This window comes from Vanessa cardui, chromosome 18, assembly GCF_905220365.1.
Source record: "Vanessa cardui chromosome 18, ilVanCard2.1, whole genome shotgun sequence".
NCBI classification, from domain to species: Eukaryota; Metazoa; Arthropoda; class Insecta; order Lepidoptera; family Nymphalidae; genus Vanessa; species Vanessa cardui.
Genome location: NC_061140.1, coordinates 12,148,918 through 12,293,096, shown reverse-complemented (window position 1 = coordinate 12,293,096; position 144,179 = coordinate 12,148,918). Strand labels below are relative to the sequence as shown.

The window sequence follows — 144,179 nt, the reverse complement described above, 5'->3', positions numbered from 1 at the left end:
TTGTATCGGTCATGAGAAAATGTATCCACGTTATGCACAATTCACTTCAGACTATTTTGTTCCTTATTGTATAGCTTTAAAGGCGACAATTGTTCGACGCAAATTAATTTTATTATTCAAGTTGACCGTGGTAAGGAAGTATAATGTATTTTTTCAATGTAATTAATTTCAAATGAAATGGCTTTTTAACGCTCTTGTTGCGTTAGGGTTGTATTTCGGTTCCACCAGGTTCGGTTCCCGAGTGACACATTTTATTATTACGATAAATGAGCAAGGTGGTTGAGTTTTAATAGAATAAGGCTTAAAAATACATTTTTATAAATGATTTTCGTTTGTGTGCACATTTAGATAAGATAATCGTCTGCAGGCCGTTCTGGGACCACTCAATCATAATTTGTTCGACTACTTTATTTATATACTAGCAGTTGCCCGCATCTTCGGTCGAGTTTTAGTTTATTGATGTGTCAGCCAAAAAATCATATGTCCTTTCTTGGAGCTCTAGTTTGTTTCACACCAAATTTCATCAAATAGGCTATTTGACTGGGTTTTAAAATCCATTTTATATTATTTAGTAGAAGTTAAGGAACCCAGTAAAAGTTGTGTTTTTTTATTTCTAGTACATATTTACCGAAAAATATCATATTAAAAATTCCATATTTAAATAGCGCGCAAAAACGCTACTTTGACAATATGGCGCTGCAATGGGGTTGATGACGTCACTGTCCTGTATTTTAATCTGTGGTACATATGGTAGAAAAACAAAGTTTACAAGAAAGTGACTTCATCATAAGCCCGGCCAATCAGGAGCGTTTTGTGTCACGTGACAAACGTTTGAAAAAATGCATTTTTGTTTATGAATTTTTGAATAAATTAAGTATTATTTTCAACTTTCGTTAGTAAGTAACCATTTTTAAACTCATAATATACACTGATTACAATAATTCACAATTTATTTTTTAGATTGTCAAATAGCCTATTCGACTCATCGTTTTGGTAGTGAAAGATAGGCAGACAAACAGAGCTACTTTCACATTTATAATATTAATATAGATTTTGTGTTGATATGTTATGCCGGCTTCAAGGATCAGTCTATTTGCACAAATAACATACATGGTTTATTAATTGCTTGTGAATGAATGGGTATCTTATAGTCATGTCTTCAAATGGATGATATGTTTGCATGTCATGTTCTATCTCACAGTTGATGAAGACCTTTCAACAAGTTCTAACAAAAGCCCAATGAATTCAGACATATTAAGTCACAAGTGAGTCGATTTTGTAACTTTGGATCAGGACCTCTGTGTTTTGGATTTGGATTTGATAATTAAATAAATTATTGTAACAAACTTGATTCACTGGCCTGTTAAGGGATTGGAAGGTTTCGATCTTGATCTGGATGTTTTGGGCTTTCGTCCAACAAAAGTATAACGCTTAGTTTAAGGCATAGATTATATTATTAATATGTTTTTGCTGGGAACATGAAATTATTTAGTCTAACAATGATTTTAACTAATTGTTCTTGATAGTATATCAGTGGAGAAGATGCTGTCTATTTAATTTTTTGTTAATATTAAAGCCGGTCAAATCAGCAACTATGTTTTTCAAATAGGATTAATCAAAACAGTAACTGTGTTCATTAATATATAATATTTTCATATTAGGATTTAGATATTTTTAATACCTTGTTATTAATGAAGCCATATTTTCTCGTGGGTCAAACACGTGTAACTTAATCTATAATTATGGGTTCGAGTCCGGGCAAGCAACACTGAGCTTTCATGGGTTTAATTAGTGTTTACAATTAATCTTGCGTTCACCGGAAGACATAGTGTTGCTGCATGCATAATCAACTCGGAGCGGTCTGATGTAATAAGCTGTGAAGCTTATCATTTGACCATCAATAGGACATTTACTTTTGACTTTTTTTTGTACTATTTTAAACATCGTATGGAAAATAAACAAATTTGAGACAACGTAACATACATTACTCTAATCCCAATGTAAGTTGCTAAAGCACTTGTTATGGAAAATCTGAAGTAACGACGATACCACAATCACCCAGACACCAAGACAACATAGAAAACTAATGATAATCTACATTGACTCAGCCGGGAATCGAACCCGGGACCTCGGAGTGGCGTACCCATGAAAACCGGTGCCCACACCACTCGACTACGGAGGTCGTCGAGGACATTTACTTGTGACTTTTTTACACTATTTTAAACATCGTATGAAAAGTAAATAAATAAATATGAGACAACATCACATACATTACTCTAATCCCAATGTAAGTAGCTATATCACTTGTGTTTCGGAAAATCAGAAGTAGTAATGGTACCACAAACACCCAGACCCAAGACGACACAGAAGACTAATGGTAATCTACATCGATTTGGTCGGGAATCGAACGCGGAACCTCGGAGTGGCGAACCCGTGAAAACCATTCATTAAGTGGGCCTCTTGCTCGACTTCCACCTCTAACATGAAAAAGTGTGTGCAATCCAGTCCGTCAGAAAGCACGTATAGCCGTTGGTATTGTGTTGAACTCTTTCCGATCACAGTCCGATCATAGAGAGGTGACCTTTGCTCACTTTTGTGCTATAATATGTCCTACTCCTAGTAGCATGCGAAAGCGATCTTGTGGCGCCCGCTGGTACCGCTGGTTTTAAGTGGTGTAGTGTATGCATTCATTCATTCATTCGTACAAGCATTCGTTTTGTCATTCGTTAAGTAGTCACACAGACAGTGACAGACTCGTTCGCACCACGTGAATAATACGAGAGCCACTGGCGAGAGTAGACGTGTTGGTAGTCTGTCCATTAAGTGCGTGTACGAGCCTGTGCGAAGCCCCATACAAGGACAAATTATACATGTGGGTATTCCGGTGTTCCGGGGCGTATTGGGCGTCCTGGGCATCGGCGAGTCACCCCACCCCCAATTCACGTGGGGGAAACGCTTAGTGCTTTTTTCATCGAGAAAAAAGGCTGTGACTGAAATCCACCGGATGACATCATCACTTACCCCGTAGTAGTCCCACCCCCCCATAAGACGTGTCCAAGTTCGAATGAAAGTCATCAACAAACGTCACTTTATCAACTTTTCACTCAGCCGTACACTTAACTAAATACAAAGTTGTTTCGAAATATTAATAAACATAACAAAGGTTCCGTAGTGTTGTCGGCGCGTTGATTGATGTTATGTATTCACTTTGTCGGCGAATAATTAAATAGTTCGCGATGGGAGTAATATTTTTTTGTGTTAAGGGTAAGACGGTTTTTGTATTTTATGAATTCTTATTGGTCGGTATGCGTTTGAGTTATTTAAATGATTTTAATTCGAATTGAAATGTATTTAAGCGTTTTTATTGTCTTGAATGTATTTTGGATGGATGTTATCGAAAATTCTTTAATTATTTTTTAAATGCAATTGTAGAAAGACGGTTCAGCAATTTGGCAATGGAACCGTGGTTGTGAGTGGTCATCGCCTTACCATTCTTTACTTACAACATACTTAGACATTTTGTATTTTTATAAAAGTAGGTTTGATTCTTGGTTTCGAATAAAATTTAACATTAAAAAGTTGCGTGACTTCCTGAACATTGATTTTGATGTGGTTCTCATCAATCAGCATACGATTTGAAAATTAAAGATAAAGGTATATTATAATATAACTATAAATTCGTAAATATGTAGTTGATAAAAATCGAAAAAATGAACTATTTATTACTGGCCGGTGTTTTATGCTTTTTTTTCAATTTTAAAAATGTTGTTTGTATTTTACACGTGTGCTAAAAGAACATTTAATATTATCTACCTTAGAGGTAACTATAATATCACTTACAAAGCATATTTATATGGATCTCAACGTTTAAACTAAATCTATACGGTTCCATGAATAACTTATACTTATTGTACATTTCTATAACTAATCTGCTAAACTAATGCTATACATGGGAAAGTATAAATGGTTTTCTGAATTTGAATGAAATTTGGTACAAATATAAATCATAGTCCCCAAAAAATACATATCCTTCATCTGCAACTAATAGGATTTAATATTATTTCAAAACTTCTTGAATAACAAGGCACGTCAAAAACACTATTAAGAAAAATACCGTGCTCATATATAAATATGGGGAAGTGACTCCCACTTAAAGTCTTATTTGAATTCATTAGCTAAAAACAAGTACGGGGCCCGTAATCAGAGGTGAGGCGTTGTGTTTATTATTTTAATTAGACTTTACGGCTCTTCAAAGCGATCAAATTAATCGCTATTTTCTTTCAACCGTCTTTCATCATCACGCGAGACAGGCGTTTCGTTAACAATATTGTGTCAAGCGTATATCGGAATGGACTTTTTGTTTAGCAAAACGTAATATGTTGATATCAATGTGATATTTAAATTATAGCCTATTACTATCATGATGACTTATGAACTAAGGCAGCGTTCAAAATAAGTAATAGTTTACATACAGCTTAGTTTTATAAAATTTGAGGATTGAGCAACAAGCCACCTTAAAGTAAGCTATGATAATTTTATTTATGATATAGGTTGGCGGACGAGCATATGGGCCACCCGATGGTCACCATCACCCATAGACAATGACACTGTAAGAAATATTAACCATTCCTTACATCGTCAATGCGCCACCAACCTTGGAAACTAAGCTGCTATGTCCCTTGTGCCTGTACACTGGCTCACTCACCCTTTAAACCGGAACACAACAATACTGCGTACTATTGTTTAGCGGTAGAATATCTGATGAGTGGGTAGTACCTACCCAGGCGGGCTTGCACAAAGCCCTTCCACCAAGTAATATAAATGCCAATTGACATTGATACCATAAGAAATATTAACCATATTTTGCGAATTTGGAAATATAAGGGATAGAACATCTTAGTTTCCAAGGTGGACGCATTAGCGATGGAAGGCATGATTTATATTTCTCAAGGCGTCAATGTGTATCCGAATTTAATTATAAAACAAAAGCGATTATAAAAAAGTCGACACAAGCTGCTATATCTCTTAATCTTTAAGGGTGTGAATAGATTAACAATTCAGTGCATTCAGTGAAATTAACTATCCCCTACACAAAACGAACAATATCTGAGACCAATAATATTAAAAACACACATAAATTCAATGCCATAAGATTAAAATTTCAATTAAAAGCAGGTGAAATTATTACTGATATCGATTATAATGTTGATCAGTGTGATGTTGTGGCTGAAGAAAATAAAAATATTGATAATCAAATACCAGTAACAAGAGATCAAAAACATGATAATTAGTAATAAAATTCACAGACACTTGAAACGGATAGCATTGTATTAATTTCGATTACAATTTTATAGTCAATCTCCGGAAAATAATTTAATAGCGGAAATTCTAAGAGGTCCATAGCGTGACGGAACAAACAATTCGTTTAATTATTATTACACACATACTATTTTATACGGCGCTGCACATTTTAACACATCGTTTGGCTTATTTACAATTCAGATAAAAGTTCCACTGTTGCCTTGAGTTTTCGAATTAATCGTTCCAGCCACGCGAGTGTGGTCTTGCGTTTTTGGGGTTAAATTAATGCTGTTTTCTAATTTGTTATTATGTAATCTAAAATTTATATTTAATTGGGTGTGACTGCTTAAGACCGGCAGGTGTGAATGATTACCGTGAATATATTACATTTTGATAGATTCGTTGTCGATGTGTGTAGTTTTTGGGAAATTATGTGTTATGCTTGGTGGTAGGGTTTTATGAAACCCTACTGGGTACGCTCTCATCAAATATTCTACTGACAAATAACAGTACTTAGTATTTTTGTGTTACAGTTTAAAGGGTAAGTGTGTTTAGTTACAGCACAAGGGATATAACATTTTAGCGCCCAAGGTTGGTGGCACATTGGCGAGCGGTAATGTATATGGGTGATGGTAACCACTTACCATCAGTCGGCCGATATACTCGTCCGTCAACCTATACCAAAAAAATAAAATAAATTTCATTTATGTTGAAGAGCTTAGCTGATAATGAAAGGAAGAGAAAGATATTAGTATAAGTCTGTTACAGACTCGAATAAAATGAAAATAGGATGACCTTGTCGAATCATATCGAATAGGCGACAGATGAATCCAGAAGATACAGTCGTTTTGAAAAATATTAAAAAACGAAGTACCGAATTCCAATGAATAGTTATTTAAAATGAATACAATACGCCGTAAATTAATAAAACGTCCCTTATGATCCATTGTAGGCTTAATTCCAGACGTGACTAAGACACAAAAGACCTTTCAATCCGTACCTAATCAAATCTCATTTAAAAAGGAAAAAGGGGAGGGAAGGTGTATCGCCCTTTAATAATGTCCTTTGTGACACCAGCATTATATCGTTCCTTTATCTACGTTTGATATTCATTGCGTATTTAATTCATCAAATTATTCTTCATGCAATTCTAAATCAGCAATGTATGATAACGACAATTCAGTAAATCAATTGTAAGACTGTAAGGATCTTTTAATTCCGTCTTGCAATAGCTATGTTCAAAGAAACTTCACCCTTCGTCTTCATTCATTGAAGGTTTTGTCTAACGAGTGTTTTTTTTTTCATTCTGTAGCAGTAATGGATGTTTAATGATTTGGTGAATAAGTTTAAAGGAGACAATAAGGATCTTACCTAGGGGTGACTATCAATGCTTAACAAGTGATTTAAGATTTAAAGCAGGTGTTCCTTGGGAGTCTGGCAATTTTGTTTCTGATTCGCTTTTCATAAAAAATTCTAAATTATTTTTACATATAATTAACATATTATGACTATTCAATGTAATAATAAGTTTTGTATCAATATTTATACTGAAAATAATGGCATATTTTGGAAAGGTATGTCTGTCTGTCTCTTATGGTTAAACTAGAGCTTAATATATATTAATAACTTTTTATATGTAATGTACTTGCATCACAAGAAATGCTAAAGTAAAACGTAGATTATCCGAACACCGACTATCCGAATTGCCAATTATCCGAATCAGTCATTTTTATATGGGGTTGCAACCTACTATAATCGAGATTTTATTGTTCTAAAACGTTTTTGTAGAAATGTTGTTGCTAAACATAATAAAGTTTATTCTATGTCTTACAATTTATTTTTCTTCAATAACGATCTATGTCTGATTAATTATCCGAATCGACTCCGATCCCAATTAATTCGGATAATCGGCGTTCTACTGTAGTAGATTTGTTATACCTAACACCTGACACTATACATCTAATACTATACATAATTATATATAGCAATTTGGTACATAGCTTAGTAGATAAATTTTTTCTCTCTTATGCTTCATGAGGTATCTCATGAAGGTATTCCTTATATCATCTTTGCTCACAATCATTGTTAGAAGTTAATAAGTTCATTTTTCCAAATTGCTTTCCTCCATATACTTTCTATAGGAACTAAAATATCATCTACTAAAAGATAAATACCCTATCAAATACTAATTCATTATAAGTTCATAAATTATAATAATGAGTTAATAAAAATAACTCGGAAATAAAAATAACACGTTTTTATGTTCGACAAAATCCCCATTCATTTGTTTCAATGATAGCATCTTGGAATATCATAACGTTATGTGTCCATTTCACCGTTAAGCTCGAAAATAGTTAGTCCACGTGTTATAATATAATTATTCGCCTATTATTCGAGTTCAGATCGAATCTCACTTCCGTTTGTGGGGCTCGCTTGAAATGTCATCCATTACTCCATTATGTACTAACTCGTTAATATTATTGTTATAATTAATGCTTTTTGGAACTCATGGTTGAAATCAAACAGTGTTTTATTAAAATAGACTTGTATACGTACTTTTGAATCGGGGAATTGAAAGGGGATAATTTTTATGTTAAATTTTAGACCAGTATTCCAGAAAACGTTTAAAAATAGTTAATTGTAAAAGTAGTCATTTAAAAGTATTCGTTTAAGGTTTCATTACAAAACAATATTGCAAAATTATTGATTAGTTAATTGAATACCTCGGGAAGGAGATGACCAAATAACGAAAATATAATCATTATTATTGTAAATGTGAAATTTCGCTCACTTCTATTCAGGACCTAGATGTTTGGTTCCGCACTGGTGGTAGATTTTTGATTATCAATAATGAAGTGTAACGCATCAATAATTAATTAAAGATTTATACTTTGACTGTAACAACTGTAATGAAGGCTATACTGGGAAGAACCGCTTAATACGCAGTTGGTATAATTTTTCATCAATAATTGAATACACGATTATCTTTATGAATACAGAATTCATTGTTTCATTGTCAGAATTGTCAATACAATGCTTTAGAGCCTTTATAATTCATACAATATATATATATATATATATATATATATATATATATATTTCTCTTTATTTTGACACATATATAATTTATACACACCCCCGCCCGTTGACATCCGGCGCTGCAATAAATATTAAATAATTCTTAAATAGCCAATCCGCCATCAACCTAAGGGCTAAAATGTTATGTCCCTTGATGAGTCAGGCAGTGTATCCATACACAACGTAGCTCAGCACGTAGCTAACTCATTCATTTTTCAAATCAAAACAACAATACTAATTATTGCTGTTACGATGAGTGGTACCCAGGATATCTAATGAGTGGTACCCAGGGGTCTTGCAAAGCATTACCACCTAATCCTGCATATGGCTAATCACAAGACTAAAAAGGCAGGGAAGTGAAGTCATATGATAATAAATGTAAAACGAGCTTAAAAGAAATTCCCTACATATTCTCTCCAAGCTCTCTTAAAATTTTGTTCAAGCTGAGTAAGTTTTACGATGTTTTTCTTCACAGCAGACATGAGATGAATTATAAACATATGCTAACTTGAAAACTTAGAGGCGCTCGCCTAGAATTGAATCAGCTATCTTTGGCTTAGACGTATACGTCATCCACCCACTGGGAAATCTCGGCTTTATTAACATAAATTAAACAATGATAAATTTATTATAACACATAGTAGATTGTAAAGAAGAAAATCCTGTGAACTATTGTAGGATTTAATTTAAGTTTGGTCCGCAATGTTCTTGTATTTAAAATCTGTAATATCTCCGATTTTTTTTATAGAATAGGTTGGCGGACGAGTATATCGGCCACCTGATGGAAAGTGGTCACCATCATCCATAGACAATGACGCTGTAAGAAATATTAACTATTCCTTACATCGTCAATGTGCCATCATCCCGGGGAACTAAGATGTCATGTCCCTTGTGTCTGTATTAACACTGGCTCACTCACCCTTCAAACCGGAACACAACAATACTTAGTATTGTTATTTGGCGGTAGAATAACTGATGAGTGGGTGGTATCTACCCAGACGGGCTTTCAGCCTACCACCAAATATTTATAATGTCACCAAAAGATACACAAGTATTTAGTTTTATATTTATGATTAAAATATTCTTCATTAGATACAGTCACGGATACAATGTACTCATTATATAAAACAACAACGAAAACTTTTCACTTAATATCACAATATTAATTAAAACCAAAAGCAATTAAGCCATAAATCGTCTAAAAGAAGCTCCGAAGCCTACCTCTCACCACTTTACGATATCGCTCAAGATTCACCTTTAAAATATTATTTATTTGAAAAGCCTTAATTATTAGAACGGTTGAAACAGTTCTATTCGCAATTCTTGATGGGTAAAATAATTAGCGTGGGCCGTCTCAAAGAGAATCAGTACTTTCGTGAATTGAAGATATTTCGAGTTTTGTTGAAAACAAAAATGGTTTTAATGTTTGATTTATAGCCCGCCTCTACAATTACGATGATTATTCTCGTTAGGATTAATTTTGTATTCAACGTATCAACGTATGAATAGATAATTGTTTCAATTTCAAAATATAAATTTGATTTGTATACATATTCTGTAAGAAGAAACTCGAAATCACCGCAGGACACGAAAGTGAAATGTGATATGCGATATTGATTCTAATCATTATAAATTCGATAGGATATACGTATCAAAATTGTGTATCACTTGTAAGTTAGTTGTCAAAATTTCACAATTGACAGATATCACTTCATAGTATCAAGTAAAGTCGCTTTTCTTTTCTTGATGGTAGGGCTTTGTGCAGTCCCGCCTGAGTATCACTCATCAGATATTCTACCGCTAAACAACAGTACGCAGTATTTTTGTGTTCCGGTTTGAAGATTGAGTGAGCCAATGTAACTACAGGCTTCCAGGTTCCCAAGGTTGGTGGCGTATTGATGATGTAAGGAATAATTAATATTTCTTACAGCGTCATTATCTATGGGTGATGGTGACTACTTACCATCAGGTGGCACATGCTCGTCCGCCAACCTATTAAGCTATACCATAAAAATTTACAAATACATTGAAATATATTTTACTCAGCGAATATATCACAGTTTACAAACGACTTACATGCGCCATTTTGATATAATTATTATACTCAATATCACATATAACTATCTCACATTTCACGGTTGTGTTCTGGGATGAGATTCGAGTTTCTTGTTACAACAGTCAACAGTATTAATTGAACACTTCAAATACGTGATGTGTTGCATATAGGTTATGAATCTACAATCTTTTATATTCAAAATTCATAATAACCTTCCACGATTATAAAGTGCATATACACAATAATATCTACATCTGTCCGTTGATTAAAAGCCTAATCAACAAACTAAAACTTATCGAATACTAGTGACCCTGATACTAAATGTACTACAGAGTTTGTTTATTTACGACATCATATTAGTAACTTCTAAAATTATGAGTGTTTCTTTACTATATTGTCCATGTATCATATACAAAAATTTTCCTTTCGAATCACTCTATCTGTTAAAAAAACTGTATCAAAATCCGTTTCGTAGTTTTAAAGATTTAAGCATAAATAGGGATATGGGGACAGAGAAAGAGACTTTGTTTTATATTATGTAGTGATTACACTTGATTTGATCTCATATGAAATCGGAATAATCAAATTGAGAAGTTTAAAAAGACTTGAACGAATGTTTAGCATATTCCAATGTAGACACAATATCAAACATAGTCGCTGAAAATCATGCTCGGATACCAATGGTTAAACATTCGATACCCACTCCAGACCTCACCACCGTTTCCAACAAGCGTACACGGTGTCACAAGCCCCGGCACATTATTGCGATTTCTATTGCTACACAAATAAACACTAACACCTCGTGTTTGGATACATTTCTGTGTCGTCTCCCTAAGTCTTGTGTCAATATTTGGCGAGCTCACCTCATTGCTTGGAAGTAGAGATGCAAATTACATATATCGATATAAATTAAATATTTTTCTTCATATTTCTACCCTTATCGATAAAATATCAGCAATTATTTAAATAAAATTTTAATAAAATTCAATTAAACATACTGATGATGATGAAATATAATAATGAGTGCAAGTTATGTAATATTATCGATATATAAAAATATTTAATGACGAAGTATTAATATTTACTACGATAATCATAGAACTTATTAAAAGAATAAAATACAGTATAAATTAAAATGTATAAATCCAAATTAAAATAAACTTTATTCAAGTAGGCTTTTACAAGCATTAACAGAATTGTAATAAATGAAAAGTTACCAACGATTCCAAATGTAGATTCTACTTTGAAGAACCGGCAAGAAATTAAGTAGTTAGTCTTTTCCAACATTCGAAATACAAAGTGCATAAGTTAAACACAATTAAGTATGTTGTATATAATATACCTGAAAATCAATAAGGTGTAACTCCATGCTTTTTTATCATTTATATAATCTTATGTTTAATGGTATATTATAATCATCATCATCGGCCCGTTTTTGTCCACTGCTGGACATAGCCCTCTCCAAGTGCACGCCACGAAGTGGTCTTTCTACAGCTACTCGCATCCAGCTCCTACCTGCCGCCTTGCATATGTATATGGTATATTATGTAACATCGTTAATGCGTTGATCAATTTATATACAGTAATTATTTTTAAAGTAATATGATTAATGAACCAGCCTCTATTAAATAAAAAAATCCTATTAGTAATAATGATTAATAAAAATAGCCACTACAAAAATTAAAATCACATCAATAATTATTATTAATGTAAATTCTTAATTCATTCAATTATTATAAATGGAAATTCTAAGCCTAATCTAGGATACAATATCAGTACTTCAAGATATATAACCAAGTATGCATTTCAATTAATAATATATGATTATTGACTGCTTGTTTATTTAAATATATCGATAGTTTCAATAACGTCACTGCTGCTGATGCGAATTATAAAAATCTGCAACAGACGATTTTCAACTTTAATGCAAATGTTGAGAAAACGTTTCTGGACCAGAATTTGTTGGAACGAAACATTCTTGGAATAGAGATTTGGGAATTTTAAATATTTATATCGGTTTTAAGACTGGCTACTGGCGCTTCTTTTTTCATTCGCATTCTTAAAATTTTTAAGTTTAAATTATCTTACATTATATAATTCGAAAATAGAACTTATTTTTTTTTAAATTTATGTATATATTATATAGAGCCAGTGTTCCGCAGACTTACAACATAGTAACAAACTCCATATTAATGACAGGTATGCTTCATCTGTCGTTGGGTAAATGGTTATTTCTTGATTCACGATTCCCTTCGAGGTTTTTTGAGCGTGGCAAATAGTCAAAAGGCACCTTAGGCTTAGCTCTTAAACTATTATAGATAGGCAGTGCATTAGGTCATCTGATAGTAAATGGAAACCAACGAGAAAAAACATAAAGAATATTAACCATGCCTTACATCGTACTAAGATATTTAATATGTCATTGTGCCTGCAGTTACTTTGGATGGATGGATTGTGTGAAAGACGATAAGGTTAGAAAGAATGTTACTTGTGAGATGACGTCTGACAGAGAAGTATGGAAGGAGAAGACATGCTGCGCCGACCCCAAATAAAGTTGGGATAAGGGCAGGATTATGATGAGTTCCTTTGGCTTACTTAACCTTCTAACAGGAATTTTAACTTCTTCGTTTGGAACATCTGTTTGTAATATTAAAATAAATGATTTTGACTTAAATATGTATGTATATACGATACATGTACCAAAATAACATTTACATTTTTAATCTGTTTTCAATTTGTTTCTCCTAAGCTCTAGAACGGTTGAGCCGATTTTGACGGGACTTTACAGACAGTAAGGTAATGTAATAAGGAATAGTTTAAGCTACAATAATAACTTTTTGTTAAATTCAAACGCGCACGAATTAGCGGCTAGTACCTACATTACTTTTTTTTTTACACTAGTGAAAATCTTACAACTAAGATTAATTTGCCTCTTCTTAAGATACGGCTTGAAGCTTATACAACATCCTGCAGAAGATATGTGATAGAATTTCACACAACTTATGTAGGCTTCCGTTGCCGTACTATAAAAGTCTTCACAGACTCTAAAGATTTAACACTTAATTAACACAGCTAAGTTAAGTGTAATCCCACATACACAAATAACACTTTAATGTACACAACAGGCACAAATTCCGGGTCAATGGTCAAAGGTCAATTTAAAAAAAAAACAAGATGTATCTTTGATTAACATTTTTTTTATGGTATAGGTTGTCGGACGAGCATATGGGCCAGCTGGCAACATGGTAAGTGGTCACCATCACTCATAAACAATGACGCTGTAAGAAATCAATCATCAATGGGCCACCAACCTTGAGAACTAAGATGTTATGTCCCTTGTGCCTGTAGTTACACTGGCTCACTCACCATTCAAACCGGAACACAACAATACTGAGTACCGCTATTTGGCGGAAGAATAACTGATGAGTGGGGTGTACTTACCCAGATGGGCTAGCACAAATCCCTACCACAAAGTACATATCAATATGTTTCAGAAATTAAATAGCAAAATGATCAATTAAAAATCCTATGTGATTCACTTATAATGATGAAATATTCTTTAATAAAATTTTATAAAAAATCATATAAAATAGAAGGAAGGCTGCCTGGAGGGTCGCTTCTCACGTGACGAGTTTTGCCAGTTCAGTGTAGTATAGTTGCGCAAAATATGTTGACTTATGACAAGGTATACATCTTTGGATCATCATCAGTATTCTGATAATGATTGTGAAGTTGACTGATAAAAAAACATAGAAATATAGCCTAAATCAAAAAAATAGAAAATATATTATTTAAGAGGCAAAGTTAATCGTGCATATTTGATTATAATTTAAGCAAAATAAAAACAAAATGTACAAAATTCAAGTTAGGATATTATTTGAACATATCGCAGGCATTGACAAAATATCAGGCACTTGCCTTTCGTCTGCAGTTCTTTGCTGAGTCAAAGCCAAAAAGATTTCAGATTCAGCTTTGGCGACATACGGCTGAACTTCGTTTCAAAACAAAATATTCTTTTATTGATTTGTTTGAACCGCTATTGTTTTGTTTTTTTAAATGCTGTTGCCTATTTTTGAACAGTTCTGGAATAATGGTTTTATTGTAAAATTCACAATATATTATTGTTTTCGGAATAAGACGTACATGTCAAATGTTGCCAATTAAAGGGTCGTAATCAGTTATTTTTAGAGACATTGTTAAAGAAACGAGATGGCCCAGTGGTTAGAATGCATGCATCTTAACCGATGATCGCGGGTTCAAACCCAGGCAGGAATATTTATGAGCTTTAATTTGTGTTTATAATTAATTTCGTGCTCTGCGGTGAAGGAAAACATCGTAAGGAACCATGTATCTAATTTCAAAAAGAAATTCTGCCAGATGTGTAATCCACCAACCCGCATTGGAACAGCGTGGTGGAATATGTTCCGAACCTTCTTCTCTAAGTAAGAGGACACCTTAACCCAGCAGTGGAAAATTTACAGGTTGATTTGTTGTTTGTTAAAGACACCAATTCAAGGAATATATCTTGGATATAGCTATCAATAGCAAATGAGATGCATACTCTGTGCTGAACTTAATTTGATAAAATTTGGTATACCAGTAATAACCTGTAAATTTCCCATTACTGGGATAAAAGGTCCTTCTCTGTAAGGAGAAGGTAGGTACTTATTCCATCACGCGGCTATAATGCGAGTTAGTGGAATTTTTTTAGAAATTTTTAGCATAAAGCAAGATTGATTTCCAAACAAGTGGATAGGCTACTTATTACGACCAACACGTGAGGCCAACGCCGAAAAAGATAGCAAAGTCGCGACATCTAGCATATTATTTTTTAAAAATGATGTCTGTTTAAGAAACACATGCTGTAATCCACTATTTAAGTGGTGGCCCAGTCAATAGGGTTTCAAATAAAAGGAAAATAGATTTTTCTTGAAATTTTAGCGTACATATTATTATCAATACAATTTACAAACATTTACTTATTACTTGGGATTCTTTCGTGGAACAACATATAATTTTCAGAACGACATACAAAAAATCGTTCCAAAAATATCATCTGAAAAAAAAAGATATTTGCGTACAAGGTTTATTTTAAACCAGCGAATGTTCAGAGACTGACATGCCTTAAAAATAATATTACATCTAGCTTTAGAGTCTGAATTATATCTTAAGCTTGATCACAGATTTTTGACAAGCAATAAAAACAAATCTAATAATTTTACGTTTGCAACTTTGAATAATATTTATTAAACATTTCATTAAACTGCAGCACACTTAGAATAAGAATAAGTTTCAGCTGAATTACAATATCGCTGTTCCTAAATGTATCCAGTAGCATTTTCTTGTCAGTCGTAACGCGCACACCTTTTCGGCGTAATATTGGAGCAGATGTACTAATTAAAGGGACGCGATCTAGGAGGGAGCGGAATATTGCGACCTTTCAATAATGAAGACTGGGGGAAATTCGGGGATACTGTACGAGATAGAGGATGAAGCGGCCCTTATTCCATTTTTAAAAATATACAAAGTTACCAATGTTAAAATTTAAGAAGCAGTTTGGAGTATTAGTTGACTGTATGGCACAAATGACATTTTTAACTTAGTCACGTTAGGATGTTATGATATATTATTAAAAAAATACTTGTTCTTTCCTAAGTATTTTCATATTTCGTGTTTGGGTTATTTAGATATCGAATATTTCTTGGTACTTATATGTTCTTGGGACAATAAGATCAGACCATTTGCTTTTAACTTTTAGGAACGTTTCCTAAAATCTCTATAAGACAAAAACGTTTCGCTTTGTCCTGTTTTAAGTTTTATCTTCTACAATTTACCTTTTCAAATTACATAACTTCCTAACTTGGACCACTTAGATCCGGATAAAAGAAAATATTTGGCAATGAAATCCTTAGATGGTTGTAATTGCGGCGAGTAAGATGCCTACTGGAAAAATCTTGTTGTAACCGAAATTCTCTAGTAGGGAACTAAGCTGATAATAATAAATTTATCTCCGAGTCCTGCCATTCTCTTTAATTAGCTAACTTCTTATTTTCTTTTAACTCACTTACCTGCCTTTCTGTGTTTCCTCTCTTATGTATCTCTTTTAATATTTTATTTCGCGTGACTTTGAACTCAGTTTTATTGGGATTGTTTTGGTTCCATCAGCAATTTCGAAAGCTTTTATTTCTTACAATCAATTACAGAATCAGATTATCCATAGTAATTGTATCTTGGTCAATTTCATTAAAATTTCTTAAAATTATTTTATTAACAACACTTTTCAGTTTATAATGATTATTTGTAGAACGATAATAATATTCATAATGTTTCATAGATATGTATGTATATATCATACATCAAAAAGGCCCTGTGCTCCTAAGCTAGACCTCATATCCAAGGGGCCAGACTTTCTAATCAATTACACTGTTAGCCTTATTATTAGGTTTAAATTGATATTTAATTAAAATAAGATCAATATGATCTTCTGTAGAATATGTTCCAAACTCTTGCTGGAAGAGGAAGTCTTAGCCCAGCAGTGTGAAATTTACAAGCCGTTGCTTCACTTTTTTACTCAAATAAGATTACGTAATGATAATCCAAATTAAAGTCCATTTAATTCTATTCAAAACTTTAAATTGATTATTCGTTTTATTAATTCCAAGTACAAACATTGTGGGGACCTTAATTGGAAAACCTATCCCGGATAAAATAGAATTTGAGCCTTTCATGGAGTAGCAAAAGGGCCAACGGTTTGAGTAATTAAATTAAACTAATAACTTTGCAACACAATTTTAAATAAATATTAACGAGTTGCTACGTACCCATTCTAATATAGATGATGATCCAAAGTTACAAGTTACACAAACATCGTATAAATTGTTTTAATTTTTTTATGGTATAGGTTGCCGGACGAGCATATGGGCCACCTGATGGTAATGACGCTATAAGAAATATTAAATATTCCTTATATCGTCAATGTGCCACCAACTTTGGGAACTAAGATGTTATGTCCCTTGTGCCTGTAGTTACACTGGCTCACTCACCCTTCAAACCGGAACACAACAATACTGAGTACTGTTATTTGGCGGTAGAATAAGTAATGAGTGGGTGGTACCTACCCAGACGGGCTTGCACAAAGCCCTTACACCGAGTCATATAAGTCAAAATTTAAATACAGCCCGTATTTGACTTTGACGACCTGTAAGTATCATTTATTTAATCGATTATAATCTTCTTGATTAATAGGCCCTAGTTTTAAATGGTCATGGACACATCATAAAGATTTTTTTACATTTTAATGAAAATAATTTCAATACCGAAAATTACTATTCAGCACTATTTTTTTACTAACGCTACACTTTTGTGCAGACCTGTCTGGCTTACCCAGATCCCGATTACTAAAGTGTCAGTGTAATTCAGAAAGTAACTACTTACAAAAAGAAGATTTGTTTCATCCTGTATATAACACAATTAAAAACAAATAACAAAAAATACTTAAACATACGATTGGATGTATTCTTTATCTGAAGTCGAATCTTCCATAATATCGTAATTAATATAAATTGTCCAATATCACTTAATACTCATTCATCCGGCTTGTGTTTGAAGGCTATAAAGAAGCCAAATTATAAAGATACCAAGGCCATCCTTATTCAAAATTAAAGTTTATAAGCATTTACCTTTAAACAATAAAAGTGTTCTTCATAAATCGCTCCCCCTAAGAGATTCCAGTAATTTATGTTGAAAGTTTTTGCCGAGGGAATTCAATTCTCGCATAAAACAACCATTTTGATAACGGATTAGTGGGATGGATTGTTTTTTTTTCCAACTGTACCGGCTTAGAGAATTGTTTGGCTTCGTTTTTCTGAGTTAATTATTTATCGTTTTGTTTCTTATACGAAAGTTTCTGTTTTGTATAAATGTAGTGTTATTTTTTGTTGATTGTACTAGTATAATGTTACGGTCGTATAATTGCGTGGACTTAACTAATCGGAGAAATATTCGTTTTTGGGATTATCAAACATTTCCGAAAACTACTAACATCTTCTTTATGTATTATAAAACAAAGTCCTCCGATTACGTTTGTCTATCTGTATGTTTGCGATAAACTTCAAAACTACTAAACGGATTTTCATGTGGTTTCACTAATAGATAGAGTGATTCACGAGGAATGTTCAGGTTTATAGTTTATTAAAGTTTTTGTGTCAATAAGTTGAAATACGACGACAATTGTTAGGTATGTCGGAGAAAAACAACAAAAATATATAAATAAAAGGTAAAAATATAAAAAGAAACTTACGTCCACCCGTGCAAAGACGGGAAGGGTCGCTAGTAAAATATATGTAGTTGATAAAAAAGCTTGCAATTAAATACCTGTTGATTTCCAGGCAAGAAACATTACATACATATATAATTGTATTTAACTAATGTGATTGTATTTTTAAATGTTGAAAGAGTAGAGTAACTACTGAGTTTCTTGCCGGTTCTTCTCGGTAGAATCTACTTTCCGAACCGGTGGTAGCTTCACTTAATTGTTAAATGACGATTCGAAAGTCCTTGTAAAAGCCCACTTGAATAAAGTTTATTTTTATTTTAATAAAAAATGTTGTAATATACTCTAACTTAACGTGTCTCAACTGATAGTTGCGGGTTCGAACTCGTATACACATAACTGATTTTAAGTACCTCTATGTAAATACTTTATATCTATAACACTCGGCAACAAAATAATTTTTTTTTTCACAGATACCTGATTGGGTGTTTCTGAACATGCTATAGATAACTTAGAACAGGAAATAAAATATCTCAGTCACGTATAGTTTTAAAGAGAAATTGGCTTTTAATTGAAATAACTATTTGCCATTATTTTAAAGTAAATGTGTTATTAAGACATTAAAAAATCAACTTTTTTTGTCCTTTTTGCTGTCTGTGGTAAGGAGATATTGGTGTCTCTCTAATCAAGAACCAAACAGTAGTCTGCAAGCATTGCAGTGGTCCATTTTCTCTGATAACCCTTTTCAATTATAATTCATATTGAACCAAATTTAGGTCAATTGGAAATTATACTACATGTGCCCGTGGTTCTATGTGCTAGAATAATATCTAAATCTATCTGGCATCTTAGCGCAAAAGTTAAACTATTTTTGTATATGCCATAAAAAAAACTACTAAACAAATAACATTTATTATTTTCCCAATAACATCTGTTTAATTTATAATCATACATTTTGGATACATTACGAGGCGAAATTCCATAAAAAAATATTTCCTTTAAAAATAATCCACCCTTATGTAACGTCAAACTATCAAACGCCTGAAAGAAAAATGGACGTTACAAAACAAACTTACCTTTTTTTAATTATACACTTCACAAAAATAAGCTTTAAATGCTAAACATAGAGTTCATAATTGTTTGAAATTCGTTATTGCTGGTATAATGTATGAGAAATAACTTTGAATGTAGTTTACTGAAACCCATTGCGCTTATAGCGGGACTAAATACACTTATTCGCTCCCTTATTTATTTAAATCTTAGTTAATATGTTAATTTAGATTATTAAAGTTTAAATATTACCCTCTATTAGGTAGAATGATTTAGATATGACGTCACACCACCTCGATATCACAAACAATCTTTGGAAACAACTTTCGCCAGCGGTTTTTCCGAACCATATCAGACTAATTAATCTTTAAGAAAAGAGCCAACTCATTCCTGAAACACCGGCAACGCACCTGTTAGACCCTGGTGATGCAAATGGTCATGATTGGTGGTAGTCACCATCCATCCCTTTACTTATGCCATAACTAATAATAAATTCGATGATTGATCTAAAATAAGGATCTAAACGCAACATTAAAATGATTTTTTTTTAAATATTGCTTGTAAAAATGCCACTAACATATTGATGGTAACGCTTTCTCCATCTCATCAGATACCACCCAGTCATCAGTTATATAACCAATACAAAGATAATTAACAAGAGTTAGGAGTGTCATATATATGTATATTACTTTGCCAATCTGTATAATATGCCTTTTTATAGTTAATTTACACAAATCAACAATAATATACCTAATTATATTTAAAAAAATCCATTATATAACTTATGATGATCCAAATTTAAAAGTCCTGCCTATTACGGTCTTAGTCCTAATGTTTTTAAAACATAGGAACACCATTTATTCAATCTGATCAATGAGAATCACTTAATATTTTTTGGTATACTCGATGCAGGTTTTTAACTCAAATCTTACTAAACTGACAAGTTCACGTTTCTTGACTTCGTGATCGAGTAATAAAAAAAGGTGTAATTAAAAAAAATGTATTCAAAAAAGGTAACATTGGTAATTGAATTAATAATATACATCGCTGTCAAAGAAAAAAAAGGAATCGCTTGGCATTTTAATTTGCATCTGCTTAGTCAATCTGTCGTATTTCATGATTACGACTTCCCAACCAATCAAAAACGTTTATTAAACGTATTTTAATTGAAATATACTTTAGTCTCTTTTCTAAAGAGCGATACATAATAGCGTTTGAAATGCTGTAATTATAAATTACACAAGTTTAAATTTTAATAATATTTCGTACAGAAACAAATGATTTTAATTAAATGAAACAACAATTTTACTTCAATAGAACTACGATAATTTTAGTACTAACTTATTATGTCCAATTAAAAAATGTGAAATAATTTTATGTCAATTAAGAAATAATTATAGTATATTGTAATTACTTTATCGGCAGAAAACTTTACTGCTTTTACTTGGTGGTAGGGCTTTGTGCAAGCCCGTCTGGGTAGGTACCATCCAATCATCAGTTATTCTACTAATAATAGGTTGGTGGCACATTGACAATGTAAGGAATAGTTAATATTTCTTACAGCTTTATTGTATACGGGTAATGGTGACCACTTACCATCAAGTGGCCTATATGCTCGCCCGCCAACCTATAATATAAAAAAAAAATCAAGACAAATAGTGCGTTTTTGGTACAGCTTATTTGCGATTTTATTTATAAAAGAATACTGGCGATTAAATAATTTTGATTCGCAAAAATGACTAACGCTTATAAATAAAATTTTAACAAAAAGAAAAACCGACTTCAATCAAAACACTATTTTAAAACAAATGAATATGCACGAAAAAGTAATAAAAATAATTGCGTATTCAACATATTTTTTAGAGTCTTCCTAAGTTAAATGAAATGAAAAATATTAGACTACTTAAAAGTCGATTAACGATTATATCATGTAGTTATAGTTATTGGTATATTTGGAGCCGGTGTCAGCCACGGTGCCCTTGCCCCAACAATCAAAAGAAAGAAGCGATACGAGCCTCTTGATTGATCCAGTATATTATTGTGTAAAAGGTAATTTGTAAAAAACATATTTGTTAAAGTATTCTCGTATTGTTTTTTGATAGATATACTGTAGGGTTTTATTGGCTGACACCGACTCCAAATATAACAATAATTATAACTACATGATATAATCGTTAATCGACTTTTAAGTAGTCTAATATTTTTCATTTCATTTAACTTAGGAAGACTCTAAAAAATATGTTGAATACGCAATTATTTTTATTACTTTTTCGTGCATATTCATTTGTTTTAAAATAGTGTTTTGATTGAAGTCGGTTTTTCTTTTTGTTAAAATTTTATTTATTTTTTGATTTTAAGTGAAGCTGATGTTGACTAACTAATTTTTTTTAATATGTATAGATTAAGCGTTCCGTTTATATGAGTCAGAAACTACTTCGAAGACAATTTCAAAGGAAACTTGCGAATAAAGCAAAAATAGACTTTCGAAAATGCGGATTTAATACGTCACGCGGCGTAAACTACAAGGATCCCTCGAAAGAGCTGTAATCGAACTCAGCAAAAATACTTTGAAAAAGACCAACTATATTTCGTACATCATATGACATCACATCACATACACAAAATTTGATTAAAGATAGTAAGAAATTCTGCCCCATATCGCACCCTAACTGCGAGCCGTATAGGAGTTCCATCACTACATAGTATAAAACAAAGTCGCTTTCTCTGTCCCTATATCTTTAAATCTACGCAACGGATTTTGATGCGGTTTTTTTTAAAAGATAGTGTGATTCAAGGGGAAGGTTTGTGTATATAATACATGAACAATATAGTAAAGAAACACTGATAATTTTAGAAGTTTGCGATGTGATGTCGTATATAAACAAATTCTGTAGTATATTTAGTATCAGTATTGCACCCGTGCGAAGCCGGGGTGGGTAGCTAGTTAATTATAATATTCGACTATGATAATTACATTACATTTCGGAAGGTGACTCAAATATCCAAATAACCTATAAATAAAAGATTCGACCGAGTATCGCTAACGTGCTCCTCAGAATTGTTCCGTTCCCTTCCGTTCCGTTACTTTGTCATGGCTCCTGTGCTCAGAACCTTACCAAACTTTCACCAAATTACCCTTGAAGTATATTTTTTATAATAAAAAAACAATTATCAAAATTGGTTAACGTGATTTTCAGTTATTCACCTATTTGTCGCGCATATACATAATGCAAATTTAAGACTTATATCGTTTTCACATGGATACCATCATCGGAAAAAAAAATAAAAAAAATGGGACCCCACGGGAAGCACTACCTTTCAAACAAAAAAAAAATTATCAAAATCGGTCCACCCAGTGAAAAGTTATGAGGTAACAAACATAAAAAAAAAAAAAAAAAAAATACAGACGAATTGATAACCTCCTCCTTTTGGAAGTCGGTTGAAAAGACTCGATTGGATATAAGATTTCGGGGGTGCACCACCCTTCGAATAAATAATTCACAAGGTGTCCCTTATCATCAAGATTAAAATGTGATTTGATGATAATGACTCTGTCATTGCGTTATTTTTCAATTATCTTAAACATAGGTTTCAATTCAAAACAAATTATCTTAATTTTTGAAAAAAGAACAACATGCACAATCTTAAAAGGAACGATAAAATACACATGTAAAACAATTCAATAAATTAAGATTAACATGCTATTGAGTGTATAATTTATACAGGACTAACTAAACCTGACAGACGTTGTCCACCTTGAAAGCCTTTTTGTTCTTGCTGGAAAAACGCGTTACGCGCTTCCCCCACGTGATGGAAAGTGGGGGGAGTGACTCCCCGGTTCCCTGGACGCCGAGTGCGCCCAGGTCCACCGGGTTTACCCACTAAAAAACCAGCGTCTTATATAAATTCACAAAGCTTGAAGAATATTTCGTAAATATTTAATAAATGGTTGTCTGTCCAAAGGTTGTATGGAAAAGATCGCTGGTTTAGCGATAAGAGCGACTGCACCTGAGGCTTTGAACTTTGTACATTCCGATAACTAATTATTTAACAATGTCACGTATATAATATGTTATTTTAATTGGAGTGCAATAAAGAATAAATTCATAATAATCGAATATTTAAGTGTTCTAGCCAAAGTAACTGGCCGTACTGGGTTTTTATTCTTAAGCGTTTTATCTGCGCAGCCACTCGTATTTAATTTCTGACCGAGCAAATTAGATCGCGCGTATTGTATTCTTCAAGAGTCGAGAATGCCCAGTGGTTAGAATGTGTGCATTTTAACCGATGATTGTAGGGTCAAACCCAGGCATAATTTTTGTTTATAATTCATCTCGTGCTCGGCGCTGAAGGAAAACATCGTGAGGAATCCTGCATGTGTCTAATTTCATAGAAATTCTGCCACATGTGTATTGGAAAAGCGTGATGGAATACGTTTCAAACCTTCTCTTCAAAGGAAGAGGAGGCCTTAGCCCTTAGTGGGTAATTTACAGACTGTTGTTTTTGTATTATAATCTTTAAATATAGACTAATTAAACACGAAAGCGATACTAATATGTGGAGCCGTTTTTTATAAAGACATAGGGGAGATATCTCTAAACGATCGTGATACTGAACTCGCATGCATATCAATAATGCGAATAGATACGAAACCGTGTGAACAATCCCTCGGTACCCGAAACGCTTCACGCATTTTTCCATACGAACTAATTTCTTGGAAAATTTGCTACGTGATGTAGCTCAGCAGAAACCTAATTTGAATCACTGGGAGGCACGGTGTGCGTGCGTGGTCATAGGGCGAACGATTGTACCGCGATTATTTTGTCGTTGACTTTTTGTTATACAAACTTCATGGAGGTGAAACTTTTTGCACTATACTATACATATTATTACTTTTTATAACTGTATTTGAATTGTTGGTGTGATTAGAAGTTATCAATCACCACAATAATATACAGATATTGTTAAAAAAAAAACTTTTAAATTACATTTTTTAAATATAATTTGTTACGGTGGTCTTGCTCTAGACTTATATAGCCCTATCTCTTTCTAGTCCTTATGTAAGAAGATGTACGCTGTTATCCACAATTTGACATTCATAATACTATTATTCAATTACTTTTTGCTTTAAAATCAATAAAAGATAACATATAGATAATAAATGAAAATTAATGGCTATTTCATAACCGAACATAAGAGTAACAGCCTGTAATTTTCCCACTGCTGGGCTATGGCCTCCTCACCCATTAAGGAGAGTGTTTGGAACATATTCTACCACGCTGTTCCAATGCGGGGTGGTGGAATGCACATGTGGCAAAATTTATATGAAATTAGATACATGCAGGTTTCCTCACGATGTTTTCCTTCACCGCCGAGCACGAGATGAATTATAAACACAAATTAAGCACATATGTATAGTGGTGCTTGCCTGGATTTGAACCCGAAATAATCGGTTAAAATTCAAGCGTTCTAACCACTGAGCCATCTCAGCTCTTGAACCGATCTTTAGGTACATTTGACAAAAATAAAAAACAGTCGTTACATTAAAACGCTCATTGAACGCAAGTCTGTAATCAGCCTTAGATAATCATCTGATAAACTTGGTCATGATCACTAATGAAATGATACTTTGAGATGTGAGGAATTCGAACTGATAATGGTAACGAGAAACTTATCTTAAATATTTCATATGCAAATACTAAATCACTGTCGCCGTTCGAAATCACGCTGTAGTTTCGTAGAATTCGGTTATCTAGTAAACGTCTAGGAAAGGTTTTTTTTTAATATATTGACAACGATTCTATATTATTACTAATGACCCGCCCCGGATTCGCTCGAGTTCATTACTGATACTAAATATGCTACAGTTTTTTCTTGTTACTTTACTACGTTGTCCATGTATTATATACAAAAACCTTCTTTTCAAATCACTCTGTCTAATAAAAAAAAAAACATAAAAATTCGTTACGTAATTCTAACGGTTTGAACAGACAGACAGCGGTAAGCGACTTTGTTTGATACTATGATGTACAAATCAAATGTATCAAAAAAAACTATTCGTCAATGCTTTTTGTTTCCCATCTTAAAGAGGTTTGGAAATTTCATCCTATGTGGAAGAGTTCCATCCTGCTGAGTTGCAACCAGCTATTTTCGTTCAAGATCCACGTATACGCTGATCTAATGGTAACTTGTGATGTCGACTCTCGGGCTCGACTTTTAAATTTTAAACTTTTCTTTTCTATTATGAAAGTTTTCATATAAGTAAGACAAGACGAAATTGTAATTTGTAACGTACATCTTTACAAATAGTTATTTTCTAAATGTAAAAAAAAACATAGTTCAAAATCTTTGGTGGTAGGGCTTTGTGCAAGAACGTCTGGGTAGGGTACCATCCACTCATCAGTTATTCTACCGCCAAATAACAGTACTCAGTATTGTTGTGTTCCGGTTTGAAGGGTGAGTGAGCCAGTGTAACTAGTGCCAGTGTGACACAAGGGACATAACAGCTTAGTTCCCAAGGTTGGTGGCACATTGACGATGTAAGGAATAGTTAATATTTCTTACAGCGTCATCGTCTATGGGTGATGGTGACCACTTTCCATCAGATGGCCCATATGCTCGTCCGCCAACCTATAACTTAAAAAAAAAGTTATTTGTATTGAATTACTCACAAACAGTTCCATTACCTGTTTATAATTATATAAGAAAATTATTTACGATACTACAACTTCAACTATTTTTTTATAAATACTATTTATAATTGTTTCCGTAAATATAAAAGTAAATATATAAGATTAAAATAATGTCAAAACGGACGAGTATAAGGCTTAGTTATGTCTCAAAAGGATTTGTAGAAAAAGATAAAAAAAAGAGATTCATAATAAGGAGATAAATATAATATCACAAAATTAAAACTAAATCGTTCGGTAAGATAATAATATATCCGGACATATATTTTTAATATTAAACACGAACCAACCCAATTATTATCTGTATTATATACTAGCTGTGCCCGCGACTATTGTGTACCTTGACTTTACAAAAATTTTATTGTTGAAGCCTAAAGTACTCCTTTTACATCAACCATCATCGTGAAAGTCTCGCCAAAATCGATCCAGGTTTCCATAATTCAACCGGAACAATCAATCAATCAAAATAAACTTCATTCAAGTAGGCTTTTACAAACACTTTTGAATAGTCATTTTACAATTAAGTGATTCTACCACCGGTTCGGAAAGAAGATTCTACCGAGAAGAAACTCAGTAGTTACTCTTTTTTAACATTTAAACAGATATACACACTATAGATAGATAGATAGACAAAAATTGTAAAAAATTGCATTTTTGTACATGTACCGTGTACACATACAAATTTATTGAGCAAACAGCAGTTTAATATTACAAAACAGACACTTTTATTACATGTATAAATATGCGAAATACCAATGATAGAATCATCACCAGCTCTCCGTAGCTTGACATCTGATTGATTTGAAATTTAGCATAGTACTCTTTTCGAGACGTAGATACTTACTAAGAATTCTTATTTTAATTTCATCTTCCATAAAACCTTTTTGGAAAATAAGGGGAAATTTTGTAATGGAATGAATTTCACCTATACTCAGTATATACTTAAACAACATCTAAGTTAGCTTATTTCTCAATCCAATTCCAATTCCATAATTGGAAGCTCATACTGCCTGACTATCACCATCAGTTATCCCACCCCAAAGATCAATTATTTATTTCCATGTTCCAATTACAAGCACAAGGGAAATGACAATTTTATTATAACATAGCACATCAATAGAGTTAGCAGTTTTTATTCCTTACCAATTTCTCGGGAGGCTAACTGACTTCACAAGACATAATGGTATTCGTTACAGTGTACAGTCAGAGTAAGAAAACCTTCGTCAGTTATCAAATTTATTTCTTTACCGAACTTTAAACTCTTAGTACCTTTTGAATCTAAACATCAAATCATTGCGACGCAATATGTCATTCTCAATCGGTGAAGCAGATTATCGCTCATACTGAGCACACGAAAATAGATATTAAGGAGACGAAGTTTGTCATACCCCGACTGTATATAAGTTAATGTACAATATTGTATTCATAGTAATAACGTCAATATAAATAAATCAATACGGTCTAGATTTCTATGAAAAAAAAAAAAATCTATACCTATATATGAAGAGAGAGAAAACAGTTGAATCTTTAGCGATGTGGCGGTTGTTGCAATCTCTTGTTTTCCTGCTTGGCGATAAAGAATATGACAAATGTAAATAGGTGAAGCGGCATCAACTATCTTGGTCAATTCCTCGTCCAACAATGGGACAAGTGCCGTTACTTTTTACTGGCCATTAATAAAAACAAACGATTATCACGATTACACGTAACATAAAATGAGATCATAACAAAAGTATGAATGACCATAAATGGTAATAGATGTGTGTGTTTGTTCTGTTACCGTTATCTAATTACAAATAATTCGTACTAAATCATTATGTTTACAGAAAAAATAACAGAGAGTTTGGGTAATGATCTAAATATAACATCTTATGACATTTCTAATATTGTCTTAATTATCACTATTAAGAAGATTTACTTTATGTTAATATATTAAAGATTGTATTGAAGGAAAGTTACGTCTTCCAGAATCGAATGAAACGATATAACGAAACGGTTTAGTGTCAACTCCGAAATTGTTTTGTGTTATATTTTACTAAGTATTATTGTTTTTAGTATTGGATGAGTGAACCAGTGTTTAATTTTTTTTTATGGAATAGGTTGGCGGACGAGCATATGGGCCTCTGGTAAGTCACCATCACTGATAGACAATGACACTGTAAGAAATATTAACTATTCCTTACATCGTCAATGCGCCACCAACCTTGGGAACTAAGGTGCTATGTCCCTTATACCTTTAGTTACACTGGCTCACTCACCCTTCAAAACGGAAGACAATAATACTGCGTACTGTTGTTCAGCAGTAGAATATCTGGTGAGTGGGTGGTACTTAGTCAGGCGGGCTTATACAAAGCCCTACCACCAAGTCATTTAAGGCATAAGGTAAAGCAAGTGTATGTATTTTGATGTTGAGTTTGCTTGTCATGTCAGGCGTGGATACTATTTTTTAAAGTGCCAATGTGTTTGCTCGATAGTGATCGCGTACCTGTTTCAAAATAAACTATTAAAAAAATCTGTGGACACTCTACTTCCTGTATGTATGTTTCTTTCGCGAATAAACTACTGAACGGATTTGGATGAAATTTACATATATTACATTACATATACAGTAATATAGGTTATACATCAAAATAACACATAGACTACAATTTATAATGATTTAATGTAATTTGGTCATAATATAATGATAAATATCAAGTACTCGTGCGAAGCTGAGGCGCTATAATGATTATAGTTCGTCTGCTATAGTTTAATTAAAAATAGGAACGATAACAAATTTTACACATTGGTTTAATCGTATTATAAATTAAGAAAAAAAATATTCATTAAAAAATATTTACACGTACGTAGTAGTCACACTTAAATGGTCATTTACCTTACAAACATTGCAAGCTTCTTTGATCTCAAGGGTCAACAAACTAACAATCGCAGACCCTATTTCTCGCCTTCTATTCAAAACATAAGAACGTGAGATACTGTAAGGCTTTAAAGCAGCCTCATATGTGTAACATATAATATATCATCTTGGTAATAAGTAATAACCTTCGTTACCTTTTGATCGTCAATTCTTTAACCGCCTTAGTCCAACCAGTTTTACTTGGTTGAGGGCTTTGTGCAAGCCTATTTGGGTAGGTACCACCCACTCCAGATATTCTACCGCCAAATAACAGTACTTAGTATTGTTGGGTTCCGGTTTGAAGGGCGAGTGAGCCAGGGTAACTACAGAAATAAGGGACATAACATCTTAGTTCCTAAGGTTAGTCGCGCATTGGCGATTTAATGAATGATTAATGATTCTTACTACACCAGAGAAAGGAATATATCACCCATCAATAAATTGTACATATTATTTATAATGTTATAATATAGATGGTATAACTCCTTTCATTGTTATTGTAAATATACTTTGTAACCCGAAACTATACACTAAGCGTTTCATCTGGCAAAAGTTGAAAATTAACAAGCAATTATAATGTTTATCTAATTGCAATAGAGCTTCAATTTCCATGTTGATTTTAGTGTATAGTTTGATATTGAATTGTTGTAAATTGAAGGACAAGAGCTCAGAAGTTAGTGAGTTAGTGTGATTGATTCATTCGTTTTGTTTATACATAACAATTAAATATATGTATATTGTCATATATATTATGGACTTTAGTCAACGATATTTATGAACATAACAATGATTAAATTTATAAATGTTTTGAACAATAATCAGTATAATAATCTCAATGATAATAATCTTGGGTCTGGGTGTTTGTAGTACCGTTGTTACTTCTGATTTTCCATAACACAAGTGCGTTAGCTACTTACATTGGGATCAGAGTAATGTGTGATGTTGTCTAATATGTTGTCCCATATTTAAGCATAAAATGTTCGAATATTTTTGGTACAAAATTCGAAACACAACGAAATATTTCAACTTATTATATAGGAGAAGATCTAGGTGAAGGATATCGTGGCTTAAAAACTTGAGCTATTGGTTTGGGAACACGGTATATCTGTTTGAAGCAGTGATCTCAAAAGCTGAGATTTTTATAATAGATGGCATATTAGGAAAAACTTCGCAAAGATCGTACTTTTAAAACCATTTCACTTCACCTCAAGTTTCATATTCAGCAAACATTTGTCTTACAAACTAATTTCATTATTAAGCCAATAATAACGAAGCTTAAATCAATAAAGTAAACGAACGTAGATCCATTTGGTCTTCACACGCTTCTGTTTCACCTAGATCTATTTGAAATCGCCATACCAAAATAAGCCTTATTGCTACACGAATTAGAGAAGACATTCCCTTGGTAGGTGATAAATCAAATGTTACTACGCGTTTTGGAGCAACAATTATCGGGATTCTAAGTAAGTCAGTTGTTGCGTGAATTGATGATAATGTCAATTTATTCTGTAAACTGATGTAGGCGTGATAGTTTTGGTAACGAGATCGTAAGTCAAACAAAGTTAGACGCCGTAAATAATATATCAGTAAGATTCAACATCAAATATAATAATAATTAAATTAATTAGTTATAAATAATGAACCGAGATGGCACAGTAGTTGGAGTTCGTAAATCAGAATAGAAGATAATGGCTTCAAATCTGTAATGACTTTACAAGTGTGTTTATATAATATATGTCATGTATTTTCTGAGGCTTTTGCTCAGTGTTCGATTTTATTAAAATATTACCCTAGTGTCAATACTTTTGTTATAAAATATAAAATAACAAGTGACGTGTCTACCTACCATTTAATTTCGATATTTCAAAATTCTAATTTAAAATCGTGAAATTATAATTAACATCAACTTGGTTTAATGTTTCAATGTGAATAAGTGCAAACCATAAATAAAATTATGATACAAATTTCGATTATTCGATTTAAAATAAACCACAAATAAATATAATGAATGCCAAATAATATAATGATATTTCTTTTTGAGGAAACGATCAACGAATAAAATTTAAGTGATTTACTTTCGACGAAAAAAAAAACAAAAAACAAATAGCTTTTGTTGTTGCCGTTTAAATTGAGAGCAATCCAATATAATTATAGGCGAAGGGACAACATCTTTGATCCACGTTAAAAACCCGGAGGCTACAGAGGTGCTTACTTGAAGCGAAGAAAGTAATGTTAAAAAAAATTGGAAATATCTATTACAGAAATAAGTAATGGCTACACTATTACGTTTAGTATTTGATTGTATCAGTTGCTGTCAGTGTTTATGAAATTTTAAATTCGGAATGTAAATGCAAATATAAGAAAAAAATTAATGCAATAGCACAGAATTGGTGATAGGGCTTTATGGAAGCCCGTCTGGATATGTTAGATATATGTATAAAATTTTTATCCATTGAGGAGAGGGTTTGGAATATATTCCACCACGCTGTTCCAATGCGGGTTGATGGAATGCACATTTGGCAGAATTTCTATGCAATTAGACACATGCAGGTTTCCTCACGATGTTTTCGTTCACCGCCGAGCACGAGGTGAATTATAAACACAAATTAAGCACATATATATGATGATATATGATGACGATATATATGATGGTGCTTGCCTGAGTTTGAACCCGCAATCACTGCTAAAGCGAATTTGATGAAATTTGGTACGAAGCAAACTTGAACTTCAAGGACGGACGGGAAAAGCATTTTGCCTGACACATGACAACCAACACCCTAAAAAGCGAACGAGGCCGCAGACCACAACTAGTATCAAAATACATGATAAAATTAGGAATATAAATTTTAAATGGCAAATGATCAAAAACTCATCAATAATATTACAAAACTGGAACAAGTGTTCGCGATACAACATCCTAGCTCTTTATCTGACCCAATTGGTCAAACTTGGACAGCGTTCCCACTGACAGACAATCGTTTACAATAGATAACGTAACTGGGCTTTGCCAATATATACTTTGGATACGTCACACACATTAAATAAAATCGGAACAGATAATTAGAACGCACGCTAAAACCGTCTGGTATTTAGTTAAATTGTTATTAATAATTGTAATGTTATAAAGGAATGAGTCATCAATGGATGGTTATTTGTTTTTTTGGAGCGAAGTTCCTTATCATAAATTACACTATATGCCAATTCCCAAAGTATCGGTTGTGGCCCAACGGTGGGACGTTATCGGTACACTTATATCATCATTAGATAATATAAAATAAAGTCGTGTACCGCTGTAGTAGTGAGATAAATAATTAGCCCTTTGTCAATACTATAAACCATATGTAAGCCTATAAATTATTTCAAATATAATATTTACAAATAATCGTAAATACCTGGTAAATTTCTCTCCCATTAAGGAGAAAATTTGGGACATATTCCACCACGCTGTTCCAATGCGGGTTTGTGGAATACACATGTGGCAGAATTTCTATGAAATTGGTCACATGCAGGTTTCCTCACGATGGTTTCCTTCACCGCCGAGCACGAGATGAATTATAAAGACGAATTAAGTTCATGAATCAGCGGTGCTTGCCCGGGGTTGACTCTAAAAAACTATATTAAATATTGGTAATTATTTTATGTTCCCGTTTTACTTGAAGTTGGATCTTCACATATACACTTAATTCTCATTATATCGATTAAAATATACAGCGTTATATAATAAGATAAAAATAAATCCACATCACCAGTTAATTGTACTCGGAGTAATAGCCATGCTTTAGAATAGGTCAAGGTAATGCGAGATCTATACCCATAATTTTATCTAACGATGATCTAATATCGTGACGTTAGGAACTTTGATCACTCGCATTAAAAAGAGGGTACTTCTAACGCGGTGGTCCAGCCGTTAGGTCACATGAATCGACATAACAAATTTTTGAAGAAATTCATATGACTATTCTTACTATACTATGGAAAATACTTAGTAAATGACTAAGTATTTTTTTGAAACTCGGTATCCGCAACGTTTTTATAATATTGGCTATACTGGCATATAAATAAATCAATTGGCATTCTGGCGTTAGTTTATCATACAAAATGTATGAATTTGTATTTATTTGAATGACTGACACATCTGTGACGCGACTGGTTATGTCTCCACAACTTTCTAGTTATCTTAAATCAGTAGATCTATGAATAGTTCAAAAGGTCACGGAATGGACTAAATCTATGAATATAGATAAGTTATCTTATCTTTTATCTATCGTTACATAGTATAAAACAAAGTATTTTTTTATGGTATAGATTGGCGGACGAGCATATGGGCCACCTGATGGTAACTGACCATCACCCATAGACAATGAAGCTGTAAGAAACATTAACTATTCCTTACAACGTCAATGTGCCACCAACCTTGGGAAAGCTTAGATTACGCAACGGATTTTATGTGATTTTATTTTTAATAGATAAATAGAGTGATTCAAGGGAAACGTTTTTGTATATAATACTTGGACAATATAGTAAAGAAACACTGATAATTTTAGATGTATCTAATGTGGTGTCGTAAATAATTTTTAGTTGAATATTTAGTACCAGGATTGCACGTGCGAAGCCGGGACGGGTCGCTAGTATATAAGAATTTGTCAGTTTATTTTATCTTAGTTTGATTATTATTTCAATAACGACTGCCTCTGTAGAGAGCTAACATCATTGTGGTAATTAATTGTTTCTAAAACGCTTATCAAAGTCAAATTAGGTAACTATTTTGGTTTAACCTGAATTGTAATTGGTTGATAAAAGCTGATGAAATTATAGGCGACCAATACGCGATTAGTATTTAAACTGAATAAATTTCAATTCGAACAACGTTTTAAAACCGGATATTAGTATATAGAGGTGATTCACCAGCTGACCCAGCGATTAAAAAACGTTAATTATAAACAAGGATTGCGGGTTCAAATCTGGGCAAGCAATTAAGCACACGAATATTAGTGTGCTTAATTTGCGTTTTGAAAATCATCAGTGGAACAGGAAATTGTGGATGAAGATCTAGCAGATGTGTATGCACCACTGGAACAGCCTGACGGAATAAGAGACCAACCTGATCCTCAAAAGAAGATTTACCTTAGTCCAGTAGTGACAGTTACTTTGTTACTTTTATAGGTAAATTTAGTTAAAAACAAGATTAGCTTGAATCCAACATATATTAGAAAATTATTTATATGTATATGTTAGTTACAAGATAAATCAGATGGTACGCGTAAAACAACCCTATGTTCTTTCTTAAAGATTAACTTTGCAATGGACAGATAGAAATTTTACTTGACAATGTAGGTAAGTATAATATTAGTATTGATGATGTAACTTACATAACATGTTATATTAAGTATGTATAATAAAATAGTATATCATAACAATTCAAATATTGTAACGATATTTGAAATTTGAGTTTAATTGAAAAGATGATTATGTGTCTGCAGTTATATTGTATGCTTAGCATTTGGTAAACTTTAATTAGCATTGAAATCCTTGGGTACTCGTGTTATCAAATCATAATTACGGTTATAACACTTTAGTCGACTCAGTAGCAACAACTGTTATTAATAATGAAATAAAATACATTTATCGACTTAGTATATCATATTACGTCGCCACATTGAAATCATTAATTATGTTATGACTTCTGTTATGACTCACGAAACTTCTATTGGCAAATCTACAAATTTGAGTCAGAAAAAAGTCATAACACCTCTAATCTTACCAGCTTCCACTTTCTTGTACCACCAGAACGTGCTCCGAAAGTACCGGTTAGGTGTGCGAGTAAGAGGACAATACATGGTCGTATGCCTGAAAGGGATAGACAGTCGACGCCCGACAGGGACCACAACACAAACGCGCTTGCAGTGAACGAGATAAAATATCTAATATTGCTTGTTGAATTCTGCGTTTGATGGAGCCAGGCGAATTTGATATTTCTATTAATGGTTTAAAGTTGATATTTGAATGTATTCTTTGTGGATTTAAGGTTTTCCAGCAATGAATTACAGGGTAGATACTGGGTTTGCTGACATCGGATGGTCAATTTGATTCTATCAGCATTTTCGTAGCGGGACGTATTCTTTGAACGTATGCCATTTTTTGTTTCGAAAATTATTGTTAGATTCTCGTCTTCATCTGAGATGTTTCTATTATTTCAGATATCATATAGTTTAAACTATCTGACTGGCAAACAATTTGATTAAGACCTAGGATGTATCGTCTTAATAATCTGGCTGTGATTTCGATGACACTAAGACTAGTACATTTGAAAGTTATCTTGGGAGTACCCCAAGTAAACTGCCCAGGTTTTTTATATCATGTGTATCTCAGGGCTATATTTTAATTATTAATCAGTTTAAAAAACTAAAACAAATATACATAATGTTCAATTCACTCAAGTTTATTAGATTATATAATAAGACATTTTTAAAATGTAACCTAACTGTTAATCATGTTATATGTTTTATAACATATGATTGTAATTACAAAGGCATATTTTTAGGCATAAAAATTCTGCCAGAGTGAGAGTGCTTTTTGATGAGATCCTTTTAACTTATGACATAGATCAATAAATCTTCAAATTGGAAAAGAAAATTCATCAAATTCAGCACAGCATACTCTAGAGATAACCCGAGTTCTATTATGAATGCAAAAGTCTATTTGATGGTTTATTCTTCCCTTTCGCAGCAACTATAGGTCGAGGTAATCTTGTTGCGAAGAGATCGTTTTCGTTCCTGGAAAAAATAGGAGCAAAGTAATGAAATTACTTGAAAGATAAACGTATGATTGATAAATAAAGACGAGAAAAATCTGTATCAAAAATTGATTATAAAAATTAACAACAAATTTGAAAAAAGAATATTTCACTATAAAGAACATCCGCTAATTAATAATCTCAGCGTTTTGTTTTTTTTGGTTGCCATGACAATTCTTTTTTTAATTTAAAATTAATTTCAACTCTTTGATTAGTATTTTGTCTTTTTTTTTACATTTCGTATATGGACTATAACATTCGATGAGTAAAATAATGACGTATGCTTTTTCTACTCAAATGAACACAACGCATTTACGATTAAGGTATCGAATATCTTATCAACAAAAATCACTGTTTTGAGTCACCGGGTCAAGGGTGACATCATGTCATATGAAACCTCACAAAATGCTCGGTAAGTAAATTTTTTTAACAAAGCGTGTCACCCAGTTTCTCCCTGTGAATAATTTGTGTATATAATTAAGCATATTGATAATAATTCATATTTAAATAAGGAAATGTAAGCACTTAAAACCCACTGCTGGGCTGACTCTTCCCATTTTATATATTAAACATAATACTATAGTATATATACCGAACTTAAGTATTATCTACTACATTTTGCAGGAATACAGATTCTCCAATAAATATAAAAGCTGTCCATAATATATCTTTAATTCAAAATAAAAATAAAAACGAATAAAAAAATATAAAAGATCGAATCTTTTATTCCAAAAATAACGAGATGAACACAATATCAGTCAGTAAGTCAATCGGTATTTTGTTCCATTCTCGAATTGATTGTTCTCACCTCAATAAAACGTTGATTGATTATTGTTACCAATAACGCCTCAGGCGAATTTGGGTATGTTTTTGCAGCTATAAATTTTATACTTATTTTGTAACAGCCAAATACGAACGTATATCCATATACATAATCTAAGGAGGTATAGAGTCATTTCTTAATAACTAAGAAAGCGATTGAAGGACCCACCGATGACATCGGTGCTTGGAAATCATTGCTATTCATATAACATATAGACAACATATACATACAACCAATTGTGCGTATATTTTGAGTCATACTTTTAGTCATATTTTGTTTAAGTTATATTGTGAGGCTTGTATTTTTGATGAAGCAATTACAACAACAACAGCCTATAAATTTCCCACTACTGGGCCTCCTCTCCTTTTAAGGAGAAGGTTGGAAACATTTTCCATAGCTACAAATGACACACAGTCTGTTTTAATTAAGCAGTAAGCATCCTAGACCTGTTCTTTTTCGCCAAACCTTTTCGGACAAAAAAAAAAATTACCTGCCGTGAATTTAAATTAATATTTTTATCTCTTAATAGACTTTAATCAAATACATAAACGGTTGGTTAGTTTGAATAGCTTGTGAATAATTTAATATAGGTGTGTAAGGCACATGCATGATGAGACATGTCAAGACTTGTCGAGATCGAAGAGCGAATAAATAAATAATTAACTTATGACTTAGAATATATTTTTATGGAAGATTCAAACGCAGTGTCAAGCAATATTTTTTACGCCTTTTTGATTGGGATATCTTGATTAAGACCAGTACGTAATTGACTATCGGAATTTGTCACTTTGGAAGATTCTGAATGAAATATCTTTGTTATCGATATTATCAATGGCGGATTTTGCAAATCAAATTTGCCGCTAGTAGGACATTCAATTTTTGCCGCCCCAACTGACATATTAACTACGTTTATTCTGAAATTGAAAGTTTATGACATTTGTTTCAACGTCCTCATTACATCGGCTTTTTCCCATTATTAGTATGACTGTGAACTAGATAATATTGCTGTTAGTTACTGGATTATTTTTGCAAGCCGCTATGAAGTGACGAGTATACGGATTACGGACGTGATGTGTATACATTACATATAATTATAAGTTTTTTTTTCTGTAATAAATAAAATATTTGGCTAAATTTGCCGCCCCTCTAAATCTCCCGCCCTAGGCTCCTGCCTACTTAGCTTATTGGTAAATCCGCCAGTAGATATTATATATGTCTGCATGTTATTCAATCATTGTTCAATCAACTACAGAAATGTCAATATAAATATTAAATAGACTGTCTCGATGCTGTAAAACTATCAATGCCCATAGATTTATATATTCTTCCGAGAAAAACTTCCAATAACTAAAAAAAGATTTCGCCCTTTCTTCGATGTATCTTTCATATATGTATCGTTATAAGATATATATTATTATAATAAGTGTATTTTTTATGGTATAGGTTGTCGGACGAGCATATGAGCCACCTGATGGTAAGTGGTCACCATCACCCATAGACAATGACGCTGTAAGAAATATTAACTATTCCTTACATCGTCAATGTGTCACCAACCTTGGGAACTAAGATGTTACGTCCCTTGTGCCTGTAGTTACACTGGCTCACTCACCCTTCAAACCGGAACACAACAATACTGAGTACTGTTATTTGGCGGCAGAATACCTGATGAGTGAGTGATACATACCGAGCCGGGCTTGCGCAAAGCCCAACCATCATTTTTTATCAACGTCGTTTGGCTATACATTTTATAATAAACAAAATAATTACATGGATTTATATTTTTCTAGTGAAGACTTAAATGGGATATTATTTCAACGCAACCAGTAAAATAATGATAATGTTTGAATAAACAGACGTCGTGATCTATTGATGTATAATGACGTTATTAGTTCACGTGTACAAAACGCTAACTAAGCTTTATATATTGGTGATTCAGCCGATTTATGACGAATCGATCTGACTTCCTGTGATATTTGGATAGATAGAACAGCGATGACTTTTATTTAATTATGTATACAATCCATACTAATATTATAAATGTGAAAGCAACTCTGTCGCTCTTTTACGACCAAACCGCTCAACCAAATTTAATGAAATTTGGTATGAAGCAAACTTGAACTCCAATAAAAGACATGGGCTTTTTTGCCCAAAAACGCAAGTAAAACCGCCTAACTACTAGTCAGCAATAAATGAATGTCGGACTTTTACTCAGTTTATTTCAATTATTTATAAACAGAATGTATTTCTGTTTATTTCTAACGTGACTCTCGTCAGCTGTTCCTTTAGCACGCAACGCTAGCTCAATTGAATTGTCATTAAATGTCTCCTTTTGATTTGCGATAAATAAATAACGAATTCCACCAAAGCCATTATGATAAAATGCCAAATCGTAAGTGTAAATTTGGCTGCAATGACTGATTATAATTAAAAATTCGAATAGCGTTTAAAATTCTTATTTCTCTGAAATTTGAAAAAAGAATACTTAAATTGGCAGTTTAGAATTTTTTTAGTTTAAATAAGTCACCATTCTTCATGAGATATAAGCATCAAATAATTTGATAATTTTCAAAGACGAAATTAAACGTTTATGAGTGTTGTAAGTAATGCAAATTTATTAATGTTCAAGATTCAAGCAGAGATAGCCTAAGCACTAGCCACTGTGGGTAGAATAGGTTAATTTTATCCGGAGATCGCATGTTCCAGCCCTAGTAAGCTCCACTTTTTTACGTGATTAAACAGCGTTTTAAATTGATTTCGAGAATACAGTGAAGGCAAAACAAGAAACATCATTGGGGAAATTTAAATATCGAATTTAACGGCAATACTCTTCAAAGTGTTTCCATCGACTTGAATAATCAAGCCGAGATGGGCCAGTGGTTAAAACGCGTGCATTTTAACCGATGATCTTGGGGTTCACACTCAGGCAAGCACCACAGAATATTCATGTGCTTAATTTGTGTTACAATTCATCTCGTGCTCGGCGGTTTAGGGAAACATCGTGAGGAAACCTGCATGTGCCTAATGTCATAGAAATTCTGACACACATGTGTCAGAATTTTCACCACCCGCACTGGAACAGCGTAGTGGTATATGTTCCAAACCTTTTCCTCAAAAGGGAACTTGCAAGGAAAGGAAGCTTGAACTCAGCAGTGGGAAATTTACAGGCTGTTGTTGTTGTTGTAGTTGTTGAACGATCAAGATGTATTTGCCAATGAACTCAGCAGTGGGAAATTTACAGGCTGTTGTTGTTGTTGTAGTTTGTTGTTGACCAATCAAGATGTATTTTCCAATCAATGGCATATTTACAGTGTCCGTGTATTTTTTTTTATACGAACACACACAAATAAGTCCTTCCACAATCTCGAATTTATCGCCCATAAATTAAAATAATCAATCATTTCTCGTTCGTGATCCTTTCATGATCCCGTACGAGCGTTCAATCACGGTAAACATTTGGAATGGAGTTCTTTTTCAAAAGGCGATCTCCGATTCAGTAATTATGTGGAATTTTATTTTACTGGTACCGATTTATTTTTATTACATCCCAGTGATGGTAAAGTTCCACAGAATTGATTTTGCTATACGTACTTTGTTGATTATGTGATTTACAATTAATTTATCTCTTAAGACAAAATGTGTGATAGGTTCGGTCTCAACCTGTCTGTATCGTACCTAAAAGTACCAATATTTTTTATTGTTGTGTATTGATTAAAAAAGTAAGTAACCCAGTGTGTTTGCATGCAAGAAACGTACCATTTAAGTACTAAAATTGTGGCCTTGTATGTAATTATTTCAGTCAGATTTATGACTTTAGATATTGATAGTATTATTTTTAAATGGTTTTACTAGCTTGACCTCGCATATTTGCTAACTTCAAATAACGCAAGAGGAAGAAAGTACTTGAGATAACATGTGCTGTTGTTATTAGGATATCAGCGACATATACAGTATGACACATTGCGGAATTAACTAAAACTTGATCTATACTGTCCTGATATTGAAGACAATAGATTTTTTTATTGTTTTTGGACTTGTGTGTCTCGATTTTCATTAAAGGTACTTATGATTTATTTTATTGTAAAATAGTTATTTTTTAAGTGAATATACTATAATAGTCCACATAGCTACTGCTCCATGGGTTTTGACTTCACATTTAAAAATTCAGCAATTAATAAGTATAATCGTATGACAAATGCAAAATCACAAATTTTTTCCAAGGTATTTTAATCGTCATTTAACATTTTACCACTGGAATGCAGATTCTATCAAGATGAACAGACTAGAGACTCAGTAGCCACTCTTTTTAAAAATTTAAAAATAGAACATTTAAATAAAATTGCATATGAATATAATACATCCTGCCTGGAAGTCAACAAGTATTACACTTATCTTCACATATAAATGAAAGCAAACCTTAGTTATGATACGATGATATAGATTCTATTATATATTATGTTCTAGATTGAGAATGTTTGCATCTTATCCCTCGCAGATTTTTGTATTAAATAAAACGCAACGATTCGCGCTATAATTTCTGTATTCAGTGGAAGTCAAGTTCAAAATAGGGAGAAATTCTTTTAAGGAAATTTAACATTGAATTTCAAAGTGAAATATTTGATAACCTTATGCTACACTATTTGTTTCATTGAACATTTAACTCAATGTACAAAAATCGTTTACAATATTTTAATTGAATTTTGATGAACTTATTTGTTTTAAATTGAAAATATAAACTGTTATATTAAAATTCGTAGTTTTATTGCTGCTGTTCGAGCCTCATTTATGCAGATTTTTGCCATTGTTTTTTTTGTACATATTTTTTTGTTTACCGTACTGTATAATAAAGTGATTTCGGTGACTGACTCTTTGCTTTGGAAGCTCAATATGAGATCGATCCTGAGGTTCTTGATTCTCACAACCACATAGTAATGTGTAGTGTATAAAACATACTTATTATGTTCTAATATTATAGACATTAGAAGTTAATACTTGCAGGTGGATACCACCCTTCTACAATTTATCTATCTATCTATCCATCTAACAGCAATACAATTTCAATGTTTCTGTTTATAGTTAGTAATTATAGACACAAATACGTTACATAGGCTAAGGGCAAAGGCCACTTACCGTTACGACCTATTTGCTCTGTATATCGAAATTGTTCCCAGCACAATAAACTGTTTAAAATAATGATATAATTTATCTCTGTACAAATTTAAATTTAATGTTGTGAATATTTTAATGAAGGATTGGTGCGAAGTGATTTATTTAATTTTTTATTTAGTTTGATGTGTATTACTGATATAGTTTTAATTAATATATTTTAATCCTATAGTCTTTCTCTCTTCTTGTATATCTGTCTCTCTCTTATTTACATTTTGCAAATTATTTTCTTTAATATTTGTATTGTACTGTATTATTGGAAACCATTATTGATTAAGTTTTATTAATATTTTATTTTATATTATGCAATATTGTAAAACGGATTGTTTCTTGAATAGCCATAATTTACTATACTTGTATACATGTATAATATATACTTTTAAGCAAAATGCAATGCCTCGTATAACGTCTTTCTTGGTCATATTCCTCACGATGTTATCATCACCAAGCAAGAGTTCTGCTTGCCCGCTATTAATCCGCAATGTTTGTTAAAGTTTAACTAATTTGAACTTATATACTTCTTTGTGTAACTTTTCCAAAACTACACAATCAATGATAGCCGTGATTGCTCAGTGGTTGAAATCGTGTGTCACTTACTTTCATGTGTTAATAATTCATAATGTGCTCGGCGGTGAAGAAAATCATTACGACCTGGAGGAAATGTAGGATAATGGAGGAAATTAGACACATGTATAACCAACCAAGCTGCTCCAATAGCAGCGTCATGGTATATCCTATAAACCTTCTCCTTAAAGTAAGAGGATGTATCGCAGCCGTTGGAAATTTACGGGCTGTTACCGAACCAATTTCGATAATTCGTAACGAGCCAACATCTATTCGAAAAGTCAATTGTTAAGTTAAATTAACATCCCATTAAATGGCCGGCAACTTATATATAATACAGTGTGTTTGTTTTATCCAACATAATCCAAAGTGGCTCTTAGATTTCTAAGGAGCGGATGCTGTCCTGAATCCGTATCATTTCCTCATCTTAACTGACTTCCTGTTTACGCAAATATTAGCTTTCCGAGGGCTAAGTGTGACACAGGTATACGTACCGTTCTAATGAAATGTATTTATAACTTTATCGTTGACAATAGCCTCTGTTGTTAACTAGTTTTCGCCCGCGGTTTTGCTGGCGTTTTATGGTGGTTGGCTGTGATAGGCAAAAATTAGGCTATGTCCTTCCTTCGAGTTCAAATTTGCTGGATAGCAAATTTCATCAAATTCAGTTCAGCGGTTTGATAGTGAAAGAGGGTCAGATAGACAGAGTTACTTTTACATTTATAATATTGGTATGGATGTAATAATTAATATAGACATAGTAATCTATGTACGGTTAATAATTATTAACCGAGGTGGGCCAGTAGTGAGAACGAACGCATTTTAACGGACGATTGCGGGTTCATACCCAGATAAGCGCCACTGAATTTCCGTGTATTTATAATTCACCTTGTAAGCAGTGAAGGTTACTATTGAGGAAACCTGCATAAGTCTAATTTCAATGAAATTCTGTTACACGTGTAATCTTGGAACAGCGTTAAACACGAGAGGTATTCCTAGCCCAGCAGTAGATTACTTACAAGTTACATTATAAGTGTATGCGTCATGGATAAAACAAAAATTAATTACTTATGTCAATTCATTTGATTAACATGATTTTATCAATTGTTAGTGTAAGTACTTAAAAGAATTCTAGTTACACCAGTTTAATATAGATGGCGTGAGTTGTATTACACAATTGCTTAAAAAATATAACATAAATATTTTCTTTTTTCTTTATCTTTGATAGAAGTCCCAATGTTGGGCTAAGGTATACTTTACTGTCAATAATTTTTTAAGCTTATTTTTTGCTCCATATGAATTGGAAGATTATCAGAAACGTCAGGTTTTCTCGCGATGTGTTTTCTTTAAAATGTATAAATTAAGATGAACTTATACGAAATTAGCCTTATTATTTTAAAAAAAATCCAATTTTTATAGTTTTGCTTTACCTTTGAAAAAAACACCAAAACCCCGTTTTATACTTTTTTTAATTTGCTAGTTTAACCTCTGTAAAAAACAAGAACATAATTCAAATGGTGTCAGTTAAAACTAGTCTAGTTCGTCCGAATTGAACTGCAATCTTTCTTTAACCGTCCATCCACAAAACTATCGCTACTCATTCTAATTATAGAATTATAGATCAAATTATTCGATCAATACATTCAAGCGATAAACTATTAAATTTAATTATTCCTGTCCTAGAGTGCGTTCAACAAGCAATTACTTGTCACTAACGAACTTTTCTTAACAACATACATCAAAGTTAAGACTATATGCTAGTGACATACATACGTCGAACAGCTACTGCGCCACTTACTCGTTAAAAAAGAACCCCTTAGTATCGCCAATTGTCCCATATCATTTGCAAATGCGCTCACAATACACCTGACATCATGATACACGATAATCACTCTTATTGTATAGATATAAAGTTGATTATACCGTTACAGCGCTGATCGAATTATAAATAAAAAAATGCGCTGATATGCGGGCGATCGGCAGATGTTTGTTCCATTGAATTATTTAGGCTATAATATTTTTTATTAAAACATATAGCCTACTATATCTTTAGACGAGTTTTTTATTGTACCTAGCTCGGGCTAAATCGTAATTCTCATTAATTTAATGTTGTTTGTTAACGATTTAGTTGGAGGTGATTTTTTTGAAGGATATCAGTACGGTCAGCACAAGTATACTTTTTTACTTTTTTATTATATTATATGACAAAATAATACTATAAAATACAGTTATGTCCCGCGGCGTTGTTCGTTTTATGGTTACTTTTACATCAAATTTATGGTATTAGTAAAGTCATACAATGATAATTATTATTTTTAGAATATCGATCCATCTGAATGTGTCCTTGCCTATGCTGACTCTCTGACTACATCAATTAATTTGCATTTAATTAACTAATATTGTATTTGAATATGAAATTGGTAATAGGTAATTATAATGTTAACAGATTGTGGGTAACAGTTGATATCCATATCGAAACTGAGATGACCTAGTGGAGTTTTTTAAAGGGTGAGTGAGCCAGTGTAACTACAGTTTACATACTACGCCAATGGCTATGGTGACCACTTACTTGTATAGTTAAGTTATCCATTTGTCTTTCCACCTACATATTTCATTAAAATCAGGTTCAAATAGTTGATACATATTTAATATAAGAAGCCAAATATCCTTGGTAAAAAAACAGTAAGGTGGTGTATACTCTAAGCACTACACTAGGCCGATACAACTCACGACCTGTTAGATTTGCTTTTTTATACTGATATGATTACTTATTATTTAATCTTAAACGTGGAATATTCAAAATTACTTTCGAAGTTTAAACTCCCCAATAAAGTCAGACACATATTTATAGTAATTACTTTTTAATAAGGAATCGAGTCCAAACAGACATGGATCCCTCCCATTTGATAAAATTATCAATGACGCTTCTCGCTCGTTATAGCAACTTAATAATATTCTTGTTAAACATCTGTAATCTGTCTAAATGTCTGCGAAAGCAACTGTCTGATACAAACTTAAGTATTCTAGTAAAATAATTTAAATTTGAACTATTTATCAGACGCAATATTACGTTAATTTATTTATCACAATCAAAATTAGACCATATATACTAATTATAAAGTCCATATTGCTTTGCAACGTGCGGATGTGTACATCGCATCGTCCGATAAAAGTAATGTTCGGTTGTAAAAACGATACGCGTGTACATGTGCACTCGTGTCAGAGCTCCGCACGAGAGTGAGGCGTGCGCGGGGGGAGCGGGGCGCTTGCGCGGGGAGGGGCGAACAGCTGAGCGGGTATATTGACAGCACTCTGCACGTTGCCGACCAGTTAGTAGGTTCTCTGTCACCGCCGAGTGCTGACGTATCCGCCACGATCGCGATTATGCCACTCGCTTGATAACTGAGCGGTCTCGTCCCGCTGAAATTATGACTTATGGACTGATCGCCGAGGAACAAGACAGCGGCAGTTTTTTAATTCTAGAGCGAAAATTAAGAATAGTTTCCAGATATTGGGAAGTCTTCGGCGATAAGTCCGCCGAGAGGCTCCCGCGTCGGAACAAGCAGAAACCGCTATTTGGACTGCAATAAACTTTTCAGGACTTGAACGAATTAATATTTAGTGTTAGTGCAATAGGTGAACTGTGTTTGTGTTGTTTAGGGGGCTTTTTTTTGGATTAGCATAATGGTACCCCAACAAATTTCGGATGTGCGGTCCCTGACGCCTACTTCGAGTGGGGTCCCGGTGTTTGGATCGCAACTGGTCGACAAAAACTCATCAACGCCATATACTGATGCCACACAGGTAAGCTATTTACTGGACAAAAATTAGGACAGTGAAAATGTGTAAACAAAAATTAAATCGGTTAAATCATAAATTCAAACAAAACTCACAAAATAAATGATCAAACAGAAAATCTAAATCGTACGAGAAAATAATACAATATAAAAAAAATACGTTAAATCTCCTACCTCCAAAAAAGATAATTTAAATTTAAAAATGTTTAAATCTCAACGTTTATAACGGTCATAAAATAAATAAAAAATCGCATTAATAATACTTAAACCATTCCTAATTTAAAATAGAGTTAAAAGAACTTCTAAATGTTACCAAACTTCTGTGAGCGCTACCTCCTGATTAAATTACCGTTGAAAATTCAATTTCAAAGTTTTGAATTCGATCACAGTAAAAAGGTTGAAATATCCTTTAAAAAATTACAATTTTACGAAACAGTGTTTTGATTGGATAAAAACAACAACATTAATAAAAAAATAACGCGTAATACACTTTATCGCCAGGAAAACGTTTAAATCGCTTAAAGAAATTCGTAAACATGTTTTTCAACGCATCGTATCATATTGGTAAATCAAAATAACAAGTCTATAAAATAATATTGCCTAATTAAAAAGTTCATAAATAACGAAATTATTAAAACGTAATATTTAAAAATAAATAAACGATTAATTTGTTCAAATATCGTTAACTAGCTAATTTAAATTTCGAACTGTTATGATTTATAGTTTTTGTGATTAGAAATATTTTGCTGGTTTAAACTCATTTACTTTAAAGATACAAACAAAATTAAATACCTCGTTAGTAGAATATTAAACAGTGATCATGTAACTGATTAATAAAAAAATAAGTTTACAAAAAATATATATGTATCACGCGAATTTAAATAACAATTTTTAAAAACCATTACATATCCATTAGAAAAGCAAGAATAATCTGTCGTTATCGCGAGTGAAATTTAAATTTTTCACAGCAAACGTGGTTATTACTAATACAGAAATTATTTTTTTTTGTAACGGGTCGGTAACGAAGAAAAATTATTATAAAACATGCAACTGGTAAGCTTATAGGGGAAAATGGATTTCCCTGCCCGATAAAAAATGAATCATTTAAAACGTTTAGTGCTGGTCTAGACTTAATAAACGCGTGAGAAAAAAAAAGTGTTTTTATAACATATAATACTTAAAAAAAATTGACATATAGATACTTTATTAGAGAAAATATTTGTCGAAAAATCCTCTAGTTTCAAACTTGTGTTTTAAACGCAACAGTTTTAAATATTAATCTCGCTAATATAATAAAACTGTGTGTCTGTATATCTCCAGTATAAGTAGCTAAAGTACAAATGAAATTAACTAAGTATTAGAACGTGATATATTTTGTGATATTTCAAATAAAAACTATTATTTCTAAAGATGAAAAAATTTATTAAATTGAAAATCTTAAAAAATAAACTGGTGTAAATACCCTACAATTAAAAAGCGTAAAAAGGTATCTGTCAAAAAAGCTCTTGAGTTTATTTCGCGTTTTCAAATCGTAATTTACTTTAATCGTGCCGTGAACCTCAAGTGAATAATTTAAATGAAATAAAAATGTTAAATTAAACATAAACAAAAGATATAAAGTTCACAAATTAGATTATAAAGTACGAAAATCTACATAAACCGTCAAAAAACTACACTTTATGTTTAAATTAATCGCGTGATCAAAAACAATAAAAATAAACCTAAATTTAAACATTTTTGTGGCGAATGCGTGCGTATATAATCAAAATTATTTGTTTTAAAATATTTGATAAAATCAGGAAATTGTTAAATACATTATTAAGTAAAAAATAAGTAGATACAGTTCTGATATGAAACCACGATTCATTTAAAAATCTTTGAAATAACTTACATCGTAAATAAATTTTTGACATCTATTTTGAACATGCTTGTTGCAAATAATTAAAGTATCGTAAATACGAAGACTGTGTGAAATTGTTTTGTAATAATATATTTTAAGGATTTAGGCAAGTTATTGATACAACATATTAATTAGCAAGATGAAATAAAATACGTTGTGCAATAAAACAAACATGTCTAGAGTCACGTAGATGAAATTCTAAAAACACACGAATCTTAGAATAAAACATTGTGTAGCTAATTTTATTCAAACTTAAATAAAAATAGGTGTAACAAATTAAGTGCTCATAAAATACAAGGATCGATTTGATTATTTTTTTTTTCTTATTGTTATATTTTTGCTGAGGATTGGATGATTATAGTTTTAACCGTTTCAAAATTTATTGATTCTAAGAACCATTTAAAATTAGTATAAATCGTTTGCCGTGAGCAAAATAAACTTTTCATCTTAACCCATCAGGCCGTAGTAAATTTAAACAACTTGAAGTCAATATTTCTATCGAAGCAATGAACGTTCAACGTTATCAGAAATTAGATGAAAAAACAAATAAGATGAATTGCAATCGTTCGAATGACGTAGACGAGTCTGCGTAAAACGCGACTGGAACCGTCGACAATCGACGTTATATATATTATCGCATTAAATACACTTCATCACGCGATAGATATCAGGGCGATGGAAGTTAAAACAATCGATATTATGAAAAATAAAAAATGATTCTCGATTTTATTGCCGAGTCGAGGATCGAGAGAAATATCCGTAAAATGCTCCGACGAACCCAAGAGTGCATTAACATTTCAATGTCAACTTGTAATATTTTTAGTCATCCTCTCGGCGTGTGTGAGTGGCCTTTCGCGTACAGTCGGTGAGTTCATTCGAGTACAGCTCTGTGTGTGTAATGCGTTCGCTACTAGGAAATGTTAATCTCAGGTCATTCGCGCCAGCAATTTTACCGAGAATATTAAAGGGAAATGAATTTTCGTACGCTCTTCTTTACTCACAATTTTTCCGATTTTTTTCTTTCCTATCAACGCCATCCGATATCTGAGACGTTTTACCATTAATGATAAAAAATCCGTTCGCATCCGTAGCGTTTGATATTAATTTTCAATCTGTTGCATCCAAATTCTTATCTAATGCTATACGAAATATCAGAAACATTTTTTTAGAAAGTAACGTCTCTATCTAATCTATCGATAGATTTTTTCAATATGCTTTTTATACAATTGATTTGACATTGTTATTAACAATTTGTTGGAGGCCTTTGACCTGTAATAATTCAATGGAATATAAAATATTTTGAAGGAGCGCAAAGCGTGCTTGTAACATAAGGAAACGATTTATCAGGATTGTATCATTGTACTGTAACAGATTGCAGTACAATGGTGTAGATAATTAACACTATTTCATTAGTCACGAGATGATATTATATGTAAAGAGCGTGATTATTATCATTATTCAATAGGGCAATACGATTGAGAAATGATCTAAGAATTATCGTTTATTTATTTTTTTGTTGTGAGCAACAATTTATGTCGAGATTAAAAACACTGAGGAATATTTTATTACGTCAGTGTATCAACATTAATTTGCTTTATCTGTAAAATTTTGCGCAGCGTTCTTTTTAGATATTAAATACGAACTACATTTTTGTGCTCGAATTCGCCAGTTTGTATAGCTCAGTGGACCACTTTGCAAAAAAAAAAAAAAACGAAAAGGGCGGAGTTTCGGACGGTTATAATCCGAACGTCGAGCTACAGACTTGTGTTGACTGTGTTTTTGTACTATTTTTTATTCGACATGTAGCGAACTCGAGTATGGCAACAGATCTATTTCCAAGGTTGCAACGTTCCTCGGCTTCATTTATTACTGGAATTGTGATTGTTACGTTCTCCTAACCGATTGTTAGATCAAAGATTGAAGGAAAAACTTGCCTCGCTTGCTTTTAATTTACTTTAAACACTTCCTTGAAATAAAAGGTACCGCGCGACCAAAGTTAACTTTTTCTTCGTGCCTGTCTGCTATAATGCTGAATACAACTTCCACTCACGAAAGGCTAGGTCTCGGTATTTAGGGAATTCTCATTAGCTTTGCTTTCAGTTTTTAGTTTCGTCTGAACTTTGACGATAACATCGGACTGAACTTTCTGGCGATACTTTAGACGGTATTTAATGAACTGATTTAAAAGATTACTAATTAAAAGCTCCTTTAAGCGGCATTACGGCGACATTTGAAGAAACCGAAGCGTTTGCACGGCGAAACAATAAATTAAACGTTTAAGGCTGCCCGCTCTCAAAATCAATTTCGTGTGAATCCTTATTCAAGTTTATCGTTTAAGTAAGCAAATTTATGTACTCTAATGCGCTCTTGGTAGCTTTGGAAATCAACGTTTGATTGTAAAATACGTACCCATGTCGGCAAATGCAATTTGCTCTACACTTGTGGGTGGTGTTTTAATGGTGCCATTATACTGGAGAATGGCGTTTGTTGCACAAGAATTACCTCCGTGTATAGAGAGACATTACCTGGGAGTTTGTTTTATATTAAAATTTTAATACGTTCAAGTGTTGACATTTATCTTCTGTAGCGTTTATCAGAGACTCGAGTCGCTTTATTGTTACTGGCCTTCGATTACTTTTCATAGATGAGTAATTGTTGTATATTATATATTTAAAAACATGCTCTTCAACTATATCTCACTTTGAATACTTTTCTATCAATATAAGATTTTAAATGTTGTAAATTGTCAAATACACAGAACTGAAGTAGGATATTGTACTAAAATATCAACTTGAGAAGTTCGACCCGTGACATGTGAAAACAGAAAGTCCAGCAAATAGCAATAAATTCAACGCCACGTTGACGCCGACTGAAAATCGCTACGACCAACTTCTAGGCGAAACACCAAAACTCAGCCATATATCTTTCAATTCCGCATAAGCTTTAGTTTGCTATTTGATTGTAAACACACCGGACTTTAGCAAATTAAGTTGAAATTCATCCGTACAACCTATTTACGTTGTTTTCACGAACTGCTATAAATCAATATTATTGGTAAGAGATACATGGACCACGCTTCTTAAAGTTCTCATCGTATCATTATTACTATTACTTACTTACTTTACTTTATTATTTAAATATCTAATCATTGAGAAATCAGGAAATGAAATCTTAGCTTAACTATTATTAAACCATCATTACAATCACTGGCTTAAGCTAAACAAATTCCTCTATCATTCGCTCGACTACACGATAACATAATATACATTGGAATATCGTTATTCAAAACCTCTACATACAAAACAGCAATTTATACACGAACGAGATTGTTATTTGTATTATATTATAGTGTTCTAAATAATTTGTTTTAAGGATTCGGTTGCTTTGAATTCTAATATCTTTATAACTATAATTGGTGGAACGATAAATGGAATGAGGGCATCAGACACTCGAATAAGCTAAAACATAATACCTCGCTGTTTACTCGCGTAATCCTAACAACTGGTACAGTTTTACGCCATTAAGCGATTGCTATTATTGCTGAATGTGCAAGTTCCGAAGAAATCCGTAGTAAGTAAGAAATATTTTTCAACTCTGTTAAATTGTTATAGATTTTCGTTTTTATTTTCTATACGTTCTCTCTATGCTACGGTTTGTTATATAGAATTTTCTTTAATTGGTTTATTATTTTACTTTAATTCTAAAATTATATATTCAAATGCATCTGATTTTGTAATAATAATACTCTTTATATCTTTACTCGTAATAAATCTCCGGGCTTGGTTGATTAAATGTTCAGAACGGCAACTTTATTGTACAAGTTTGATTGGAAAGTAGAGTAAGTTCTCGTAAGGATAAACCCCATATTAACACAGTTTTCAATCTGTTCGATGTTAATAATACTTTCGTCAGTACAAATTCCAGACTTAGTAGTAAGCCTATAAGTATAGCATGTTATATTTCGAAAAAATACTCTTGAAAATAAAATCTTAATATTTAAAGAACTCGTAATTGAAATAAATGAAGTATATTATCATATTTATCCTCTTCTTCATATTTATGCTGTTGACGATTTGAATGCTGACGTTTTTTTTATAGTTGTATAATAAAACATGACTTTTGAGTTATTTTCACATGACTGACAATAATGGCTGTATTAAAAAGACTCGGCTCGACGTTCGTTGTCATTAAAGAGACTGTGAACTTTTCAAAATAAAATGTCGACCTATCTATAAAACTTAAAGGTTAGATTACGCTGTGCAATTGTATTGTTAAGTTTACAACATAAATCCGATCAGAAATTACTTGAACGCACTAAAACACTTTTATGTATTTAAGAACATTGAAATATAAAACCTCTTTTGATAATTAACAGAGATGAACAAGAATGGGTGATTGCCCATTCACGTTTAATTCATCGCGACGGTACATCGAAAATCATAAAGTTTACGACTCCTCCAAATTGCAGGATACCCGTCCCTTACTTTCGAAAAAGAAATTTCTTAAAACTAGAATCACTTGGAGTTGCCTGTTATTTCAGTTTATGACTCCTTCCTTATCAACTGTCTCCGTTTATAGCGTAATTAATTCGCTTATACGCTTTGCTGAGAATGCAATTTTTTATATCTACTTAAGTCGAGCGAGCTTGCTTAAATTCACCATAAATTCGTCTTGTACACATTTGTCTTACCTAAAATTTATCTAGGTATAGAATTATGAAAAAAATGTACCTAAGTCACTTTTACGAATGATTTATTTTTCATTTTATTATTAATATCGGAAACAATTCATAAGTGTTATCGATCATTGATTCTTATTTTTTCATGACTCTTAAATGTTGTATTTTTGGTTATTAAAATGATATACAAGTACTTTAATTATAGCATTATAACTTCTATTAGGTGGTAATACAAATTAATCTAGCATAGCTATTGATAATTCCAAGCGTATTATCGACAATGACCTTTAGAACTTTTATTTCGTTCAGTCGGAACCGGTTTTCGATCTAAGCCAAGACCAGTTTTCGTGTTGCTATACCGAAGTGATTTTATGTTTCTCAAGTAACCGTATTATTAAATTTAACCAGACACAGCGTTTAAATTTCACTGGACGTAGCAAAATTGTTTTAGTGTTACATTAATGAAGCTATTATCTTAAAAGTTAATTTAGGAAGTTTAAGTTGAACAAGCAAGGCATTTAAGGTGTGAAATGAATGTCCGAGATTTAAATTAAGTTTGTAAAAAAACTACAGCGGAAGATGATTATCGGGTCGTGAACCCAACGTTTGCTTAAGAAAATCCTCTAACTTTTCTTGTACCGCAACTTTTTCTACTGATATTCACTCGCTGCGGTAATCGTGTTAGCCGTTTAACTTGTGGACAGCTTCTTTTATACAATTAGCTTCTTATTGAATTGGAAAAAAAAAGTTGCGTTTAGTCAAGTTTATCCACTGAAAGGTTTAGCGGAAACTTTTGTCTATTTTCCACAATGAAATGAAAGGACTTCGATATTTATATTCTACGATTTTTTCATCATTTATCTAAAACTTGTTTTAAAAATTCTGTACGTATAAAATAAACAAACAACATGTACTTCAGAAACTTAGAAGTACACTATTAATATTCTGGAGTGCTATTATTAATGCTGGTATAATTTATAAAAGAAATGTTTTATTACTTGCTCTTATTTTGACTGCAGTCCGGCTAAGAAAAATGCAGGTGTTTTTAGCAGTAAAAGTTAAACGAAATAAAGTCAATACAAAATTCTTTGCACCCAGCTGCAGTGGCGTGTTGGGAGCTAAGCATTCCTGCTTAACTTAAAATTTAAACACATTGCAAGTGCAAAAAACCGGGACGGAATCCTCGGAAGTCTGGCCCCGTATATATTTCACTAACTTCGAAATTACAGCTCGCCATCTTCAAACTCATTTATTTATTGCTCTCTTAGATATTTTTAGTTCTTGTCGCGTCTTTTCTATTATATTTTGGCATCGATTGTATAAAGTAATCTTACGATAATCTTATTATCGTGTCTTCTAATACCTTCTCTTCTTTAAATTAGTTCGGGTCTACCTTTAGATGAAATAAATTGCTGCAGAATCGGAATCCCGTTTTAATTTCCGTTCTCACGGCTCAATTTAGATGATCTATATAGAAGAAAGGGCCAGTCGAAACAAATTTAATTAAACAAAGAAAGTATCTCGAGGAACCCTAAAATTGGCATAAAGTACGGCATTCGGATGATTTACATCGCGAGTAGCGTGACTCCAAGAACGAAGCAAATCCCTTGGATGCCAGCGAAATTAATCACCCGCCTCGAATTTCCCCTTTCCAACGGGGTTCAGTCCAAATTCCCTTTTTAACAAACCAGCCAGTGTTTTTATTGCATTAAGTAGATAAGCTTTGCTTCTATGATGTTTTTTTTTTATTTATTTAAAGCATTTTTTTAAAAAGGAAAATAGTTTAAATTTAGAATCGTAATGTATGCATTACTAATTTTAGTAGTTTCGTATAATTTGATAATTCTGGAATGGAATAACATGAATTTGTAAGTAGTTTATTCGTCATACTTTATCAAAATAAAATTTTAAAACAAGAAACCTCGAAATATTTTTTTTATTATTTTAATGTCTTCTTTTTAAGATTGTTTTCAAAATTTCTTAAAAGCTGTAGTAAATTATTGCAATATGTACATTTACTGGTAATTTAAACTTAAATAATCAGGTACTTGCAATAATGCGTTTACTTTATTAATTTTATCTAAATAGATTATATTAGTTTTCAAGTAATTTTAGTAAGATATAATAATGAATCGGTTTTAATAAAATACATAATATTCTGGATTTAGTCGTTGAAGCATTTAGTCATAATTCCAATTGTGGAATAAACATCTCGGAGTCGTTTTGTAGATCAATATATTTTAAATGCGTTGCTGTAATTGAAGCTGCGGTCTATTCAGACCCAATAATGTTCTGATTATCCACACCATTAAATTCAAGTAACGGATCAACGATGGGAACTTCCTTTATAGAACCATAAAATTCTCATCGAAATCGGCGGCTCCGTTCTAAAGTTATGTCCGGACAGACATAAAAACAAAATTGGAAGTATCCTTTTAACAAGTTGGGCCGTAAAATTGCTCCCATTCGTTGAAGTACCGTCACGTGATCGTTAATATACATATGTATGTCTTTATAGTGATTAACGATAATATTATGTATAATTAATTAAAGTCTAGTAGTATCAGTTAATGATATTTCAAATTTTAAAATGTCTCTAGCTGTTTTATCGAAATAAGATACGTTATCGTCGTTTTCTATTTTCGAAATTTAAATATTCTTACATCTAATTGGTTCAGCATCTTCAATTCGAATTTTAAAATGTATTTTTTTTTTAATAAGATGATTTTATGTTTTCAATTTATACGTGAACTACATTTTTATGATATGTATATTTGACATTGGTTTACATTTTTATTTCCAGTGTCCCTTCATACTAAATATGTATTAATAAAGTGTCAATGACCTCGTGTCCTATTTCGATATTGGTATACAAATAATATTAGAGATTTTCTGAACGTTTTAATTAATATCACGATCATAATGTCACCTTAATCAATTTGACGGAGCTATTAAATCAATTGAGCTGCGGAACAGAACCGGTTTCGGCGTTATGCAGATAAAATCATAAGATGCACTTTTCGAATTTTAAATTTTAAATAACATTGATTTATAATACTCTTAAAAATGTCATATATTAAGAATATATTAGATGTTATCTACGATAAAGGATACTTTAAATTCATACTTTATTCTAGATGATTAATTGTATTATCAAGTATTTTTTGCATCTATTTTAATGCTAAAATGGATTTTTTTAACATTGAATTATGTTTTAAATCAATTTAAAAATATTGTGATCTAATGCAGATATTGCTTTGAAATATCGAAGCTACAATATATCTAGAGCCGAGATGGACCAATGGTTAGAATGCGTGCATCTTAACCGATGATTGCTGGTTCAAACCCAGGCAAGAACCACTGTATATTCGTGAGCTTAATTTGTGTTTATAATTCATCTCGTGCTCTGCTTCATAAGATAAAGGAAATCATCGTGAGGAAACCTGCATGTGTCTAATTTCATTGAAATTCTGTCACATGTGTATTCCATCAAACCGCATTGGAACAGCGTGGTGGAGTATATTCCAAACCAAAGGGAGAGGATGCCTTAGTCCAGCAGTGGGAAATTTACAGACTGTTGTTGTTTATATCTATGATGAATCATTTTCATCAAACGTTTCCACTGAAATCGTGAAAAATAGATCGACACGTGTAAACTGTTTGTACGTTGTGTATTTATGATGTTTTAAAATCGCTATAAGTTGAAAATAATAAAACGTGTATTATGAAAATGATAACAAACTTACGTTATTTATAAACAACTCGTTTCCGCCCGCGGCTTCGTTTCGTGAGGTACAGGTGAAAGGTACTCTACGTATCTTGATTCCTGACAAAGTATAGGCAATATTTCTATGACAAACTCATTGCGCTTATAATCTTCTTTAATTAGTACACTTCGCCTAACAGGAAAATAGAATTAAAATAATAAAAAATACATGAATAAAAAGTAGATTTTATTGTACAAACATGCTATAAATAAATAATTAATAAATATTGGATAACATCACATACATTACTCTGATCCCAATGTAAGTAGCTATTACAAATTGCAGAAATAGGTATCTCAAACACCCAGACCCAAGACAACATAGAAAACTAATGAATTTTCTACATCGGCCGGGAATCGAACCCGGGACTCGGATAGGTGTACCTATGAAAACTGGTGCACACTCGAGCACGGAGGTCGTCAAATATACAATACTTTAAAGATGATAAACAGCAAAATAATTAATCAATAAAAAGTATAAGACATAAATATATAAACGGCGAATGGCATACCGATAAATGCGATCAAAAATCTTGCTAAGAAAATGCTGGTTCCATACCAGGTAGACGGAAGCATCGCAAATCACGTGTAATAAATACAATTGTATGACCGTGAACTTAAAAATGGTTTATTCGCTTGCTTTAAACCAGTACCGCCTTAGGCTGATCGGATCAAGTACTGGTTTCATGTTAACGCCATATTAAGTAAAATCAATGACTCGTTTCTAAAAGAATATTTTTGAGACTATCTGTTATTCCATTTAAAGCTTAAACTAATTAGTTATATATACTGTTACAATGTAAATGCTTTTAACTATCAAAATATATTTGAATACTGATTAAGTTTGTGGTAGTCTTCATAATAAATGTACATTGTCAAACATCATTTCCATTCTCTAAGAAACTCGCTGCGTCTTAGAATTTGTAATCATTACAATTTTCGTTGAAAGTTATTTCAATAGTGAGTCTGAAATAAATAGAAGAACTAAATGGTTTTTAATTGAATGAAAATATATAAAGATCGTTCGGTAGCCGTAATCGAAAAATTCCTTATTATTATCGTCTACTGATGGGCGAATGACTTCGAACTCATTTATTTCTGTTAGCGAGTCGGATTGGGATTCGGAGCCATATTTTTAAACTCGAAAATTCATTCCACTGCCGTGTTGAGAAATGGCTTTGAAACGGGGCTGTTTTAAAAAAAGATAATGCCAAATTCCTGTACACGACGAACGCGGATATGTAGATCAGTTTATGCTGACGATTTATGAAGAAAGCCAAGCAAAATATGGCGTCGTCGCGACAGTTTCCATTGAAACTTTTTTTACAGCTCCCCCCTCTGATGGAAGATAAATTTGCAAATAGAACGCGCACGACCACCCGGTTCGGTAATTTTATTGAAATGCAAATCTTTTATCGCTATTTTTACATTTCAAAACTAACACTATATCAACGATACTTATAATGTCGCGTGATATTCAACTGGAGAACAAATTGGCTACATTCGCGCTAAGAGATTTATGACAGACGTGATTTTAAAAAATGATAATGAACGGCAAGTTGTCACGGTAATCGTATCAATAAAACTCTTTCGATTTGCTTTGAAGCTGCGCTATTCGAAATTCCAGTATTGCATTTGCCAAATCGAATAATACTCTAAAGTTTTACATTGTGACTATTTGATTTATGCCTAATAATCTCCAGATCTATCGAATTATTTATTTATTTGTACATTGTGTTTATATCGATGTATTTTTATCGTTATCATATTCATGCAATTCCGAAGAATTGACCTTTAAAATTTGAAAAACATGTGTACATAATATCAGCTCGCAAAAATAAAATTGAAAGACAATATTATCATGTTATAGCGACAGCAAAATATTCCAAGAATATATGTAAATACCGTGAAGTAATATCGTACCAATTCAAGCTTAGTTGCAGTTCAGAAGTTACTCGCTACAGTTAGTAATACACCACCAATATTTGTTCTATCAAGTCCTTTGGGATCGGTCGGGACGTTTCCTTGTGTAAACAGTATCCCTCTGTCTTTGAATTCAACCGTTCCGCTTCGCAACCGCAAAGATAATGGTGATGAGTGTATAGTGTTCTCATTGAGACAGTATCAGTTAAAACGATACGTTTACAAGATCATAGTAAGCTAATTATACCTCATTGCAAAAGGTTTCTTTTATAAAAGCGCTGAAGCGTGTGCATTCGCGTTCTAATGATGTAATGTATATATTGAACTATTGTATAATAAAACATGAAATTATACTGAATATATCAATTATTATAAAAGAAACGGTAAATTATATTCAAAGAGGATTTTTATGATTTAATCTGTAAATGTATGGCTCCATAAAATCTTTATAATTTAGAAGTAATTTCTTATGAAGTCCGTAAGTATTATTACCGGGCAAATGGACGTAAAACGCGAGCACATTTCATACACTTGACTCGCTAGCATTACGAGCCTGTACGTAGTTTTTATTAAGCGAGCGAGCTATAAATTTTACATTTACAGCGTCGAAAACTCGACCACTTTGTTGTTCAGCTATAAAAAGTTCAATTCGTAACAAAGTGTCGGGTGCGGGCTCACGTTTGGTCGAATCGCATCTGCGTCCGTTTTCGGACAAACTTATTGATTGGTTGCATCTGGCGACGGTATGCTAGCGTATGCTAGACGTAGGTGTCATTGCCCATCACCATATTCAAGTGGGTGCGAGGAGAATACCCTAAGTGGCTGCACGTTTATCGATGCTAGATGCAAGCGACGTTTTCTTCTACATCCACTCAATTTCCACACAAGTCACGCAAGCTAATGATAAGACTAATCAACGAAGATTATTGGACATCGCAGCAAATTGTTTAAATTATAGGGTTCGATGTGAGTTCCGGCCTTACAATCGAAAAGGTTGAGCGAGATAGCGAAACCCCGGCGACTTTCTAGTTCAGTTCATACCGCCGTATATTGACTCGGTAATGCGTCTCATTTCCCGAACACACCATCTTTTGGGAATAAGAAAAGTTCTGACGCCTACTTCAGGAAACAAAGGGACTCTATTTGGGCAACGTACTAGACTTAATGCCTTTGATCGGATACCGAAAGTTCGTATTAACGAGAAAACAAAGATGTTCATGAGTAACTGTATAAATTACGTCTAGAGTTACTGATTGAAAGTTAAATAAAGAGATAAATTTAGAGAGTCGTTTAATAAAGCCGATTAATTGGATCGTTCTCACCTTTTTCATCTTGTGTATTATTAAATACGTTTCCTCGTGATTTTAATAGACAAGATCTATGCGTACGTCCGCGTCTAATGATGAATCATCAATCATAATGTGTATGCCCTTTCTGTAATGGCGTCATTAACGTAATTGCTTTGCACTAGAGCCCCCATCGGCAATTTTTTAGCTGCGTTTTCGATATATCCCCTATTGTTGACTCGCTGGAGTCAGCAAATCAAACAATTTACTTACGAGTCGCCTATGATTTCTTTATTACGGCCCTTAGCCTTTTCTCTGCCGTCGCTTTCGAAGCGAAAAATTCTCACTTCTTTACGTATCGTTTCACAGATAAGATACAATATAGTGAAACATAAGAATTCTTGTCATGATTTTCTTCGTATTTACAGTATGCTGTATTAAAACAGAACTGCGTGGAGTGGCCTATTCAGTAAATTGGGGAACCGATACGCCTCACATTTTCTTCCGAAATTCGTTTAAGGATTAAAAGGGATCAGCGACGTATTTTTCTCGAGCCAACAAGAGACATAAGCCGCATTACGAAAAGAATTGTGTTCTTGATACAGTAAGGCTCTTACCTTAATGCGTTTATAATTATATGCCTATGTGTTTCGTCGTTCGTGACAGAGCAACAGCTAAATCGCTGTGATCACGTTAATGGGTTTCTGACCGTGAACTCAAATGAGAATCGAATAGCAGTGAACAGCTGAACGGATAACGCAAACGCTGCTCCATATAATGGGTATTATGTACGTAATTAAATCCCTTGCGAGTGTTAAACCGGCGTCCATGGCTGGGCACGTAATAAACAGTCTACGTTCGTTGCCGCGTTCCCATGCGCTCGAGAGATGCAGCGTATCCACATATAGCTCCGTTAGGGCAAATATAGTGCGTCGCTCTAGAATTAACCGAGCAACACACGGAAAATTACTGTAGTATTTACGGGGCGTTTTTTTCGTTCCCATACATAGAGGCATGACTGTTGCTGGTCTATGATGTCATTATATAATTATATCAGCTGCTCTTAACGAGTTTCTTCTACATAATGTTAAATCTGCATTATAATGTTGTAAGATTATAATATCGGATTCTTTTGAAAATGGAAAAATTTAGGAGCCAATATTATATGAATTCCAAAATTAATTTAAAGAACGTCGTAAGTGTTGTGATAAAAAAATAATTATAAGCCAAGCTTGTAATTGATTTAAATGATACAGTGTGTTTATTTCGATGTCTGATCGCATGTTTGGCATGTTTTCCCACCTCGTGTATGATACGTCTTGCGTCATTTGATCCTAAAGAAATAATGATCATTTGATTATGTTAAAATGTGTAAGTCTATCTTCAGTGATACGAATTAGTGCAAACGTTGCGGACCGACGTAATAACAATCTGCGTAGTATGTGGCGTTGAATACACGTGTCGGCTTTTCACATTCTATTTTTGTTGTACAACTGCTTTGATGGAGTACTTTCTAAGGATCCAAGTTAAATAAACCTTGGTACATCATTGTTGCAAGCTATTACAAATACCTATTAGAATTGAATCAAAGATATTCCTTTCAATATTTACTAAGACTATTTATTATTAATATCTTCACTTCAAATCTTTGTATAGATTGAAGATGATTTATATGAGATTAAAAACGATTTATATTTAATGGATTTGATTGAATCGATTGAAATGTTTATATTTTTTAAAGCTACTCTAAATGTAAAATACTTCTCTTACGAGGTCAAACGACTTCTAGGGATTTGAAAGTGCTTCCTTTGAATCAGGTTTAGGGGCAATTAGAGGAACGAAAGACGTTTGATAGATGTGGTGTTATTAGTAGATAATCTTAATGTTTGTGTTTACAGTTGAGTTGAGTATAGTTGGCTTCAGATCAGAACCCTGCTGAGAGGACAGACGTACAGACGCCAACACATCAATCGGCATTTGAAATCATAATAAACGTAGCCAATTTCAACAACATAATAATGACTGAAGATACTAATTAATCAAATGAACTAATTAATACTATTTGCATAGATTTCGATTTGGATCTCGTTAACTCGATTTATTTAATTGAATAAAAACAACAGATTATAGATAATATGGAACTAGAAGATAGTTAACAATCGTATATAATTTATGCATTTATTAAATGGCTTGACAATAATATTACTTTATAATTTCCATTTGATTATTTCTGACGCAGTGACCCAGTGGCCCAGATAAATGGACCTTATTTTTAATAAATTAGCATTGAATGACCTGTACAAGTAAACCGTAAGGGATAATTCCAGAATTTATACTGACTGACTCATCGTGTTAACATACACCAAACAATGATGGATATAAATTATTTAATTTATACAAACAAAGAAATAATTTATTAATAATATGAATATGATAATAATTCATTAATTCAAATAGAATGATTATAAAGACATACTAATGAAGCAATCAAGAGTTTGTCTTAGAAACAGTGACGTATAAATTATTTATTCACTTTTTGAAATCTTTAAAATCAATAATAAATATAAGAATGAATCCAAAACAATACTCAGATTTATCTGTTAAAAGAAATACAATAGCAAATCGTTCGCTCAAAAAGCTGCATAAAAGCAGTTAATCTTTAAAAAAAAACCTGCTAAAATCCTAATCGTCTGGACATTTCACTTGCTCGTTATCTTGGTAAAGGATTGGACGATCCGTTAGAGAAGAATAGCTCGAACACGCGTCGATAAGACAAGCTAGAGCGTGCCAAAACTCGAATTTATTATGTTTTGATCGAAAATCACAAAGTTCAACATATATACTATATCTAGCAACAGATTTTGTAACGTATTACGAAAATCTTTGAACGAAACTGCTAATATATTTCTCTACTATATAGTTACATGAGGCAAACTTGTCTCAGTAATTGTTTTCTACGTCACCGTATTTGATTTAATCGTTTGACGTTCGTGTGCATCTACTATCATTACTTTATGATTTTTTTTTTATTAAGTATGAAAAAAGTATTTCATATTTATTTGGTATTTGAATGTTGGAATTTCACTATAAATGTTTTACGTTCAATTTAATAGTACAGGATGCCATGCAACAGTGTAACTGTAGTACAAAATCCATCATAACAATCGTATCGCTACGTTACATCATTACACGTGCTCTCCTGCGCCTGCGCCGGTTTATTAATAAACAAACCACGTGTGCGATATACGTGCGCTTGCGTTTATTGGGACACGGGTACAAACTAACGGCAAGCGGATAATTCGATGTTTTTACAACCAATTATATCTATACCTTATTAATGAGAGTGTAATAATTTCGTGAATATCAATTTAGTTGAGAGAAAACTATTTGTATAAAACCTTCATCCTCAATTATTAATATTATAAATGTGAAAGCAACTCTGTCTGTCTGTCTGTCTGTTGCTTTCACTACCAAACCTTTGAACCAAATTTGATGAAATCTGATGAAACTCGAACTCCAAAAAAAGGACATCTTTGCCTGACAAAATCCAACACCATAAAACGCGAGCGACACCGCGTGCGATTACAAGTAGTTAATATGTATAAAATGAATAGTGTCTAGTATATTATAAAATTTATTTTATCCGCTCGCTGATGCTTAGTTTGACCTAGCCAGTTAATATCTCGCCCGCGTATGTTAGATAGCAGTGTAATGTTATGGACTCAAAGTAATGTGATCGCGTACTGTTTAATTTATATATACAGTTAATGCAATAGTAAAATATCTGTAATCAATAGTTACAATACAATTTATGCTTTTAAAATTTCTTTTCGTAACTTTACTCAGATTTGTTTCAATAAAATGTGTTCTAATTCATATTTCAGTGATTATTTTCTTGTTGGTCTTTGTGCAAGCCCGTCTGGGTAGGTACCACCCACTCATCAGTTATTCTTCGTTGTGTTCCGGTTTGAAGGGTGAGTGAGCCAGTGTAACTACAAGCGCGAGGGACATAACATCTTAATTCCCAAGGTTGGTGGCACGACGATGTAAGGAATAGTTAATATTTCTTACAGCTTCATTGTCTATGGGTGATGGTGACCACTTATCATCAGGTGGCTCATATACTCGTCCGCCAACCTATACCATAAAAAAATATATTATATGAAACTGTCATACTTTATATTCACCTGTGAATATCGTTAAAATATACCCATATGAGTTATTACAATGATTTGTTTGTATCACTGTGTGGTCGCATATTTCTGTAGTGTACTTATCTGTTTCGTTGTCATTCGTTATCGTTGAAATAGCCCTTACTGTCCTAGTAGAGGTCGAAGTTCTGTCGTTGATGTTATATTGTAATGAGTGATAAATTTTATTGGCAATGTCATTACTCTCTTCTCCTTGCTCGTTGATAACATCACTTAAACCTTTTAAGCGTTCAATCAATTTAAATATGCAAGACAGTGAAACTATTAAACTGAACGTCTGATTGTTGCACCTATAAAGTTGATGATTTGATTAATTATGCAGCAGTACTTTTATGTGTTGAGCAGTTAGCCATATAATTTAAAATAGAAAATGCGATTTAAGTTAATGGCAATTAATTAATATTAAAAAACTACTTTTCTAAGAGATAACATCTGTTGTATCAAATGTAAATCGTATTGACCGTGACGAATCTAGCTAGTGAGTTAATATCGTAGTATAGTAGTAGTAGTCATCATAAAGGTCATCTGATCGTTGATACACTAGAGATAGTTAAGATTTTGTTAATAATTACATAGTATAAAACAAAGTTGCTTTTTCTGACCCTATATATGTATGCTTAAATCTTTAAAACTACGCAATTTTGATGCAGTTTTTTTAATAGAAAGAGTGAATTTTAAGAAGTTTCTACTGTGATGTCATATCATTGCACCCGTGCGACGCCGGCGCGGGTCGCTAGTGTAATATATATTTTTTAATTCTCAATGTTCTTGATTGTTTAATTCATAAGCGTGAACGGCTAAATTATTTAGTCACGACGGACAATACAGATGTACCTATTATATGTATGTTGTATAGATTTTATAAACTCGAGTAAAAAATATATGTAGGTACATGTATTGTACTTTAAAACATTAAATCAAGAATTAAAATTTTCTATCCAAATTACTGAATCTGTTATTTGGTATTTTTAGTATTTTTGTTTATCATTATTATTAACTGTTACTCTAATTATAAACTTTAGTAAAAAATATATTACGTCAGCACATGTGTTGTGTACTAAAAATTTAAATCTGGAATAATAAATGTTTGACCAAATAACTGAGTTCTTTATTTGAAATTTTTGTTCATCACTATTATTAACTGTTAATCTAAATTCAATTGTTTATGCGTCACTGCTTCCTATTTCGTTTCTTCAAATGCAATTATCTTCGAATGAAGATTTATTATCAAGTAATACGTGAGTGGAATGAAATGACGCAAGGCCATTACTCTTAAAGAAATGGTCTACACGTGCAAATTTTTCGGTTTAAAATACTTGAGGTTGAAGCGTAGTACTTATCAGTTCTACGTTCTATTCGCAAATGCGTCGTATTGTTAACTTGAACACTTGCTTCTTTTATATTTATAACTCCAACTGTTTATATGTTTTGTGATATTATTACTAATGGAACAGTGGTTAGAACGAGTGCGTCTTTATCGATGATTGCGGGTTCAACCCCAGGCAAGCACCGCTGAATATTCGTGTGCTTAATTTGTGTTTATAATTCTTCTCGTGCTAGGTGTTGAATGCACACATCGTGAAATTACACACATACATTCCTCACAGGAACAGCGTGGTGGAATATGTTCCAATATGTTTCTATCTATACAAAGAATTAAAGCGAATATTACAGGTAAATAAATATTAAGAACATAGGTATAACATGTATTGATTGATAAACAATAAACTAATCTTGAAATGCGATATTTTTGAATACAATCGGTCGACCACCCAGTGACGTTTATCGCTAAGAATGATTCGGTCATTTTAAAGATAACACGCGGATACAATCAAAAACACTGATCGATAATCGTATGGAAATGACGTTCAATGTTTATTTATTTCTTAACAATATTCAATTTGTACTGTAACTAGTCCCACGGACCGGCTTCGCACGGGTACAATACTGATACTAAATAGAAACAGAAACTTCTAAAATTATCATTGTATGTTAACTATATTGTTAATGTATTGTATACAAATACCTTCCTCACGAATCACTCTATATATTTAAAGAAAACCGCATCAAAATCCGTTGAGTAGTTTTAAAGTTTTAAGCATACATAGGGACGTAGGGACAGAAAAAGCGACTTTGTTTTATACAATGTAGTGATAGACGACTAAATTCAATATATTTCAGTAAATAAATATGTATAATATACTTTCTATGTATATTTATAAAGGGACTAAATCCGAGAGCTCATTTCCGTTGCCATGACTTATTTGTTAAGTAAAATATCTTGTCCCGCGTCTTATAAAGATTAGGGAATTTCGTGGATTCCCTAAGTCGCGTGATCCCGAACTAAGTCCCGGTATTCTTGTAACGTAATTGGGACAGTTTTCTGTCTTATTAAAGAAGTTTGATAAAATTTAACAGTTGTATCTTAAGGCGTATTTTATTGTGTACCTATATAATAATTAATTTTAAATGTATGAACATTTTTCTGTTAAGCCTGTTGTTTAGTCTGGTGATAGAAGTATTGGAAAGACTTGATTGATGATCCCCAACGTCGAATAGTACACCGGTATTCATGGGTGCGTCAGCCCGCGGTCCTGGGTTCGAATCCCGGCCGAGTCGATGTCGAAAAAAAATCGTTAGTTTTCTATATTGTATTGGGGACGGTACAACAAACACCCAGAGTGATTTTGGTACCAACTTCTAACTGCTTTAGCTACTTACATTGGGATCAAATGTTGTCCAATATTTATTTATTCCTAATTCCATGTTCATTTATCTTTAGTAACAAATCCATGCATCCTTGAGCCATTGTTAACATTGGTTCGACATTAGCTTTATGCGAGCAGATTAAATCAAGTGCCGCTTCATATCGATCGATGGTTAACTAACCGTTTGTTTGTCTGTGCATAATTCATAAGAGATCGGCGTTAGATATCTATAATCAAGACCATTCTGATTGATATTCTCTCCATGTAACAGAGGCATTTAAAAGCACCTATATATAATGTATTTGTTTCCTTGTTTTTCGCAACATAATCAATCTTAAGATATCGCACAATCCCACTTTAGGACATGGATAAGAAATCAAGTGTTGTGAAAAATTATATTTCTAAATATCAAGACTAGAAACTTGAGTAATATTTATATTATTTTCAGCTTTTACTATCTTTATTTCAATCCTAAGCTTGATCCACGTTCCATTTACAGTAACCTAAGATAGCGAACTTATACAAACGTGAAATATAATAATACTATTTCCTTACTGGGTTATCATAATAAAGTTAGTGCATTTATCATGAGATATATCATTTGCCGCTTTTGCTCAAACTCTTACGCCAACCGGTTTCACCACTAAGTATTATTTGCACGAAGATAAGCATAGCTCGCAAGGCTGTAAGGCTCAACACAAATGTTTGCTCAAACAATATTTTCTTTCGAGCCCCCACTTGATGTCGACATCAAATTAAACAAGTTTTTAACCAAGACCGCTTTCAGAGTATTCGAATGATAAAAGAATAAATAATCAACAGCTTTGATGTTGATAATAAAAATATTTGTATCGTAAACGAAAGATTCGAAACGAATGTTCTCAGAAATCATGTACGATTTGAAGATTCAATACTCTTCGATTGAAGACGGAGATGAAATGACTGATTCACTTCTAAGTCCAATAAATAATGATGAGTTGAATAATTCAAATTGACAGTTCCATTGTTGTACTAGATGAGATAGATTTAAAGAGATAATTATCGGTTGCAAATCGTCTCGTGAGTTCACTCCAATAGCCAAACTTTTTAACACTTGTGTAACGAAACGACCAACACCTGCCGAATTCAATTAAATTTTTAATACAATATATTATAACTTATTTCACCATCTGAATAAATAACTTACGTATACAAGCAAAGTATTCGGTTGATGGTTCCTGTATTACTGTTATCAGATCCGCGAAGAAAACAGCTCGAATAAGTTAAGATTGCTAATGTGATTTTAATTACAGAGTAAAATATAATCTTAAGATAAAAAATGCTGCAAATATTGTTATAAATCAATGTTTTGTTTCTACACCCGCAGTAAAACCCAACATAGCATATCAATTTGCATAGAAACTCGAGGGCAATAATAAAATAGAATATTCTACGTTGGTAAATGGTTAGACGTCAGTGATATAACAGACAAAAGAACCAACAGAGAAAGACAAAAGGTCCATCCTTTATTCAAAACCAATTTTAACTTTACAGGATTTTATTTATTTGGCCGTAAATAATAAAGTCTATATTGGAACGAAACGGAACGGAGACCATGAGGGCTGTGTAAAGTGCGGTAGCGTATAATAAAAAAATGATGCAACGAAAAATGGTTTTTAAACGAAAACATAGTAAAGGAGATAAGGCTGTTTTATTGTGCCACAACATGGGGGCGGACGGCGAAACATACAAAAAAAGAACCCAATACAGGCTGTTCCAGTATCACGTTACTAAAAAATCCATCGGAATGTCGATAAAATCAGAGAAACGAAAAAGTTACTAAACAAACATTCAAATATAAGAAACTGTTACGTTAAATCACAATATGCCAGTAACAATTAAGATTGTTTACGAAGAAGTATTTATGCGTAAACGCCGTGTGTAATTCTATAACAAATCAAATCAAAATAAACGTTATTCAAGTAGGCTTTTAAAAGCACTTTTGAATTTTTCAACATTTAAAAGATACAGTCATGTTAGTTAAATACGATTATAAATGTATGATACATATCCTGCCTACGTTAAACATACCCTATTTTATTTACCCTGGAGTAAGTTTATTATTCATATAAAAATAATAAAGTTAAGAAGTATTGAAGTCCATTTTTATCGTTTCCTTTGAAACACTTTTTCACGAAACATTAAAGTCGTAATTTATACAACACATTACGATTATCTGACGTAGTTCCCGTGGCATATGAGGCATGTACGATACGCATCTAATAGAATAATACATCAAAACGTCCTGGAGTATCAGATATATAAACGTTCTACCTGTCTTCATCAATAATACTTTTTATGAAGCGAGTTTCTTCCTAACATTGTCTAATGTCTGCTCGGTTTGATTGATGCGTTAGATTACTCCAGGGCTTGAGATCCTTAGTGCATTAAAATTTGTTCTTGTCAAATACGAAAGAGTTATCAAGTTTGTCTTATTCTCCATCTGAATAAATCTTATTATAATTACAATTTTATATTCCAAAAGGGCAGTTTACATTTTATTAATCTCAGATGAATTTTACAGGAACAAAAAGTAAAAATGATCACCGAATCGATCCTAACATGGTAAATGCACATAAAAGTACTAATTAAAAGCCGGACATTGGAAAATCTGCGCGGAACCGGCTACTGAGCAACGAAAAATAAAGAAACCTCGCTCCCATCCGGGCAATCTCGATAAAATTGTATAAGAGGATTAAAAGATTTATTGTATAAACCTCTTCAAAGGATTTTTTCGGGTGTTCCCATTTTATTTTGTCCGTTTGTTTCTTCGTCGTCAGTTGTACGTGCCGTCGCATAATTTAACTGAAATGCTTAAACTCGTTCGTTTATTTGGTTCGTTCATGTTAATGTTCACTTGTTTTAAGTTTGTAGATTCTTTTTCTGGTGTCTCCAATGTTGTTTTTTCGGGAACGCTAATGGATTCGGCTTGAGTTGCTCTAGAAACGTACAGTTACACTAATTTCTGGCAATAGCGCTCCGCCTCGTGTTTCGATTTTCATTTTGGGTATAACATGCGCTCTGGTCACGATTTCTGCTCAAGTTGATTTTAGCTCGTGATCTTTTCCGATTCAATCTCGGTCTCACTATCGAGGGATATCTTGGTCATAAACATAACATTCTGGTTTCATATTAATGCAATATTTTTGTTGCCTCAAATAATAAGTTGCTTATAACTGCAACCAAGAGACTAAATATAATTAAAGCAATAAATGAGCCGAGTTGCTATAGCTGAACACAAAATCCACTCTAGCTTTAAAATATTTCAGTAATCGAGTTTCTCAGGGGTGCAGTCACAGACAATCGTTTGTTGCAATATAAAGTACAAGATGGATTCACCAGACGTCTGCAATTAACGCGTCTGCTACACCGGCGACGAGATCGCTGGAGATATCTAATGGATCAGGTTTAAATTATAAATAAATGGAATTATATAATTTTTTTGATCCAATTAACTCGCTACTGAGTAGGTGCTTATGTTTATGTGTTTTATCATACATTTAAATTGGGTATTAAATATCCGTTTACTGCTTACCAAACTAATCGCTCGTTTAATAATAGTTTTCTGTTATAATAGGTGTATTTCCAATATTGCGTTTTTGGGTTCTCACATCATCCTCTAAAAATATGTCATTTGGGTATTTTTCCGTACAAATCCGATTAAAAGTAATAAATTATTTTAGACAGTAAATAAAATTTTATTACTTATCAAAAAACTGTTTGTTTTTACGTAATATATTTAAAGAAATAATATTTCTTGGAATCGAAAGATTTTCATCTTTATTACATTTATCCTCTCGGCCACAAACAGCCTAATTATTTGTCTGACCGGGATCGGCAAGAGTGACTTCTACCTGACCTTTACAAGTCTCCAGTAAGCTAATGATAATTTAATTTTTATGAACTTTATATTAATGACGTTATCATGTGAACTGAAGATGAATATCTTTGATCTTAAGAATTATAAATTGACGTTATAAAATACCAATACATGGTAAAGTAAAAAGATTCAAACCGGATCTTCATGCTCACTCCTCACGTTCGTCTATTGTTAATTGAGGACACCTAACGTCATTATACGATTTTGTTAATAGGACCAAATTGATAACATTGTTCTATCTAATGACTAGTGCTAATCTAGGTTTAGCGTTAAAATATCATTTGTTTCCTGCTCAGTTTTTAAGTGACATATTAATTCGTTCGTCCACTTAAGTATCCACATCCTCATTAAGCGTTTTGTTATTATTTATTCCGTCTCGACCACTTCTAAAGTCACCTTAATGTATTAATATACTCACTGCTTCCTATTCGGTGAGCTTTGCTTGAACTTAGCTTGATAATTTTTGAAGAAGCATTATATCTGTTTATACATTTTGCTAGCGAAATCCTCTTATGTGCCGAATCTCGCGTATTATGAAATATGTCAAGATCATTATTTAAGAAATTTTGTATTTGTTATGCCAACTTCGACATTGATGTGTTAAAACTGACACGTTGTCACTTATAATTTAAAATAAATTAATTACGGTTAACGTATGACAAAAATTGCTTCAAAAATATCGTGTAGAAACCATGTTTTAAACTTGTACGTATATCATCTACAAAGTAATATTAATCAGTAAATGGAAAAGCGAGACGGTACACGTCAATAAAACTTCAAAGTAAGTTTACAGGGTGTCTCCGAAATTCCTTTTGTATTTTACCTTAAAACGCTTTTACGCCTCCTATTGAAATTGTTTTAAGTACACAATACGTTTGTCTGACAGAATTTCAATAAACATTCTGTCATCGTCGCAGATACTCGTATTATTTTCTAAAGCATAAATTAATTCAAACATAATTTCACAGAATATCAGCAAAGTTTTGTAAGAGAATAAAAAAGCTGGAATAGATTGTTGCGATCAGACGTGTGGAGCCAATTTCCTTTAACAACTTAGCAGAGTTCGTACTTTATTTAACGTCAGCCTCTTCGCCGGTCATATGAAATGCTCATCGAAGTTAGAACAACTTTTAAGCTTTACAAACTTCGTAGTTCTGATATTTAAAGTATTTTTTATTCAATATTACAATTACGAAACATGACTAAAGTTTGTTATTTCCTTCATCTTCATCATGATAAATTAAATTTAACTTCATTTTATTGCTTGAAGAACTCTGTTAACTGACAGTGATATTGAGGTTATTAATTTTCGCCGACGATATAAATTGAATATGCTAAAATATTAGTAGGTATTTCAATCGACGTCCATCAAAATATACAAAAGGGATAATGACACAAGTTGGGGGAATAAAATGGGACATCTTTTGTTTGCTTTACAAAGACCCCCACTGTCATACCCATTGAATTTCTATCGGTCTTGACAAATTGAAACAAACTGGAAAGTTAAGTTTCAAAGTCGGTAACTGCCTTCAAACGGGAGCAAGGATCCATTAATTCACTGTAAGAAGTTGAATTAAATCACTCGAACATTCAGCTCGTTTGGATTTGGATGTTTCGTTATTCTTAAATTCGAAAACCCTTAAAGTTATTTTAACAGAACATAATTCTCCTTTGCGATACTCTACCAATTATATAACTTTACAATATAGTAACTTAAATTGGTATCTTATTTTATTAATCTCCAATTTGTTGTATTCAAGAAAACGGATCAGTTTTATTGGTATCGGAATAAACAAATTTATTGATGCTACAGAAATATATTTGAGATGATAATAATCAAGTTAACCCCTTCGATCATTTTTTTCGCTTCAGTATTATGTAGTATAATGAACCAGTGGAAAGTAAGTTAGCATTAAGTATTCGCATTTTCAGAGCTGTCTCTGTCGAGGCAGTTAAAATTTCACTTGGCTAAGCAAAATTTTCTGTCCGCTGCAAAAATCTTCCCCTTTTTAGGGAGAGGGAGTTGCGAGCGAATTCTTGCATAAAATTTACATCGAGCGGTCCATACAAATTACCATTTCACTTCTTACTCTGATTAAATGTTGTAGAAAAAATATTGCTCTCTAAATGGAAGAGAAAATTCTCGGTTTTCGACTCATTAAAATTGATGTTTTGTTTTTTTTTCTCCCGCTGGCGTCCGCCTAAGAGTGATTTCCTTAGTTTAACATTTATTTTTTTTCGGCTCAAGGCTAGATGTTCTTCGTGTTTACGTAATTGCTTAATTTCTGTAACGGGATTTTTATGTCCAATTTTTAAACGAAATTAATAAATATTATTAAATGATCATTTAACAGTACCAATATTGTTTTAAACTAACACTTGTTAACGCAGAGCTCTGTCCACATATAGCATTATATTCTGCTAATGTTCAACAAAACTTGGCAGTGTTCAAAAGAGTTTCTTCCAAAAAAGGTGTGTGTTACAACGTCTTTCGCGCGGAAGGGTGAGAAACATTGAGAACAGGGTAGAGGATATTTGGCAGGCATCTACAAGCTAATGATCCTCTTGATTGCGGTAAAGTGTCGCTATAAAACGTCTAGATGCTGCCAACTTGAAAAAACAGTTGCCTCTCTAAAGTGACTATTTTTCCTGGCAGCCAACCGATATTATGAGACAATTGCCTTTAGTGGCTCACAATTGATGCTTTCCTCCCTTCTGCAAACTATCCTTTTCACATTAATTTTATTAACTGAAGCAAACAGTATAAAGTATGCAAGTGAGTTTAGAAAATCTCTGATATTAATTCTATTAAAGTTTCCAAATAATTGAGAACGTACTTATAATGGTTAGTTATTAATAATTCGATTGCATTATGTATCAATCTACTTGAAATTGATAGAAATAACAAAAGCGACGAAGACGTCGAAAGAAGTCGTGAGTGACATTAACAATATGAAATAGATTTTTAGCCTGCAGCAGTTCGTGAACTAGTCATCTGCTACTGTCAGATAACTCATTCGAATCCATGCCCTTTGAAATAGCTCACGGCAGGAGAGACAGGAATCAATTTTGAATTCATAATTTAATTTAGCAGTCGAGGCTATGAAAATGTTTAATTTGTTCGTCAGAAATATCAGAGACATATAGCCTTGCTCCTCCCTTCCACTTAATTTAACTTTTGATGTGGGATCGTGTATTGAAAGGTTAATTAAATTGTAATAGTACTTTATATACCGTAATATCCAAACTTGTTTTTAACATTTCCTTGTTAAACGACAAGAGGTTTATCGTATCGGTATTATTATGTTATTCGGAAATCTTTTAATAATTTTCAACTTGAAATTTCCTAAAGTTTGAAATATTAATTTTTAATAATGCTTCGAGACCACGAAACCATTGCGCTGCCGACACCGCAGCGTAATTTTTGGCCCGACTTTATTAAAAGTTGATACTAGGGAGGCAACTGTTACGCCACTTTACCAAGTAATATAATACTTTTGCGTTGGTCGAATCAACGTTTCAATATTCAGAGGGTTCATTAATCACAGTAAATTGACAGGAGGGGACTTGGACCGATATCTGCCCCCACTTCTCGGGATCTTCTGTTTTTATTTTGTGACGGTGCAAATATTTTCCCGCGATAATTTGGTAATAGGGAGTGTAACTTCCTAAATTGTTTTAATATTAAGATTGGTCGATTCTTTTTTACTCTTAGCTTGCTAGATTTTTTCTTTAATATTTTTATTAAGTAGTACTTATGAAAGCATTTGACTTAAAATTAAGCCACTGCTTAGTTTCTTGATTATCTTAAGATAAACGACGCAACGTAAAGTAACGTAAGAGATATCTTCTTGAATAGTATATCATAAAATATTAATGACGAAACCAAAAAGGCCGTTCAAGTTAAAATTAACAAAGCTTAAGCAAATGGGCGACGAATTAAATATTTATACAAAATCACGCCCTTTTAGAACGTCTGTTAACTCCGCGTCTAGTTACAGTAAAGGGATATTATCGCCTCTTAGCGAATTTAATCTTTCGTGTAAAAGCATCCATTAATCATTAATGGGGCATTCATCATAAATCAGAACACCAAACAACTGTATTGCTGTCCCTTTCGTTTGCCATATCGCTATCTTTATCCAGATTGCGACATTTACGTCCGAGGGACCTGGAGGATTTGCTTGACAAATTACTTTTTCTCTTTCCTTGTTTATAAGGGGGTTTGTTCCTTTTTTCGGTATCGGAAGAGTATTGGTCTGTTTACTCCGAAGTTTGCTCGAGTCGTTTGGGAGCAATTTTTATTAAGTTTCAAGGCTTAAAAATAAGAGCAGGAAAGTTTGCGCCTTTTTCGTTTAACTTTACGTTCATTGGTTTTACAGCCTCGTTTTCGATTTTATCATTGTTTTTAATGCGTTTTGATTAAGAATAAGTGGTGTTTTTAGTATTATCGACTTTATTACATTTACTTTTACTAACAATAATAAAAGTTTAATATCGATTTTTATTGTGGCTAAATTGATGAAATCGTTGACTCCGTTATATGAATCTCAGGTCCCAAGCTAACAGCTTTGGCCAAAGGTTGCAGCCCTTCGTAAAACTTACGCAAATGTCAATTCCACGACCTTTATCGAAACTGTTATTGTACCGTCAACAGCACAAGTTGAATCCAATTTGAAATTTATGTATTAGAACGCAGAATAGTTGAATTATTACTTAAAAACGTATCAAATAATAGTCAATACTAGAACTAGATAAAATAATTAAATGTCTTTACATAGCGACGTCTCAATGCTATCGCTTTCTTTTAGTTTTACAATAATTTTGCTGCCGTTAGTACGCCGTTAGTTGTTTTCAATTAGTGACGACATGACTCGACTAACTCAATCAGTACAAACAGCCATTACAAAAACGGTAATCGTAAAATTACATCTACATTGTGGTAATAAATACAAAAACCAGCTCTTGTATATAATGGGTCTAATGATAATCTATGGCTATCGTTTCGGCAATTGCGTTCTTATTGCTTTCAATTAAGGGTTTAAATTTGAATGGATGGTTTCTGGTTCTTAGAAGCTGATCTATGCCTTCCAGCTAGGACCATGTGGGTGGTATTGTACGCAGTTTCGAAAGCGTCTGCGCAATATTAAGGACATTTTAGATAAGACCTCTAATAAGCGTGTATCGTAATTAATTATTGTTCACGGAAAATTAGTTGTCTTACCAACTGTTATTGTATTAAATTCCCCATAATGATCACATTTAATTATCCTATTATATATAAATAATGATTATAATTTATTACTCAATCATATTTAAAAAAAAAAATCAATAACCTCCTTGCTATATTTTTCTCTATCCGTATCCTTCCAAATATTGCATAAAAATATTTAATGCAAAATAATATTGAACTAATAAAATTGCAAAACGTTATTTATTTAAATTTTATTAAGTGGTATAATTAAATTTTTATTCAAGCTCAATCCAAGGTTTATTCACGACACGATTGATTAGTAATACCGGCCCTGCTATTAATATTTATGCTTGTAAATGAGATTCAGTATACATTTTGATGTGAGTTTAGACCACAGGCGCCACCTGGCCTATTACTTAAGATTTACAAATGTAATTTGTGTTAACATATATAATAATATCTAAGTCATCAGCTATCGAGCTTGTTCCGCTGATAATATATAGTATACACTATATTTATAGACTTTTATAAATGTTAACAATAATATAAAAAAAAGTAATTATAATATAAAAAAGTATGTTCATGATAGTAACTACTGAGTTTCGTGCCGGTTCTTTTTTCCGGTAGAATCTACTTTCCGAACCAGTGGTAGCTTCACTTAATTGTTAAATGACGATTCAAAAATGCTAATAAAGGTTTTTTTTAAATAAATAAAGTGATTCGAAAGGAATGTTTATGTATAATAATACATGGATAATATCGTAAAGAAACTAGAAATAATATGCAGTAACACGTGCGTCGCGGCGGCGGGTTGCTACTTACTAGTCATTAATATAATATTAATGTAGATTACTTAAAACAAGCAGAACATCACAGTAGAAAACAAAACGATCCAACGCTGACGTTTAATAATTTCATATAAATTTCGGTGAAAAACTAAGGTCAAGTTTCTTTACATTCCCGACCGTGATAATGGTCTATAATGAACACGTAATACGTCTATGCGAACGTTTCGTAATTTTCGCCGAGGCTACAGATAAAAAAAACTTATTACAATACAAATTGTGTGTTAAGGCCGATACTTAATCGTCGACGAAATTATACTCAAAATTGAGCCAAGTTAAAAGAACTCAGTGATTGTAGATCGTTTTTAATTAATTATACACAATAGTTAGATAGGTCCGCATGTGTTTGATCCCTATGAATTTTGCATTTTACTTCCTCATCAAAATAAAGCATCATTTTTTTATTATTGTTTTTTTGGATGGATTAATTTATATCTTACAAATAATTCACGAAACAATATTTCAAAACGATATCTTTGCTTAAATAATAACAAGTAAATATTTCTAAATAAAATAATAACAACGTATAATATATTTTTATATGCAAAACATGAACGCTTTGGAGGTCAATCGGTAGCAATCGTTTTAATTGATGAGGTAGTGATTCTCTGCAATAAAAATTAATTTATAATAACGGATAAATCAATCAACGTTAAAAATATAACGCATTAATTTAATCAAACGACAAAACAATTTTAGGAGGTTATTAATAATTTAGACGATATTAATAATGCAAAACAGCGACTGTTATAATACGAGTGTATCAAACATAAAATACTTTGATTGATAAATCTGAACGTATTGAAGTAAATCATCTCACATTATTAGACAAGAACTAAAACAAACAACAACAACAACAGTCTATAAATTTCCCTCTGCTGGGTTAAGGACCCGTTTTCCTTTTAAGGAGAAGTTTCGGAACATATTCCACCACGCTGTTCCAATGCGGTTTATGGAATACATATACACCGCCGAGCACGAGATGAATATTCAGTGGTGCCTGTGGGTTTGAACCCGCGATCATCGGTTAAGATGCACGCGTTCTGATCACTGGGCCCTCTCGGCTCTTGAACAAACAAGCGAAATATTACACACACAAACGACAATACGAATATCTAAACAATTCAAGAACACTCCTATATTAATGATGCTATTTCAACATTCGGATTAAATCCTTGAAGTTTAAATATCAGAAACCTTTCTAATTCACTGAATTCAGGCTCTAAAGTAATCATAAAGCTGGAACAATCAATAACAGATGGTTCTGTTGCTGTAAATGAAATTGTTATAACGTTATGATAATATTAAATACAAATTTAAACAGTTATCTATTCATAGACGGGACTTTGGAAAGAACTCATTGAAATAATATATATCTTATTAAAGTCAATTAATGCGTCTGCTATTGTTTAAATTTCAGGGTCACACGAATAGTTTTAAATTTAGATAATATATTGCTTCGGTATATTCAATTTGCTTTGAACTATTGAGTTTCTTACGGTTTGTCTCGGCAGAATCAACATTTTAGTCCGGTAGTAGCTTAAATACAGTTTTTCAATTGATTTGACTCGACAAAGTATCGGTTTTGTATCGATAAATTTGTATACCTAAAACATTTAGCCTAGCTCCACTTAAAACTGCATCGTTATAACCAAATAGTAGAAAACATTGTATGAAAAAAAGATAGTCTTACTTAAGCAGTCAAAGCAAATATCCATTTTCAACAGAAGCCATAATATTCAGTAAAAAAACAGACATCGAACGAAGTCTTACTGCAGTGAGTTACGTCACCATAAAATTTAATAAAATGCAAAAGATGATTGAACACAAAGGGTACAGGTGGCCAAGCAGAACTTGCCAGGTATCACAATAGGTTGCCATGGAAACGGAATCAAAGGCGTCGCCTTCTCACGGCTTCTTCCCAATATCGGTATAACGGGTAATAAAAGTCAAGAGCGTTTGCCGCACAAATTGTATGTACGTGAGTTGTAAGTGTTTAAATTGGATTTTTAGAAGTATCTTGGCACCATGTTTGAGGATTAATGTTGATACGTGTAGCGCAGTCTCACTGAAATGGTTTCGTACTTTGTGTACTTAGTGCTCTTGCTGTTTTGTTAATTACTTAGCGGGATTATATTACCCATGATATATCATTATTTTTGGCAAACCTTTTATGGTCGAAATAGATTTCTCCTTCAGTATTATGTAACAACAGCAGTCTATAAATTTCCTACTGCTGGGCTAAGGCCTCCTCTCCCTTTGAGGAGAAAGTTTGGAACATATTCCACCACGCTGTTCCAATGCGGTTTGGAATACACATGTGGCAGAATTCCTATGAAATTATCGCCGAACTCGAGATGAATAAACACACATTATGTAATAATTATAAATTTGTAAGTTACATTTTTAAAAGGGCCCTTAATTAAGTGTTTAATGACCTTTAATGTAACAAACGTTTTAAAAGAACGCGATGTGTTAGTAGATTAGACCGGAAACCTTATTCGTCAGACAATCATTTCATTAGAAAAGTAACTGTTTAAGTGGATAATACAAGTGATAATGGTGCGTTTATAATGATAATAGAACAAAATATTAAAAAAGATGCAATCAACGTTTTATATAACCCGTGTTCAACATTTCAACATCTCATTTTAACGATCTTGACGACTAAATTGTTGACGCTGTAATTATCGTTCCCATTGTTTTAACAAATTATAACGCTGCCAAATCGAAGAGCGGAAATTTAATAGGTAACGTTTGTAATAAACTAACGTCTATATTTGTTCGAGTAATAATACCCCAAATTTAAAACGTGGAAGTTATAACACGCAAAGTAATTTCGTTAAAGATTCTTATCTATCCAATTGATGGTTACATAGTTACGAAATGCTTGAAAATATAAGTTGATGAAGGTTAGATCAGATTGATGATTGAGAGCAAAGTGGTTATGTTTTTAGGATATTGTTTTTGTGTTTTCTTTTTAAGTTTTGTGATGTAATCATTAAAAATATAACTTGATTAAATCCTCCTTATAGGATTTTTAAGCATTATATTTTTACTGTATACAACACTGAGTGTTCCATTTTTAAATGAAACGTATCTGAACTGATAGTGAAGTTTCTACTTTACTAAACAGTTTAAGTACTTCTGCCTGATCTCTCTGTTGTTGGATTGAGATGCCATTCCCATGCATCCCGTGACTGAAGTTCGTTTAAGACAATAACAATTTTTCTAAAACGTATTTGGATTTTTAACTTCCGCTTTATTGGTTTCGAGGAAATATGTGATATGTTTAATAATAGTACCTTTTTCAAATATTTTTCTTATAATGGATATGAATAATAATCTCTCAGTAATAAGTCGACTTCAGGTTTAAAAAAAATCATTTCAGATTGCTCGTTTTGATGTCCCAATTTTTTTATTGCATTTTAACGTGCCATTTGTTTGCATGTTTATTTTGTCGTGTTTGTATTTAAAACACGTTATTGAATTTATCGTCCAATTTTTTTTTATACCTTTGAAAGAAAAAATACAAAGCTTCATCAAATTTAATGTTTAAAATAATGCATTGATTATTGTTACAAATTTCTATCATTATCACCATCTATAATACAAAGTACAAAATATAGTTAGCAAGGATTAGAACATCTTCATCGATAAAACAAATAATATCAGCAACATTTCTTATATCATTCTCTACAAATTCACTTTAGTACCCTTTAAACAAGGATCGTATTTATTTTTCCTTCTAGCGATTCGCTATTTCCCATGTTTCGATTTCAAGTGAACTCGGTGCCGGTAAATTGTAAATTGTATAGCTATTCTCTCTATCTGTCTAGTGATACGTAAAATGTTCGACCACGTGGAAGAAACGATTAGTGAACGGCATCAGGGATCATATTCCGCGGACTCCTGTCGTTATGTCGCTCGAACAGTGATATCCGAAATATATATGTATTTTAAAATTACATAATCGTTTTAACTATACGAACTTATAAGTACTATTCGTGATATTTTATTTTAAGATTGGAAATAATTTCCATTCCATTTTCAAAATTCAATATTAAAATGATCGAATCAAAGACCTTCGTGGTCGAGTAGTGTGTACACCGGTCTTTTGAATACGTCACTCCGAGGTCCCGGGTTCGATTGCAGGCCGAGTTTATGTAGACAATTCATTAGTTTTCTATGCTTTAGCTACTTACATTGGAATCAAAGTAGCTAATATATGTGATGTTGTCCAATTTATATTATATTTGCGAAATATAAATTAAGTGTATATAAATTTGATAGAAAAATTTGAAATAAATTACCACCTTTTTTTTGAACAACTAGTTTCGAATTAAAATTTTCCATCTCTAAACATCAGATGGCAGAACTGCTAACAGTAACTACCTTTATTAAGTTCATCGTATTCAGACATTCAATAACTAAGCATCGAAGGCCGACCCAAGTCGTGGATATTTAGAGCCCTAAAGGATCATTGCGTGTGAATTTGGTTTAAATTACCTCTACATAAAGGTTATTATTGCGTGTACGATTGAAATAATTTTCTTTGATATTAACGTTACACATGAAGGTGATGTACGAATACAGCCAAAAGTGAAGTATTTTATTATTAAATAGACGACTTAGTTAAGTTATTATACTTGAGTTATTGCAGACAGTATCAGTCTGCAGTTGCCAACAATACATTGTAAAAAAAATAACTTTTTTCAAGTAGACTTTTATAGGCACTTATGAATCGTCATTTTATAATTAAGTGAAGCTACCACCGTGCAGGTTCGGAAAGTAGATTCAACCGAGAACCGCCAAGAAATTCAGTCGTAACTCTTTTTCAACATTTAAAAAATACAGTCATGTCAGTTAAATACGAATTTGAATTTACGAAACGGAAAAGTTATAAATGGCTATATTCACGACTGATTCGAATAGAAGGCTCAATGGCTTTTACATACGACATAAATGCACCGTTAAAATCTATAAAATCATACATTAAATGAACGTCATCAAAATAAAACTCATAAATTGTAATCAAGAATTTTCCTATTAAGGTCAAGATTAGATTGCAACCTTCATTTACATTTTGACGTTCACTCCTATCTGCCGTTATGAGTAAAATAACGAGATATAACACCCACAGTGTACAAGCTGCCTTATATAGATATTGACATCTCATAATAAATGAACAGGGTCAAATTTCAAGAGCCATAATCTTTGCTACATCATTAAAATATAATTTTTAAAACGACGTCCTCTTAACAACATGAAAAAATTATAAGCAATTTATAAATACTGTCTAAAAATATATTTAAATTAGGAGCTGTTCGCTTCGCCGCGTTCGGTACAGATATATAAATATCTATGATTTTATAAGGCAGAAAATTAATTTAATTATTACGTACAAATTATCAGAACCACTTAATAAGCTAAACGGTTTTATAATCCAAGCAAATTGTGTTTACATTGAATATGTATGGAGTATTAAAGAAACAATGTCCATTATTATTGGGATACGTTATCTCGTGTCCAAATCCGCACCTTTTCTTTTAGTATTAACGATGTTATGAGTTTTCTTGTTTATATTATAGATAATTATCGATATAGGTTCATATTATTTCCTGTTTATGGCATATTAAGAAGCTTCATTAATAAAAGCCTATTTGTCAACAGGCAGCCGTTCGGTAACCTTTTTAGTCCTCTAAAAAAATAATCAACAACAAATAACAGACTGTAAATTTCCCACTGCAGGGGTAAAGCCTCCTCTCCCTTTGAGAAGAAGGTTTGGAACATATTCCACCAGGCTGTTCCAATGGTTGGCGGAATACACATGTGGCACAATTGTTACGAAAGAAGACACATGCAGATTTCCTCACGATGGTTTCCTTCACCAGCACGATATGAATTATAAACACAAATTAAGTGGTGCTTGCCTGTGTTTGAACACACAATCATCGGTTAAGATGCACGCGTTCTAACCACTGGGCCATCTCGGGTCTATAAAAATAATCAAAATAACTTAATCGCTTCATCGTTATAAAAAATCATATATGCTCCAGGCTACAAATCTGTAGTGATCCGTTTTGACCGAAACGACATTGTAACTCTTTTTTTGTGGAGGTGCTTGATTATCTATTTTAGATGATATATCATTTAAATTATTATTATTTGATTTATGATATTATTGTCATTTTTGATAAAATCCAAATTGTTCAATTCTTATAATAATAGCTCCAGTGCTTTTGCAGTTCCATCGTAACACTGCAGATTTACATCTAAGTAAATTTTTCATTTGCAAGCCGTTGGAACCGTGTAGAATCAACAAACGTGATATCAAAAGCAACTAAAGACAATGGGTATATATAAATATAAAACAGCGAAGCAGCCTTTATCATATCGTTCGCATAGTCTTAAAACTTTCAAATGCGCCCTTTTTTTGTTATTACGTATATTTTGTGGGAAATCGTCGTAAATTCTTTAAACGCTTCCTTTCAACGTTACGGTTGAGACATTTTCGAGTTCGGTAAGAGAAAATCTCCATATACGACCTTTTTATTACATACCCCTTATTTACGCCGGAACATTAAAGGGAATCCGTCTTAGATACGAATATATTTTAGAGATAACAATATATTTTCTTCATTTCAATAATTTTATTTAAAGATATAAGTTGATAAATTTATACCAAAACTAAATCATATATAGCCATGCTAGTAGTCGCCTGTGGCTTCGCTGAATTTAGGGTGTAGGTTTTAGGTAAAAACGTAACCTATGTCCTTTCTTGGACTTTTAGTTTGCTTGATTCCGAATTTCATAAAATTCGGATCAGCGGTTTGGTCGTGAAAGTGCGACAGACAGATAGACAGACATATATAGATCGATGTGAATTCTTTTAAATGTAGATATTAGTATAGTTCAGTGAATTTCATCAATCAGATAGAACAGGCGAATAAATGAGAAATGAGAAATAGATTGAATATTGCTATTGATTCATCAAATCCCGCAAAGGAATAAACCTATATAATAGTACACCATTTTTTTATGGTATAGGTTAGACGAGCATATGGGCCATCTAATGGGAAGTGGTCACCATCATCCATAGACAATGACGCTGTGAGAAATATTAACTGACAATACTGAATACTGTTATTTGGCGGTAGAATAACTGATGAATGGGTGGTACCTACCCAGACGGGCTTGCACAAAGCCCTAGCACCAAGTCATCACTTGTTTTCGAATTTTTCAAATATCTTTAAAACATACAGCAACAAATCCTATACTAAATATTAATACGAACATTCTTACCTTGTCATCTGATTTATCAACATCAGAACCCTCCCCTAAACAAAATATATCCAGCTTAATATATTTACGTTAGTTTTATTCGGTAATATTCCCCCCTTTATCACTAAAGCGTTCAAAGTTATCAACCCTGTATATTATGTTTCAACACCCCTGTGTAAAGTATCAACTTTATTGGCAGAAATTGTTTTGAATATAGCATCTACAAAAAACAGGCTTTCACCTTAAGTAATGTAACATCAAGCTGAATACTTATTTCGTTAAATTAAACGAAATATATGTATGTATCTCGCATGGAGCTACCGACATCAAATACATTTCATTTAGATTCTTTGACGTGTCTTTTTATATGCTTCCACTGAAGGTTTATTTTGTTGTTTATTTTTTTTTCTCATCTGTATTTAATTTCGTTGAAAGTCTACAAATGTAAATAGTTTTTCTTATAAAGCCTTGAATATATTCATCTAATATATTAAACATTATATTCATAATCTAACTTACATACCGTAACGTTTGTACGAGAACATTCTTTAATAAAATTCCCTTCATTTTTGCAGAATGAACTTGAAAATACAATGTAATTTTGTTTAATAAAATCTAATACGTTATCAAAGACGTTTTCTAAATTATACCAACGTTATTTGAACACAACCATGAGCTAAACGAAGCGAAGTTTTATATTATCATTATATCTGGTTTTCGTGTAATTTAGAACGGCAAGGGATACGCCAGTGGCCTGGGGGGGGGGGAGCCACGAGCCTCTGGGGGGAAGCAACCAAGCATAGAATGGGTAATACAACCATATCACCCATATACGCTGCGTACGATGCCAACAATTTACCATAAACTTTAATAACACCCATTCTTTATACAACAGTGTGTAGATAACCAAAATTTAAACATTTAGATCGGAAATATTGGAATATATGAATGGCGTTCACGTGAAAAATAGACACAAGATACTCATATGGAGAGTAAACTATGAATAATGTATGCCAATATGGGACATTAGCATTATTTTTTTCTTTTTGAAATCTGGGTGGAGATTTTATAAAAATTTTGCCGGTCGTTCAACCTGAGGTCAGTCTTCGATGCAAATATATTGCGTCACATGTTACAATCCTACGGAACTCGTATCTGAAAAATTTATAGCAAATATTCATCATGAAACATGACTTTAAAATATTTAATACTAATTTGTGTTTTCTTATTTTTTCAGGTAAAAATGTCGATTGGTGATTACTGTAAATACTTCAAATTCGTAAGTAATATAGATTATAACTAAAAATAATTTGATTTACATAATTAAAGTCCATAGAAAACCATCTCTATAATCATAGAATTTTAACTAAGTGTCCCCATAAATGAAGAAAAAAAATTCACTCATAAAATATATATATAAAAGTTTCGTCATTATAAACAAAAAAATCACGTCTCAAATCCAACGTACGCCTTTACGATTTATTTTCAATACTGTATACGATTGTACTTAAAACGGCGGGTTCAAAGCCCTCATTATCAAGCTCTCGCGAATAATATATAGGGCAATTTTCGCGAGCGATACTATCAAACGATTTCGTCACTTTGGCGTCACTCGAACGAACATCCGAATCAGAATTTCATACTACGTATTATGGTGACAAATTAAAAAGTTATACATACAAGTGTGATTCATATTACAATATGTTACAATTTAAGATGGACGTATACAAATGTAATTATGATAGAAAGTTAAAGGTCAATGAACTAGGAATTCTTGACATTTAATTTTGAACTATACTATATATATAAATAATGTATATATTTACATAATTATATTGATGTGACTAATTTTAATGTATATAATAAATCATGTTTCCTTATAAAACTGTCAATTTAACGACTCGAATCGACATGTCTAACCTCTAAATATCAACAGGTTTATAAAAGGGTTATTTTTTTTTTAAATTTATTAGTTTTTATCACGACATTATTATAATCTTTGAACGTATAGATCTTTGTAGATAATATCAATTTAAGGCGTAATTGATGCATTTTCACGGCTCAAGTTGATGTCAATGAACTCAAATTCTCGTTAAGCACTAACTTAAGCTGATTTGACTGAGTTTTAAAAGTTCATTAACCTATTTTTTTATGTATACAAATGTCAACACAACAAAAACATACTTAGTAATTTATGAGATTCGAAATATTTAAATCAATTTAACGATGTAATACAAATAAAATAATAATATTCAGTGTTCTGTACAAGCCTAATTCATAATTAATTATTATAGCGAGTGATTACTGCTTCGAATATAACAATTTTTAAAAATGGAATATTAATATTATTTTTTTTATTTGACAAAAGATACTTTAAAAAGGTTTTATATTTATTTAAAGTTGAATGTAAAACAGTATTTTGTACATTGTGATTGATAGTACTTACTTCTAGAAATCTGCAATATTGATACTTATGAGCCTTCAATGTAATTTAAAAATCATTATATTTAGTTTTACAATCGTCTAAATAGACGTTCTCAGCGTAATACTTTTATTATCACTCAGCGAAGGAGGTTAATCGACGTGTTTATATATATGTTACAACCTAGATCCTAAACTCTAAATCTTTCGTTGTGAAAGTCGCGTGTCGCAAAATCGTTTTTATGTCATAAAAATCAAATATGGCGGCATGTTTTCTCTGATGCCATTTATTCTATACGTTTTTCTATTTCTCTGAAAACCAGTATGCAAAGTTACGATTGGTTGATTAGTTGAGACGTTAAAGAATAAGAATCAAACAATTTAACAATTAGTGTGAATGGCGCAATGGTTTAGCTGTCTAGGAATGAAAAGGCACAAGTTCGATCCTGCGTCCTTAAACTATTGTCGTTTCTATACTAGCTGAAGTTTTATAGAAAGAATAAACAGACTCACTTTCAAATTGATAATAATAGTTACGCACATAAACACACACGTAGAATCATCCGATATGAATGCGTAGACTTTTTGTAAACACTATGTGCTAAGTATTTATTTACAACATTTGCGCAGTTACACGAAATGAGTGCGTTGACCTTCTTATATATGTCGTATGAGTAGGTTCATATGTTAACGTATATTAAACTAAAGTAACATTTCTTTGAGACGTCTCGTTATTAGATGAAAATTTATATGTCTGCGTTTTTTGAAGATTCATTAATAAATTATCAAGGAATACTTACAATGTTTTTTTTTCTATTGGAATATATTTGAAACATATATATATATATATATATTACGTTAATTTTGGATGATAGAAATATATATGTTTATTTATTTTATGTTAGATGAATTTATTGATTCAAGTAGAGGCAGTAACTATATTTATTAAATTTGATATGTTATAAAAAAATAGCTAAAAGTTAATTATTATGTACTAAAATAAATTGATTAATCCGTTCTGCAAGATTTCTTCCAAACGAATAACAAACCTCTAAAACTATCATTCTATTGTAATCACAACACTATTTAGAAAATATATTATATTTTAACAAGATACTTTATACTAACGAGTATACTAATTTACAATCTAGTATTGTTGACGTTTAGTGTTGTAATTATATAGGGAATGATAACCTAGAGAAGACCTATGTTCAGGGATGGACTAGGATATTTAGACATCTAGGCAATTGAGAATAAAATAGCCTATGTCTTGAAATTATACTGTAATATTGTAACATTCAACTGCCAAATTAAAAATTGCCATAGATAATTTTATGATATAGGTAAATGAATAATGAGCCACTTGGTGGTAAATCGTCACCACCGGACAAAGACGTTTCATAAATATTAACCAATCCGTAGTAAGTCTGATGCACCACCAACTCTAGAGCTTAGGTGTTAAGTCCCTACAATGATGCTAAATATTGCTCTTTAGCGGTGGATTAACTCATGAATGGGTGGTACCACCGACTTCGATGTATACGTCGTCATAAAGTACTTTATTACTATGAAGCTAATCCGGCCCTGTGTTTTATCATACCACTTGTCAACTTTCCACACGATACCTAAACAGCGTCTATTTCGTAACATTTGTGTAATAATTCACACATTTACAAATGATCCGACGATATCACAATTCCTTAACGTCGTAAACAATGATGGTAATTAATGAACTCATTTATTTTAGCCAGAGATTCATTAATCGGTTTTAAATTTGATGTTATATAACTTTTATGGAACATTTTTATTGGGATAATTTCACGTAACGATTTATATAAATCTTATTATATTGTGGTATGATCGTGAGTGAGCCAGTGAAGCTTTAGGTCTTGTACATTCAGAGTAGAAAAACCTTCGTCAGTTTTCAAATTCATTCCTCTATCAAGTCTTAAGCTCTTAGTACCTTTTGAATCTAAACATCCAATTATTGCGAGGCAATATGTCATTCTCAATCGTTAAATAGATCTTAAGGTGACGAACCTTTTCTTACCACGACTGTACCTGAAGTTACACTGTATGACATTATATCTTAATTCAAGGCTATTAACCTAAAATATGGTTTATATTTTTATAATGCGAATTTTAGGTGACCACGTACTATTAATACACAGTGCCAGGCTACTTACATATTAAAAAAAATACAATCAAGACAGGAGTCATACCTACTTGTTTGTTTATAGGATTACTTTTCTTTTTTTGTTGCTGTTAGTAATGAAAGCCAAAGCCATTTCAACGAAACCGTTGACATATTGTTTGTTGTCGATTATTGAATAGAATATTTTATTATCAAACGTCGAACCGTCACAAGTATCCTTGGCGGCTAATCCTATGGAATACCGACAAATATAATCCGGGTTCCGTATAAAAAGTGGAAATTCGACATTTTCCGATATAACGCATAGAGCATATGGATTAAGCCGTCCGTCGGTGCCACTATTGACCGTGCCCGGCTGTTGTGCGACGATAAACGTAGATTAAGCCAGGATCTACGTCCCGTTAATCCGCCGCCGAACTCGATCCGGTATTTTTAATACAACGCCGATTTCATTCCACTATGCGGATTTTTATTGAATGTGGACAGGGTTTGGGAACTTGACTTTTTTGATTACTTTTTTTTTCGAATTGTAACTACACAATAAAAATATGTCGGATGTATTTTTTTTATTTTAACATTTCTAGTTAGATGTTTCTGGGTTCCGTATGGTAACCGTATTACACTCAAAATGATTATAGTTGCGATTTTAATTAAGTAAAAATGATAATTCATTCTAAGTAGGGGGATGTGCAAATGGATGACAATGACCGGATGATAAGTGGTGACAACTCTCATACACATCACCGTTGTAAGAAATATTAATATAAAATTAATATACAATAACGAAAGGATAGGTAATCATCATCATCATCCTCATCCTCCTGCCTTTATCCCAATTTTATTTGGTATCAGCGCAGCATACTTCTCTGTAGGAGGTCATGTCACAAGTAACATTCTTTCTAACCATATCATCTTTCAAACAATTCATCCATCCTTTCTATGGTCTTACCTCTATATCCTTCTACATCCATGCTCAAAAATTCCCTTACAACATGTATTATAATTTAATTTGGCTTATAATTTAAAACGAAAATAATAAGATCAATTGTGCTTACATAGAATATAAATTCGAATAAAAAAAATTTCAATTACTTCGTTAAACCAATTTAAGATAAAATATTATTCCATTTTAGACTAAAGTAAATTAATCCTATCTTTTTATTTCGCAATTTGTAAGACCTGTCGTGTATAAACATATTTTTAAACGTTCTTGATTAGATTCGCTTCGAAAGAAAGAGAATAAATTTTGTATTACACATTTATATTTTAATTCAATTTTATATTTGTAGGCTTTTTATATCATCATATTTTTGATAGAGCCATGTGCAAATCTGTCTGGGTAGGTCCCATTTATCACAAATATTATAACTCCAAACAACAATACTTATTACACTTGTGCCCCGATTTGACATAATGTTTGAATCCCAAGTTTGGTGGCGCATTGTATAATGAATAACTAATATTTCTTATAGTATAATGTCTATAAGTTGGGGTGACCACTTACGTTCATTGCCACCTACCAAAGAAATAAAAAATAGATTAAATTCAAATCGAATATCATAAATTTGAATTAAGAATCACCATTTTTAAGCGCGAAAAATGTATGGGAAAACATATGAATTTTTAAAAGAATTAATTCAGACATTAAAGTAATACAGATACCTACTATCAAATATTGCTTAGTAAAAAACTCAAAATAGTTTTTACTACTATGAATTTGAATCCAGAACCTTTCGTTCTACCTTATAATTTAGTCAAACCAAGGCAGCGACCTCAAAACAACAATAACACTATATAAAGAAAATATTACATATCTAAGTGTCCATGCGTCGTATTTAACAGATATATGGGTACAAATTTTTTGCCGTTTCATAGCAAATCCCTCGTGGTATATTTAAAAATGTAACTCCTATATCCAAAAATCCAGTATTTGGCAAATCAACAGACGTGCAAAGCTGCGATTAAGTAGTATATACATATATCTAGGTTTGCAAATAGCAATATATTGTCGACACCGATCTCCGAAAAGACCATTTACGCCAGGTATCGTAGCGAGAGAAGTTTTTATGTGTGCGTTTTGTATTATTTCTCTGAAATTGGATGCAACACATCTGGTGCAGGTCGGAGCAGGCCTGCGCGCTTTTATTGCGATGTTATGACTGCAATACGAATGGTCCGCGCTACCTTTTTTACTCATTTCATTTATTAACGCACTCCGCTCCGTTTTGCCGAATTGAATTTCACACTCGATTTGTAAGTTTGTGAGTGAGTGAATTAAAAGTCAAACTCTTGCTACGAAACAGTACTAAATTATATATGGAACACAAATTAGTAATATAGTAATACACCCTGTATAGTGAAGGGTACATTTACTCCTAGTTAAAAAATAATGAGAAGGTTTTATCATTGTCCTACGAGCTGGTCTAAAGCGATAACTATACTAAGTATTTAAGTTTGTTGCTAGAATATCTGATGAGTACACAGTACCTAGTTGTGCTTGCACAACGCCCCAACACTAAGTGAATATCACATTTATAAATAAATAAAGAGTCTATAATACCATATGATACAAAAATAACTCCATAAATGAACCCGGAAATGAAATACAGGTGGAAATTATAATATAAAAACAGTTTTTTCATTAAATATGGCTTTTCAACGAGAGATAATCAGGCTGATAATCTCTTAGCACTGTTGCTCTTAAAACCCGAGTTCAATGAACCCAGAGAAAAACAACGTATGTTATTATGGGCCTATACATTCGTTCATACTAGTATGTAATGTACATTTGAATCCACGCGGAATGACGAATTTTCACCAGGGCTATACTACTTACTAGATCGTAGCATGATATTAAATAACCAAAAATCTTTGCAATGAATTACTCTATTGAGGACGAAAATATTTTTTTAAATCGACCAGTAGTTCTTGAGATTATCTCGTTCAAACAAACAAAAATCTTTATCATATTAGTATAGATTGTTTTGTATATAAAGGTCATTCCACTGACATTGGCGCTACGACGTATACTAACTGTATAATTCATATTTAAATTAAGCAAAAAATATGAAAAACCTCATTTTAACTTTGGCGATATCTCCTGAGACTGTTGCCAGCCAATTTTAAAAAATAAACATTTTAAATAACGAATTAATCTAGATGATTCCAATCTAACCTCCAAAGACTAATGATATGCGTTGATAAAGGAGTTGATTAATATATAATTATGTATATGTGCATAGAGTTATACACGTATTATGATAAAATATTTTGATGAAAATATTTAAGACGCGTGTTTTTCTATACGTTTCTCAGAGTATTTTTACTCGAATCAATTTAACTTAATTGTAATATATACGATCGTGTAGCGTAATTAAACATAATATTGTTTATATTTAAATATATGAACTCACTATCAGAAAACATTATAAAATATAGCAATGAAAATATATGATAAAAAAGGCTTCTTAGATTTTATTATTTTACATCAAATAATTTTTTTATGATAAATTAAAATAAAACATGATTGTGTAAATATAATGATCGTTTCCCAATAAGTTAATCTTATCAAGATTTAATAAACCATAGTGAAGATGGTACGAGTAAATTCAGACGCCGTCGTGTACGAACGAGTAACTTTGAAAAATGAAAAGGCTCGAACGACTTCGTCAAAAAGCCTTCAGACCAATCATTTTAGGCGGTCTCTGAAATATTACTGCTTTTAAATATTGAATATAGATACTCTGTTGTCGAGAAAATAGAAAATATCGCGTTTCAAAATACGAAGATTGAATATAGTTTGAAATATGCCGGAGGTATTACTGCAGTACTAATGGTCTGTATGTTGAGCGAATTTGATATATAAATATTGTACATTTTTGTTGGACTCCTCTGTTTACACTGAATACTATAAGCCGAACTGGCCCGGAGCGAATTTGTTTGTATCTTCGGGAATATCTCGGAAGCAACGGATGAATTTTGAAGTTTTCATTAGAGAAAAGTATTCGGAGACGGTAAAGACAATTCATCCGTTTGTTAAACATAGATGTTTTATACGTTAAATACAGAATATTTATATGAATTATAAACAAGTTAAAATACAAAAATATTTGACAACGACAACAGACTGTAACTTTCCCACTGCTGGGCTAAATCCTCTCCCTTTGAGGAGAAGGTTTGGAACATATTCCATCACGCTGTTCCAATGCGAGTTGGTTGAATACACATGTGACAAAATTTGTATGAAATTAGACAGATGCAGGTTTCCTCACGATGTTTTCCTTAATTTAAATAATAATTGAACTATACGTCAAATCCAGATGTATATAATTGATCAGATATTAGTTTTAGGGTTCATAAATTAACCTTGGATTCACGAGTCCAAATATATGGACCTTGGGTTATGGCACAGCGAACGAACGCATCGCTCCTGTCATTTTCCATGATTTATCAGCGTTACGTCCTGCGTCTATTAGTTATGCTATCTCGATATTATTTAAGTTTAGTATAATTAATTTAAATTATATTATTACATATGCAGCAGGAATTGCTTAGTTTGACCGTGAATTCAAATTGAAAATTTTTCGCATGAAATATGAGCAAGCCTTGTTTTCATGTGATTGAGTAGCTGTGCCCGCGACTTCATTAATGTTTGAATTTAACAAAAATGTGACTACTTATTACATCAGCTCTCTGCCAGTAAAAGTCCCGTCAAGATCGGTCCGTTTCAGAGATTAGCCGGAACAAACAGACAGACAATTAGATAGACAAAAATTGTGCTAAATGCTATTTTGGTATATGTACTCCGATTTTGTTATATCCATAGATTATTTTTTTATAGCTCGTCTTTTACATGTGTAATATGAAATTTTGTGCAGATAGAAGAAGCTATTGAATTACTAGCTTTTTAGTTTGAATTTTATGTCTCAATAATATCATTAATGCAATATAATTAAACATTCAGAAAACCTTCATACAACTTGTCGTTATTGTAAATTCCGTTAACCGCAGAACTATGATTGAAAGCAATTTCTTTAAACACAATACGTTTCGTAAGTTCGCTGTATAATTCTAATAGAACGAAGGAACGTAATTGACAAGAAACCATTACCTATCTGGAGTTACCGCAAGCTTCTATCCGAGTGGATTCTCGAAACAACTGCGTTCGAATTAAATTCGAGTAATGCATCATTCGCCTTATCATTCTCCGTTTGCAAATAAACTGCTTTGGAGGCATCTGTTGCCGCATGGTTTGACTAAATCTCCATAGTCAAATTATTCACTTTCACAATCCAAGCAAAGCCTCCAACAACGCTCCGGCCCGCTCGTGTAATATTAAATTATAGTGGGCCAAGTAAACCATTTCGAAATGGAAAATTGTATCCAGCTGCTAAGTTTTGTCAGGGCGTTTATAAAGCGAACTTTATTGCTATTACGTATATTCTTAATGATACACAATAGTAATTATTTTTGAATGTGTATTTAAAGATAGATGGTACAGTGGTCAGATACATTTTTACACGAAAGATGGTACATAAATCTGCCGCTTGTGTAATCAAGAACTCACATTTGAGTAGCGTGAAATTAGATAATATATATCTAAAAGGAGAGCTTTGGAGTAGTTGCTGGACAATTATAGGTTATTACGAAGATCAATTTGTAAAACGTTAAATAAATGATGATATTCATCTATTAAATGTACCTTTACTGGCTTAGATAGTACTGGCATTAATAATGCGTATATCAGAGGCTCGGGACGTTTGCAGTGTGCATGGAGATAACGATGTTTATACGAACATATCCGAGTTAAACTCGAAGCGGACGCAAGCTGGAAATTGTGAAATATGAGCGAGGATCACAACGTCATTCTCTTCGCCGCGGGAAGAATTTATCACGACACGGTGTCAGTTAACATAGTGGACACACAGAATGGACTAAATGTAAATAAGGGTGAAGATCCAACAAAAGCAATGCTAGACTAATGAATAAGTTCATCGCTGGTGTTGAAACGAATACCATTAAAGCAAATAAGATGCAGAATGACGCGGAGCTTATTATCATTCTGCCATCCCCGAGCGTAACGGCCATTTTTATCTTCAGCGAAATACATTTAAGTATTCTTTATGGTATACACACGCAAAAAGGCGGAGCGCAAGAACAACAATGGACCGAATCCTTAGTTTTAATTTATTCGGTTTCCGTTTGCAAACTGGACGTCGTTTCATTTTGCGTTAAAACAACACGTTTTTGCTTTTATTTCTTCATTGGGACTATAAAAGATATTTTCCCTTTGAACAGTTAGAACAAAATAATTTCCGGCAGTCCCCTTATATAATTTAATTCGTAAATTTGTTTGGCTTTCTTTAACAGTTAGTTATTTGTTTAAAGTTTTGGACGGCTCCAGGTTGGCAGCGATAAGCGCTGCGAGTTGTCTCGTTAGTTCTGAATTTAAGTGAATTAGGGATACTACTTAAGGCGGAATCAAACTTTTTAAGGTGATACTTCGTAACGATCCCCGTCCGAGAGAATCAAAGTTTCGAGTTGAAAACTTTGAAATATAATACGAAATTGCGGCTTGGTAATAAAGGCTGCCTGTTGTTTATGTACGCCATCAAATGGAGATAGCACCAGCAGCTTTACATCCCGCGCTTAAGTTAGTGTCATTGTTTTGTTACTTACAAGTCTAAGCGACATTTCACAACAGCGCTTGGCTTTAACATTCATGAATATCATTAAACCTCCCCCTGTTTTGAATATTGTGAACCTCTTTCCGAACGAACTTTAGCCGAGTTTTGTTTACGCTTATTGCCTTTTAGGCGACGACTATTTTTCGAGACGACTTTACGACTATTATAATATTCACAACTACACAATGGTACGACGCGATTCCCTGTGGGACCGAGTTAAAAGAACAATCCGACGTTCGGAGGCAATAAGCATCTATTTGAGAACGTCCCGAACGGTTTGCTCTTAAAACAGACCACCTCGATTGTAACCGACATGCAAAGCGTCGCATTTAAAAAGGAGGAAGGAATAGAATCGCTGTAAGCAAACAAGAAAGTTGGCTGCGAGCGGGCGTTCTTCAAGTCGAATGAAACAAGTTTCCTATATACATTATTAAGTTGGGCCCGAAGCGGGCACAGTATTAAACGTATCGGAGTTTTTAAAGTCGGGCTGTCGATACGAGCAAGTTGGTAGACCGCGAAACAGCCCGACTTGAAACAGTTGGCAAGGGACGCCTATTTGAAAAATAAAACGCAGGCAACAGTTTGCTGTATCAACTGCGCGAGCTCGTGTACCTAAAATAATTATTATTTGAAGTAGAAAGGACTTGTTTAAACGAGACCAATTTCTCAGAGAACACTCAGTAGCAAATTCACAAATATTATCAGAATATATTCTAATTAATCCATGTATATCATTAAAGTGAGAATAATTTCACTTGTCAATATTATTATTCATTATAAGCTGACCGCAACAAATATCTTTGAAAACAATTTCAAAACAAATAAAAGTTTGAACGATCGTTATTGAATGAACTATTTGAAATATAAGGGAAACATACTTTAAATTTAAAACTTTTCATGCTCAGAAAACTGGAGCATATTTCAAGGGTTCAAACAGTCGTAGGTCCTTTAAGCAAATTGCCAGTTCAACTCGATATTTGCAAAATTCCCCGAACCCTTTGGGACAATTTTGACAAATAGTTGTTGGACTAATAAATTTTCATTGAAACCCCCGATAACTTTCCGTCAGCCAAACTCCGAATTGGGACATTTGAGAGAGTTAGCTTTAACTTAATTACAAGTTGAATTAGTCTTGAGTTAAGTATGATTATGACTTCTTAAGATGTTTCGTTTGAATATTCATTCTTTGCATTATTTATATTTGGTTTTTTTCATACTTTATTAAAATCATACCCGTTGAATATATTCATATTAAATCTCGTATTAACGATACATTTACCCACAAACAAAGGTACAGGATAAATGACTGAATATACAATTTCATATTCATGAAATGCATTGGAACATTCACGCATAATAATGGGTCTACTTTTTGTGGACTCTGCTGATCGGATTCGTTGTTAAAACTAATTTATTACCTCTGGTAATTAAAGTATAATATTAATCAAACAAGTGTTAAATTGTAAGGTTTCAGAACAATAAGTTCAAGGATTCAGTCCGAGTTTTGCATAATTAGTATGGTTCACGTGCTCGCATATTCATTGCGTGCCGTTGATTTTATCATACGTTTATTTTTTTCAAGTACTAAGGAACAGAACATACATTGCAATTATTTTTATGAGAATTCCGTTACTTAAAACCCTCTGTACATGTGTAAATTTTAAATTACAAAAAAAAAAACACAGTCCAAACATTCAAGATTTGATTTGTGATAAATATATTATTATGAAGTATAGTCCATTCAAATATATAAAATCTAATAACCTTATCAAATGTGATAGTAAGGTATAAGTAACATATTGGAAATCTAATGAAAATGATCGTTTAAATGACGTGACAGTGTGTAATATCCTTTATATAGTTGAAATAATTAACAAAAGATACGTATAAGTGGCGTGCTCTCTTATGCAAATGATGACTTGGTTTTTTCATTGCTATTATCGCACAGTTTAAGAACCTTGATTTTGTAATTAAACGCAGTGTGAAATCTTTTATAATTGTAGGTTATACATTTTAATTTTCTTCATTTAATATTTGCACCAGTTTACGTTAAAATTATTTGTAATTAAACATCAATCAATAAACGTATCTATATTAAGGGTATTTGTTAGCATCTGTTGTTACGGTGGCGTCACTTTATTACTTTTCTTGCTTAATAATAGTCTTTTCGGCGTCCTAAAGTTTTGTATTAAGGCTTTACCTGACATCGAGTAAAGGTCGGGTGTGGTTGTGGAAGAATTTCGCCGAGCAAAAACTTTGCGTTTCGCGACATCGAGAGGGGGTGAATTTACGAGTTCCCCGTTCAACCCCAACGGGGATGAGCTGAAATTTTTAGCGAGGAAAATTTAATATTTTATATGGACGATGTAAGAACGCCCTGGGATGAAATTGGGAATGTTGATGAGCCAATTTTCGAGGACATATGAGAAAACTACGGTTAATACAGTATTTAATATATTGAACGTGGAATTAAATTTTCTCATTGTTTCTTTATTTTATATATTTTTACACCTTTCCTAGTTAATTATACGTAACAATTTTTAAGCTTATAATGAATTAATTTTGAATATTTTATAATTTATATTTTACGAGTAGTCGCAAGCGGCTTCGCTAGCATTTCTGGGTGTTGATTGTCATATGTCAGGCAAAAAAGTAGTCTATGGAGTCTATCCTTTCTTAGAGTTTGGTCGTGAAAAAACGACAGACAGAAAGAGTTACTTTTACATTTATAATATTAATATAGATATAGATTATTACATATTTATTCGTTGGATATTCCGATAGATTCATGTGATTTCTGCAGTCAACAAACCATGAAATAAAGAATAAAGAAAAACTAAAACTAACACGGTTTGCGAAATTGAATCAGAGGGTAATCTAAAAGAAGCAAATGTTGGTATACGGCTTAATCTCATTCGTATAGGATAATTTTGTTACACTTCAGGTAGTTAGTAACTAAATTATTTATGTGGGAAAGTTTATAGGCAACTTCACGAATCCCAACTTCAAGTGAGTGTTATATCTTTAAATTAAGATGTTATGCTGTTTCCTCAAACATTGGTCTTAAAGTAATCTTTTTAGATTATTCGTTTATTTCGCTGTGAATGAAATATTGAAAAAAATGTATCTCATATTGTATCGTATTAATTTAGTAGCTATTTTTAACAATTAATTTTTTTAATGTTCGTACTTTAATTTACTTATACACTTAAATCAATAACAACATTTGACGTTACTTCATTTTAAAATAAAAGTACAGGAGAATCCAGTTACACAAATCTTACAATTTATTTGACAGTATTTATTAGTATGAAATAACTACATTACAATATTGTCGTCTATTATATATAACAATGTATGTGCGTATTCTATATTTAATCTTACCTATTGCATTTTGATATGAATAAATATTTTTTAAACATCCCAACAATATTTTTCCGTAACTTGGTACGAGTATTTACACAGACGGTAGGATCAACAAAGTCTTACGGTTTTATGAGGTAGAAAATTTTAACTTTATACCATACTTTGCTCTATGATAATAAAGTCATTTATTACGCATGTAAAACTCATGAAAGTGTAGCAATGTAAGCGAAAAGTTTGAGTTAAGTGTTATTCTGAATCAACTGAAAAGTAGTTCTCGTGAGTGTCTGATGACTCTGTAAATATAGTTCTTTAAGAGATCTCGAGAATTGTCAAAGTTTTGTCACAATATTGCATATGAAATTAATATATTCATACCTACGAACACATAAGGTGAAGCGTTTAATGCGCTCGCATTTATATCTCGTGGATTTATTTGTTTTAATATTGAAATAAGTGACAAAGATGATGAGTATATTTAAATTTAACGTGAAAAGTAAACGTGAACTGGAATGAGTCTCGCTTTTGTCCTTTCAGAGATACCAAACCATCTATTTTTATTTGTCGTAAAATGAAATCTTTTCATATACTCAGTTCTTTTTAGACGTTTTATATTACAATGTTTTTCGTCACCATTGTGCTATAAAACAGAGAATTAAGTGGGAAAAATACTATAAAACTACCGTTCTTACAATCTCGTTGAAACTTCGAAGGTAAGGTCAAGATACTCTTGCAATATATTTTAATAGTTATTTTAGAAATAAAATTGTATGGATATATAACCTTGTATTTTAATGTAAGGTATTTAAATATATTATTGATGTAGATGAGCTGAATCTCTAAGAAAGAAAGCTGAGTATTACATTCGATTATACACCTTTCGAGCTCTTAAACAACTTAGTAGTTTTATGATTACAAGCATTGAATCGAATGCAAAAATAACATAGATTAGTTTATGAATTACCTCGTAACAGTACTGAATATTTATTTTTTAATCCAATCAAATATCATATTTCAACCGGTACCTTTTCCAGAATATATTCCTTTAGTAGATCCAAGCTCTTATTCTCCAGGGTATGAATTGTAGAAACTTGGAACTTGTCTCTAACATTACAGGCGTCTACAATATAATGACAATGCAAATTGCAATGCGCTGCACCTCCGCGTCAGGAGTCCCCTTTATGTCGAATGCAGAGAAAAGTTCAAAACTAAGTGTTAAACTACTGTTATTTGTAATGTTGATTTGTGTATAAGTTTTCCACAAAGAAACGATGATCACTATAAATTTATGTTTTATCTTCAACTTTTCAAAGTTTCACAACGAAACGTACCTTATTTTTGTTTCGTTTGCGAAACTATTATTAATATATATAGCGTCGATTGCTGTTGAAATCGTTATGAGTATGCTCGAGTACGTGATATACTGACGAAAATTATTTATAACTTGGAATAAAATTCACAGACGCAAATGACATTAGGAGGTGGACGTACCCATAAAGAACAGACTGTTTGAATTATCTTTTAGTTGGACATAAAATTGAAAAGAAGACCAGACATCAATACATCGCGACCAATGGCTTTTCCATTCAAATGGTCTATTGTAAGAAATATTTTCTGTCTCAATAAACTTTGTCATAACTTCTATCTAAATAAGAATAATGTTTGTTATAAAATCGTTTATGTTCTGAATAAAATTCTTATTTTAACTTATGATATTGTTCGTTCATTGCATATAGTAGTTAATACTATAGATCCTTCGGATTTCAATATAAATCCATTAGATATGGCAATGATAAGTAATATTTCACAAAGTTCGGTTTAAGGTCATCATTTGTGCAAGTCGAGTCGCAAAGGTTTGATCTACGCAATGCGATACAGGATTCAATAAACACAGTGTGGTGGGGCATAAAAAACTGCCTATCGGTAGTCCGCACACATCGACTTACGTCGTACGTGATGTGTGAGCTGAATAGATTACGCACAGAAACGTTATTCGTACGTATTCTATATCTGCCTATCATTTTCTTGACTCTCAGAGTTATTACATTGTATTTTCATCTTGTAACCTAACTTAAATTACTGTTCATTTTATATCAGGAGTATGAAAAATAGCTATTTTATTTTTAATGATATGTCCTATATGTCCTTGTTGATTTTTATATATCCTCGTATGAGTTTGCTAAGTTTCAAATGTTATTACTATTGATCTGTGCATAATGGTTATGACGTCGAACACGTGTAAGCTGTATTTGTATGATTTTTATGGTAACTTAGTCGGTCGCCTTGAATTCAATGTTGCGTTAACTTTACTTACTATAAATTTACCCTTATTTAGAAAGCCGTTGTAGGAAATTCATGTCTAGCTTAATTGCGTTATTTATTAGTCTTTGTAGTTGAATTTACTGTTTGTTTCATTGCAATCTACGCGTCACGGTTAGTCCATTTTCTTGTAAAAATGTTAATAGGTAAATTAGTTATTTTACTAAAAAGTTTTTCGTTTTGTATTCTTTAAACATAATTTGGTTCGCTTCGAGAATTAAATGTATGTAATTAAGAATGTCTTAATAATTTTCTATGATAAGTTTGTGTTTGTTAATAATTTTGTCTGGTCTGCAGACAATTTTATGTACTATGACAACCTTCAAGCACTCGACCGCCCGACTCGAATAAATTATAATGCAGGAAATCACGAGCCAGTCTAGTATTCAATTTATCTTTTAAAATCATAAATTTAAGTGTAATGATATTTTGCATCCGTTATATGTGGAGTAACCCAGCTTTTGGCAAGTTATTTCGCATTTTGGTCATCCCTGTAATAAATATTAGTTTGCTTCTTAGCTACGTGCATTATAGCCTAATATTTCAAAACATGGTGTGTTTACTTTAAAATTGAATGTGTAATATATCATTGTTAAAATGCTGTTTAAAATAAAATAAATGTAATTTAAGAATACAAGGAATAAACCTGAAATGTTTTGAGTATATTTATCAAAAGGCTCTGGAGATTTTTAAAAATGCTCCTTAATGTTTTATTTTATGTTAGTTATTCTTAAATATAATATGTTTCTTCATGCAAATTTATGTATATCACTGTCTTGAATCCTGCGTAATAATTCAGAGATTTTTTTTACATCTAAAATGTATGATATACATTTTGACAAAATCGCCTTTAAATGAAATATTGAGAAACTATAAAGATATCTTACGCAAGTATCCTGACATACATAAATTATCTAATAGAATAACAATTAACATTTTCTTTTCATATTTAAGTTAGAGTATCACCAAAAGCAACTATATTTAAGTAAATGAATTTGTATATTCTCCGGTTAGTCTTATTCAATAAATAAAAAAATAATCAATTTTGTATAGTAAGACACAACTTAGATCTAGCATCGGCAAATTCAATAAAACCGATAACTGCCGATTTATACACAAATAAAAATAGCTCCCTATCGCCCCGTTCGACACTATTCGTCGCTATAGATTCTCGCATCAGTTCAACCCAAGAAAGCAAGTGATTTTATTAGTTATTACGTTTGTGTAAAGATCATATTCACATAAGAAATAAATATTGATAATTTGGGATAGCGTACTTAATTCGGATGTGATCGGTTTTACGAATTTAGCCTAGAATTTCTCTTAGGTATTATTTTATTACAATTACTTAAGGTTGCAGGGGTCAAATAGGACCAATGTTTCTGAATAAACTTCATTGGTACTTTAAATTTGCTTTAACTAACAAGATTTTCGAACACATATTGGACTTGTGAGTTTCGTTTGTTTAAAATTTTCGATCATAGTTTGTTTTAATTAATTCCTTTGCGCTTGAATTTTTAAGATGGTTGAACGTTTACGTTTCGGGGTTTCTGAGTTTTATTTTTAGCTTATTTTTCGTCTCGAATGCCTTTTGAAGTTTTTGTATTAGAAACCGCTTTTTTCTTAACGGTGTAATAGAATGTATTGAAGGACATTTTATTTTAAATTCGAATGTTTGTGTATTTCGTCATTAAATTGGGCGATTTAATTTGTAACAAATTATACTTAGTTTTTTAACTTTAGAATGTCTTTTCTATATAAGGAACAAATACACTCAAATCAAATCAAATCAAATCAAAGTATACTTTATTCAAGGCTTTTACAAGTACTTTTGAACCGTCATTTAACAATTATCTTAAGTTAAGCTACCACCGTTTCGGAAAGTAGATTCTACCGAGAAGAACCGACAAGAAATTCAGTAGTTGCTCTTTTTAAATATTTATAAATACTTAATATAATATCCTGTTCTAAAAAGTTTTAATTACATAAATTACTTTTAAACGTTATATTTAAAGTAACTGTATCTTAACATTAACCAAGCAAGGGAAAGGCATTACCGATCTAGTTACCATTATGAAGTTTCACCTCGGACTAAGTGCTTAATAATCGATAATTGTCGTATCAGGCATTCGATTCCTGTTCTAAGCCCGTTTCTGTCTTGACCTAGTGAGAACTAGATTATTCGTTAATACATTTATTTATGGGGTATCTGTTACGAAAGACGCATATTCTCCAAAAAACTCACCAATTTCAGTAAGACATGAGCTGAGATGGCCCAGTGGTTAGAAGGCATGCATCTTAACCGATAATAAATACGGGTCAAACCAGGCAAGCATCACTGAGTTTTCAGCCTAGTGGAATATGCTACAATGCTCCTCAAAGGTAGAAGAGGTCAACCCAGTAGTGGGAAACTTACAAGACATACGTCAGAATAAATTAAAATCACTAACCCAATTGTATGATAACATCGGATTACCACAAAGTATGGTTCACGTGTGACCCACAAATTATCTCTAATAAGTTACAAAAGGTAATTGCCCAAAGAAAAAAATCAGACCAAGATTTGTTTTCTTGACCTTCATTTTACCTTCCATGGCTATAGTTATATTACAAACTATTATTTGTGGCACGGAGAAAAGCAAAAAATCAAGAGTGATTACCTACAGAACGTGATTAGACCGGTACGGTCAGCAAAAAAGTGTTAGAGGTTTTTCGATGATATTGCAAAAAAATATATACACGTTATGTTATAGGGAGAGAGTTTTTTGCCGAAACATCGATACAAGAAAGTATATATTTAATTGAAAGCTATAGTTTAGTCGACTAAGACAACGATCAAAATCAAAAAAGTGTTTATAATATTTAAGTAAATTTACCATTTCAATAAAATAAAACTCGTCTCGAAATAAAACATATTGCAATGTTATATATATAAAATTAATTTGATACAATTAAATTTTTATGTGTTGACCGTATTTTGAAGAATTAAAGTAATAATAATCAACTGCTCAATTTTAAAGTATGATAAATTTTATTTGCTATTAAATGCCCGGAGCGTGTGTTCGACCTTGCGATTCGTAATGATTGTTACTACGGAACATGTTTATAGGTCTATGGCTATATTTCGGTTAGTAATTATTGTTTTAATAACATCACGAATTATATTATTCAAGCGTTCACTATATCTATGTAGATATTTTATAGGTTATGTCTTTAACGAGCTCAAGATGATGATGATGAAGATGTTTTGATTTTTAACATTTCTAAATTACTAATAGGCTTTTGAATGACTAATTCAAGGAGTCCCACAGGGTACTTTATATAGTCCATTTTAATTTAATATATTCAATTATATAATACAAGATGAATGTCTGTCTTACTTGAACACAAAGGCGATGTCTAACGCCATAACGTAGGTATATCCATGTTAATGAACTGACAGGCTTATTACGGTTCAGTTGGTAAGCCTAGAGGCGATAAACACGAACGGTTTCGAATTCAATACCCAGTGTCTGACGTTTTGTTGACGTATTGACTTGGGGTTAAATACATATTGGTTGTATATTATAAATATTGTTTCGATTAAAACGTCTCTAAGATTAATGAAGAGTATTTAATACAAAGTATGTAGCTATAAACATTAAATGCGTGTTATTGGAGCAACGTTTTGTTACATAATATCTTACATATTACATAATAAGCGTTTTGCTGTTGTTATTATATATACCGAACTGTATCACGTGACAATTAATTTTATAATACTAAACATAAACTATTATTACATATATAAAATATTTTTTCCCTGCAACTATTCCCTTTGTTATATCTATATTATGTTTGAACTGAGTGCAGTTATTGTGATCAACAACAATAACAGCCTGTAAATTTCCCACTGCTGGGCTTTGACGTTAAGGTTTTGGAACCTATTCCACCACAGTATGCCAATGCGGATTGGTTGAATGCACATTTGGCAGAATTTCGATGAAATTAGACACATACATTTTCCTTCACCGCCGTGTTGGTGCTTGCCTGGGTTTGAATCCATAATCATCGGTTAAGATGCACGCGTTCTAACCACTGGGCCATCGGCTCTTAATATTGTATGTTCAATTAATTTATTTATTCGATGTATGCAAACGAGTATTTCGACTTCGTACATCGTCTGTACGTTGCATTAGCAACAAATCTCGACCTGACTTCCCGACACGTGTCAACAGTCACGATGAACGCGGGCGTTTTCTAAAGATACGTCAATTCGACCCCTTTTCGCCATAATCGTCTATTCATGCGCGCATGCCTTGAATCTCAACTAGACGTACTATACATGTAGATTATCTTTCCACGTTTTTCATAACATGCAGGGAATAACTATGGGGTATTGTTTGGTGATCGGTCTGTTAAAGTTCGTTTTTTTCCTAATACGTAATTCCTTTCGAGGACTTTCAAAACAAGTAACCCATTGATCGTTAGATCTGTAAATATATCCTAATCTGACCGACTGATTTGTAAACAGATTAAATCAACAAAAGCAGTAATTGATCTTTATCAAAAAATAAATCTTTTAACAGTGAAAGCAAAGCTTCCGTTTATGTAGGTTAAGTCTACTTAAAAGGATTCTAAATAAAATTTCATATTTACAGCCGCTTCAAAACAAAGCTACATTGAAGCACTAGTTAAATGAAAATGTATGTCGCTGACCATTTATGTGTTTACCAATTTGGTGTATCCATATATAGCAGAGGATTATTATTGTTTCATTGTACGTACTGAAACAAATTCGTGCTATACATCAATTTTATGTATGCCATTTGATGCTTTATTACGCCAGGCTACAGTAGAGAATAGCACGGACATTTTTCTCATATAGCGTCATAACTCGTAAGCGTTTTTGTGCTTGTGTTACTAACTCGATAATGTATGAGCAATAATTTATTACAAGTAATTCGGCGTCTGCGGTCGAGTCTCTGTAGTGTCCTTTTAGATTCAAATTAAAAAACACTGATGACTATTAAAAAAACATTACAAAAACTATCTTAGTAGTCAATTCATTACGGTATTCTCTCTAAATTCGTAGAACAAGGTGTTCGTAAATAAATAATGCATGAGAATGTTCCGCGTTGGGCTCGACACTCTTAGTTTCAAGCGCGATAGCTGCAAAAAGTTAATGTTTACTTTTATTATCATATTTGAGTTTATACTCTTATTCCTTTTATGATTCAAAACTATATATAATATTACGGTCTTATGGAAACATTAAATTATTCATCGCACCGACTAAACATAATCAATTTAAATTGAGTCAATTTACATGCAATAGTTTTATTTTAGGAAATTCTTGGAATACGAAGATAATGATTTGTAATCGTATTAAAATTATTGTAAACGTGTACAATAAAGAACAAACATTACCCTTCTTACGTGCTCGGATAAGACCAAGAATTCAATCAGCATCCGTTATTGAAAATGAACCACGTTAGAATTTCAATGTACCTACGCCCAAACGGCTCAAGATTTATTGCTAAAACCGAGTAAAAAACGCCTCAGCGCGAGAGTAGGTACGTGATGTTACATATTACAATGCTAAGAAACCTTGGCATATATGTCTCGCTCCGTGGCTTCAAAGGTGAACTATAAAATTTTGATGTACAATTTAAAATAATAACTATTCATGTTACTACCAACGTTTTGACTTTTTTGGAAAATCGACAAAATATTTTGATAATCTCATTTCGATTATTATTGTAATCAATGCAAATCACAACATAAATACAATTTTTATTGAATCAACGTTCCTATCGAATACAGAATGAAACGGTTGATGTACTGAAAAAGGAAGAGAAAAAACAGTCCCTTTTCGCCGACTCAGTCACTCGACTTCACTCCACGCGTGTTTTGCCTTCCAACAAGACTTCAAAACTTGACATTTCGAATGAACGAAAACTTTTTCGTGCGAGCGATTTTGATACAGTCGACAAATTCATTTCCAAAGAATAAACGAGATTAAATTACATTACGATATTCATTTGCAATTATAAATCGAACAGGCAATTAAGGATAATGACAGATAAATGATGAAAATGTTAAGAAATATTATAGAATCAAGAACATTGTTGTCGTAAGTCAACAAAGGACTGCTATGATTACAACTATTGAAAGTGTTATAACCCTGAACTATGATATATGATGGATGGACGTAAAACGTTGAATACGATAGAATTGAAATCAAATAATAATTGCATCAGTATTGTGTATTCGAACCAACCTTTTCTACCAAACCATTTTAAACTATTAAGTCATATCATGTATATATTTAATATAGCTGTTACTGTAGAAGCTCGGACTACGGTAAATCCTAAGATTATCCAGTAAAACTTAAGATTTACTAATTCTTAATGTCCAAAAGGGTTTGCGATTCTAATATTCTGACCTAACCTAACATATACTTAAATCGAATGGTAAAAGCCCGAAAAAAACATATCATTTTCAGAAATACTTTAATACCAACTCGTGTCAGCAAAATCTAAGACTTATTCTTAAATCTTAAGATTTACCGTAGTTCGAGTAACATAACCAAAAATATTAATCCATTAAAACTTAAATTGATTCACTATATTTCCTCCATTATTCCGTATAAGTTAAAAGTTGTGTATCGTATCATAAAGCGGTAAAAATACTCGGTACCACTTAGGCACGGCTTATTCATGACTTATACGCAATTTATATTCGCTTCCTGGTACAATTTTATCTCAGCATTTTCTCTAGTCCTTATTTAACATATATCGCGTCGACAGTGCCCCTAGGAGACGCTGATATTTAAATTTAAAACAATTCAACATCTACTTGTATTTTCATTCTTATTTAGAGGACTTGTCGAGCCATTTCTTTTACATCTTAATTTGCTTTGTTACGCCAACGTTGGTGAACTTTAACGCTCTTTTATAAATGGTCGTGTAAAAAATATATGAATTGCGTTTGTTTTAGTGTTTCTTGATATATCTGTAAATAGTATATAATCGATTTAATTTTGAAAAATCGTAAAGCAAAAATAAATATTTAACGTTGTAATAATTTCTCTGAAACTCGAAATTCCTCTCAATAAAGCGCAAGATGTCGTCTGAAAAATTCCATTCTTTATTCTCAAACGAACCCGATCAAATTGCTTCAGTAATAAGGGTCTGCCTTAATAAAATGATCAGTGAAGCGTGAATTTGATATAATATTTTGTAGGTTCTATTTATTCGGAGCACCGAAATTATATTTAATATAGCGGTGTCATTTCAAATTGTATTTCATACCGCTCGAACAGTTTAATGTATGAGATGTATATTTATAAGTTAATCGTGATCGACTAACCACACCTATGGATTTATTTTAGTATGTAGGAAGTTATTAAAGTCATATTCATTACAACTGTTATATAAAATCAATACATAATGAATATTAGTTGTATAACAGCCCATGAGCGTATTAAATCAATTATGGGGTCCGACGGTCCGACCATTTCACGTTCCAGCTTTTGAATTCGAAAGGACCCCAAAAAGTTTCATTTCGACTATTGTAACTCATTATCAGCAAACACAAAAGGCCTCATCTGTTGAGGCCCTATTACAATGAGGCCCGGCCTAATCGCCATCCTCCAAAGCTTTTGTTCGGTGCTAAAGGACTTGGGATTGTCAACATCTTCATTAATATTTTCTCCTACCTCGCATTATACGCTAAAACTCTTAAGGGCTTAGAGCACTTCAAGTAAAGTGTCAGATTTAGCGTGGCTATTCCGTTTACTGTCATCTGATGCTATTTATTTTGTGATTGAATCTTTTTTACGTCCATAATTTACTATCACTTATTTACTAACCGTTTTGGTAACTAGTATATTAATTATCATATTCAATAAAATGATTTAAATATTACATAAATTATTATGACTCAAAAGATATTGTTTCCAATATTTCTTTGCCACTTAATATACTGAAACACATAAAGCTATCAGCCGTTTCTGGAATAAATTAATCTTATATGCATTGCATTTATTAATTATATATTAAACCGCGTAACGCCTAGCAAAATTATTTATCTGAACGATTATCGAGAACCAATTCACATATAGGTTAGAGAATTCGTTTCCTCGAAGGAAGTTGTTGTAAATCATCTTTAAAAACCTTATCGTCGCGACCTCCATTCGGCTTGCGAAAACCCCGGAATTGAATACGTGCTTAAAAGACGGAAACGCTATATGTTACTCAGCTTGAGTATCGTAACTTCATTTTTTTAATGTCGGGCGTGGCATTTCGATAGGTAAACAAACAATTAGTCTTGCAAATGTTATTAATAAAACATGAGAATTATTTCACTGATTCAATTGTAGATTGAAATCATACGGTCAAGCGATAATGGACTGTATCGCTTTGTAATTTAAATTCATATTCGAATCACGGACTTTATCTCATGATCGATCGTATTGATGGCTTTACTCGTGTATATTGAAATTGAAACTGAGTTTTTTTTTTACGATAATTATTAACAAAATATGCATATGTTGATCACAGCTAATTATAATATAAAATCTATATTCGTAATAAAAATTTTAAAGTTCCTCTGTTTGTCTGTCTGTCGTTCTTTCACTGACAAAGCAATGAAGCGAATTTGATGAAATTTGGTATGAAGCAAAATTGAGCTCCAAGGAAGAACTTTTTTGCCTAACACATGACAACAAACCCATAACACGCGACAGAAGTCGCGGGCTAGCTAGTATTATTTTAATATTATCCATTTATTTCGTATTAGTTCAAATCATATAGAAGCATAAACTACATAAAACCGTTTACGAAAGTAGAAAAACTCGCGTTCAGATTAGAAGGTGAAACCTTAGTAACGAGTAGATCCATTCATAAGATATATGTCATGTTCAGGAAGCGAAGTTGCTGCCCTTGTGATGCCGGCATAGTCAAACGACGAGTGTGCATTGACGTTACTACCAATAGAAGGTTGCTCGACTGTATAAAGGCGTCACGAGCATGCTTTAACTGTTTGGTTAGGTTCCGTAATCATTTTTTTCCTTTTAAGAACAGATAGGATTAAATAAAATTTAAAACATTAAATTTCTGAATGACTACTCGTTTATGGAGTAACTTTAATTAATATAAATATAACAATTTCTCTAAAAATATAAATCAACATGAAGTTTGAGGACCGTAAAATTAAATTATGTCTGCAAATCCAGTGTCAGTCACTCCCTGAATACATAATAAGATATTTAACAAAGTAAACCCAGGAATGAGACTCGAACAAAAAGAAAAAAGTTTGAAGCATGAAAAATGAAGCTTTAAAAATAGAACCACCTTGTAAAAATTATACAGTCTGTTAAATATCTAGCAATTTCTTTGTTGGTTGAATAAGGTACTATTAGCCTATGAATAGTTTAGCTGTTAATACCTTTCGTGAAATCGTCTTTCTAGGTAGCATTCGTTAGTATCTAAGAAACAATTTCTTGATTACGTATAGACTTGTTGATATCAACAAGATTTACCTTGCTTGCTACTTCAATCAGTACTTACATGTGTATTTACATAGCATTATAATTTTAGATTACTTAGCTGAGGTGACATAAATAATAATACTAGCATCGGTAACCTGAATACGTTCGAGAAGTTCTACAAAAAACCTTCTACCTTCGTTCAGTTCACCTTGAAAGCCGGAGTGGGCGTACCAAACTTGATTTAGTCGCCATCTGACAAACCCCTTTTTTTGTCCTGAATATAAATAAAACGAGCAAAAAATATAAAGTCGAGTGAGACTTTTTTCCCCTCGCTGTTACCATTGGGACTAAAGCCGTGTTTAGCGAAAGTAAGATTTGAATAATAAAAACATATTCGCTTATAGTGCGGTACTGTTCTTATTTGTATCGTTAAGATTGTAAGCATCTATTCATACTCAAAAATGAAATTCAAATTCCTTTATTCAATGTAGAAGCATTACACTTACTTATTGATGGTCAAATAAAATACTACCATCGGTTCGGAAAAAGAAACACCCCGAGAAGAACCAACGAAAGAAACTCAGCGGGTCTTTTTTTTTCAAATTAATTAAATACATATTGAATATTAACAGAAATAGCCAGGAGGCGATCGTTTCATTTCCGTGTGACCGATTATGGACTCTCGAATTGAATAGATTTATCTATTGTATGTCTATATTTTTTATGTAAGGACGCAAGGAAAACATGGAGTACCCTGAATCGTTTTTAATTCTTCCTTCACGATTTGATAATTACTTCCCATGTCGTCTAATATCCTCATTGGTCAATGTTATTAAATATATTAAGCTCGCGGATGTAGTGATATCATTCGAAATGAGTACTTAGCTAATGTATCACAAATACAATCCAAGTTATTTGAAATAGATTAAAATTGGGTCACGCGTAACATAAACCAAACACACAGAAATCAAATTATCAGTCAATTACATATTCGTATAGCGTTGGCGTTGTAAAATTTTCCTCCCACCGACTATTTGAATTGATTACATTTATACTTGTTTGTAATAATAGTAATAATTCCTATGATAACAATATCATTAATAGTAAGGACGCAGGCTTAATGGTGCAACGTCATGCATACTAATTCAACATAGCCAGCTCTTTGCCAGAGCTCAGCATATCGGACATGCCTGAAATAATAATCGCGTTCCCCATAATTTAACTGATAACACTGATTTCCTATTTAAAACATAAATTTAAGATAGCGTCATTTAGAGTTTTCTTTTTAAATGTAATATTAGGATTATTTCCATTTAACTAATCGAGATGTTTCTTTGTTCACAGACGAAAAAGAACAATCCAAATCACATTAAGAGGCCAATGAACGCGTTCATGGTATGGTCACAAATAGAACGCAGAAAAATATGCGAACAAACGCCCGATATGCACAATGCAGAAATTTCCAAAAACTTGGGCAGAGTGTGGAAGACATTAAACGATGAAGAAAGGCAACCCTTTATAGACGAGGCGGAAAGGCTCAGGCAGCTACATATGCGCGAGTACCCCGACTACAAATATAGGCCTCGTAAGAAAACGGCGAAGCCGGCGCAACGGAGTGGCGCTATTACGAAGCAAAAACGCAAACAACGGGCTGACAGCAATAACAATAGAGGAGTATCGAGGAGGCGAACGCGGCCAGTTCCTAGTGTTCCAAGTGTCCCCATGGAAACACCCGCCCCTCCGCCGCTGCCCGCGTCTCCTGCGGGGGCGCCCGATTCTCCTGAATCTGCCTGTTTCTACGATGACAACACGCGGCGCGAGCAGACAGACCTAACGGATCTTTATTCGATCACGGATTTGCTGCCATTACCTGCAGACTGTGAGGTCGATCTAGATGCATTGACGGACATGGAGTCCTTCGAGACGGCATCCTCCTCTTCCGGATCGCATTTCGAGTTCTCATGCACGCCGGACGTGTCTGACATGCTAAGCGAAATCGGCGTAGCGGGTGATTGGGACGACCACACGTTCTCATCGTACCTCACGTCGTCTTAAAGAGGTGCTCGGGTCGCCACGGCCGCTGGCCGATACCACTGATCTCATTTTCGAGCCGCCACACGGGGGCCGACGACGCGGCGACCGCTCGCCGCCCCGCCTAGAGAGTGCCTACATCCAATTGACGTGTCGACATTTGGATTCAATGTACAAAGTTATTTAATAAGATTTGAGGGTGAAATTTTTTTTCTAAGTTCATCAGCCACATGGCTGCGTTCGTCTTCAGTTTTCTTGATTTAATGTTTCATTTTAAATGCGAACTATTCGGCAACGGCTCCCCGGCGAAGTGCCGGGTTATAAACCATAGGCTGTGAGTTGGTTCTCGTTTCAAGGTGTTGCTTTTTTTAGATTTTTTTTAATGTAATCGGGGTGATTTCCAAACGGCACGTCTCAGACGCATCTCAGTAAATAATCCGTCTTACTCTCCGTCGCCTGATTAGCAAGCTACGGTCCAGTCAGGTCACTCGCATGTTTGCACCGCGTTGTCGCGTCCGTATTCTATATTTGTACATTACTCGACTTGGCTTCTAAAATAAGTTCGCAAAACCTTCGCTTTTAATTTTACTTCCTTAACAATTTTATTGTAAGAACGTTGAATCGTTAATTTACGTTTAAACTTCGTAGGTGAAACATGTATCGTTCGATTGATAGAGAAATAAGACTAGGTTAAAATCATATTCGTCTTACGTTCGTTTAACGTACATAAGTTCACTTTATACTTTGATGCACACATAGTTAATAGTTCGATCTTTATAATTTTACTGTTGGAAGCTAATCGGTATGTCATTTGAGGAATTTCGGAAAGCGGAACTTTCGAGTAAGGATTTTTTGGAAGGAGTTGGGCCCTTGCCGTGTTGTTTCTCGTTTTTTGAAACAAGCCACGCGTGTAATATTGTCATTCTTTACTCTTTTATTGATCGCGCGTGACTTTTTTCAAATCCATTCAATGAAACAATGGTAAGGGCATTGTGTAGGTGTTTCGAGTTGATACGTCTTGCTATAGTGTATGTAAGGTTGTTGTAGAATAAGTTCAATGGTAAGGTACGAAAAACTTTATATTGCAAAGAAATGACACCATCTCAGGATCGATGCGAAGGGACACTTCAAATTTCTTCTTTTCTTCAGTTTACATCTTCACGCTTCAATTAAAAAAAAAACGTCTATAGAAAGATACATATCAATAAAGAGAATGTATTAGTTCCCGGGACGGTGATAAAATATTCGTATGAAGAAAATACTTGTTCGGTTCCCAATAAATATTTTGCTGTTTAAACTCTGTGATTTACTTTATGAATTTTCTAAATTATAAGAATCTAGTGGAGACTGATATCGCATAGATTAGTTTTAGCAGCGCTAGCTTCTCTAACTTTTTTAATTTTTAGAACTGGGCATAATTTAGTAATGGAAAAACGATACTTACATATTTTTGATAATTTGCTTTTCTGTGGAAATCGGAAAGTGGTCCCATGAAACATTAGCAGACGATGAATTTGCTATGAAGCTAGATAACGTTTTTTACGAATTTATAGTTGCAAGAATATCAACATCAAATAATTCCCGTCCGGCGTCCACAGCAAAGTACGAGCTAAACACGATTTGTATAAAAAAATTTCGCAAAAAAAATAAACTGTCAATTCATTGAAAATGGCGTCAGTTAGTTAGCGGGGTAAAGTTTCAGAAATGAATATTACCTCAGTCATTATAAGATATAATTATAAATCTTCTAAAATATACTGTTTCAGATAACGAAAACAATATTTGTAGATATTCTGTGTCCCTAAGATACATATATTTCATAATAAAAAAGGGATCCGTTGTGCTCTGATCGATAAAAAAGTAAATGCTTTACTTATATTATTATATTCTTATAAATATATTATGTAAATGACTTCGTGTAATAATTAGTGAGTGTCTACGAAATCCAATTATTTTTAAAGAAATGCATAAATACAAGTTATGTATACATTGTAATGTAAAACTGTAAGTAACTATCTTGTGTGTTGTAGACGATATTATGTATTATACTTATATGGATAATAAAAAGGAGAAATAAATTTGTGCCTAATGAATTACTTGAAAAAAAAAATAATAATTTCATAATATGTATATTTTAGTGATGCTCAATATATCTTTATAAGCGCGTAGTAGTTTAGATGCTGTTAAAAAAAATCATTGTAAAATGGTATACTTAGTCTTTTTGGATGCCAGATTTGCATTTTGTTTTTCATTTCTCTAAGGCTTTGCTAACACGCTGCTAAGTTAAAGATACCACTTGCGTTTTCAATCATGTAACATTTATACAATCAATCCCAATTAATGCGTATACTTTCAAACTTTAAAGGCTATTAACAAACGAAAAAAAATGATCTGAATGTTGCTGTGACAATTCGTTTGTCAATAACGTATACGTAAACCTCATATGGTATTAATAACTTAACTTCTAGTATTATAATGAGAGAAGTGTTTGGTAATGAATCGATTTCTAAACTATCATTACAAACACTTTTGTCATTAATTCGTTTTAATAATACATCGTCTTCACATTTCGATATACGTAAGTTTTTAAAGATTTATGATGATTTTGATATCTTCTGCTTCGACGTCGATTTTGCTCGTTTGGATTTTAACGCTGCAAATTTCTTGCATAATGTTCAAAAGCAATACTGATAATAACACAAACGCTCAAATTAGAATTAAATCTCCTTCACTAGTAAAGGTAACAGCATCGAAGTTTTAATAAATATATACGTTAGTGGAATCGGTCTCATCGTTGTCATCGCTGTCAATTTCAATTATCCCATTTGTTGTATTTATGAGGAGAATAATTAGCATAACCCCGAGAGTAAATGTAAAGCAACATCGAATTTATTGTTGTATTTAGCGCTTCTTGTTGTGGTTTTTCAATAATTGGAATTATCAGGGTTTCGATGTTTTGTTTGAAATTAAGATTGTAAAAAGAAATACATTTTGTAAAAAAATATTTATCCTTTTATCCCCTTGATGTAATCTGTTCTAAAAATGTTTCGAATTCTTTGCTTAAATGTATAAGCCTCTTCTTTCGTAGCCTTTTTGAAAATCTATCGAGGTATTTTATAAAATTGTAAATAAATAAGTATTGAAACTGTTTATAATAATGTAAAAGTCAAAATAAAGCGACACTGTGACAAAAAATTAGAGGGTATATATACGCGTCTCAAAGAAAATAAATATCATAGAGGACGTAGTTAGTTGTTGTAGGTTATATATGTAATTAAAATTAAAGAAAAATCTTGTTGTGTACTTCTTTATGAACTCAGGGCATTTGATTCTATAAACGCTTTACTTTGAGAAAGGATAGAATCAGATGTCTTGAGCGAATACTTCAGTTGATATCTGTGATTCTCTAAACTACATCGTTGAAACTGTTGCAAATATTTTTCATCATCCTTCAAATTTATTATCAACGTTATAATAAAATCGTGAGATATGATCTCTTTTAACACCAATATTAACTTCAACGGGATGAAGTTTAGAGAATTTAAGATGATCCAACTTTGAATCTTTGCTTACAAAATCGCTTGTCATACAAGTAGATTGATGTTTTCTTACTGCATTGTATTAAGGCTACAAATCGTGTATATTCGACATTATACATAAGACATTTTAAAAGCGTTTCGATTGATGAAAATGTTAGTGATTCATTCACAGAACTGAAAACGTTAAAAATATTCTCGTTATGTTGTTTGAAAAAAAAATGATGATGTCTATTTCTCTGTATAGTATGTATGTATTACTGTTGTTGATTTATTTAATAAGCGTCTTCTATCGTAAGATTTTGTTTAAAGCATTTCGTTCTTACAAGTGAGACACAACGAATGATTATGTTTCATTATCTTGATCAATAGCACATAATCCCTATAAATATATAATAATAATAACTGATATATAATTGGTGTCTATAGGATGATTAAATTTAAACAATAATAATAATTAACCATTGTATTCTATGTCAACTTCAACCTGTAGTGGATGCATATTATAATGATAATATAAAATCGTTGTTGACGTAGCTGTGTCATTAATAGTTATTGGTATAACGATAAATTTAATGATAATTATAAAACAAACGAAAACTTCGCACAATCTGAGTCAAGGAACTAACATAGGAAGTATAATATAGGTATTAATCGTAATATACATAGTAACACATAAAATACAGATGTAAGCGTGATACTATCAACAAGATTTCTTCTTTGAAACAGATATTTAAAAAAAAAAACATTTTATTTTTTTCTGTGTTGTGTTGATCTGCCAGTTTATTATTGTAAATTTTCTTAGAATATAAAATTACTAAATATTTATCATTCGTTTCGTTCAATCCTGAGTTTTTACTTGTTATCGCTATGTAGGTTTTCGATCAAATTTTAAAGGAACAAAAAAAAATTATTAAAAAAATGGTCCATTAAATTCTATCAAGTAATAATAAGATAAATGTAATATTAGTAGCAGCAAATGTATACTTAAAATGTGTGCTTATATTTCGTATAAATGAAAGGGTACGTCAAATGCCAAACGAAATCTAATTCTTGAAGCTAATAAGCATGGCTTTAAACATAATGGGACTGAAGTTTCATGTCATTATTATAATTTTTTTCTTTTACCATTGGACATTGTAAATATCTTGTTAATAAGCTACTTAAGGCCACATATTTTATATAATTTCTTTGTAAATCACACAGTAACCGTGTGTTCCGATTCATTCTAGTCTACGAAGATTTTGGGCAAGTTAAGACAATATCAGATTAACTCGTGTCTTCACCGATTCGAGTCGATTCACTTGCGTGTTTTTCTTGAGGACAATCGTGGCCTTTTTCGTAATTGATACCTGATTTTTTTTTATTATTTTTTTTTTCAATTGATACCAAAAAATGTTGAAGTTGTTAGACACCGTTACCGATGGATCTCTCTTTTTTTTAGCACTAAACAGTTACGGTTTTTTTGGCTTACCAAATAGTGGCGACGCTTTTGTGTTACCAACATCGTAATCGGTTCTAAAATGTACATATTAGAAGAACATTGTTATAAGTGATACGCACGGTTCTTTAATGTGAAAAATACAACCCACTGTTGGGTTTTATTTTATTAAAATCTATTATCCAGCAAGAGTTTTAGGATTAATTTTTTTTTAAATATAAGTTATTGTCAAGCGAGGTTTGTGTAGTTCTGATAAAACTCCCTCGTCCGTTGTATAAATTATTGACTTCGTATCTCATAAGGTACATTCTGTAACTGCATATATTGTACGTAGTTTTTTAAACTGTTAAGTATGAAATAACTAATAACATTACTGTAGTTTTGGATTTAAGGCAAACGTGTACATTTTGTATCGTACTTTGTTTCAATAATGAATATATATTATTATATGGTAAAAATAAATGATCAAGTTTTTAAAAAATAACTCGATTTTCATTGAACCTATCCCAATCCATCTAATATTATGAAGAGATAATGAGACTAAGAAATACAAATTAAATTTAATTGAAATATAACAATTATAAAGAGGATGTAGTAATAAGGAAGTATAATTTTAATAAGTTTTAAAGAATTTACAACAAAATAACTAGGAAATATGTATATCAGAATAATTTGCAATATCATTCTTAATTTATATTTCATTTCCCTAAGCATAGATCACGAATACTATTATTTCATGTATCCGTCTGTTTGACATTAGAAACATTATACAAAATATGTTTTTTTTTTTATATAAAAAATACTGGATATTTTCTAAAGGAAAAATACCTGATAGTAATGTTTTTAATAATGTCTCAAATTGTTTATGGTTAGTCTGATAAATCTGTTCCTAAAGACGACAAGATTTAGTTTTTTTTCTTAAAAAGTAAATAAAGTCCAATTCATTGTTTCATTTACAGTTATTACACTCACGATTTTAATAAAGCAGATATAATGCCACAGAGAAGTCCAAATCCTACTTTATACAATTTCTAATTTAACAATGACATTGAATATATATGGTATTACAGATTGAAACAAACAATTCCACTAATTACCGAACATTTAACAGAATAGACTCAAATCCATCCAATAATTTCTACGCGTTGTGTGGACAGATGTACATTTCCAAAATGTGTAATTTGTATCGATAATAATGTCGAATCATTATAATTTGATTATACATATAGAAGCAGTGACAAATTCAAATATCATTAAGAATTCTGGACAAAATTTGATGGCATCATCAAAAATGAGCAATGAAAAGTGTAATATAGGGGGAAGGGGCATAAAATTAAAGTAATAAATTTGAATAATAGTCGAGCTGGGACGCTCGGAGCGCTCTCTCGAATCTTATTTGTGAGTTTGCTTAATTAAAGCCTCTTTAGAAGGTCACAGAAGGTATAACGGCTTGGTTTTAGAATTTACTAGCACTAAATAGGAAATAGTTGAAGGTCAAATTACGGGTGGTCCAAGTTTAGGCAAATTTTAGTGCAGAAATGAACTGTAATTTAAATGTTATGGAGTTTATAATATCGGTAAACATTTAGTTTGTTGCTCGTAATCTGTAGAGGAACATCATCTTTTAAATTAAAAACAGTTTTTTTATTCTGATACTTAGGCTTTATTACCGGCAATCTTGTATAAGACCACGTAATAACTGATGACCTAATATTTACTTTTTAATTTTCATTCATGTAGGAAATGGACCACCTGTTAGTAAATATATCCCTGTACTCACTGCGATATATCTCAGATCTATGATTTTCCTATACCCATACATATGGTCATCTGCCAATCATGATTGTATTGAAATAAATATCTTCGTATATCTGTTATGTAATTCTTGTAAATTTTTCGTTTCATTAATTGGAATAATTTCTAAAAAAAACTTGCTTAAAACGATGATCTTATCCGTAACGCTGACCTTAAAATTTGACCTCACTAAAACTATATAGTGATTGTAGGTGATTAAGTTTGACAAATGGTATTAGAATATTTATAGATGACAAAAACAGTGAGAAGCAAGGTCGTGTGATTAAAAACATTGTTGAAACATTACATATTAATATAGCCTCAAGATAAATAAAGCTTTCATAATTAACTCTTTATGCATAGAAAGAAATCCTACAATTTTCGCGTGGTACTAGAATGACGATTTGTGGTACACTCAGACAATCAAATAACTGAATACAATTTGAACGTGAACGGAATGTCTGAACATGAAATATTATTTGAAAAGTTTAACCTCGCAAGACATTTTACATGAACGAGTAGATTGTATTGAAATAAATCTATTTTAACACATCGAAACAATTTCGTTCCGTTTTTAGTGGCAATTAAAGATTTTTTCAATTTTAAAACGTAAATGAAAAAAAGAGTCTTCAAACAATCCAAGATTGTTTCGTAATTCGACGGCATAAAAAATTCCAGTAATACAAACGCACAAAAGTCGCGAACGGGAGATGAAACGAGAAAAAAAAAATCAAGACCAAATCAAGAGCTACCTGAGAATTAAAAAATCTTAATCATCGGATGATATTGTCTCGAATAAAAATAAAAGAACAATCGAGAATAAGGCGGACGTTAATTTCAATCAACAAAATGTACGGTACAACGTTTTCTGTACCGTTTTCTTTTATCACGACCAATAACAACGCTTTCGTTAGCTGAATACTAATCAAGGACTTGCTATTCCAAGCCCGGTGTTCTGACTTTGACGTTAGATATGAACGTACATGCTTAAAACCAACTCTGCTCGCTACAGGCACCCGTTGGTCTAGTGTGTAGATTAGAAAGCAGATTCCAAGGTAAATAAAGGCCTATAAATGTTCCTCTGTTTGGCTTCTTGTCCCTTTTGAGGGCAAGGTTGGGGCTTGGGAGCCTACTCCACCACGCTGCTCCAATGTGTGTTCGTACCACATACGGTTTTGGTGGAAATTAAAGACATATGAGAGAATAAGACAAATAATTAACACAAATTAAGCACAAAAGTTTAGCGATACTTACCTGTGTTTGAACCTGCAATCAAGATTAACACGTTACTATTGAGTTATATCGGCTCTCCAATGTACGCGGTTCGATTCCCGTCTTAAACCAATGAAAACGAATTATATATTTTTTTTGGGGAACTTTTAGGAGCAACTTTTGCTTATATAGTTGGGATTGTTACATACAGGTTGGTAGCCTCACTTAATACAGTTGTTAAATGACGATTCAAAAGCCTACTAGAATCAGGTATGTTTTGATTTGATTTGATTCCTTAAAAATAAAGCTGGTTCTTCATCTGCAGACGTGTTGGGTTGCTGTTTCATCTATCTATGAGAGTAAAGGTGAAGAAGATGCACCTGTCTTTGCACATAAAAATGCCGGTGCACTATATTTTATGTAGATAAGTAGTATTTGACTGTCACTCACAAGGAGGAATTATTAATGAGATTATTTTGTAATGACTATCTTATTTTGGTTTCCAAACAGTAGTTTTAAATATATTTGCACATTTTTAAACTAAATGTAAGTGAATGTTATACTTTTTTTTTTAAATAGTATTCTCGATGAATGTAAATGGAAAGGTTAAACTAAGGAACCCTTACCTGAGAAACAAAATAGAAACTCCGACTCGGACTGACAAAAAAAAAAAAAACAAAAAAATTATGATCATGATTAGTTGAGGGTTTGATTATCAGTTAATCATTTGATAATAAATTGACACAACAAATAAAACATGCTCTTTCCACGTGGTAAATTTTATCAGTAGTTTAGGGATCGTTACAAAATATTTGATTGAATGTATATTCAAGTAAATTTTACAAGCACTTTTGAATGGCGATTACACAATTTTTCATAGGTAAGCCGCTCCAAGGTCCCGGGTTCGATTCCCGATTGAGTCATGGTGTTTGTGGTACTGTCGTTACTTCTGATTTTCCTTAACACAAGCGCTTTAGCTACTTACGTCGGAATTTGGGTATTACACGTATGTGATATTGCCCAATACATTAATGAAAAACGAATTATCATAAAATTAAAGCTGCCACTGGTTTGGAATATAGGTTCAACTGAGATGAATCGACCGGACACTCTGTAGTCAATATTTTCCAGGATTTTCATTACATAGTTACATTATTTAATGACAATTATATTCATATAACACATCCTGCCTGAAAGGAAAGAAATATTTATTAATGTTATTAATTTCGGGATATTATATATACGAATGTCTTGTTCACGAGACTGAGTTTTGTGAACAAAACATTCGTAGATAATGTCGAAATATCGAGCTCTACCGAACAAAAATAAAAAGCATGGTAAATATCACGCAATTAAGAACTTTAATAATAAAAATAACTATGTTCATATAAATCTTATAACAAATATTTAATTTGATTGAGATACATGAATAAGATTTAAATGAAATTAAACCTTAGTTATCCTTGTGAAGTCACGTGTAAAGTGCTATTACAGAAGTCTGTTAGTGTCGTGTTCATTTAAGTTAATAAATAAGAGCATACAATGGCCCCCACTACCCTATATGTTGATACGGAAACACATACAATATAAACACAAACGTCTATGCCTAGACATTTATGGCCACAACGAAGCAGGAGTCAGTGAATCTATCGTATAAAATACCCTTTAAATAGATTTTTAACCTTGCAGTTTCATGCATTGGTAAAAAAGGCATATTGTTCAATACAAGATTATATACATACGATTAAAAAACGTGGAATTGATACTTTTTGATTTCCAAGCAGGATATATTTCATACATATATTTGTATTTAACTAAAATGACTGTATTTTTAATTATTGAAAGAGTAACTACTATTAACTATCAGTGGTCGGACCTTTACGCTAGAATCTACTTTCCAAAATGGTGGTAGCCTCACTTAGTATATTTGTTAAGCGATGATTCAAAAGTGCTTGTAAAAACCTACTTGGATAAAGTATGTTTTTATTTGATTGATCATTACTACAAAAAAAAATTCAAACATCCAACAGTTAATTCTGGATGATTCCATCATAGGACACAAATTACTGTAAATAACAGCATTGTAAATCTGTCTATATCAAAAGAGCAACTATGCGAGTTTCTTGCCGTTTCTTCTTGCTAGAAGCTGCTTTCCGAAACGGTGGTAGTATTTAATCATTGACGATTCAAAAACACTTCATTGTAAAGTTTATTTGAATAAAATTGATTTGATTTGATTTGGAATATCACTAAATTGTTTTTGATATCACTGATCGAACCTAAACACAATTTGGATCATCGTTGTCAATGAAGACTTTATTGAACTGGTCTGATTAATTCAGTCGCTATTAAAACAACTGCTGCTGCTTGGAACCGTGTCGAAATGAATTCTAAGTAGCCTGACCAAATTACCTTGAACCGTTCTTGTTAGAGGTTTTATAAGGGACTTAAATTTTAGGAGGGCTCATGTTTAATATAGATGATTTTTTTTGTATAGAATTTTTAATACTGATAATTAAATATAAATTAGATACAGTTCAATTCTCAATAAAAATTCTCTCTCAATAGTTTTTCTTCAATAGCAAGACAAGTAGATGATGAATCTTAACGGACTGTAGATTCAAATCCGGGTCAGTATTACCGATTTAAAATAAATATTAATGAATACAATTAAATTTGTATAAATTGAGCCGATATAATATATATTACAAACAATACACTAGGTTTAATGACGTCACTGAGTAAGGTACATTAAAAATTGTAGTTGAAATAGGGACTATTTTTTCAATCATTGAATTTATTTCAACTTTCATAATTCATGTATCGTAATGTTTCAATACATTTTCGAGTGATCGTGCTAGTTATCATGGAATACTCCATTCTAATCATGTCTGGCAGACAATCCGTCGTTTTGATAAGATATCATATCACTGCTATTTATAATGCAATGCTATAACTTTCGAAATGATACTACATTTTTTTTTTAAATAGATAGAATGCAATATGCATTCTATCTATTATAAAAATGTTATATCTCGGCTACATGCAGTTTCACCTGGATAGGAAGGTACCCCTTCTCCTATTTTTATACAATTATATAAAGAAGTTTTAAAGAATTGAAGAAGCATTGAATACCAATCAATGTTAAATACATTTTAGTATATAAAAATAAAGTTATTTATATAAACGCAATTTAAAAAATGTATGTATTCACAAAGGTCTTTTTATAATGTAGTGTAGATGGACGTGTAAATGAGCCACATGATGGTAACCACTAATTCGCCACAGACAAATTCGTTGTAAGAAATTTTAAAACCTTGGAACTAAGATGTTATGTCTCTTGTGCCTGTAATTACTCTGGATTATTCACTCTTCAAACCGGAACACGACAATAGACCAATACTTTTATATGATGGTAGTATGATGAGTAAGTGGTACCTTTATAGAGGGGTTTGCACAAAGCCCAGCCACCAAATGCTTACAATTTGTTACGAAAACAAATTATGAAAATATGTTTTTGCATGATAGTTATTAATGAATTTAAGTTTTCATAATTTCCCCTGGCTTAAAAAATGGCTAATAGCCTTAAAGTAATACTTAACGCAGTAAATTTTACTCGCTTATTATGTTTATAAATGCTATTCGCGCAGGCTCGATAATATTAGAGATATCGTTTGTAAATCTTAAAAAGACATTGAGGATTTACCATCGACAGTTGAAGTATGCTGATTTGAATTTAAATAGTACATTATAGTTAGCGTATACCTACTGCACCCTCCTTGAGATTTTAGCTGTTTTAGGACAAAAATTTTATATATTTATAGGACATAAATTGTAAAGTAACAGCATGTAAATTTCCCACTACTGGGCTAAGGCCTCCTCTCCCATTAAGAAAAGGGATTGAACCGATTCCATCACGATGTTCCAATGCGGGATGGTGGAATACACATGTGAAAGAATTTCGATGAAAATTAGACACATGCAGGTTTCCACACGATGTCTTCCTTCACCGCTGAGCACGACATGAATTATAAACACAAATTAAGCACATATATACAGTGGTGCTTGCCTGGGTTTGACCCCGAAATCATCGGTTAAGATGCACGTGTTCTAACCACTGAGCCAAGAGCTCAGCTCTTAGATCATTTATCTCAGCTATATCCTATTGTAATAAATATGTTATTGTGTTCAAGTTATACCATTTATGATATGCGAACGTTCATGAATTATAAATGACTCGATCGAATTCCAAAGTATAGCTGGGAGCTCACACATTGGAAGAGGTATGATAAACAGTAGATTAGGACTGAAAATAAATATGATGAAAAAATTGCAAAATGCATTTTTTTAGTTATGAATACCTGGTAGGCATTATTTAACCTAATTTCTTCTTATTCAACTTCCAACAGTTCCAACACCACCGAAACTGACCATCAGGTTCAATTTCGAAAAATATATCACCCCTGCATATATTGTTAATCACAATAATACCTCTGACTGCATTGGTTTTCACAATATTACCTCTAAATAGCGAGTCAAAATATATGCATTATTAACTATAATTACAGTCGGGGTAAGAAAAGTTTATCACCTTAAGATCTATTTTCGTGTGCTCAGTATGAGCGATGATCTGCTATACCGAACGAGAATGACATATTGCGTCGCAATGATTTGATGTTTAGATCCAAAAAGTACTAAACTCGTAGTACTTTTTAATTCGGTAAAGGAATACATTTGAAAACGACGCAGGTTTTCTTACTCTAACTGTATTAAAAAAAAAAAAATGTTTCCACACGAATATTTAAAAATTCAAGTTAAGAATAAAATTTGAAGTCAAGTATATATTAAGCTGATGTATTTTATAGGCGATATTCTTCTAACAATTTTATCATCCTTGTGAGAAGTATATCCCAAAACATTTTCTTAAACAGAAACCGAAGATGTTGTTTTCGTATTATTCAATTAATAATAACATAAAATATCAATATCAACAAGGACAGGATATCCGGTCCTTGTAATATGAAGTGGCAAAACAATTATGAAGTCAATAAAATGACTAAGGATAACACATTAATTATATTACAACCGATTGCAATAATTGTATTCTTGTCATTGAAATAATTCATTAATGAGAATATTCTATTTTGGTACTTATCATTTAAACATTAACAAAATGAATTATTTCATACAAATATATCACACCACTTATGTGAAGCATGCTTTTTTTTGGATGTTTTTCGAAAATGTCCAAATGAAAAATTGAAAAATAGTTTATTCTTTATTAAGTTGTACATATCAAATAAAGGTTGGGACCATCTAGTGAGTATAATATAATACTCGTGACAGAAGGACCCGCTCTTCCATAACATACAATTCTGTCCATGTTCTTAATAAGAATAAACAATATCTTACTATATACTAAAACTCACAATCAGTAGGTAAACTAACATTATATCAAAATAAATTTACAATAACAATTACAATTTATAATTACAAATATCTTCTACGATACGTTAAGTTATGGTTTCAGGATGAAAATAGGCTATTTATCACGTAAATATTATGTAGCTTGCTCATTCGATTCATAAACATGTTCTTTGCTGTTCAGCCGAGTCCATGTTCTACAAATGCATTGGTCCAGTAGAGTTTCGATCACAGTTGGATAGAAATATCGAGATTGTATCTAAAGCAATACAATTAAGTGAATATGTTCGCTAAAAATTAAATTCCCCATCAAAGTATTGATGACTGACGACCCCGTGGTCGAGTAGTGTGTACCGGTTTTCAAGGGTACGCCACTCCCGGGTTCAATTCCCGGCCGAGTCGATGTAGAAAATTCGTTAGTTTTCTGTGTTGTCTTGGGTCTGGGTGTTTGTGGTACCGTCGTTCTGATTTCCTATGAAAGAAGTGCTTTAGCTACTTACATTGAGATCAGAGTAGGTAATTGATGTGATGTTGTCCAATTTTGACTAAGACTCTTGAATGAGTGGTGTAGATTACACAAAACTAGATTAAGACTAGATTTAAACAAAACCTCCGATTAAAAACATATCGAGATTTAACGCTTCAAAAATGAGTTCCATATTCAAATCGAAGAATAATTATACTTTTTATATAACTACAAAAAAAGCTAAGATTAGTTTTTACTAACGGTCGGTTATAGAAAAATATACCTGAGATGGTTAGTTACCGGTTTAAATTTTTTTTAAGTGACCATGGATTTCGTATAAGTTCATAATTATTGCGAAATTTACCATATGAAATAACGGTTAGCGTTGACTAAAAATGATTGCTAATCATGGAAATATATTTTATGTTAAATATATTCTGAATTATGGAATATAAAACACATATATGGTCTGTGTGACAATATGTATTCGAATTATGCAATCTCACCAATTGGATACATTTCACAATATTACATAATAATTAATCACTCAACACTCACTCAAATAATTCTTGAATGATAGAGTTATCGGAGATACCATAAAGTATAATTATAGTTTTATAATCGAACTCAAATTTATTATCGAAGTTTAGAATAATTTCAAATATATTCATATCTTCTAATTTAAAATTAAATTATAGCAAGAATAAAAACATATAACCATTATATAAAGATCGTTCTAACAAAAAATATCATATAATTATTATTGGCATTTCTTATTTTTTAAATATATTGTCATAGCTAAACTATGTATAATAGATTGTGTTATTATATTTTAATATCAGCAAAAACCTATTTACAATAAATCTGTTATTATAGATTTAATTAAACTTGGGCTATTTGAAGTCACTTCACTTATTGTTTTTAAATATTTTCTGTAAAAGAAAGTAATTGATAATCGCACGGATATATTGTTATCAGAAATTTCACTGATTACAAAATTTTGATAAGGGGTCTTCGGTAAACAACTTATCTTGTGTGACGTCAGAACGACCTTGGTTCGTCAGGAAATAGGGCATTGACACGTCCGGAAGGGCAACGTGACTGCAATGTTTACGAAAATATTTCACGATTGGGTGTTTTTACGTCAGTTTTATTCATAGATTTTAGAAAATTTCCGAACACGAGTGCATTGAAACCGGACATGTAAAAGACCTAATCGAATGCGCCAATGTGACTGACCCTGACGTAAATCTGATGCATGTGACTGACCCTTACGTGGCGTCAATTGATGTGACTGACCTGACGTAATGATCCTTTGCCAAATAAATTATAGGTCGTTGATTTATTAATTTTTTTGGATTCTTTTAAGCACTCGGGAGACATTTGTGTTCATGATATTATTCCTTCATTATAATTTAATATGTATTTAATTAGTAACGCTTAAGATCTTTTAAATAAAACTGTCTTTATTACTTTATGTAGTTTTTTTTTGGAAAGAATAATAAACTTCAATAACAAAAAAATAGATCACGTTTTTGATATCAGTAACGTACTTGTAATTGTACTAGTTCTGAGAAATTTGCTAGGCCTAATATTTTTAGAATGAGTTCTGATAAAAGTATTCTCAAGTACTTTTTCCTTCAACACGCAATGAAATATAAGGAATTTGGCATTTTAACTGTATTACCATGTACCTCCATTTGAAGCCGTTATCTTCGATTGAAATGGTTTTTATTTCTTTATTTAAGTACGACTGACAGGTAATGTGATAAAACTTAATAATTATCATTATCAATTGGAAATATTTGTAATCATTTCAATTCAATATGTGAATAATTAAAAGTTCATTTGATGAAAGAGCTGTTCTTTCTAACACGACTATAATATAAGCTCACTAAAGGGTCCCAAGTTTCAATGTGCTGATTTATTATGGTATTTTTTTTATTTTGGTACCTTGTTTGAAAATGAATATTATTATATTATTTTGAGATAAATGGACTTGCATCGTTCAAGCAACCATCATAATAAAATATTTTATAGTATCCATTTTCGGACTTTAAGATGTATATTGTGTATGAGTGATGTAAATTAATCTTGCATGTTTTTGAACTTCAATACATGAACATCCTGTAAATTTCCCACTGCAGGGCTAAAGCCTCCTCTTCCTTTGAGGAGAAGTATTGGAGCATATTCCACCACGGTTCTCCATGCGGGTTGGTTAAACATGTAGTAGAATTTAGTTGAAATTCTCATACAGGTTTCTGCGCGATTTTTTCCTTTACCGCCGAGCATGATATGTAAACAAATTTAGCATATGAAAATTCAGTGGGGTATGGCTGGGCTTAGACTCGCAATCATCGGTAAACACGCACGCGTTCTACCCACTGGACCATCTCGGTTCTATTTGTGAAGCGATACTTTATTTTACTATTTTAAATCAAGTCAATATTCATTATTACTATTTGGCGATACAATATATGAGACTTATATCTATTTGGTACCTTCCCAGACGGGCTCGTTTGAAGCCCAACCTAATAGCAATTGAAATAATAGTATTATTACCAACATAGTTAAATAAAAAATAGTTTAAAATAGTATATAACGAAATTTGCATAGCTACGGAATTAATGTAAAGAATTAAAACCAAATGTACTTTATAATTACAATAACGAAAAAAATAACGTATTATTAACAGTTTTATTTTTAATTCTGTGATTGATTTAATGCGAGCAATTTGAGAAGCGTTTAAAATATTCAAGTGTTCTTTTAATATACATGTATTTTACAATGACCTGGTTATAGGTGCCCTATTTGGCGGTAATTAAATATTTAACTAACATTGAAGCTCACACGAAGGGCGTGGAATTAACCAGAAATCAACACGAGAACTGACTCACATTTAGATAAAATACAAGGTTACACGATGATTACAATGAGTGCGAAGTTTCTACACAAGTCAATATAATGCTATTTTAGTTTATGCTTTAATAGAAAAACAAATGCCGATCAAGTCAATATTTGGCAAGAATATTGAAAGTAACATTTGATTGTCAATGAAAGGAAATTATATATTTCCACCAACTTTCATTGGAAATGCGTTGTGCAATATGTTCCCAACCTTCTCCTCAAGGGAGAAGAGGCCTTTATCTAGAGGGGAAAAATGATGAGAGAGATATGTAGGTCAATTTTGTCTCTCATTCTCATGAGTGACTAACCAACTTCATGACATACTATCGTCCAATGTTTGCCCAAGGACATGTTAGCCTTCTCTATTCCTCATAACTATAGTAATCCGAATTGAGGACATTTTTTTAATGGATCCCAGTACCTATAACATTTGATCAATGAGGCATTAAGTGTTTTTATCTTTTTTTTTAAATCAACCAATCTCCACCGACGTGACGTCTGTGCCTTTGATGTCTTTTTTGCCTTTTTATATGTGTGCCTGTTATACCTATGTGTGTGTTAATTATTATTAAAATGTAAGTGTGTGAATTGACCGATGACAGCTTTACATGGATAGTGCATACATATAATAATATAGTCGCCATTATGTGTGGACGTTAAAGTAATTAGTATTAGTCATTCCATTTCTTGTTTTCATTGTGTTGTCAATTGATAGATGTATCGTTGGTCCCTTGTGTATGTTATTATACAGGCTTAATCAAAATATACAATACAGGATAGATATAAAGCTGGTTTTGAATTTAACATCACCTAAGTTTGGGCACTAATAAAGGTGATATTTTTGAATAATTCGATTAGATGTACATTGGACATTTGACAATATGGATTGATACAATTGGACTCCACACAAAATCCCAAAAAAGGTCTCAGAGAGGTTTGAAAATATTTATATCAACAGCTTTTTTTTTAATATACTGGTAAGACTGGTGCGAATTTAGAAAGACGAAAAATTAAAAACAAATGAATATCAAGCAAAGTCACATAATATCAAAGTATTGTATTAAACGAATATATTTACCGAAGTCGGTACGTATAGCAGTGGCAGCGTTGAATGCACACGCGATTGTTGAATCACACCACTTCCTACATAATTTATAATTTCATGGCGGATCGGCGTATCTGGGCTAATTGCACTGATTCACGGCCGTCGTTTGTTTTTGGATATATGCTTTTATTGTATCTACTCGTGTCTATATGGTTGACAGATTCGATTGTATGTTTCATATGCACATACTTTGTATTAATTTATTTCATTTTTTTTACAGATATAATTTATTTGATGTACCTTATTAATTTCTAGGTTGCAACTAAGGGTTTGGTACTAAAAAGTTTTCAACATGTAAAACTAAATTCGGACTATTAATTATGTCTGATTTTAATAGTCAGAAGGAACAATGTTTGTGCAAAAACTTGTGCTACAATATATTCTGTAAAGGTACAGTCTTTAGTTGTAATCGAAAATATTAGTGCAGGTAATCATTTCAATTTATTTTAAAATGTAACTAATGTTCTTTAATCAAATAAACCATGTCAGATAAAAAATATACTAAGTTACTTCTTTATGTTTAGGATAAAATATATCATAGAATGTAATTTGTATTAAATTTAATTTTTCTGTAAATTTTGTTTCTTCTTTAATATTTAAAACATATTAAAGTAGAAATATACAAGCTGATTATATTTCTAAAGCCACAGCTAACAAAAAATGAGTTTTTTTAGTACGACTAAAATTTAAATACTTAATGACATACCTCACAAATAAAAATAGTAAGTATAGGTTTTGTCTTTAGGATGTATTTAAAGCAATTTAATAATACCATTAATAAATGGTATTATTAAATATTCATAAACTTTTATTATTAATAAAAAAGTGAAAGTTAGAATTTGGATGTGTGCCACACTCAAGCAGTGTTCACGAAGGATATTGATATGTTTTATTGATGGAAATTAATAGATTTTATGTTTATTATTATTATTATTATTATATATTTGCCTAGAGAATGTTTCTAAGTAAATTTGTATTGAAACAAGGAATAAAATGCTTTTTATTTCATTTTTATATTATTAAAAGATAAATATAGATATGCTGAGATGGCCCAGTGGTTAGAACGCGTACATCTTAACCGATTGCGGGTTCGAATCGAGGCAAGCACCATTGAATATTCATGTGCTTAAATTGTGTTTATTATTTATCTCGTGCTCGGCGGTGAAGGAAAACATTGTGAGGAAATCTGCAAGTGTATAACATATAATTTATAAAATTCTGCCACGTGTGTATTCCACCAACAGAATATGTTACGAACCTTCGATTTAAAAGGAGAGTAGGCATTGGCCCAGCGGTGGGAAATTTACAGGGTGATGTTTTATAAAATAAATAAACTATACCGATTTTATATGTACACTCAGAAATCATTGCTAATAACAATTAACGCTAATCACAATTAAATTGCATAATTTTGCAAAAAATATATTATCAAAATCAATTATATTGCATCGTTATCGATAAATATTTCAATGTCACAATGTCAATGAACTTTATCAAAGATAAATAATCTAACATGTACATGTGCTATACGAATACATGCGTGATGAAGGGACGTTGTATAATAATTTGAAATTCTTGCAGATTATTATCAGGTGATGTACAATGAATACCAAAACACTTCAATGAATATAAAAGGGGAAGCTGACTTACTGAATAGCTGACAATGGACTGTCCGTATCATTGTGAATAGGAGCTTGGAATCATAATTATTATAAAACATAAACTGATATAATATATCTTGGTGGTAATCTTTCTTGGTGGTAGGGCTTGGTGCAAGCCCGTCTCGGTAGGTACCACCTACTCATCAGTTATTCTACCGCTAAACAACAGTACTCAGTATTGTTGTGTTCCGGTTTGAAGAATGAGTGAGTCAGTGTAACTACAGGCACAAGGGACATAATATCTTAGTTCCCAAGGTTAGTGGCGCATTGACGATTTAAGAAATAGTTAATATTTCTTACAGCGTCATTGTCTATGGGTGATGGTGACCACTTACCATCAGGTGGCCCATATGCTCGTCCGCCAAGCTATACCCTAAAAAAATCTTACAAATTCACTCAGTTAGTGATTTTATACGCCCAATTTAGTGAAGAATTGGATGTCTCCCTAAACGCTTTAAGCAACAGCAGCCACAAGGAAAACTATTTAACGATGCAAAATATGTTACTATAATGCACAAGTTTGTGCACTAACACAGGTGCAAAATCTAGTCCCTTAGTCTTGTAATGCAAAAGATGGATGGCAAATCTAATACGACCGTAAGGACTTTTGGGAAAAAGACCAAAGAACCAAAAGACAAGGGACTTTTAATGTCTTTTTGAAGTACGGGAGTGTTCACACTTGAGACTTCCAAGCGAGCTGCTACAAGACTAGATTTTTTGTGAGGTTTAAAGTAGTAGTAGTCCAAAATCCAAGATTGTGAATCTGATTCCATATCTAGCCATTAGACTAACGAAATAGGCAGATAATATTACAAATATTGAACTGAGTACCCAAAAATATTCTACTACTGGATAAAAGTTACCTATCCAGGAGGTTTGGAAGTTATTCCACCAGAATGCTTCAGCAAAGTAAGCAGATATTCATATTGCAAAATTTTATGTGACATATGCAGATTTCCTTGCGATGTTCTTCTAGTAACACAACTAAAGTTCATTAAAAACAAGTGATGACAGAATTTGATCTGATTATAATCAGATAATTATCAGTGAAACACCTTGCCTGCCAAATGGGTGCGTATTTCTTGCATATTTACACGGAACCCATAGCCAATAGGGGCATATTGAAATATATTCAAGTGGAAACCTATAGCCCAAAGCGTATTATTACGGAAATATCAAAGGCTATTTATTGACAATTAAAAATGAACACGAAAATAATTTTAATTTGATTAATTAAGTCGCGTGTGGTTTCAAGGTCTTAATTATACCAAGATTCGTAAAGTATAAACATCAAGCGATTTGAACAACGCTTATATATTACTAAACCATTTTATAGCGAACTTTCACATTACGATAGGATTTTATATCAGTTTTAGTGATATAATATATGTTAATTAGATGTATATTTTTTAGGTATAGTTTACGAGTATTTTGTCAACTTAGTCGAAGAGAAAGTTGTCGGTCGAGACAATTTGCAAGCGAACGCTGCCAAAACCATAACAAATAGTAATAAATGTGAAAAGGTCGTATGTGAAATTTGTATATGTTCCAAATTTCCACAGTCCGCGATATCATATTATGTTTGCTTCATGGAAAAATATAAATATATTTACAGTACAGAAGAGTACAGTAACAGCCTGCATATTTCCCACTGTTGGGCTTCCCACTCCCTTTGAGGTGAAGATTAGAGGCGTATAACACCACGCTGCTCCAATACGCGTTGGTGGTTTCGCGTGTGGCAGAATTTCATTGACATCAGTCACATACTGGATTCCTCACGATGTTTTCACACAAATTAAAAATATAAAAAATTTCCGTGGTACTTTCCTAGGTTTGAACTCGCAATCATCGATTAATATAACTCGGCTCTTTAAAATCTAAATATATTTCCGATTTACAAATTATCATTCATCATGAGTCACTTATCATTTCCATGTTCTGATTTCAACTAGTTTTTTTGCAACTTGATTTTGTTTAATTATAACCACTGAATGACGATTAGAATTCGGGAACGCCCCCGTATTACAAATGATGATTATTAATAAATCGCAGGGGATTTCCCATATCTTTGTTACCAAGGTCGTTCTTTTTATCCACGGTAAGCCATACACTATAGAAAAAGTCTTGGCAATTGTGTAAATATTGTATTTACCATCAGTTTTGGTATACAGGTTGGCGTGTAAAAACAAAATATGCTTCGTAACAATTGTTAACACTTTTTTAGCGATAGTTTTAGTATTTTTGTAGACCACACTAGTGTTTGGTAGATTAAATAGATATTCTACTACTGAATTGTAATAGTTTATATTGTTTCCGAACCGGTGGTAGCTTTACTTAATAGTAAAATGACGATTCAAAAGTGCTTGTAAAAGCCTACTCGAATAACGTATATTTTTTATTGGTGCGCTTTGGAGGTAACATCGACTGGTATGCCATGACGTCAAAAGGCATGACGTTCTCTGATGACGTCATACTTCATTATTACAATTTTAAGAAATATTTATTTATTTTACCAACCAAAGCCATTATTAGCCATCAAGCCCCGTTAGCCACATGATCTTGATTTGGCAGGAGGTCATGTTTATGACAAATGCGGATTTGGATTAAATATCAAGTTGTTTTTGTTTCGATATCGAGTCAATGTACTCATATCAAACATCAATATCACGAAAATTATTATCAAATCTCATGAACTTTGCGAAACTGATAAACAATTGATATAGTTCGTTACTATTGAGTTTGGTGCTACACTCTTATTTATGTTTGACTGATTGTTGTGGAATATTGTTGTTTTAGGTTTGTTGTTGTTGTTATACAAATTATTGGTTCCTATAACTATTTTTTCAAACTTGCTTTTTGGTACTTGAAATGAGAAAACTGTACATGTTTATAGGGTTTTGTGTAAGCACAGCTGTGTAGGTACCACCAACACATGATATTCTGCCCTCAAACTGCAATAATCAGTATTGTTCGGTTTCGGTTTGAAGGGTGCGCGAGCAAATATAACTGCAGGCATAGGACATAATATCTTGGCTTCCAAAATTGGTAGCGCATTGGCATAAGGAATGGTTAATATTTTTGACAGCGTAGTGTCTAATGGCATTGGTGACCACTTATCATCATCTGCGTTGGTGGTCAATTTATCAATCTATCTACCTATTACATAAAGGATCATCAGCAGACGTGATGGAGGGAGTTTCCTATTTGTTATGTTTTGGGTTAACGGCTTATTAACCATAAATACAGAAATTTTATGTTTCTAACTTTAAAGGATACAATGATACTACAAATTATCCTCTCGTATATTTTGAAAGAAGAAAGAGAGATGAGTTTGTTTAGAAAATTACACTTCTCTTGTTTTAATATAATAGAAGCAGTGTTTGTACAGCCGGGTTAAAAAAAGGTTCTAAGATCTATTTCCGTGTGCTCAGTATGAACGATAATCTGCTTTACCAATCGAGCATATATGACACTGAGAGACATATTTTGACAAGATACCACAGCTAATTTCAATATGGAATGTCTAATTACGCCATTAAAAAGATTTCATGTGATTTAAAAATTGAAGGAGTCAAATATGTTACACTATTTGGAACCGAGTTATCATACTGTGTAAGTTTAATTTTATATACAGTTGTCAATTTAGTGCTTTAGTTTCAAAAGGTACTAAGAGTTTAAGACTTGATAAGGCAATGAATTTGAAAAGTGACGAAGGTTTTCTTACTCTGGCTGTACATATAAAGGAAGAGAAGAAAATAACAAACACAGCTGTATAATGTGCCTAAAATGAACACCCACAGTTTGACTTTGAATTCAGCAGACATCAACACCGGTTTTCAGAGGCTCTCGTGTTGTGTTTTTTCAGTGATTTCTTTTCTCTTCTCATTTCCTTACCCGTATTAAAAAAACCACATATATCCCATAATAATTTTAGTTAGTTTACTTTTCTTTGTAATACTAACTCTTCGTCTGTACTAATAATAAATAGTAAATATATTTATTGTCTGCCCAATTTCACGGCCCAAAATCTGAACTGAATTTGATGAAATTTATGTAGCTAGCTTGTTCCTCAAGGAATGACTTAGACTGCTTTTATACCTGCTTCTAAAACAAGGAGTTTATAATTGTGACATGTATGTATGTAACATGTAAGAAATGAATTAGATTTGAGTATGATGACCCTTTTGAAAATGGATTTCATGATGGAAGTACGTGTGCTAAATATCGTAAGTTTACGTTTGTATGTTTGTTCACGAATATCTCAATAAGTAAAAATCGTGGATGTCATTTTTATTTCAAGGTACACTTCAACTTATTTTCTTGGTCGAGTAGTTTCATGGATATATTTTTTATTTTTAGTTTACTAGCTGTTTGTAATTTTGAAGTTTAATTTTATATATTATACATATTCATAATTATTTTATTATAGTTAGCATCCTGCTAAATAAAACTTATCTATTTCATTCGATTAAATATATAAATGCATACCTAACAAACACAACACACAACATTAGTAAAACGTCTGCGCAGTTCTTATTTTAACCTTAATATACGTTGCCAATAGCTCTGAATAGCCGATAATCAGCAGACATTGATAAAAAACTCTAATATTCTATTTGTACGATAAGTACAAAATTTAGCCTAAAGTTCAACGAGCTCTTATCTCTGACCTTTCTCAATGTCCGATAGCAAGTGACCCGCACGTGCGATTGCCCGTAATTAATCTAATAAAATTTATATGTTCAATGTTTTTAGAGTTTTGTAGATAAGGATTAAAGTATACACAGACAGTGCGCGGGAATTTAATGAGTGCTACGTGGAGGTATTTTCATTAAAATTTATTCATAACAATGTTTTGTTAAAATATAATAATGTTATAGATGAGAAGGTAACTCTGTTCCCCTCTCGCTCTTTCACGTCCAAATCGCTGAAGCGAATTTGATGAGATTTGGTATGAAGCAAATTTGAACTCCAGGGAAGGACATAGGCTACTTGCCTAACAAATGACAATGAAAACGCGAGCGAAGCCGCGTGCGACAGCTAGCAAAATATATTTCAAAAGTGTACTTAAAAAAAGATCTTGTTGATTTTATATTTGGGTATAAAGATTTTCTTTTATTTTATGAAATTAATTACGAATCATATATTTAACGAAAATTAAATTTAAAATATCGATTTCATTGGTAGAGAATAATCTAAAAGAGATATTATATACGATACAAAAAACGAAATTACAGTTTAATGACGTGATCTGCCTGGTTTTTATATATCATTATATTTATGGATTGCTAAACTGTCTCGTTAAACGCATCATATCTACATATCATGAGGTATTGCAGGGTAGGAATATCAGCTCGGATTGATAGAATTATTGACATACATAAATTAATCATTGGTAGATTTTGTTTAAAAACCAACTCTTTCCGTGGTTGAGGAAATAGAAAGCGTTATTTAAAATTACGTGCACTTTTGTGCACTATAATAATACAGCCTAGAAAATTTGCTACTTTAAGGAAATTATCATGACAGAGCTTTAGCCGAGATGCAGAAATGGTCCAGTGTCTAGAACGCGTGTATCTTATCGATGATTGCAGGTTCAAACCCAGGCAAGCTAGAAGAAATTCTGAAACATGTGTATTCCTCCAACTCGCATTGAAACAGCATGGTGGAATGTGTTCCGAACCTATTCCTTAAAGGGAGAGGCCTTAGCCCAGCAGTGGGAAATTTACAGACTGTTGTTGTTGAACTTTAGCTTTAAGTTTGATGACAACTATACCTTGTGTCCTGTGAAATCTTGGGGGCGCCTTTTCCTTTCTCTTCGTGTTTCCAATCGTGGGCTTTTCCATCGGCTACGAATATTTCGAATTCTGATATTCTGATGTTTCGAATCTGAATTAATTCTGTAGAATAATAATAATGATATTGTTATTTAGGTAATTCAAATTAAATTTTGGTGTTATCTGGTTATTAATAAAACACTTTTCTGAATATAAATCAAGTATTTGCATAAATACAATTCGAAGCTGTTCCGAATAAAATCGCAGGATTCATATAAGCAGATAATGCCATAATTATTCATTATATAGTACACGTGCCTCATGAATACGTTGCTCTTGAAGCCAGGAACAAGGGTTTGGAGATAGCGTCGAGTTAACGGGTTCCATGGATCTGCAAATAGAAACCCTACTACGAAAACTCGATTGGATTTTTTTTAATTCACGATTATGTGACTTCAACTAAACCAACTGTAAAGAAATAATTATGAGACAACATCACATACATTACTCTGATCCCAATGTAAGTAGCTAAAGCACTTGTGTTATTGAAAGTCAGAATCACCGGCGGTATCACAAACACCCAGATCCAAGACAACATAGAACACTAATGATAATCTACATCGACTCAACCGGGAATCGAACCCAGGACCTCGGAGTGGCGTACCCATGAAAACCGGTGTAAACACCACTTGACCACGGAGGTCGACAAACTACAAAACAGTACAATAGTAAACAAACTGTGGTTATTATTATAGCAATGGTAATCTCTGGATAATGGTTGGACTTTATAATACCTTGCCTGTTTTTTCTACAGATGTGATGTTTTAGGATGTCAAGATCGAGAATCGAATGAGTAACGGAAGTCTGGATAAAAGTCTAGGTTTTCAGGCCAAAAAAAATATAGTTAAAATTTGCTATCCATTTTTTTTTTCACTGTAAGAAAATGAATTTATTTCAATTTTCGATATTAAACATTTACAAGCTTTTCTAGCCAAAAAGCAACAGTCAAAATATGAACAATCGAAATGGACGATCTAACCGATTAAAAGTATCTGCAGAATCATCTGTAAAGCTGCGGTCACATCTGTGTAATCAAACTGGTTATAACTGGAAAATGGTGGTTTATTTTCACTTAGACAATATTTACCGACTATTTTAGTAGAGATTTTGTCGTAGTTTCATTCGTTTCGCTACATGAGCCTTTGTAGGGCTATGTGTGATATGATTTTTGTATTAACGTATAATTATTAATTTCATAATGATGTGACCACAGCTTAAAAATTACATAGCTCAGCAAAAGCTTCGCTTACTCACGCGTGTGTAATCGATAGCCTTGTCTGTGAATTATAATTTAATACCTAAATGTATAATTAATTAATAAATACAAACTAAATATCCCATTAGGTACCTCATTATTTGTATCGATACAATATTTGTGGTTAATTTGTCTATTTGCATAACAAACGATAAACAGTGATGCGCTGGATTTATCGATATATGATATGACTAAATAATATTGTGCCGTATGTTTGAAAATATTTTTTTTTATTCCTGCTAATATGTTAAATGAGATAATTGTGTCTGTCGATTGCTCTTTAAACTTAGATTGCAAGAAAGGACATAATTATATTTAACATATTATCATATGATTTGGCTACACTTTTGCTTTAATTGTTAATACTATTTTTTATTTATATTTAAAAATCTATTAATAGACTATTATATAAATGCCATCATGGGGAATAAATTATATATAATAATAAATAAATTATGAGTATCAGTATTCACTACCTTGATATTTTTTCCTAGAAAAATTAAAACTATTTAAAATAGGAAGGAAGATGGTTGAATAAGCTGATGGTACGTGGTCACCAATGCTCATAGAAATTTACTCTTAAAGAAATTTTAGTTTCTCATAATCTTGTTATTTTCGCCTATTTATATCGAACATCAGAATAATCATTAATTAATGTTGATAAATTAACGTGCATAATTAAAACAACTACTTTTTAATTATAATTTAATTAAAACGATTTTAATCCACGTAAAAATAGATATTTTCTTTGAATAAAATTCACATGATTGTTTTATTATGTTGTATTAATAAAATAACCTCAATGAATTTTAACTTCATGATATTCATATAATTTTAATTATTATTATTAATAATATATATTTTTAAATTTAATTTATTGCACATTTTGTAATATGTTACATTGCTGGGCAGAGATATATAAAGAAGCGCTTTTGAAGTCTATTATCGAGTGCAGGGTTTATTTTTTATTTAATTAGCAACATTCATAAGCTCAGAATTGCCCGTGTCTTTATACATTCTACTTTTATACATTTTGGCGTTTAATATTTTATATGTTTACTAAGAAGAGGAATTATTCTCTCTAATTCCTGCTTCCCCTTTCTTTCACAGATCCACGCGTGCTGGCTCGCGATGTCATCGCCTAGCTGTGACGTCTATCCCAACGCGCACAAAGAAATTTGGCAACTCTTTACTGTGTGATAAGCCGCCAAAAAATGGAACTCTTTACCAGCACACGTGTTCCCCTCCTCTTATAACCTGATTGCCTTCAAACGAGGCGTGAAGAGGCATCTTGCGGGCCGGCATGGCGAAGGTGACTAGTGCAGCTCATTCTTGCTGTGCGTACTAGTCTTCTCCGCGTTTGGATTCCATTTCCACTTACCATCAGGTGGAGTGGAGTCATATGCCTAACCGGATATAATAAAAAAAAGCAGATCAATCAGTAGACCGCTGGACTTCAACGTTGTCTTCTTAGAAGACGTGGCCCACACTGACATTTTTTTAAAATAATATATACATAATCCATAGTAAATAATATATATGTAATTCTTCTAATCGTATCCGAACATTTGTTAATTTAATATGACCATCAATAAGTAAGAGTACTTCTATATTGAAGAGAGGAATTTGAGTTGAATTGAGTTGAGTTTGAGTTGACAAAATAATTGCACTGTGTAAACGCACACTAGTAAAATAGTTACAAGCGCAACCGTCACGCACACCAAGATAATTAGTTTAGCTAGTTTTAGTTCTTTTGTTGGGTATCTAGATTTATTAACAATAAACAATTTGGTACGTCAAAACTCGCTTTGTTCACATAGTAGGGGATGAAACCCTTAGCAACCCTTCTAAAGGGCATGAGGATGAATAAATAAATGCTGTCAATCAACCCAACGCTGTTGCGGCGTAAGCAATAACACTCCGATATTGTTAAGCGGTGCGATGCTGACGCTACCAGTATTATATAGACAAGATGATTGTCTCACAAAAATTCTATTCAATAATGTATATAAATTGTATATTTGACTATTAATTCTTGCTAAAACATATTTTGAATGAGCTGTATTTCTATATATATATATATATATATATATATATATATATATATGTATTTATTTTTGGTTTGTGATTTTTTTTTGAAAAGTGCTTGCGTGGGGATTAAATTTTATATACATTTTTAAAAAGAGGATTTTTTGGTACATCGATCCGGCCGGGTATCGAACCCGGGAACTCGTAGTGGCATACCCTTGAAAGCACTGTACATACTGACAGACACGGAAACTATTCTTAAGAAGGTTTGCCCAAATGCATTGGCCACTTTATAGAGAGTGTGCTCTACACACATACACACACACACACACACACACACACACATTTGTGTGTGCGTAAACAAAAGTGCACTCTATTTTACTCAACACAATCATAGTAAAGGCATCAAAGCCATTATCATCTAATGGGTTTTACTGTCGCCGATATTTCGTTTGTCAGAAAACTATGAAAACTCAGATTTCGTTTGTCTTTATTAATATTATAAATGAAAAAGTGACTCTGTCTGTCTATCGCACTTTCTCGACCAAACCGATGAACCGAATTTGATGAAATATGGTATGAAGTACACTCGAACTCCAAGAAAGGTACTACAATTTTGCCAGATACCCTAAAACTACGGTACTACTAGAGTCGAGATGGCCCAGAGTTAGAAAGCGTGCATCTTAACCGATGATTGCGTGTTCAAACCCATGAAAGCACCGCTGATTCATGTGCTTAATTTGTCTTTATAATTCATATTGTGCTCAGCGGTGAAGGAAAACATCGTGAGGAAACCTGCATGTAACAAATTTCATAGAAATTCTGCCACATGTGTATTCCACCAACCTGCATTGGAACAACGTGGTGGAATATCTTCCAAACCTCCTCAAAGGGAGAGGAGGCCTTTAGCCCAGCAATTTACAGGCTGTTGTTGTTGTTGTACTAGTTGGTATATAAGCCAGATGTAGTGACCACTGTGTCGTATCTTCTCTTCCTTATGATAAAATCTCAATAAACATAGAAGTTTCAGTAATAAGTCCTGTTGATACAATTTATAAAGAAAATTACGTATAAAAAATTTCGAGGGATCTCTAAATAATGGATCGTCAAAGGTATTATGTGATAATAAAATCCTTAACAGTGAAAAGAAATTCGTAATGAAGCTTAATTAAAAAGGTTTCGAGGCGTATTACCAGGTCGGTTGATTAACTTGACTTTTTGGATGCGTCGTAAAAACTCGAAATGAAAAACGCACCGTAGTTAAGCTGGGCACAAAACTGTTACTGGGTAGAAAAAAAAACAAGTACGAATTCGGAATTTCATTTTTATTTCGTTTAAATGAAATGAGCCGGTTGTGTTCTGTTTTTAAGAGATATGAAAAGGGTGAATGTATATTTATGTAGTCGTAACATTTGTAAGAGAAACCTTTTGTTATATTTATTTTATTAAATCATAAAAAGAACTGGGTAAGATTATATAAACGTATGGACTTTGAAAGCTAACAGTGCCCATATTTTAATAAAAAAAATGTATATTCTTAATTTATACTATATTTTAATTAATGCATATAATTTTTATATAGTTTTTTTCGCTTTGTTGATTGATTCTACTTCCTTACGGGTCGTTAAATAATTAGCTCTTTTTACATATATATAAATGAAAACACTATTTATAATTTTATATACACAAGTATTCGTAATAATTTAATGTTTTAACAATTTGCTCGACCAAAGATTAAAGTCGTTAAGTATTTTATACTTTATAACATAAACGAGTCGAGATGGCCCAGTGGTTAGAACGCGTGCATCTTAACCGATGATTTCGGGTTCAAAACCAGGCAAGCACCACTATAAATATATGTCCTTAATTTGTGTTTATAGTTACATCTCATGCTCGATGGTGAAGGAAAACATCGTGAGGAAACCTGCATGTGTCTAATTCTATAGAAATTCTGCCACATGTGTATTCCACTAACCCGTATTCGAACAGCGTGGTGGAATACGTTCCAAACCCTCTCCTTAATGGGAGAGGAGGCCTGTAATGGGAATTTTACAGGCTGTTATTGTTACTGTACTGTACTGTAACATCAAATAAATTATATGATGTTATCAAGTACTTAATCGTGCATGCCCTAACATAATATAGAGATGGTGTCAAAACAATTTCCCATTTTACGGATAATTTTAAATAGGATCACCATGCACCCGAGATGTTTTTCAGCAAACATCCTAAGATCATACGTGGTTATTGCTAAAGGAATTTGTATCTTATACCATAGATATAAAGGCATTTTTGCTTCGACAAATTATTTTCGTTACGGCACTGTTTTTGTTAATTTTTCAATGTGCTTGTACGACAATTTTTAACAAGGTCTGAAATCGTTTTATTAACATGTCTCAATAACTTTTAATTATATCTTTATTTGCAGTTTAATTTGACGACGAAACTTAGTACTGTGAACGAGCTTAGTATTTTGAATTTCATGGTATGGTTTTGTGGAAGCCCCAGGTACCACGCATCACGCATCTAGACACGCGGTAGTGTGTCAGTCAAGTTCAGGTAACAGAACTGGCGAGTAGCACCGTGTGTAATTTTACACGAATCACAGATTCTACCGTAAATCAGCAATATTTAGTATAGTTGTGTTCAATTTGGAAGGCTAAGTGGGTCTGTGTAAATCTACACTAATATTATAAAGAGGAAAACTTTGTTTGTTTGGTTGTAATGAATAGGCTCAAAAACTACTGGACCGATTTTAAAAATTCTTTCACCATTCGAAAGCTTAATTAATCCCGCATAACATAGGCTAAATATTATTTTGAAAAAAAATAGGGTTCCGTAAGATATTTTGGGTTTTTCGGACAAAA

At 32.4% G+C, this 144,179-nt stretch overlaps 1 protein-coding gene across 1 annotated transcript; it reads left to right on the top strand.

The window, feature by feature from the left end:
* Window positions 1-45,989: 45,989 nt before the first annotated feature.
* Window positions 45,990-118,107, top strand: LOC124537632 (transcription factor sem-2-like). The gene is made up of 2 exons (XM_047114529.1): window positions 45,990-46,489; window positions 111,960-118,107. The coding sequence occupies exons 1-2, from the start codon at window positions 46,370-46,372 to the stop codon at window positions 112,668-112,670; spliced, it is 831 nt and encodes a 276-aa protein (XP_046970485.1). The 5' UTR covers window positions 45,990-46,369; the 3' UTR covers window positions 112,671-118,107.
* The last annotated feature ends 26,072 nt before the right edge of the window (window positions 118,108-144,179 follow it).

Bases quoted from the DNA above. Each gene is read 5' to 3' on its own strand.
- LOC124537632 (XM_047114529.1), top strand. From the start codon at position 46,370: ATGGTACCCCAACAAATTTCGGATGTGCGGTCCCTGACGCCTACTTCG. The intron at 46,490-111,959 runs GTAAGCTATTTA...CTTTGTTCACAG, and splicing joins CATATACTGATGCCACACAG to ACGAAAAAGAACAATCCAAA.